At 37.2% G+C, this 144179-nt stretch overlaps 1 protein-coding gene across 2 annotated transcripts; it reads right to left on the reverse strand.

The window, feature by feature from the left end:
* Positions 1 to 838: 838 nt before the first annotated feature.
* MED13 (mediator complex subunit 13) lies at positions 839 to 107910 on the reverse strand. Of its 2 annotated transcripts, XM_032322888.1 has the most exons (30): positions 107668 to 107909; positions 105392 to 105626; positions 96896 to 97064; positions 74519 to 74664; positions 73538 to 73735; positions 71491 to 71685; positions 70552 to 70714; positions 70257 to 70367; positions 56891 to 57574; positions 45162 to 45375; positions 43659 to 43740; positions 41874 to 41995; positions 40143 to 40233; positions 39800 to 40014; positions 37766 to 37962; positions 36110 to 37023; positions 24357 to 24518; positions 21614 to 21837; positions 19694 to 19883; positions 18276 to 18738; positions 16849 to 17068; positions 15493 to 15684; positions 15074 to 15297; positions 12902 to 13044; positions 12225 to 12383; positions 11925 to 12110; positions 9842 to 9990; positions 7903 to 8076; positions 5190 to 5290; positions 839 to 4847 (listed from the first exon to the last, which is right to left on the reverse strand). In XM_032322888.1, exons 1-30 carry the CDS (start codon positions 107731 to 107733, stop codon positions 4715 to 4717), a joined length of 6522 nt encoding a protein of 2173 aa, XP_032178779.1. In that variant the 5' UTR covers positions 107734 to 107909; the 3' UTR covers positions 839 to 4714. The 2 variants fall into 2 exon arrangements, with proteins under 2 accessions (XP_032178779.1, XP_032178780.1); XM_032322889.1 differs by lacking the exons at positions 839 to 4847; positions 5190 to 5290; positions 7903 to 8076; positions 9842 to 9990 and adding an exon at positions 10250 to 10344 and having other exon boundaries at positions 107668 to 107910.
* Between the last annotated feature and the right edge of the window lie 36269 nt (positions 107911 to 144179).

The following is a 144179-nucleotide window of genomic DNA, read 5'->3' on the forward strand; positions in this document are numbered from 1 at the left end:
ATATGAAAGAAGCCCATTTTGAGGTTTGTGAAAAGAAAGCAGGGTATAGGTAAGACTTTTGGTATTGTTTTATTTTATTTATTTATTTATTTGACACAGAGAGAGAGAGAGAGAGCACAAGTACGCAGAGTTGCAGGGAGAGGGAGTAGCAGCCTCCACACTGAGCAAGGAGCCCGATGTGGGGCTCGATCCTAGGACCCTGGGATCATGACCTGAGCCAAAGGCAGTTGCTTAACCAACTGACCCACCCAGGAATCCCCAAGACTTTTTTAGTATTTAGATCAAGAAGCAGCCATAAAGGATTTTAATTTACCATGAAAAAAAATTACAGGTAATATGAACTGTGAGATGTAGAATAACTTAGTAAGGTACAAGTTCCAACAACATACACCTCCTTTTAAAGCCTTATTTTAAAACTTTTGCTGGCAGAAACTATTTCAAAATGAACACAATAATTTGGGGGTTTGTCCTTACTCAGCTTAAGTTTGTACAAAAATATTTAAAATGGGTGCCTATACAAAGTATTTTTAATGGATTGTTCATATCTGAACCCCTATATTATGTTTCAAAACATTTATATGATCAAATAGGACTGAACTAAGCTTTAAATATTTGAAAGTAACTTGTTTAGACTAGAAAACTGATACCAAACTGATCAGTCTAAAAGAAAAATGTATGTACATATAAAATCTCCTTTTAAATAAAATACTTCAGATAGAGAAATTAAAAGTCCATTAATTTCTAGGTTACCCCTTTCCACTTACAATGAAAAAAAGTACTATTAATTTTTACATAAGTTTAAGATGGAAATATTTTTTAACAGAATGAGACACCACAATGAAGGCTTCATGAATAATTTATTCCATTTGAATTTTTTTTTTTTTTTTTTTTTTAAAAAGTATAAACCTTTTCATTTCCTCAATCACAATTTGTACAACTCAGTGTTATGGCATTCGGCAGCAATAGTGTTTGTTCCTTATTCTTTTGTTTTGTCACATTAAAAAAAAAAAATTGGACCATATTAAATGTCACTGCTAAACAACAACTTTAAAACGCCCCTTCATAAAGTGACCAAGCTATTTTGAGAGAGTTGATGCTGACATGTCCAGTAATGACGTTACAATTTGTAGTTTAAACTCAGTAACTTTAAGGTCCACAAATCCAGTTTACTTTGAAAAACTAAAGCTATTTTAAAACTTCATGAATACATCAACCTGAGGAGTATTTTAGGTCCCAAATCCAGTTTTTAATTCATACTCCACAAAAGAGAACACATATGAAAATTTAAACCACAGTTCTCGGGCCCATTAAAACACCAAGAAAAACCGGAAGGTTAAGATTTCTAGCTGATTGGGGGGGGGGGGCAGGGAGAAGTATGTCAAAAATATTTTTCCTTAATTTAGACAAACTAAAATCTTAAGAGGAAACCCAGACCAAAACATTACTCATGCAACATTAAAATGTATTAATAGACTGATATGTGATGCCATAGTGGATGAATAGCAAATTATATGATGCAACAGCATTTAAAAACTTCCTTTTAATGTATTCAATTTGAACATTTTAAATAACGCAACATAGTATTTTGATATTACAGTATTAACATAGTGCTTGATTAAAGATCTGCAAATCTTTGTAGTAACACATTAAGTTAAAAAATTACCTCAGAAGGTAAATATGAAGACGAAAAGAATATTTTAATACAGTAATCTGTGCCATACTGACAATTGAGTACGAATACAGCTGAGGATAGTTGACTAAGTAGTAAGAGCTTAATTTTAGTGGTTTAAGAAAAGTTTAGAAAGATTTAAAAATTACAGCTACTTTAAAATTTAAGGATTACATATAAGTACACTTGGTGGCCTTCTGGCCAAACAATAAGGTGTACAGAAATTTATTCATACAGTGTTAATTCACAGTCCTGATAACTGAATGGCTTGCATAAGAAAGTATGGCTAGATGTTTCTCACTGGCTGGAAGCAGACATTATATAACTAATCTTTTTAAATGCCAAAATACTGAACTTCCACCCTGCTTGGTAATGGATAACTGCACAAAAAACACATTAGCACTGTAACAAAGAAGTCAAGGTGTTGGTGATCAACTGGTATAAAGTATGTATTATTTTGCTTTACCATTTAAACAAACAAAAAAACTACCCATACTTGTCTGTGACAGTACATTAGTAAGTCAGATCCATCATCCTGCATAAAAGGCTTAATTTTTTTCTGAAACAAGTCTCCTGACCTTTTCTAATGGCTATTTAATAATGTTCTATTTAAATGTGAACTTGTATGTGAAGGGAAGAAAAAAAATTCTTATCAGTAAATCCTGTATATTTGGGAACTACTCCCTGATTCCCAGATAAGAAGTAATTGTATACTGGGTTTCTTCCTTATGGCTCCATATAAAAGAAACTGTCAGGGAATAATTTTTAAAAATCTATTTTCAAACTGAGGTGTGGTTACTATAAGCTAGTGATATTAAACAACTGAGAATATAGCTCTTATTTTTAAAAGTCACTACTGAGCTAAGTATATAAAAAAGGATACTTTTTATAGAAATTCCAAATAAACATCTTTTCCCTCAAATCTCAGACAAGTTTAAGTACAGAACAAAACATGCCAACATAATCTGTAGTGTGCTAGCATAATTTAAAAATGAATGCAGAGATGTGATCTTCAAATTTTAATTTCAAAAATGCTGACCACTGGAATTGCATTGTAATTTTGAAGAAGTGATTGAAAAGCTTTGTCACCAGTTGTGTTCTTTATAGAAAAAACAAGACTTGCTAATGTTTTAATATACACAATTTGAAGAAGTTATACTGTTCATAAGAAAGTGATATTTAAGCTAAGCATATAGTATTTACAAAACAAGTTTCAGTAAAAACAAAATAAAACATACCGAATTACAGTTTTGTAAATACAACTGATTTTGTCTTTGTGAAGAATTAGTGAATGTATAAATTCGGAATTTTGCTAGACTGCTTCCAAGAAAGATAGGTAGACTTGGTGACTGTGAATTCAAGTCAGCAACACAGGTAGGAGGCTAACTTGGACTCTCTTGTGAGCAGCACTGTAGAAATAACATTTTAACGGGGTAAAGCCTGCATAAAAGCATTTCTCTTGGCATGTGCAAACAAGAAGGGGGAAAGCTGTATTGAAGGAAGGGGTGAATTAAAGTCCCTAAAATTCAAGTCCCTTCTTTAGGGAGGTGAGAACCTCCTTGGCATATGCCCTGCCTTAATCTGAGCTGTGTTACAGAAAAGTACAGACTCTGGTGTTTGGGACTGCCATCTCCAAACCAAGAAAATTAAATAAATAAAAAAGGCAAAAGAAACAGGTTAAGTTTAGAAAATGGTTCTTTAACTAGTGGAATAGAGTCTGAATACCAGAATTCACTGAGAATCTATTTACACCACAGTTTGATTGCACACACACACACACACACACACACACACACACACACACCCATACATATGCAACTCTCACACACATTCCCAATCTTTAATTTAAAAAAAAACAAAAAAAGTCAAACAATCAGAGTGACTGTTCTTAAAATAATTTGTAAAATGCCTAGAGCTGGGCTAAATTTCAACCTTATAGCAGATCCTGAAGATAATTTTCATAATTAATAATATTCCCATGCCTAGATGTGCCACTGTCAAAACTGAAAAAAAAAAAAAACATTTAAGCATGTAACATTAAACACCAAAATTAGTTTAAGCATTCAGTAGCAAATGTTTTTCTTGTAAAACTAAGTTTCTTTCACTGGAAATGGCCTGAAATATTAGTCATAGCCCTAAACCATAGTACAAAATATAACTGAAGAATTCTCATTTTATTCTAAGTTAAACCACCCAACAATATCACTTGTATATTGCCATCATGTTATTCTGTAAAGGTGTGATATATAAAATGCTGTAAGACCTGGTACCTTTTTAATTTATAAACACAGTGAACTTCATTACTGTACATGTACTCTGCAACTACAGCTTAGCTGTAAATCCTCCACACACAATGGTATGGACATTATTCCCCCTCTATCCCCATTAAACTGTACATCGAGACAATACAAATTTACTGTCCGTCCCACCCACCCCCTTACAAAAAAATAATACTCTAAAAGCAACCCTACTGCAACTTTTTAATTAAGACGATTACATATATTTTAGACCAATTGCTTTAAAGCAAGAAGGCAGTATAAACCTTCTAGGAAAATTTTTATAAAAGAGGTTAAGAAATATAAGACAATTTATACATTTAAAAACTTACAATAAATAAGAGATGCAGGCATTTTTGAATACTAGATACTATAATCCAATACAAGAACATCTTGATGTTCTGAAGCCATATGTTGAAATTCATTGTTCCTCATGTTTCCTCTCCATGCTTTTAATATTCATTTAACATGACTGGGTACTATGGCTCATTACTTTTCACAAATACTGTGACTGGAAAAAAAAGGTTAATTTTGCTACGAAAATGTTATAATACGTTTTGTATGATCAGTCATCATCCTAAAGAGTTCAGTATAGTCAGTGAAAAATAGCAGGGTTATAGCCCCTCCCCCCAAGTCAAAACAATATTTGTTGAAGTAATAAGAATTAGACCCCATCACAGATGACTTTCACTGAGAAGATAACTGTAACTTAATCTTGCAGCGAAATATTTTCCTTGTTTTTTTCTTGTACAGTTCCACTGAATGAAGATCACAGCATATTCATGATAAAGTTATATAACTGATTCAGCACCACAAAATGAATTGGGAGACATGAGCGTCTGTCCTGGATTGCAGGGTCACAGGTTAGCCAGGAGAGTGCATTGTACTGTTCCAAAACAAACCTGAAAAGTATAAGTCATGTATTTATTTTCACTGTAGATTTTGGAAGCAGTTCCCAGTTATGGCATCTAAGATTCAAAGCCACTTTAAAAAATGGTGGAAGGTATAGAATAAAGAGTTCTAGGGGAGATTAAAGATTAACTAATTTTCATAAAAAGTACTCTCAAAAGTAGATTACACATGCTAGGAAGAAAAGCACTCATTCTGAATGATGTACTTCATCTAGAGATCCAAGGGTACAAGACTGTAAATTATTGCCAAATATGAGAAAACTACATAAGAATCAACATTATATTCTTTCAAAGATGCAATGGAGAACCTTTAATGGTAAAAAAGAGTTATACCTGAGAACATCTGAAGTCTGATTTGAGTCAAGTGGGTGGGAGTGTTTACTGTGAAGCAGCTCATCAGATTGCACTGAAGGCACGTGGAGGTGCAAAGAGGCCTAAAAAAACAGGAAATCAGTCAGCCAAATGGAAAAGTTGTTGGTTTTACCTTATTTTTCCAAGGTCTCGTCCTTGATGAAATACATTTTAGACCTATGTAATGAATGGGCACCACTATAAAGCTGCTTGTTCTTCTTGCTTAACCAACTTACTATAGAATTAATTTTTAAGTGCATAACTTATATTCAATCTTACTTTATTTTCATAAGCTCTACTGCTTTTGAGACCACATAATAATCCTTAAAAAACTTAAACGGTATTTTAAAAGTCATCTATTTTCTGAGTGTAACATGCCTAGATGTGTAAATGTTTAAAGAAGCCCTAAGCTGATAAACCTGAACAGTCTGTTTACACGTTACTTAGAACTTTAGACTATACACAGACATGAAGATCTAGCACTGAAAAATATACGAGGAGTAAGCATATGCAAATATACTGCTTACGAATCTATAATTTTAAACAAACCTACCTATGGTGGAATTGTGAGCACTCTAGTACAGTGCATAGAATGCCTTCTTTTGCCCATGCAATTTCATACTGGAGGCTTGGTGACAACTGTCACACCCATTTCGGTATGACAATGAAGAGTAGAAAAAAGGAATTTCAATTAAAGTGAATCATTTTTTGTTTATTGAGTCAATATATATAAAGTGTTTAAAAAAAACTATGAGAGATGGAGAAACTCTTTTAGAGATCTGTATACTGTAAAAGGTACTATTTCATATTTAGGTGATTTCTCCTCTACAATAGCAATTATATATATTTATATTCTTGTGTTATATATTCAAGAATATAACCAAAGATAGATATTTTTTAAATGCCCATAAACTCTTGATTTATAAGTCATAAGAAGAAGTCTCATATGGCAGATCACTACAAATTAGATGAATAGTCAGTACTAGAAATTACTATTTAATTTCTATGAAAAAAAGATTTTTTTAATCATCTAGGTTACAAACCATTATTTTTCCAAGTAAAGAAAAACACATCAGGTGATTTTATTGCCTATGGTATAGGAAATAAAATGGAATGTATGAAAACAAAAGGTGAACAAAATTACGGTAAATTATGCCTTACCTGGTAATTCAGACCAGAAGTCCTAATCTTGTTACACTGTATCTGAGGGTGAATGCCCACTTTACACTATCCTCTCTGCAAATAAATATTGAGTAGAAAAGAATCTGGATAGTCCCTTGGACTTTTTGTAAAGTGGTGTTTCCTAAAAAAATGTTCTGTGAAACACTAAGGTCATGAATTATGAACTGGTGTTACACAATTGCTTTTTTGTGTATTAAAGTAAGTTTGGGAAATAGTAGGTATATAATGTTATTTACTGCTGTTTTTTTCAAAGACTTTAATGTGCATACATGTATTATAACAACAAAAGGGGGGAAGAAAGCATGTGCAACATTTCCCAAAGGACCAAAGAACCCTTTGTTTTTTAGAAACACCAAAGACTATTTTGCAGAAACACTCTTGGGAATATGTTCTTGTAATGAGATCTGTATAGACTACTGTATATATATTGGAAGGGAAAGAAAAGTCATATATGTCCAAACTTTTATTACCCTGGCTGACACTCCCTAAATATATTACTGCATCAATAGTCAATTCAGATCAAGAGCTGTTGTATTCTTTATGAATGTGCTACAGAAGTTCAGTGCTTAGACTCAAATGTCACTGACTCAATGGTATGTGGGCCAGGGGTATCAAGAGAGCAATAGGCTTAAGAGAGGGCAAGCCTATTCGTTCAGGTACCCACTAGAATATAATCCCCCAAATAAAGCATAGTATCCAGCTTTTACCCTAAGAGTAAAAAATCAATTGACAAGAAGTGAGAATAGCATGACTTCTGGAATAAAAGTCAACTTCTGGTGCATGTATGTAAGAAAAAGTGAATCAGATCTTAATTTCCTATTTTGGAATAGTAGTAAGCTACAGAAGTAACATCCTGGATAGGGCTTTCACATCTCATTTTACCCCTTTACAATGTATCTCAACCTCATTACGTCACTTGCCAATGACCTTGTTTTGATAAATAAGTCAGTATGGGTCTCAGAATCTTAGCACTTGGAAACCACTTAATAGTTTTAACATAGCAATTTACCCAAAGCTAGAAAGAAATTTTAAGGAGATAGTAAATGGACCTAAATATCAAATATATTCTTAGAAAATTATGAATCCTTTAATCCCCAAAATACTGTGGCATAATAGCAGTATGATGTAATTCAAAGAATAATAGTATAATCATGAAAGGACACAGACTGTAATTCTGGGTCTACTACCAATTTATGACTTTGGACAAATAAGTTTTTCTGAACTTTAATATGCTCACCTAGAAAATGAAAAGGTTAGATTAAAAGTAATATAAGGTTCACCCAGCTCTATACTTCATATGTACAGCTGCAAATATTAACAGCAAGGGTCCCAGAAATACGAAAAGATAAATTAAAAGTTCGAACTTAGTAGAGCTGTTTCATAATTAGATAACTTCTTTGAGATCTTGTCATATTTCACAATTCATTTAATAAGACCTTAGACACTTCTATATTTCTTTGGAACTAAGGCATCAATCAGCATTATTTAGGAAGTGACATAGAAATGGAAATACCTTAAGAAAAAGGGGACACTGATATTGTGCTTGAGGACATGCTGACCAGAACCAGTCAGGTAATGGACCTGCTTTGGCAGTTGATACAAAGTAACCAAGGGCCAAGGGTTGCTGAAGAATATTAGTTACTTCATCATGAGATTCTGTTGAAAGTAGCCGATCAGTACCCTGACCCTTAAAGAGAGAAAATTAAAAGTATATTAATTCATTTGATACACGTTGGCACTAGATCTACAGAATGATTTATGGCAGTCTATCTTATGACATCAACTTAAAAAAAATACTAAAGGATATTGAAAAAAATCAATTGCTATGTACTGAGAAGATCATAATTAGTAACAATATTAAAAGAATGAGTTTTAAGAGTTATATGAGGAAATAAATATACGAACTGTTTAGTAAATTTGTATTATGATGCTGAGCCCATGTTCAGTATATGTGTGTTTAAAACTTTCCAGCAAACTGAAAATACAAAATGTTCAATGAAATTCCTAACTTACTTCCTAATTATTCCCTCATCTAATTCCTGATCACCACACCTCAATCCAATAGGTAAATTAAATTTAGCTTTGTTCATCTAACACTATAAAATGCAGTTACTAATGTTTTGGAAAGCACTATGGCAACAGGAAGGGATGACTATCAAGTGATGCTCATATCCTTTAGATTAGTCCCTGTATTTCTTGGCATTTGCGTTAAGGAAATAAATAAAAAGAAGAAAATGATATGCAAGGAAATGTTCACTGCAACATTATCTGTAACAAAAAAATAAGATACTTAAATATTCAACATTTTGGGAATGATAAAACAATTACGGGAGAACAACGTTAAAAAGCTCATTATACTTCAATTTATATGTACTGAAAAGTTAGAATATAAATACATGTGAAAAGAAAGTAATCTGCTAAAAGTAAAAAACAATTTTATTAAAGTAGTGAGATTACTGGTGCTATTCTATATACATATTTTTTTTCAATAATCTCACTTTTTTCCCCAAGTTTTTGTGGGTTTTTAAATTTTTATGTAATCTCTACACCCAACGTGGGGCTCAAATTTAAAACCCCCAAATCAAGAGTTGCATACTTTACCAGCTGACACAACAGGCACTATAATAATCTCACTTCTGTCCAGGTTTAAAAAAAGAGGGGAAGGAAAGGATCTAAGGTAAAACTGGAGAAAGATCCTTATTTTAAAAGGGCAGATTCTAAACATGTGCATTCTATAACAATCAAATAACCACTATATATAATTTCACTCAAATAAAAATGTTATTCAAATGAAGCCCCATTAGTTTTGAGTTCAAATCGAAGGACAAGACAACCTGCTTCCCAAATGTTGAAAATTAACATAGAGAAAAGAAGGAAGATGGTCAGTGTTTCCTCTGTTCTTAGGAGAAAATCAGTATTTTTTTCTTTAGAGATCACAAGTAAGCAGAGAGGCAGGCAGAGAGAGAGGGAGAAGCAGGTTCCCTCCTGAGCAGAGAGCCTGATGTGGGGCTCGATCCCAGGACTCCGAGATCATGACCTGAGCCGAAGGCAGAGGCTTAACCCACAGAGCCACCCAGGTGCCCCGATAATCAGTATCTCTATTACGTTCCTCCAAAAAAGCCCTGATATGAAGGGCAGCTCTTATAGCATATACTAATTTGCAGATAACCTGATGCTCTACCTGATTAGAAGGTACGATAAAGTGGCAGGAAAATTACAAAAGTAGTACTAAAGCCAAGTAGTCTAGAAAACAAAGTCAGGGACAGAAGAACCTTGAGAGACTCTCTTTATAATGCATAATTCAAAATAATACATCTGTAAGACAGAAGTGTAAGAATGTACTATTAATCTCACTTCTTGCTAATTTCCAAGGGAAAAATAGTGTTTTAGCTCATGTATCAACCCATTAATAAGTTAATGAATGACAGACTAAACTTTTGTAACAGGGTTACCTTGCCAGCATCACCTCCATGGGGGTAATGAGATCCTGGAGAATGTACAGGAGACCCCGTTGGAGATGCAGGAAGAATATTAATGATATCAGGATCAAGATCATCTCCTGTGTCTAACAAATCAAAGATACCCATTCCATCTGCTCCATCTACATAGAGAAAGAAAAATAAATAAATCCTCCATTCTTCACATCCCGCGGTCACATAGGAGGGTTAAAATAAATTAATGAATTTTAACCAAAATGGGTTAATTTAATTAACATCTACTGAATGTCTACCATGTGCCAGGTACTGTTTTAGGAGCCATATAAACAATTATACATTGTAAACAAGCATGTGGTAGTGTGAATAATGCCCTCCCCCCCAAGATGTCCACATCCTAATCCCAGGAATGTGTGAATATGTTACCATAAAGAACTCTGCAGATGTGATCAAGCTAAGGATCTTGAGATGGGGAGATTATTCTGGATTATCCAGGTGGGTCCAGTGTAATCACAGGGGTCCTAATAAGAGGGAGGCAGTAGGGTTAGAGTCAGTGATGGAGATGTGATGATGCTACACTGCTGCTGCTGAGGATGGAAGAATGGTCCATGAGCAAGAGGTGCAGGTGGTCTCTAGAAGTTAGCAAAGGCAAAGAAACAGATTCTCCCTTAGAGCTTCCAGAAAGAACCAACCTTGCAGACACACTGACTTTAGCCCAGTTAAGACTGATTTTAAACTTTTGATCTCCAGAACTGTAACATAATGAACATGTGATGTTTAAAGCTACTAAGCATGCATCAATTTGCTACAGCAGCAACAGCAAATGAATACAAAACAAACGTAATATGCTAGAAATGAAAATGTACTTAAAGTGGAACTATGCACAATAGTCTAATTATTATGTAAAATATATTCAAGTTATTGTGTAACACACTGAAAGAAGAAAATAAATATTCCTTATGGGTTTGTTTGTTTTTTTTTTGAGATTTATTTATTTGACAGAGAGAGTTGGGGGAGTGCAGAGGGACAGAAACTCAAGCAGACTCCGTGCTGAGCAGAGAGCCTGACATGGGGCTGGATCCCAGGACCCTGAGATCATGATGTGAGCTGAAATTGAGAGGGATGCTCAAATGACTGAGCCACCCAGGTGCCCCCTACTTGTGACTTTAGAGATGTGCCATTTTCTAAGGTACCTCAGAGCAACAATGGAATACCATTTATTTTCTCTTCTAATAAAATGTAATCTGTAAATTTATCTGTAACAGTTATTTCCTACTATGGCAGTTTATATAAATCTGGCAAATCAATTTAGAAAGGAATATAAAATGTGCTGCCAAGTCTATGGTCTATGCACAGGTAGCAAGCAGCACAGACAAAAATCTGTGCATTTTATGATCAATTGTTGCCTTTTAAAATAAGTAAATATTTATGAGATAATTCACAGCACTAGTTCCAGTATCAGTAAGGTAAAAGAATGGTTGTATTAGTTTCCTATTGTCTTTTTAACCAGTTATCACAAACTTACTGACTCAAAACAACACACCTTCATTCTCTTACAGTTCTGGGGTCCAAAAGTCCAAAATCAGTTTTACTGGGCTGAAATCAAAGTACTGGTCATTAGGTCAAAATCAGGAACCAGGAGGCCTATGTTCTTTCTGGAGGCTCCAGAGGAAATCTGTTTTCTTCTCTTTTCCAGCATTTAGCACTACATTCCTTGCATTCCTTGGCTCATGGTCCCTTCCTCCATCTTCAAAGTCAGCAGCACAGCATCATTTCTCTGACTTTTCTTCCCTCCATTTCCATCATGTGACTTTCTCCTCTTTTGTGCATCTTCAAATTTCCCTTTACTTCCCTTTATAAGGATACATGTGATTGCATTTAGTGCCCACCTGCATAACCCAGGATAACCTCTCCATCTCAAAATCTTTAACTTAATCACATATGCAAAGTCTTTTTTGGTCATCTAAGGTTAACATTCATAGGTTTCAGAAACATTTACCGGACAAGGATAGGATTGGGGAGGCACTCTTCAGCCTAAAATCAGCCACAAGCATCAAGACTTATTTTATATTTGCAAACCTTTAAAGAACAATTCACCTACCATTGTTGGGATTAAAAGCTAAGTCCAAATTTTCAGTGGTATAAGTAGCTGAAGCTACTTGCACAGAAGCAGAAGTAGGGAACACAAGTATATGAGTACATGATGTATCCTGTGGGGTACTTAGCTGAGATGTCTGCATGTTTAGAGTGGTGCTTCTTCCAAATACGGAACCAGTTGACACAGAATCTGAAAATAAAGACAATTTATTTTTTCTTCCAATAAAAAAAGAATCAACTTTACATAATACTAGAAACACAAGCACATGAAGAAATAAATCTGACAAAAACTAAGGATAGCTACCTGGCATAATAACAAAAGAGCCTTGGGGTTCCATTGCTACCAAACAAGCACTGAGAATGCTGGGAGAGTCTGCAGCAGATATACCACACATTCTACACATGTCTTTGAGCCTTTTACTTAGAGATTGCAAGTTTCGACGACTCAGCAAGCTGCTCCAATCTGTGGGTATCAACAGTAAAAAAAAAAACAAAAAACAAAACAAAAAAAAAAAAACAAAAGTAACAGCACTGTTAAGCCCTCTAAAACCAGTTAAAGTTAATGAATTCGTTTTAAAGTTAATGAATTCCTCATAATAGGAGTAATCATCAAGCCAAAAATCTCTTCTTGCTGCTGTTACTCAATATCCTTTATCCCCCTAACTTTAATGTGTATCAACATCAATTAGTATCTGTTAAACAGGGGATGAGCTGAATAATAAGCAGAAAGAGGAAAAATGGAAGACAAATAAGAACAGTAGTAATAACACTGGTATTAAAGTCAAAATATAGTAAAATGTCCTTTTAAAATTGGAATTAGGCCATTTGTGACCTAGACATATGTGATTCCTCTTTTAAGACAAAAAACTAGTTTTTATAACCTCTGCATTTTATTCAGTACATATATATCTAGATGTAGTATGATAGTGTATTAATTAACATAAAACAGAAGTTGAAGTACTTGACAAAGCACAACTTTACCTTTCAGTTCTCCATGACCAATCCTTCCTAAGCGGCCAATTACAACTCGCCACGGTAATGAACTCATTTGTACAAGTCCTAAGCACCATTCCCAAAGCTTCTGTAGACCAAACCTCCTAGCAGATCCTTTTTTCCGACGAGCCCTGATGTAAGTAAATAGATAATTGTGTATTTTAAAATTCATATGAGAACATTTTTTTTTTTTTTTAAAGATTTTATTTATTTGACAGAGAGAAATCACAAGTAGGCAGAGAGGCAGGCAGAGAGAGAGAGAGGAGGAAGCCGACTCCCTGCTGAGCAGAGAGCCCGATGCGGGACTCGATCCCAGGACCCCGAGATCATGACCTGAGCCGAAGGCAGCGGCTTAACCCACTGAGCCACCCAGGCGCCCCTGTATGAGAACATTTTAAAAGAGCTCAAATTTGGTGCAAAACTAGCCCCTTAATTTTAATGCTTGACACTTTTTATTTAAGTCCTAAGCAAGAATATACATAAAACCATAGGTTTTGCATGCTACTTGTGTTTTTCATAAAACACACTAAAACAGATTCTAAACTTAAAAAGAAACTGTCCATGAACCACCAAAATTCATCATAAACACTGTTCTACACCAGAGACTGGCAAACTTTTTCCCTAAAGGGCCAATATAGTAAACTTTCCAGGCCATCAAGATTCTGTTGTAACAAAAATTCTACTCTATAGCATGAAGGCAGCTACACATAATACTTAAATTTGTGTAGCCAGATTTGGCCCACAGGCTATGGTGTGCCAACCCTTGCCCTATACTTTAAATTGAAGAATATTAAACAAAATACTATATTTCTCAGACCAAACAACACTGCTGTGTTTTCTGCATGCATGTGCTTTATTAGGCAAGTACATGACCTAAGCACTCTGTGGCTGAGCAATGGTGACTATGATTTACTGAGTACTTAATATATAGCAATCATTATGCCCAGTCAATTTACATGTAATACCTCATTTCAGCCTAACAAACCCTATGAGGCAGATAAAATTATTCAACCAGTTTTACAGAGAAGCAAGCTGAAGCTCAGCTAGCTAACCTGATTTTCTCAAGATCACATACCCAGTAAGTAGAAGAATTGGGATTTGAACCCAGGTCACCACAACTCTGTGGAGTTGGACCTTTTAACTATTACCTCACTTCTACTTTGAGTAAAATGTCAGTACTGTCTTTGTATTGGAAAGGTGATTTATTCGTTCTCTACTCTTTCTCATCCTTCATAGATAAGCATAATATTTCCAAAATTCACTTAATGAGCATTTTAAAAAATCAAAATTGTTTCAAGGAAATAAGGTATGAAGTATTTCTTAAAGGTTTATTAAAAATGGTCAATAAATCTTTATAACCAATAAAATAAAATTAATGTTTACATATTCTTCAGCACCACTACAACCTAATATTCATTAAACATTTCTGCATATAATTAACTTCTGAACTTAAAGAAACTGATCTTTATATAATAAAAAAAATAAGGGCTGGAACCAAACCTCAAAATTGAACATTACTTCATGAACTTGCCTTTCAGTTTCACTACCCTTGAAACACGTTATTAGAAATGTCTATTAGATTTTAAGTTATAAGTTAATGTAAGTTATAGGTTGTAAGTTAATATGAGGCTTACCTGTTGTGATCTATAACAGCCCTCATAAATAAGTACGACAGCTAATTACCACCAAGAAGAATTCTAAAAACAAGGCCACCATTTTCAGAAAATATTCCAACATTTAAAAGGAACATTTTCAGTCAACAATTTTAGTAAAGGAGGTTAACTCAATTAATTCGGGACTGTACTTCAGATGGCACTTGAGAGAAGTAAATGCTATAGGACGCTCTTTTTTAAATGAAGAGGGCGCTCTCATTCCATTCTTTAAAATTTCTTAGGCTGAAATTATTGCCTCAGACTTTATTACATAGAATTGAGACTTTAATCTCTTTTGTCTGTGTAACAAAGATCACTCCCAATTATTTCTAATTCTAATCATGCAATATATTCACCACCCCAAAAAGTGAAAAACACCCACAATCTCAAAACTTAATGTACATGACCCTCCAAACAGTTTTCTATTCATTAAAAATGAAACATTGTGTGTGTTAGAGAATTTCTTTAAATGGATGATACAGTGATACACTTAAGGAAAGAGAGGTACCTATTTGGGACATCGATGTTAATGATACAAGTTTCTAAAAGTTCTCCATATAGATCTGTACAAGATGCAAGAATCCATCTTTGATCATGTGATAAACAGTAGCCCACGAAAAGAACATTGTATTTCTGTCCAGCTTCTCCAAATGTTTCTCCTAGCTCTGTCTGTTTATCCTTCACTGGAGCCAGAATAAAAGGAGGTGTATAAAGTCGAATACACTCTGGTCTCTGTAAAATAAAAAATTAAGGTACTATGGTACTACACAATCATAAAAAAATATTTTATTGAAAATGTGATATATTATCTCTACCCAATTGTAAGATAATTGGAAAATGAGAACTAAACAGAGAACTGCACTTAGTTCTGTATAAAATCATAAAATGTATAGTCAGTCAATAACTAGTCATGGAAAACACACTTACATCAGGACTCTTAAGAGCAGTTTCCATGGCTAACCCTGGACCAAAGCCAGTCAATGTTTTCACGTTGGTTGATGTTGGAAGTGGTCTCCGACACTGGGTGAAGGCCGAAAAAGCCAAGGATTTTAAATGCTGGGTATAGATTTGTCTATCTTCGTGTTTCACAGGTTGCAACAGGTACTGACAAGGAACAATCTAAGAATTATAGGCAAATATTACAAAGGTTAAACTTCCACAACTAAAAATAAAAAGAATCATGGGTCTAAAACTCTAAAAACGTTTACTATAAAATTTAAATGTAATTAAAACTATATTCTAAAGAATTTTCTTATTATATAGGTTTTTAATAATTTTACTAACAGTTTATATAAAAACCTTTTAAATTTCTACATGGCACTTAATTAATATTGCCATTGATTAGTCCTACTAGCGTCTGTAAAGAAATAATTCAGAATCTCTGCAAGCAAGTTAATATCGTTAATTTTTTTTCTTTTTTTTCTTTTTAAAAAAGAGTTGTTGATTTTGAGAGTGCACAAGAGCACGTGCGAGTGGCAGGAAGGGCGGAGGGAGAGAGAATCCTCAGGAAGATGCCCTACTGAGCACAGAGCCCAACAAGGAGCTCAATCCCAGGATCCTGAGATCATAATCTGAACTCTTGCAATCAAGAATACGGCACTTAACCAACTGAGCTTCCCAGCCCGGACCAATGCAGGGCTTAAACTCATGACCCTGAGATCAAGACATGAGCTAAGATCAAGAGTCACAAGCTTAACCAACTGACCCACCCTAGCACCCGAAAATCATTAATTTCTACTTTAACTTGCAATCTATCTTATTTAGAACTCTAGTTTATATAGATCCATGCTCTGGTCTTCTATTTAAGCTTATGAATTTTAAAACTGGTTTATAAAAATTACACAAGAGAAATATTTAATGTACTTAAATGCAATCTTTTTATCTTCATTATTATTGTGGTATGATTGTTAAGTTTTTTTTTTTTTTTAAGATTTTATTTATTTATTTGACACAGAGACAGACTGAGAGAGGAGAGAGGAACATAAGCAGAGGGCGGTGGGAGAGGGAGAAGCAGGGAGCCCAATGTGGGGCTTGATTCCAGGACCCTGGGATCATGGCCTGAGCCAAAGACAGACACTTAATGACTGAGCCACCTAGGCACCCCTATGTTTATCTTTTATAAAATCCCTTAAGATTCTATTATCATATCTCTTAAAGTGAAATATAACAGAACCTGGCTTTAAAAAAAAAAAACCAACTTTGATACTAAATAGTATTTCTGAAACTTCTGTCTACATCAAACTGTTTTATATAAATTTAATTTGCAAAAGTGATCATTCTTACCTGTACAGAAACAGTATTTTTAATATGAGGAGGAAGAGTCTGGACCATTTCCAGAAAGCATCGAAGTAGCCCCAAAGTCCATACATTAGAAGAATTAGTGCTCTCATCTTTATTTTCATAGGTAAAAGGATCAATTATATAAACAACAATTGCAGGTGGATAAGTGATTGCATGTGAATCACCATCTGTGGGGATACCCACTTTATCCCGATCCATTGTGCTAAAATTTAAGGTAGAAATACAGAGTTAGGAAAAAAGTTGTACCATTAGTTTCTGAGGTAGTATCAAAAAGCAGGTTCTTAATAACCTCCCCTCTTTTTCTGGTGGGGGGTGTCAGAGACCTTCTCTAAAAATTGGGGACATCTCTTTCTCTCCAAATAGAATAGTAAGTAATTTGTAAGTAATACAAATACCCTTACGTTAAGAGGGCTTGTATTAAAAAGGGGGATAGAATTTCTAAAACCACAGAATATCCAGAAACACTAGAAAGCTTAGTGCTTAAGTAATAAAACTGAGACAAAGATAGGTTATCAGCTGCTAAATCACAAGGCAGAGCTAGACCAGAAAGAAACCAGGTTTTCAGACTTAGTCAATATCTATTACATTAATAGCCTATACATATTCATTTCACACTTCATAACTTTAATAATGCACAAGCTTCATTCCTGGATGGTGATATGATTTTCTTAAACTCCAAATCTACTTAGATGTTAAAGATGAATGCATCAATCTGGGTAAATTAATAGTTTGTTTTTACTCACATAAATAAGTTTAACTTTGAGCAAAATGCATCTGGGTAGCTGAAAGATATTACCAAGCTCATGCTAACCTAACCTATAAATCAAAAAGGAAGCTTACTCAATACCTTCATCATAAAAGGAATAAAGAGCTGCAATCATCACACGTGTTTGAAAACATTGTATAGAGCATTTAGTGTACATTATTGTCCTACTGCTTCCATTTTACAGATAACATGCTCAGAAAGTCAGACAACATTCCTAAAGTCACATAGCCAGTAAACAGCAGAGCTAAGATTCAAATCTCTGTATGGTTCTTAATAAGCTCTGAACAGACTGGTTCAGTAGTGACTTCTAAATCAAGGTAGTGATTTGCAAAGGAAAATTTACTTAACAGTCATGTCACAGAACATATTCAAACATCACAACATAGTTGAACTAAATGGTTTTCAAGGTCTTAATAACCACGATGAGATTTTAGGATTCTATGCTAAGACTTTATGAAGAGTCTACATTATAAAGATAAAATAATCAATTTTACAAAAACTAAAATAATTAATTATAAAACAAAAACTGAAATTTTTCAAGGATAAGATCAAAACTCTCCATGTTCATTCACAAGGATTACCTCAGACAGAAAGAACCATAATATATTTACATTTTTGCAAAGAATAGTATATTCAAAGGTACCTTTCAGACACATCTGGATGAGGCTGAGTGGGAAGTGAAGATGATTCTCCAGAAATCCCAGCTGTTTGTAGAGCTGATGACTGTTGCCCTCCTAGCTGGCCACTCTGAACTGTACTTGCTTGTGTAGACATAGATCCTGTAGCACTACTGTTTATACTGCCAAAGGGTGGAAATGAAGGTAGTTTATTTGATGATACTCCACTATTCAAGTTGGAGGATGATGAAGATGAAGTTGAAGTTGTGGTCAAAGTTGAATTAGCTGTGGCAACCGAAGAAGACATGGTAACCCCTGATGTCATTGTCATAGTACTACTTGCTGCAGATGCTAGGGTGGCAGATGGAGTATTAGCATTTCCAGTACTTGTCATCTGAGGTGGAGTAATCAAAGACTGACTTGTAGGGGCAACTAAATTTGGTTGGGAAAGGAGAGAGCTGTCCAAAGGCTGGGAAGCAAGATAAGGACCTAAAGATAACAAAAACAGGCAGGATATTTAATTCTTTATTCAGATTGGCTCTTTTTTTATTCTACTATATGAATAATAATCTAGGTAATGCTTTTACCCTCCCTTAGTTGCATGCTAACAATGTAGCAGACACAAGCTTCTTATTTTGCCCAGAAACTGAAGAAACAAATTTTAAATGGAACTGAAAAAGTAAACAGCATTTTCATACAAAATAAACAGGTCCCATTAAAGTATAACAAAATTATATTTACTAGACATCATTAAATGATTGAAAATAATATCTAGCAAATTTTTATTAAATAATTCAAAGGTTCCTAAATCACAACCTGAATAAATATTGCCTAAACTGAGAGCTAACCAGACAAAAAATGAAAAATGTTATCATGGGGCTCATATTATAGAGATGCCTAAGGAGGGTCAATATTTTGGTTCTGTGTTTCTTTGGATTAAGTCTACTAAAGTCCATCAATATTTAATTCAATGTTAATTCAAGGGTGTTAAAAGCAAGTCTTAAATAGTTGTCATTTTCTTAGTTCCAACAAAGAACTGTTTCTTAATGTTGCAGAAGTAACTACAAGTTATTTCATCTCTAAACCATTAAGAAATCAAAAATTTTAAAGTGAATAAGCTTAATTAAAAACACAGATTCATCAGATCCTACAGAAGTATAATTGTTTATACCCACAATTTCTTCTTACCTGATGGGATCCCTATTTTAGGATCAGCAAACTTCTCCTGTCAACCGTCAGACAGTAAATATTTTAGGTTTTGTGGGTCACACAGTCTGTCTCAACTATTCAGCTCTAATCATATAGCTCAAAAGCAGCCACAGAGAATATGTAAATAAGTGAGCAGGGCTGGGTTCCAATAAAATTTTATTTACAAAAACAGCAGATAAACTAGGCCATATTTTGCGACCACTGGTTTTATAAAAAAAAAATACAAATTCAATACCTAGGTCATATCTGCAGACTTGTGCATAAAGCTTGAGTTTAGAAAATGCTTCATTGTTACCATCAGCTGCCTGAGAAAACCATTCTGCTACCAACTTTTCTGATAGTTTCTTTGATGCAGTAGATCCAACTTTCATGATTCCATCTGTCAACAGTCGAGAAATAGGTCTGTGTTGACCTAATCGACAGGACTACAGATATACATACAGAAAGGAGAATTAGTGAATTTATTATAGTATCTGAGTATGCATTATAAAATAAGCACTTAAGTTATTTATTTTTTAAAAGCTGTATTTCTAAGTAATCTCTATACCCAATATAGGACTTGAACTCACAACCCCGAGATCAAGAGTCGCATGCTATACCAACTGAGTCAGACACATGTTCCAGGCATTTAAGCTATTTAAACTAAGCCTTACAATTTATAATTAACATTTGAGATAAAAATATCACGTGAAATGGTACATCTTTTTCTTTTATACATTAGAAATCCATTAAAAATTTTTTTTCAAAATTAAACTATCTCCAATGAAATACAACACCTAAGTATTAATGGCACAAGGACCATGTGGTATGAACAATGAAAACTTACAGAATTCAGATCTAAGTGAGCAAAAATATGCACATATATCCAAGTCAAAACAAAATAAAAATTGTTCTATGAATACAGTATGTATTTGTTAGCTCACTAATTCTGTGGGCCACTGATGTTTATTACAAGAAGCCCGATATCAAATAAGTTTGTAATACTAAATCAAGAAAATTTAGACAGAGGATTTCTTTTTTCTTTTTTTTTTTTTTAAAGTAGGCTCCACACCCAAGGTGGGGCTTGACTTCACAACCCTGAGATCAAGAGTCAAAAGTTCCACCAACTGAGCCAGCTAGGCACCCTTAGACAGAGGATTTCTTCATTGTTAAGACTTTCAAAGGCTTGAAAAAAAAGGAACCAAAAAAAAAAAACTTTCAAAGGCTTTAATAATCCAGCATGAATAGCGAATCTCTTAGTAATGTAAGACATGTTTCCCCAAGCCTGTTTAACTATGGAATTTTTTCTGGAGAGATTTTTGCAGAACTAGTAGTTCTAAGTAACACTCTTTAGGAAATATTTATTTCCCAAATCTACAGGGCAAATACCCTGTAATTAAGTAGAATATTTATAAGGAGCTAAACCAGCACAAATTAACAACTCAGACTGTAGAAGAAATTAAATTTTAAAGACTGGATTTTTAAGCATTTACGGGGAAAGGAAAATATAATGAAGTTAAGACTTTATGTCCTAAAGCACTTAAAATCTGTAATCACTGCACTCAGTGATAGATACAACATCAGAATTATAACATCAGCTAAAAATTTAAAAGATCAGTCAATAATTTTAGAATGATATAGCTCATAGAGAACTCAAGCACAGCTTTACTTTATGAAAGTGAGGCCTAGTGTCAGCACCTGAGTTCCTAGAGAATCACGTGCAGAATTTTTATAAATGTAATTTCTTTCCTGGCTACTTAATAATGCAACCCTTTATTTAAATTTTTTAAAAAAAAGATAAATCTGAAATGACATATATATGTCCTCAATGGTTTTTCCCCAATACAGCAATTTCTATTGTAACCAAAGTACACCCATCTAACGAACAGTCCAGGTGTCAAATGCTGTAAAGAATATAACTGGCTAGCATGAGAACTACACGACTAGTTTCACATGATTATGTCTCTGTCCAATCAACTGAACTGCCCAGTATTTGTATGTAAGTATACAAATTATGGTTTTAAAATGCTACTTCTTTTTATTTTTTTTTTTAAGTTTTTAATTTATTTAAGAGAGAGCAAGAGCATACTCACGTGCTCAAGAGACAGCGGGAGGGGCAGAGGAAGAGGGAGAAGCAGACTCCCCCCCAGAATGCTACCTCTTTTTAAACACCTACCTCATATATTGCAGTGAGGTCTCTAAAAAAGCTTTTGGCTCCATTTAACAAGGCTTCATTTTCTGGACATAATACAACATAGGCTATATCTCTTTGAGATCCATAGGGTTCCAGCATAAGTCTCTCCCAATAAGGGAGGGCAAATGGAGAAAGCACCAGAAAATCATAATCATAACCCAACAAAAACGTAGGGATTGGCAGTGGTTCTGGGGATTCATCAGTTCCTAAATAAGAAAAGCATATTTTAAGAAAATATTTTAAAGCAGTCATATGTCTTCCTTTTATTTAAAAGTCAAAGTTACTGAAATCATTAGCAAAAATATTTGATCAAAGACAAAAATATCTAAAGCCAATCAATGTCTGAGACTTTTCCACAGTTAGGAATTTGCTAAATGGTCTTTAGGAAACATATGACCTATACCATCATTTAATTTTAAGAAAAATAAATTCAGATGAAAAGTTAGAAGTACAATAGAAAACATGGGAGGGGAATTATATTTTTTATAAATTTGGACTGGGGAAAGCCTTTCTATGCATAACATAAAACCTGTCCATCTAAAAGCTGATCAATCTGACTATATAAATTTTAAAATTTGGCAAAAAAGAACATTATAAAAGAGCCAGATAATTAACAAATTGGAAAAAAGATTTGTAATGCATATGACAAAAAGTTAAATTCCTTACCATATAAATCCCTAAGAAAATGATCAGCAACCTAACAGAAAAATGGGTAACGGATATGAACTAAGTTTATAGAAATAGAAATACCTTACATATAAAAAACTGCTCAATCTCATTAAGAGAAAGCAATTTAAAATAATTAATGGTGAAAATTATAACATTTACTATGTGCTAGACACTATTGAAAGATCTTTACACATGCTAACTTTACACATATTAACTCATTTAACCCTCACAAAACCACAGAAGGCAGATACTAGTATTAACCTCATTTTAGAAAACTGGAATGAAAAAGTTAAGCAACTTGTCCAGAATCACTTAAGAAATGATAGACATGGGATTAGAGACCAGGAAACCTACTTTTAGGGTCTGTACTATGTTATTTCTCATGCTATAATAAAACCACCATTTTCACCCATCTACTCAGCAAGGGTTTGCAGAACAGGCATTTTGCTGGAGGAGTTTAAATTGGTATACAGAGAGTAATTTGGCAACATTAAACAACAACAACAAAACACACAGTCTTTATAACACAATCTTTAAGCCAGAAACTTGTGCATTACAGAAAAACAGTTGTGATGGCAATGACAGAAACAATATGTATGTCCATAAACAGCAGACTGGTAAAATAATACCACAAGAACCCGTTAAAAATAAAGAAAGATAGCTCTGTATGTACTGGTCAGTAAGGTGCAGAACTGTGCATGTGCATGCGTGTGTGTGTGTACACTATTTGGTTTTTAAAAGAATGTAAAAATATAATTAACCTGCCTTTTTCACTAAATGTCAAGCTTTTAATGATCATTATTTAGCCGTTAATGAAAGAAGGACAATGAAAATATGAGCAAATCTACTACCTCTGTACTTAATGCATTCTAAAACCATACATGAAAGTCAAACATTTCAATGTTAAAAACTATTATTTAAAAAAAAACTATTATTACATATATATATATTTTTTTTTTTTTGCGGGGGGGGGGGAGGGAGAACGAGAGAGGGAGCACAAGCAGAGGGGAGAGAGAGAGAAACAGTTCCCTGCTGAGCAAGCAGCCCAATCGCAGGGCTCAATCTGAGAACCCTGGAATCACGACATGACCTGAAGGCAGATGCTTAACTGACTGAGCCACCCAAGCACCTCCCAAATATATATATATATATATATATATATTTTTTTTTTTTTTTTAAGATTTTATTTATTTATTTAACAGAGATCACAAGCAGGCAGAGATGCAGGCAGAGAGAGAGAGGAGGAAGCAGGCTCCCTGCTGAACAGAGAGCCGGATGTGGGGCTCGATCCCAGGACCCTGGGATCATGACCTGAACGGAAGACAGAGGCTTTAACTCACTGAGCCATCCAGGCGCCCCTCCACAAATACATTTTTAAAAGCTCCCACCTTTCAGAGACAATCTTCAACAGATAGTTCAAGTATTTTGAATGTTCTTTGCCTGGACTGATGACCATAAATCTGTGTACCATATACATATATTTTAAAGATTTCTTATTTAAGTAATCTCTATACCCAATATGGAGCTTAAACTCACAACCCTGAGATCAAGAGCCACATGCTCCAGTGGCTGAGCCAGTCAGGCACCCCTCTACTGTGTACCATATTTAGAGTATTCCTTTGCTACTCTTAAAACCAGCAAACTTTTCTTTTTTTTAATGAAGAACTTGGGGTCTTTCATCACTAGTATTATCCCCTTCTTTTTGCCCCATTCTTCATTCAACTTTGTAAAATGGTAATTTACAATGAAAGTAGTGTTCATTCATTTAAAAAATTTTAGTGGTATGATTCGTTCTTCAAATAAAATCTTACTGGTCAATCTAATCTGTAAAAATAGATCTAAGTGAAGCTGTTCTATCTAAAGAGAGGCTGGAGAACCTAGTAAGTTGAATGTTAGAAATGTTCAAGTAATGAAGGCTAAGACTGACCATACTGGCCTTAAGTCAAGCATATGCCACAAAAATATTTAAGGAAGACAAATGTGCTTATTCCAAGTTGGGCACAAAATGAAGGGCTGATATAAAATCAGTCAATACACATTACAATAAATTACTTACCGTAAGAGCCTCGGCCAGCCATTTTATGAAACTGTTGCCAAGTGAGAGGACCTTGAACTCCCCAAGGCCTTACTGTTCTTTTTTTCTGAATAGCATCCTGAAGAACTGGCTGAAGAGATAGGAGCATTCGAAGTATATCCTGCGAGCACTGCATACTCACATCTACAACCATTTAAAAAAAAAAAAAAAAAAAAAAAGGTAAGAATTGCTATTGCCAACACAAAGAAATAAAATTTATAACAAAATACATGAAAGTTCAACTTCAATCATCAAGATTAAGCATCTGCCTGTGCAGAGAACTCTATTAGGTTCAATTTCAAATGATCTGTAGAAATGGTTCCTTTAGATACTTACCTAGGACATTATGTCACTCATTACCTCAATAACCAATTAAATTAATCAAATAAATTTGTTCCTTTTTTTGCATTTGTTATCGTTGTTTTTGGTGCTTGTCGGTATATTCCCAGAAAGAACTCTACCTCACACTGAAGTGAGTTATAAACTGCACCTTACTGACCACCACTATGATAAAATGATCGGATAGATAAGACTGGTTTTTAATTACTGATTAAGGTTTAATTTGGGTAAAAGAGACTATAACAATTCTGAAATATAGTACTTGTACATAACATAAACTTGCTCACACTAGTAAAGGTATTATAATATCCATAGATACTTCATAAACCTAGATTTATAGATTTTATTACTATGACCTGCATTTCTGACCAACTATCAGAATGGGTATGAAAGATGCTACTCCTAAATGTCAAATGGCTTTAAAAAAGAAAAAAATCACTATATGTTACTGATATAATTATTCCGTGCTCCCAGTACATTCAGTTGTACCATTAAACATGTTTGAGCACTTGTACCTTAAATCATTCAATTTTTTAAAAAATGATTTTACTTATTAATTTGAGAGACTGAGCAAGAGAGAGAGAGAGAACACACCACCAGGAGACGGAGAGGGAGAAGCAGACTCCCCTGCTGAGCAGGGAATCTGACCAAGGCACTCAATCCCAGGACCTTGGGATCATGACCTGAGCGAAAGGCGGACAGTTAACTGACTGTGCCACCCAGATGGCCCTAAATCACTCAACTTTAATTCATTAATACTGCCTAATTTATTATTTCTGCCTTTCATTCCCTAGATCTAAATAGTGTACAGAATTTTAAGTAATTTAATTTTAGCTATACTACTTAATCACTATTACATTTAAATAACCTACTATAGGGTTGGGCACCTGCAGGGCTCAGTTGTTTGAGATCCTACTCTTGATTTCAATGTAGGTCATGATCTCAGGGCTCTGAGATCAAGCCCCACAATTGGGTTCTGCACTGGGGGGTGGAGCCCGCTTAAGATTCCATCTTTCCCAGGCACCTGGGTGGCTCAGGGGGTTAAGTGTCTGCCTTCAGCTTAGGTCATGATCTTGTAGTCCTGGGATGGAGCCCCACAGTGGGCTCCCTGCTCAGTGGAGAGTCTGCTTTTCCTTCTCCCTCTGCCCCTTCTCTCTCTCTCTCTCAAGAAGTAAATAAAATCTTTAAAAAAAAAATTCTACCCCTCTCCTTTGCCCCTCCCCCACTCTCCCTCTTAAAAAAAATGTAACCTACCTCATACGTAATAGAGTATGTAGTCACTAAGTAAACAACAGAGCTATCTGAAATGGACTGGTAAATCAAAGCAAGTTATAAAACTATCTATAGAAGATATTTTACACAAATAGTATAAAATACAATTATGTGAAACTATAAAGTACTCATAAAAGAAACTGAGGAAGACACAAAGAAATGGAAAAATGTTCCATGCTCCTAGATTGGAAGAATATATATTGTGAAAATGTCTATGCTACCTAAAGCAATCTACACACTTAATGCAATTCCTATCAAAGTACCATCCATCTTTTTCAAAGAAATGGAACAAATAATCCTAAAATTTATATGGAACCAGAAAAGACCTCGAATAGCCAAAGGAATATTGAAAAAGAAAGCCAAAGTTGGTGGCATCTCAATTCCGGGCTTCAAACTCTATTACAAAGCTGTCATCATCAAGACAGCATGGTACTGGCACAAAAACAGACACATAGATCAATGGAACAGAATAGAGAGCCCAGAAATAGACCCTCAACTCTATGGTCAACTCATCTTCGACAAAGCAGGAAAGAATGTCCAATGGAAAAAAGACAGCCTCTTCAATAAATGGTGTTGGGAAAATTGGACAGCCACATGCAGAAAAATGAAATTGGACCATTTCCTTACACCACACACGAAAATAGACTCAAAATGGATGAAGGACCTCAATGTGAGAAAGGAATCCATCAAAATCCTTGAGGAGAACACAGGCAGCAACCTCTTCGACCTCAGCCGCAGCAACATCTTCCTAGGAACATCGCCAAAGGCAAGGGAAGCAAGGGCAAAAATGAACTATTGGGATTTCATCAAGATCAAAAGCTTTTGCACAGCAAAGGAAACAGTTAACAAAATCAAAAGACAACTGACAGAATGGGGGACAATATTTGCAAACGACATATCAGATAAAGGACTAGTGTCCAAAATCTATAAAGAACTTAGCAAACTCAACACCCAAAGAACAAATAATCCAATCAAAAAATGGGCAGAGGACATGAACAGACATTTCTGCAAAGAAGACATCCAGATGGCCAACAGACACATGAAAAAGTGCTCCGTATCACTCGGCATCAGGGCAATACAAATCAAAACCACAATGAGATAATCACCTCACACCAGTCAGAATGGCTAAAATTAACAAGTCAGGTAATGACAGATGCTGGCGAGGATGCAGAGAAAGGGGAACCCTCCTACACTGTTGGTGGGAATGCAAGCTGGTGCAACCACTCTGGAAAACAGCATGGAGGTTCCTCAAAATGTTGAAAATAGAACTGCCCTATGACCCAGCAATTGCACTACTGGGTATTTACCCTAAAGATACAAACGTAGTGATCCAAAGGAGCACGTGCACCCAAATGTTTATAGCAGCAATGTCTACAATAGCCAAACTATGTAAAGAACCTAGATGTCCACCACAGATGAATGGATAGAGAAGATGTCGTATATATACACAATGGAATACCATGCAGCCATCAAAAGAAATGAAATCTTGCCTTTTGCGACAATGTGGATGGAACTAGAGGGTATCATGCTTAACGAAATAAGTCAAGCGGAGAAAGACAACTATCATATGATCTCCCTGATATGAGGAAGTGTGATGCAATATGGAGGGTTAAGGGGGTAGGAGAAGAATAAATGAAACAAGATGGGATTGGGAGGGAGACAAACCATAAGTGACTCTTAATCTCACAAAACAAACTGAGGGTTGCTGGGGGAAGGGGGGTTGCGAGAAGTGGGGTGTGGTTATGGACATTGGGGAGAGTATATGCTTTGGTGAGTGCTGTGAAGTGTGTGAACCTGGCGATTCAAAGACCTGTACCCCTGGGGATAAAATATATGTTTATAAAAAATAAAAAATTTAAAAAAAAAATACAATTATGTGGGGGGCGCCTGGGTGGCTCAGTGGGTTAAAGCCTCTGCCTTCGGCTCACGTTATAATCCGAGTCCTGGGATCAAGCCCCATATCAGGTTCTCTGCTCAGTGGGTAGCCTGCTTCCTCCTCTCTCTCTGCCTGCCTCTCTATCTACTTGTGATGTCTGTCAAATAAATAAAGAAAATTTTTTAAAAAATACAATTATGTGTATTCATATCTGAATATTCACATAAAACGAAGTCCAGAAAAAGTTGCTGTTGGGTAAGGTTATTTATCATAATCACATGGGAACTTTTTAAGGACATTTATGCAGAGCTACCATGAGAAATTCTGGCATGGGTTTAGCTCAGGAATTTGTATTTTGATTTTAACTCAGAAAGAGTCTTAAATACTTTTTCATTTCTTTAGAAATATATTTATTGAAGACCTCCCACAGGCCAGGAATTGTTCTAGCTGTGGGGAATATTGCGTAAATAAATTCTTATTCATATCTTGAAGGATCTTATTATCTTGTGGGGGAGACTGACATGGAAAAGAATTATAACTGTATACAGCAACATGAAAACTGGGTGGAAAGCAATGATTAAAAGGTTGTAAATATTTTTAAAATCATCATCATGAAGCACAGACATACAGATCAGTAGAACAGAACTGAACATCGAGAAATCTCACATTTATAGTCAATTATTATTTTACAGGGTGTAAAGACAATTTAATGAGGAAAAATAATTTTTTTTAACAAATGGTTCTTAGACAGCTGGATATCCACATGCAGAAGAATAAAGCTGGACCCCTTTCTCACACCTAATACAAAAGTTAATTCAGACTGGATTATACACCTGAAGAGTGCTATAACTATAAAACTCCCAGAAAAAGCACAGGAGTAAATATTCATGACTTCCTTAAGGTTAGGAAAACCCTTTTTATTAGGCAGAGAGGAGGAGAGAGAGGAGGAAGCAGGCCCCCCGCCAAACAGTGAGTGGGGCTCGATCCCAGGACCCCAAGACCATGACCCAAGTCAAAGGCAGAGACTTTAACCCACTGAGCCACCCAGGCGCCCCAGGAAAAGCCTTTTAAGATATGACACCAAAAGCACAAGCAACAAGAGTGCTGAACTTGATTAAAATTAAAAACTTTTCTGCTTCAAAGGATACCATCAAGAAAGTGAAAAGACAACCCACAGAATAGGAGAAAATATTTGCAAATCATACCTACAACTCAATGATGAAAACAAAAAAGTCTAATTAAAAAATGGGACAAAGGTTCTGAAAAGACAAATGGACAATAAGCACATGAAAAGCCATTAGGGAAATGCAAATCAACCACAATAAGAGGACACTTCATACTATGATGACTATAATCAAAAAGACAATAGGACAAGTGTTAATGAAGATGTGGAGAAAGCAGAACCCTCACACATGGCTGGTGGGAATATAAAATGGTACAGCAGCTTTCGAAAACAGTATGCCAATTCCTCAAAAGGTAAATCAGAGTTCTATAGCCCACCAAGTCTACCCATGAGTAATGAAAATATATGTTCACGTGAAAACTTATAAACAAATGCACACCAGCATTTTTCATAACAGCCAAAATGCAGAAACAACTGAAATGTCCATCAAAAGATAAATGAATAAAGTGTGGTATACCCAATACAATAGATTATTATTTGCCAATAAAAAGCAATTAAGTACTAATGCATGCTACATGGATGAACTTTGAGAATGCTAACTAAAAGAAGCCAATCATAAAAGACCATATGGTGTATGATTCTATTAATATGAAATGTTAAAAAAAATCTATCTGGAGAGAATGTAGTTGACCGGAATGGGGGGGGGGGGGGGCGGGCGGGAATAGGGAGTGACCTCTAAGAGGCATGGTGTTCCTTTTCATGGTGATGAAAATGCTCTAAAATTGACTGTGGTGATGGCTACACAACTCTGTGAATACTGGCATACTTTGCTCTATTCTGTTTCAAAAATACTGCTTTTTATTTTTTACAGGCTGATAGTTTGTGGCAACCCTGCAATAAGCAGGTCCATTAGTAACATTTTTCTAATATCACTGTGTCACATTTTGGTAATTCAGTATTTCAAAGTTCCTCATTATTATTATATTTGTTATGATGCTCTGCGACCACTAGTGATCTTTGATGTCACTATTGTAAATTTTGGGGGACACCACGAACCATGTTCATGGAAGATGGCATACTTAATAAATGCTGTTCTGTGTGTGTTCTGACTGCTCCATAACTGGCTATTCCCCATGTCTCTCTCCCTCTCCTTGGGCCTCTTTATTCCCCGAGATACAACAATATTGAAATTAGACCAAATAAAAACCTTGCTGGGGTCTCTAAGTGTTTAAGTAAATGAAGAGTTGTACTTTAAATCAAAAGCTAAAAATAATTAAGCTTAGTGAGGAGGGTATGTTAAAAGCCCACACAGGCTGAAAGCTAGACCCCTTATACCAAATAGTCAAGTTGTGAATGCAAAGGATAGGTTTTCAAAGAAAATTAGAAGTGCAACTCTAGTGAACACATGAATGATAAGAAAAGTGAAACAGCCTGTCTGCTCATATGGAGAAAGTTTTAATGGTCTGGACAGAACGGAACATTTTCTTAAGGCAAAACCTAATCCAAAGCAAGACCTTTTTTCAATTCTGTGAGGGCTGAGACAAGTAAGGAAACTGCAGAAGAAAAATCTTAAGCTAGCAGAGGCTGGCTCATGATGTTTAGGCAAAGAAAACATCTCTGTAACATCAAAGTGCAAAGTGAAGCAATAAGTGCTGATGCAGAAGCTGCAAGCTACCCAGAAGATTAAGCTAAAATCATTAATGAAGATAGCTACACTAAATAAGAGACTTTTCAATGGAAATGAAACAACATTCTATTGGAAGAAGATATCATCCAGGGGTTTTCACAGCTAAAGAGAAGCTGATGCGTAGCACCAAAGCTTCAAAGGACGTGTTATCTCTCTTGTTAGGGACTAATGCACCTGGTGACATTATGTTGAAGCCAATTCTCATTTACCATTTTCAAAATCCTAAGGCCCTTAAGAATTATGCTAAATTTACTCTGCCCCTGCTCTATAAATGAAACAGCCAAGCCTAGATGACAGCACATCTGTTTACAACATGATTTACTGAATATGTTAAGTCCACTGCTGAGATTTACTGCTCAGAAAAAAAAAATTCCTTTCAAAATATGACTGCTCAGTCAATGGCCATATCATCCTAAACGTGACCAATCTCCTTAAAATATGACTGCTCATTGGTCATCCCTGAGCTTTGATGGTGATGTACAATGACATTAATGTTATTTTCACGCCTGCTAACCCATTCTGCATCCCATGGATCAAGGAGCAATTTCAAATTTCAAGTCTTACTATTTAAGAAATGCATTTCATAAAGCTGTAGCTGCCATAGATAGTGATTCCTTTGATGGATTTGAGCAAAGTAAATTGAAAAGCTTCTGGAAGTGATTCACTAGTCTAGATGCCATTTAGGAACATTTGTGATTCATGGGAAGAGGTCAAAATATCAATAGTAACAGAAATTTGGAAGGAGCTGACTGTAACCCTTAAGGGTAATTTTGAGGGATTCAAGATTTCAGTGGAAATGTGGTAGAAATAGTGAAAGAACTAGAACTGGAAATAGATGTGACTGAATTGCTTCAATCTCATGATAAAACTTTAATGGATGATAAGTTGCTTCTTATTCCTGAGATGAAATCTACTTCCAGTGAAGACACTGTAAATTGCTGAAATGACCACAAAGGATTCAAAATATCTATAAACTTAGTTGATAAAGCAGAAGGAGAATTTGAAAGAATTGACTCCAATTTTGAAAGAAGTTCCACTGTGGGTAAAATGCTACCAAACAGCACCTCATACTACAGAGAAATTGTTCATGAAAGAATCAATGTGGCAAACTTCACTGCTGTCTCCTTTTAAGAAACTGCCATACTGGGCACCTGGGTGGCTCAGTTGGTTAAGCAACTGCCTTAGGCTCAGGTCATGATCCTGGAGTCCTAGGATTGAGTCCTACACTGGGCTGCCTGCTCAGCGGGGAGTCTGCTTCTCCCTGCTGACCCTTTCCCCGCTCATGCTCTCTCTCTTTCTCATTCTCTCTCAAATAAATAAATTTTTTTTTAAGATTTTATTTATTTATTTGACAGAGAGATCAGGAGTAGGCAGAGAGAGAGAGAAGAGGAAGCAGGCTCCCCACTGAGCAGAGAGCCAGATGCGGGGCTCAATGCCAGGACCCTGAGATCATGACCTCAGCCAAAGGCAGATGCTTTAACCCACTGAGCCACCCAGGCACCCCTTGAATTTTTTTTTTTTTTTAAGATTTTATTTATTTATTGGAGAGAGCAAGACAGAGATAGTGAGAGAGGACAGGAGCATGGTGAAGCAGGCTACTGCTGAGCAGGGAGCCAGATGTGGAACTTGATCCCAGGACTCCGGGACCGTGACCTGAGCCAAAAGCAGTTGCTTAACCAACTGAGCCCACCCAGGCACCCTGTTTTGAATTATTTTAATACAAGTTGTTACGATGAAATTTATCCTTATGGCTGTAAAGTTTCCTGTTTACATCAGTGTTTACTGTTACACAGAAAATGCTGAGGCTCAATGTCTTCTATTTGGCAGAGAAGTTGGTCCTGTTTTTGAGGTACAACTAGCATAAGTTGGTTCATTTTTTATCGAGATAAAACCAGCATAACATTAGTTTCAGGTGCACAATGACTCAGTATTTGTATATATTGCAAAATGATGACCACACTAAGTCCAGTCAACATCCATCATGGCACACAGTTACGCACTGTTTTTCTTGTGATGAAAACTTTCAAGATGAGTTGGTTTTTAAAAACAAGTAACAGAAAAAGAGTACCACTAATGCAATTGCTTCTGCTCTTACTATTACCAACTTGCTAATATTTGAGTTCTTACTTTGTGCCAGGCACCACTCTCTCTGTTGCACTGAACACTGATTGTTTCAACACTCTCTGGGGTAAATATTATTACTGACACATTTAAGAAAATTGAGGCACAGAGAGATTAAGTAACTTGGCCAATGTCATAGTATATAGTGATAAAGCTGTATTTCAAACTCAAGCCGTCTGCCTCCACAGCACATGTTCTTAGCTACCACCTATCGCTGAAAACAATCTTGCCTTTTTTTTTTAACATCTACGGCATTTATTTATACTGTTTTCTTTTTTAACTGGGTCTTTAAGTATAAGGAGTTCCATGAATCATCAAACTATGTCATGAACAAAATATTAACCATTGGTCCATGTACTGCCCTCCCACATCACAAATTTTCTTTCATAATAGTATTATGAACAACTATGATCTCACAGCCCAAGAACTAGAAAACCACCACAACAATCTTACTAGCGCTTCTCCCTATCCTAACCATCCTTCTTCAGCTTTTAAAAATTAACCACTGCCCTGAATTTCATGTGCATCTAAAAAATATTTAGTTTTGCTTGTTTTAAAACTTTACAAAAAGGTAACTTGCCATATATAATCTTCTAGGACTTGTTTCCACTCTCCTTCCTCTCAATATTAAGATTCACCTGTTTGTTCTATATAGTTTTATTTATGTCTAGAACTATGCAACATTCTATCTGTACTATCAAGATCATTTATCCATTCTCCCATCAATGGGTATTTAGGGTGTTTTTACTTCTTTCAACCCTGCATTATCGTTTCAGTTCCCTGAGTACTGCATAAGCAATTTAAGGGTTAGGTATCTTCATATCGCCTAGACTACCAAGCACATTGTTCTGCATATGTGTCAAAAAAATTACCGAATTAGTGAATGACACATGGACCAACAAAAAGTTATTATATGGAACATAGCACCTTAGAAAAGATCCCTACCCAAAACCACATTTTGAAGGAGGGTATTTTTCTGTATAATAACCAGAAGTTAGAAAAGTTAGTGGTATATTGAGACATCTTTTAGAAAGTGTTAGGTTGGTTGTGCCTGAAAGAAAAATATCTAATTGATTATTTTAGTATTAACAGCAGCTTATATTAGTTCAGTACTATGTTCCAAGCACTGCACTAAGCACTTAATATGGATTAACACATTAGATCTTCAGAACTCTATACAAGTATCTGACATTGTATCTGTGTAACATTATTTGGCATTGAGACCATTCTCTCCTTCAAACAATTCCTATACTTGGCTTCCAGGACACCATACTCTCTTGGTTTTCCTCCCACCTCCTTGTTTTCCTACCCTGGATCCTCCCTTTCTTCTCCACCTCTAAACATCAGTTCCATCCTTAGACTTCTCTCTAGTCACTCTCTTGGTTGTTTGATCTAGCTCCATAGGTTTTAACACTGATAACTTACACAAGAAAATTTTTTTCTACAACCCCAACCACTCCTCTGAATTTAAAACTGTTATCTCTAATTGCATACTTGACCTCCTTCCCCAAAGTTTCCCTCTTTTAAAAATGGAACCATCAATTCAAGCTCAAGCTGCTTGTGATGCCTCATCTTTTCTTGTATGAATCCTGTAGGTTCTATTTCCCCAAAATACCTAGAACCCACTACTCATATCTCTATTGCTTCCAATCTTCTCTAAATTACCATCATCTTTCACCTGGACTACTGCAATTGCCTCCTAACTATTCTATCTGCTTCTATTCTTACCTTCACCATCCACAACACAACAGCCAGTGATCTTTTAAAAAAATTAACATAAAAAGACCATATTATTTCTTTGTTCAGAACAGGTGCTTCAAAACTTTGTTCAAAACTGATAGCTTCTGGGGCGCCTGGGTGGCTCAGCGGGTTAAGCCTCTGCCTTTGGCTCAGGTCATGATCCCAGAGTCCTGGGATCGAGCCCCACATCGGGCTCTCTGCTCAGCGGGGAGCCTGCTTCTTCCTCTGTCTCTGCCTGCCTCTCTGCCTACTTGTGATCTCTCGGTCAGATAAATAAATAAAATCTTAAAAAAAAAAAAAAAAACTGATAGCTTCCTGGGCGCCTGGGTGGCTCAGTGGATTAAGCCGCTGCCTTCAGCTCAGGTCATGATCTCAGGGTCCTGGGATGGAGTCCCGCATCGGGCTCTCTGCTCAGCAGGGAGCCTGCTTCCTCCTCTCTCTGCCTGCCTCTCTGCCTACTTGTGATCTCTATCTGTCAAATAAATGAATGAAATCTTAAAAAAAAAAAAACAAAACTGATAGCTTCCCATCAGTCTTAGAATAAAGAATAAAAGTCCTGCATGGTCTTTAACATCCCTACATTTGGTATTTGGCCAGCTCTCCGATATCATGTCTGACCAATCTCCCATCACTCAGTTCATTCCAGCAACAGAGTCTTCTTAACACATTAACACATTAACCACAATACCCCCTCAGGGTTTTTGCACTGTCTGAAACACTCTTCCCTTGGTTAGCCACCTAGCTCCATTTTCCTACTTTCTGCAGTTTTTGCTCAAGTGCCTCCGTAATATCTTCTCTAACCATACATCTAAAATAGTACACTCTTTTTTTCTACTTCTTTCACCTTTTTCTTCAAAGCAATTGTTACTATCTAACATTATATAATTACTTTTTTTTAATGTCTTCTCTCATAAATTACAGGCTCAAAAAGGGCAGGAAGTATGTTTGCTTCATTTAATGCTGTACTTTATAAAGGAACACTGTGTGGCACACATATCAGGTGCTCAGTAAATATTTAATGAGTGAAAGAATGTTGAATAAAGCAGACAACTAGCAATTTTCTGCTAATTAACATCTGCAAAGTGCCTTTTATACTCCTACGTAAGTACGCTAATTACAGATTTACAATAACCATACTTTTATTGGTGAAATCAAACTAAACTGCTAGGGAACTCTCCCTCTAAAAAATGTCATTCTTGGGCGCCTGGGTGGCTCAGTGGGTTAAGCTGCTGCCTTCGGCTCAGGTCATGATCTCAGGATCCTGGGATCGAGTCCCGCATCGGGATCTCTGCTCAGCAGGGAGCCTGCTTCCCTCTCTCTCTCTCTGCCTGCCTGTCTACTGTGAACTCTCTCTGTCAAATAAATAAATAAAATCTTAAAAAAAAAATAATAAAAAAATAAAAATAAATAAATAAATAAATAAATAAATAATGTCATTCTTAGAGGAATTTTAAGTCCAAATTTCAATGTCTCTATTAGCTACATGGAAAACTGCCTTTAACACTTTTTCCTAAGAAAGAAAAGCAGTCTTGCAACTAAAAGAAGATAAACAGAAAAATTATTCCTAGGATGCTTACCATTTCTTTTGGACCAGGGGTGTAAGCATGAACTTTTCACAAGTGCTTCATCAACTTTTCCTCCTGACATGTTATCCATGAACTGACGCCCATGTTCCAATGCAAGGTAGCAGTCATTGCAACAGTCCCGTTCTTCAACACGTACCCAATTACTAATTACACCAATCCTGGGAAAAGGGTCTTGGTCTGCTGCTCCAAAGGGTGAAAATAAATTAGTGCACTGATCTTGTAGCAATAATATCAACTCATCAGGGAATTTTTCAGATTCCTTTAGTCCTCCATTAACATGTTCAGCAGAAGTAGCCCTGAGAGCTTCAAAACGTTTTTCTGCTTCTTTGCCACATTCTGTGTTGCGTCCTATGATATCTAGTTCATCTTCAAGAAATAATCCTGAATTGTTTCCAAATTTTCTGTTCATGACAGCACTGAAGCCGCAGGTACACCTATACTGTGCTTCCTGCATTGGATCTGGAATGTAAACTCCAACATCGGCACCCTTGATATTCATGTTGCAGACACAGATACAGCAACTATCAAAGTTACAGTCTTTGAACAAATTCATAACTGATTCTGAAAGAATGAGGTTTACATAGAGACTGTGTGCTTCAGGGATGGAGGGAACAGTTGCAGGTTCAACAGAATTAAGGGGTCTGCATGTGGAGGGGGTAGAAGCTGGTGAATACAAGTCTGAATTTTCATATTTGACAGAACCTTGAGCACTAGCAGGTCCACCAGCTCGAGGAGTCCTTGGAGTCCTTGGAGTCCTTGGAGTCGGAAACCTAGGCGTAGACGGAGAAGGAAGAATTCCTGCTCCACTGTTACTAGGAGGTGCACTGCTAGGAGGCATCCCAAAAGAAGTATGAGTCTGAGGTGTATAAGCAGGACCATATTCTTGATCAATAGTACTTCCATCACTAGTGTCACCGGGGTAAAAGAAAATTAAACACATATATAAAGGAACATATTAACAATATGAAACAGAACTAAAAATGTCCCAGCATTTTTCAGTAACACTGAAAAGTATGAAAACACAATTAGTGCAAAAACTACAAGTATAACTAAAACATATTTCTGGTTATAATATCCACTCTAGTGACTGTTATAGACCGTGGACTAACCAACTAGTTCCAAAATTGCAAATAAAATATATTTACATTTATCCACACCTAGACATCCACATTTACTATCTATATTTCTTATACTACAAATAATCAAATTTCATTGATCCTAAGATGTTACTATTTTAAAAAAAATCCTGATTTTAGAGATGTTTACATACAATAAGGAACAAAGGCAATTTTAAGAGGTTACCGAGTATAATACATCGCAATTCCAGAATACTGAAATATTAAAAGTGTGTGATATGGCAAATAAACAAATGGAATTTAGTATTTTAGAACAAAATAAAAGGTACTTCTGAAGACAACCCCTCCAAATGACGACAAATGATCAAAGCATAATGGCCTTGAGTTTTCCAACAGTTAACCCACATGCAACTAACACCATTATAATTTATTGATCAAAAAACAATTTTTAGAATTTTCAAAAACCAGTATCTTTTTTCTAAGTACTAGCAAAGCAGGTACTTCTATGAAAAAAATTAAAGCTAGGTAAGCACACCTAACACTATACCAGTAACATAAATCAAAATCATACCCTTCTTTGATGAATGGCACCGCAGGCCCTGAAGGAAGCAATTCTAATTTTCCCACAGTCCAACTCTGACGGTAAATACATTCTTCAGGCAATTTGATAGGAGGCAAACATTGGCTTGGTAGACTTTTTAGAGGTGCAAACATGGAACATCCCACCAGAACTTGACAATTTTCAGGCTTATAGACATAAGAAAAATCCTATAATACAAAGACCATGACTTTCAGCAACTTATCTTCCAGGGGAAAAATGAAAACTAACTCCAGCCCTTTTACCCCGCCTCTTTAAGCAAAATAATAAAATACAAATAAAATTCTTTTTTTTAAAAGTAGGCTCCATGACCAAAGTAGGTCTTCAACTCAGAACCCTGAGACCAAGAGTCATACGTTCCACTAACAGAGCCAGCCAGGTACCCAATATAATTCTGTTCTTAAATGCGTTCATTCTAATTCCAGTTAATTAACAGTGCTGTATTAGTTTCAAGTGTACACTAGTGACTGAACAATACCGTACATCACCCAGTGCTCATCGCAAGGGCACTCCTTAATCCCCATCAGCTATTTCATCCATCCCCCTACCAACTTCCCCTCTGGTAACCATCAGAATATTCTTTATCGTCAAGTGTTTCTTAGTTTGTCTTTTTTCTTTTCTCATTTCCCTTTTGTTTCTTAAATTCCACATATAAGTAAAAACATATGGCATTTGTCTTTTTCTGTCTGACACTCTCTAGCTCCATCCATGTCATTAAAACTGGCAAAATTTCATTCTTTTTTATGGCTGAATAATATTCGTGTGTGTGTGTGTGTGTGTGTGTGTACACATACACCTTTATCCATTCATCTGCTCAACATCACTCATCATCAGGGTTATGCAAATCAAAACTACAATGAGAGGGGTGCCTGCCTGGCTCAGGTGGTAGAGCATGCAACTCTTGATCTCAGGATTTTAAGTTTGAGCCCTGTGTTTGGCACAGAGTTTACCTTAAAAAGAAACTAAACAAACAAACTACAGTAAGATCACCTCACACTTTTAAGAATGGTTAAAATAAAAAACACAAGTGGAGAGCCTGGGTGGCTCAGTCAGTTGGGCATCTGTCTTCAGCTCAGGTCATATTCCCAGAATCCTGGGATCAAGCCCCCCATGTTGGACTCCCTGCTCAGTGGGGAGCCTACTTCTCCCTCGCCCTCTGCCTGCTCCTCCCCTCTACTTATGCTGTCAAATAAATCAAATATTTTTTAAAAAATACACACAAAAAACAATAGTGTTGATGGAGATAAAGGAACCCTCTTGCACTGCTGGTAGCAATGCAAACTGGTGAAGTCATTGTGGAAAACAGTGAAGATTCCTAAATAAGTTAAAAATAGAACTATCCTACAATTCAATAATCACACTACCGGGTATCTACTCAAAAGGTACGTGGAGCGCCTGAGTGGCTCAGTTTGTTAGGTAGCTGCCTTTAGTTCAGCCCACAGTCCTAGGATGGAGCCCCAAGTTGGGCCCCCTGCTCAGCAGGGAGTCTGATTTTTCACCTTGCTCTGCCTGCTACTCCCCCTGCTTGTGCTCTGTCAAATAAATAAATAAAATCTTTTTTAAAAATTACAAAACACTAATTCAAAGGGATTCATGCACCCCTATATTTATAGCACCATTATTTACAATAGCCAAATTATGGAAGCAGCCTAAGTGTTCTTAAATGCATTCTTAATAGTGTAATCACTATTTAGTCTTTAAATCTATCAACCACAAAATAGGATTCACCATGAACAGATTTTTTAATATAGCAATATACTGAATCTATAAGAAAATACTGGAAGGGCACCTGGGTGACTCAGTTACTTGGGTGTCTCTGACTTTTGACTTCAGCCCAAGTCACTCTCTCAGGGTTGCAAGACAGAGCCCCACTTCAGCTGAGTGTGGAGCCTGTTTAAGAACCTCTCTCCCTCTCCTTCTGCTCCTCCCCAGCCTCCCCCTCTCCCTTCCCCTATATACAAAATATATAGAAATTCAATTATTTTTCTAGAAAAATAAAATACTTACTTTAATTTCAGAAGGTTTTGGGCTACAGAATCCTTCATCAACCTCAATTTTGAACTGTGTTCCTATACTAGAACTATTTCCTTCTAGAACAGTTCCTCCAGGTGTTATATCCATACTACCATATTCTTTATTACTCATATTCATTGGGGAAAATCCCATAATATGTTGTTCCAACGATGGTGGTGTAGGATACATTTTATGAAGATCTGCAGTGCCTATATTTAATAAAACACACACTTTAACATGAGACTAAAAAGAAGTAAATCTGTGTTTAAAAGAAAGGGGTGGGAATTTTATTCAGATTAAAAATTTGCAAACTTATCTAGAGATTTGGGAAGCTTACTTATGCAAGATAATGGATCCAGATTTCCTGTCTTTGATTCCTTACTGCTTGATTTATCATCTGTTCCATTTGCTGACTTTTTAGATCCGGGCTATTAACAAAAACAAAAACACATTATTTACCTAAAATTTTAAGGCCAATGTGATTCAAGATGGTAATCATTAAGATATAACTTGAAAGTCAACCTTATTCATCAAATATATTATTCTGGTTGTGCCAGAGCCAAATATTAATTATTAGAAACAATGCATAAAGATGTAGAACACTTTTTAGGCAATCAATGAATTGAGATTAATTTCTGTTTATTTGATAATCCTACAAATTAACAGAGGGAAAAGTTCCTCCAAAACACAGAACCAATACTTTCAGAACACACAGAAGCAAAAATAAGCTACCACTTAAAGCCTATCAAAATAAAAAAATAAAATAAATAAAAGAAATAAAAGGAAATCTGCAATAAGGATCTGTAATATCCAAACTGCTTCTTAGTAAAAGATACCCATAAAGCATTTGTCCCCTTAAATAAAACACAATGAAGTTTCCTATATAAATCACCCCTCTGCAATCTAATTTATACTTTTATCTTGTTTAATAATCTCCTTGCCCTTACAAAAATGTTACAACATGTAAAACAAAGCACAAACTTCAGAAAGATCTCATATGATAAGTAACAGGATACCTAACTAAAAATTAGTTTTAATACATTGAACAAGTCGTTTTACCATTTCCAATCTGTCACCAATGTTTTCAGACCTGACAACTTGGTTCCAAGCCTTTTGTTAGCCACTTTGTCATAAATATATAGACTGAGTTCTAATTACAACCTTTTTACCTCACAAGAGCCACAGCTGATACATGAATGGTAACACAGAGAAAGCATCAAATTACACAAGTATTCAGGGATATAGAACTTAAGTTTATGTATAGCTATATCTACCTTAGGTCACTTAAATGAAGATACCAAATGTGCATATATGTGTATATACATATATACATAAATATACATATGTAGTGTGTATGTGTGTGTCATAGAGAGGATTAAAAGTACATAATATATAACAAGAATGACCAAATGTAATATAGAAGTTTCTAAGCTACCTTTTGCAGATGAAAATGGAATTCTTTTTATAATAATGCAGCACTCAGTTCATTAATTTGCTAGAGACTTGACATTCTAGCAAATCTCATTTTAAGCTTTCTTTTATAATCATCTTCCTCTGCAAATGGATGTTCAAAGTTAAATATTTCTTTTTCTACCTCTTTCATTATTATAGTATATAGCTGTCTTATAATAATGGCTAGAATGTCAAACATATTCAAAGGAGTAGTATTCCTTAATAAATTGACAAGGCACATAATTATAATGTTATTATTTTATGCATGAGTAAATTCCAGGGTCATTTCTCAAATGAGAGATCAAAGAACAGGAAAATAATTCTGCTTCCTAAAGACTGCAGAAAAAGAATATATGGTAGAAATTAAACTTAATCACACGTCCCTCAAATATAAGAAAATTAAGAAAAAACCTTTACAGTTTATATGTGACGCTATGCAAGTTTGCTCAAATATAAGTTTAAAAAAAGAAACCAATTAATAAAATTTAATTTCAAAATATTTCCTATTTTTCAGGGCTAAAACGTACTATTCAAGTCAGACATCACTTCTGAAAAGTATGTCTATATAAGATCAAGGAAAAGAAATTATAACCTTAACCATTAACAGAATACTCACTGTTAGTTCATCTTCATCAGAATTGAAGAGATTATCAAGGTCAGTGTAAGAGACAGCCAGGTCTGAGTCATAAATCAAACTGGTTGATGGAGGACGGGCATGACTAGTAGGGCGTGGAGCATCTATATATGTCAATCAGAAAAACAAAATAAAAAATTCTACAACTGACCAAATAAATATATTCTATTAATTTAAACTAGACATCTAACTTTAAACTTGTAAGAGTATTATGCAGTAAAAAAATGTGATTTGCTTAAATCTAAAAAAATGTTTTATAGAAATAAAGTTGCAAACATAACAGTACTGACTTCTCCAGGAAGCTCACCAAACGCTATGTAATCCATAACACGGCTAAGTACTCTAATTTTATATATCAAATAAAAAGATATACAGTCTTAGAACTATAGCAGACACACACACACATTCTTATTTTTCTATCTTCCTGAAATGTAAAACAAGCATAGTATGATGACTAAATGCTCTGGCTCTTGAGTCAGATGGACTATTATTAATTTGAATCCCCAACTCACACTAATAGAATGACCCTGAGCAAGTTACCTAACCTCTCTGTACCTTAGTAATGGCAAGAACTAAACATGAAAGGATGTAGCTAAAATACTTGAGTATTTTTAAATACTTGAGTATTTTTAAATACTCAATAAATTAAATATTATCTTTTGGTTAAGCTTCCTTTTAGTTCTAGAATTTTATTTCTCTTTTCCCTTTTTCCCCCACCATCTGCAGGGGGAAAAATATATGATTACTTTAAAAAAAAAAGTACAAATACCAATGGAAGTTAAACTCCTCTTACATTCCCACATACAAAAAACAAATTTGTAGTTTGATATATAACCTTCTGAAGCATCCTTGGAGTATCAAATGACTTGAAATAGCCCTCATTTTCAGAAACATAAAAGCCATTTTCCAAGTGCCTCTGCATGTCAGTTCTAAAAATTCACTAGAACAGTAATTCTGAAATTTGGTGTAAAAAAAATCATCTAGGATACTCATTAAAAACCAAGATTTGCAATCTCCACCTCAAAAGATGATCCAGAATGCAGTATATGGTCCATATTGTGAGAAAGTACAAGATAGCAATTACATATTCTCTACATCCAAGGGTAGTAGGTAAATAGCTCAAAGAACCCAAACTGTTAACCTATCAAGCTACTCAAAATTATCAACTGAATTTACTTCATTAAAGACCATTTTTTCCTTATTCTGAGAGCCTGACGCTACTTCAAATATTAAAACAAAACTTTGTCCCTAAAAAAACCTACCCAAGGACAACTTCTTTTGCCTTCATCAAAAGTTAAACAGAACTTATAAAAGAACGTGCTGTTGTATGCCTATTCCAAGCAAAACAAAACTAGTCAGATACTTTCAAAGAGTCAAGAACTGTGCCTACATGTAACACCTGCTTGAAAATTATTTGTTAAATTAATAATTTCAGCAACAGTTCTCCTAATTTGAGAGAAAAGGACAATAAAATTATAGTCAAGCCTAATTTCCAAGTTTTCAGATCTGAAATCTCACTTTACAGATGAGAACTATTTTTATTTGTGAGAAAGCAAAGTTCCAACAATGGAAAACAAAGGATTTTTACCACCTCAACTTGCTTCTCCCAGTACAAAATAAACAATAAAGCCATCATTTTAAGATAGGTAGCTCTCTATGAAACCTATGAATTACACAAAAAGAAACAACAGAAGTCTAATAATATCAAATTAGTTTGTAGTAATAATCCTGCAATGCAATATTTTTATTAGGAAATAGAAGTTTTACCTTGCTTGATAGAGGGACTAAATAATGACATAGCATCTTCCTCATGTGATAAAACTGTTACACTAGATGGCCCATCTTCTCCCTGCAAACAGTAGTACATATTAGATTAAAATATGTAATTTAAAATAACAAAATCTTCCAAGTATTGAGTAAACTACGTGTCATGTCAAGCAACCTGCCAGGTGTTCTACAGACATACTAATTCCCACAACTAACCTATATGATAAGTAAGTACCATGCTCAACTTACAGGCAAAAAGTAGTGTTAAAGATAACCCAGGAAATATATCTGATAAATAAATATATCCGTTAAGTAAATATATAGTGGAGCTGAGATTCCAACATAAATCTCTCAATTTCCAAAGTCCACATTCTTTCTACAGCACCTATAGCCTTCCCAGCTACTACTGTTCTCATATTCACAAAAGGACAAATTTTCAAGTACTGGCCACACAGTAAGGCTAAAAACTTTGGGAAATGAATTCTTTGTATTACACTTATTATTGGATCCTTTTCACAATTTTATAGCTTTTAATGTCTACATTTTGTTTTTAAGGCAAAATTCTTAACAGCATGATCTTGTGCTTAATAGATCCTCTAATATTTGGTTTTTTAAAATTTTAATAAATACTTCTATATCCTACACAAAATACATTACTTTAAGGGACACTATAAGTTCTTAACTCACATTAAAAAATATCATGTATTTTATAAACTAGGCATTGTGTATTTTATTGTATTTTTGAAAACTGGCAATTTACCTATAGCATATTTTAATTCAGTATCAAAATAGTTTATCTACTTAAATGCCCTGATTTCAGTATCGCAGAAGTTAATGTACTTTCTCTAATCCAAAAACTCTTAAACAGTAAGAATCTTTTCATTATGAGAGACCAGCTATAAAGTCCACACAAGCTCTTAAATTTTGTATAATATGCCTGATGCACCTATTAAAAAAAAAGTATCTTCCTGGGGCACATGGGTGCTCAGTCAGTTAAGCATCTGACTCTGACATCTCATCTGACTCGGCTCAGGTCATGATCCCAGGGTCATGAGCTTGAGCCCCATGTTGGGCTCTTCACTGGGCATGGAGCCTGCTTAAGATTCTCTTTCAGGGCGCCTGGGTGGCTCAGTTGGTTAAACGTCTGACTTCAGCTCAGGTCATGATCTCAGGATCCTGGGACTGAGCCCTGTGTCAGGCTTCCGTGCTCAGCAGGGAGTTTGCATCTTCCTCTCCCTCTGCACCCCCTCCCTGTTCCTACTCTCTCTCTAATAAATAAATAAAATCTTAAAAAAAAAAAAAAAGATTTTCTCTCTCCCTCTCTGCCCTCCCCTCACCCTGGTCTTTCTTGCTCTATCTCTTTAAAAAAAGGTAAAAAAGTTTTCCTAAGTTACAATGATAAATCTGTTCTATTTTAAAAGACAATAATGAGAAGTGTGGTACTATATGCAGTGTTACAAATCATCAGTGACCCTTTGGTGTACTCTGATTTCTTTTACTCACCTTGTGTTTTTTTACAGCTTCTCTCTCACTATTTTGTCTTTCTTTCTTATCAGGAAAAAGGAATTCCTCATCTCCTTCAACAAATGCGTATGGATCGATTTTAGATTCGTGCTCTGCATCAGATGCTATTGCTGAAAGATACTGATTTTTAATTTGATATTGCTGTACTAATTCATCAGAAACTTTTAAAGGTTTCTTACATTGCACCATTAACCTGCATAAAAAAACAAAAGTAGAAAATTAGTATTTATTTTCCAGAAAATCATTAAAAAATTTCAATATGACTTAAGAATCATAAGGTTTTTAGGATTATTTAGAGACCATCTAACCTGCAATCCTTCATTATATAAATGAAGAAACCAGAGCACAGAAAGGTTGTATGATTTATTAAACCTTCAAATTTAGCAATAAAGAAATGAAGCTAAAATCTAAGCCTCTTCTTGCTATGTTCTTTCACCAAAATATTCTCTTTTGGTAATCCACTTTTTTCCCAAATCCTCAAATGCATTAACGTGTCCAAATCCATTCACTGAAAGGGACTCTTAAATTGCAACTGCTCCAAGACAGGAACTCTCAAAATGTGGACTATATGGTGAGACAAGTTTATACAATTTATACATTTATACAATGAAAGTGATTATCATCTTCCCACTGCATGAGTGGATAGTTACAAAATATTTTAAAGACCTAGTCTGTGTTTTCCAAAAATAACGTTATAACTATTATTAATTCAGACAAGAGGTTTTATAATAGCAAGTTTCAGCACAAGTTCTTTAAAGGTTTTTTCTGACCACGTTGAAAAATTTATTTTTATATTGCCAGCGTTATGGTTTCACACGGTGAGTAATAAACATATGTTTCTTTATATTCTCCAATAAATATCCAATAAAATGACAAAGAACAACAGAACAAGAGAGGAAACAACAGTGAAGCTGGAAAGACAAACTAGTAGAAACTGACAGATCAGAGAAAGCTGAAATCTAAGGGTAAGAGTCAAGAAGCCACAACAAGCTGATTTGCACACCAGAATCCTGGAAAGCATCAGAACTTTTCCATCTCTGAAGACGGGGGTGCTTGGTGAGTGTGAATACTAAATGATTTGATTTGGTTTGTGTAAGACACTTTTTGACTCCCAAATTCATGTTCTCTGTTGTCTGTAAAGCTGAGTTTCCCATGCTGCCAGAAAGCAGCAGCTAAGCTTCTAGTCAGACCATGGTCAAAATCCTGCAGGACTATTTTATTCTGAATAAAAACTAAAGTCCTTATAATATCCTACCACAGCTTCCCATGATCTTTCTCTTTTCCTCTCCCAACTTCACCTTGTTATCCTTCCTCTCACTCTGCTTCCAAGAACTTTCTTGATATACCTCAAAGAGGCCTGATACACTGCTGACTGTTCCCTTTGTTTGGAGCATCCTTTCTCGAAATATAAGCATGGCCATCTCCCTTACTTCCTAAAAGTTTTTGTTTAAATGTCACCCTATGTATGAGTCCTTATTTAAAATTGCAAAATGCCCAACTACCTCAACACTGAACCCCCTTGTCCTGCTCTATTTTTCCTTAGCAGTTATCTCTTAACATACTTCTGAACTTGCTTATGTTCATAGCTGACCGTCACTCTCAGTAGAATATAAGTCCCTAAATGATGAGGATCTTGTCTTTGTTCACTGAAATATCCCAAATGCCTAGAACAGCACCTGGCATGTTAAAGTAACTCAGTAAGTATTTCCTAAATGAATATGTCAAATCTAAAAGCCATATAGGATAGAGATTTGGGGGTTGCACTAATAATCCTAAATCCTATACTTTGAAACAAGCCATCTTTATTCATCAGAAAGTGGTACGGCTACCACTTTACCTGTCCAACAATTTAACACGAAAAAATCCTAAGAGATCTAAGATCTGGGAATGATGAAAGCATATGCTAGTTCAGAAAATCCTGGAATGAGAGGGATATATTTTTAAATCTATTCACCAATGCCCAGCACTAGAAGCACTCAATACTCTGTAAACTAAGGTTGAAAGAAAAGCCATAAAAAAGGTAACTGGGTATTTTCTAAACCTTCTATCAAATATCATACATGTCATTTTTATTCCTAATATGCCCTAGATTTATCCCCAAAACTAAAATCCCAAGTCTACAAAGACTTTCTTCCATGAGAACATGGTGCTATCTAGTCAACAGGGATATGTTTTACAATTAATTGTTAGGACAGGGTGCCTGGGTGGCTCGGTCTGATAAGTGTCTGCGTTCAGCTCAGGTCATGATCCTGTGTGTTGGTCTTCCTGCTTGTTGGGGAGCCTGCTTCGCCCTCTCCCTTTGCCTCTACCTCTGCTCCTACGCTGTCTCCATCTCAAATAAAAAAATAAAATCTTAAAAAAAAAAAAACAACCCACAATTTTTAGAATAGTACTGTTCCATAAATGAACATTTCTTAAGAGTAGCTTTATACCTTACCATGTTAGACCCTAAATAACTATTTTTTGAACTATTAGATTTTAACATAAATACTGTGAAAATAGTTTTTTCATCCACTTTGACATAGATTTTCTTACTTAAAACTTACATTTAACGTTATAAGATAGGAAATGAAAGGTATGTTCTCTTTGATGTGCAAACTATGCAGAAAAAAATGGTTTGCTAAGATAATATATAGCAAAGTTGGGCTAGACAGATTTTAAGTACGTATATTCAAATTAACTATTCATAGGGTATAAGTGTAAAATCCCAATACCCCTACCCCTCTCCACCACCAACCTGAAAGACACCACTACTCTGTGAAGGGCTGAATAACACAACTCTGTTTGTCATATTAAGTTGTCCTCTAGCGGAAGCAGAAAAACTGCCACACTGTTTACATAGGTAGTCAAATGAGTGTGCAGTAACATTAAAAGGACCAATCCTACTGCATAGGGCTCTATGAAGAATAAAAATGAGTAAAGCAAATGCAATGCCTAAAGACAACTTGTTATTTTATTGAACGGTTATCACAGACATTGGGATATGCAAAGAATTTAAATGTAGTTAGTAGTATCAAGAGTACCAAGTCACAACAAATATTAAAATATAAATTATTTACATTACACATCCTTCTATATTTAAAAATAATTAAGAATAGAAAAAATTATGATTTTTAAAAGATGCCAAATTAAAGTCAGTCACTTCATCACTATCCAATTATATAGTATATACATACTTTTGTGAAACAGGAATAACACCTCTCCTTTTCTAAAAGAAAGTGACATATAGCCAAATGGTTAACTACAGAGATAGTTTCAATCAAATATAAAGCTAAATACAGACCAGCTGGAAGAGGATTAGGTACAGCCATGAACAGGAAGCTTTGCAAAGCCCAAAGCAAACTGAAATTACTTTTATATTATTCATTAATTTTATGTCTTTTCTTTTACTATGACAACAGTAACATTCCATCCTAAAAATAATTAAGTAAGATTTATCTGAGAGAGAGAGAGAGACAGAGAGAATGCCTGTGCACATGAGCAGAGGGAAGGGCAGAGGGAGATGAACAGAATCTCCAGCCGACTCCCCACTGACCATGGAGCCTGACAAGGGGCTTGATCTCACCACCTGAGAGATCATGACCTGAGCCAAAATCAAGAGTCAGGACACTCAACTGAACCACCCACATGCCCCTCCTGAAATACAACTGTAAAGAATTTAACATACCTTAGAGTAGCACATGCTTTTAAGCCTTTATTCAATAAAATTCTTTCCAGACAAGATATGACAATATTTAAGATTGACATTTATAAAAGAAGATAAACTACAGAATGAGATGTTAAGGAATAAATGAATTCAATAAATATTTTAAAATCCCCTATTTTCTTTAATTGTACCTTTTCTAATATCATCTCCAATCTTCAGAATCAATCCTTAAACTGAGTCAAGCTTGCTGTCAAAAGTAAAGCTTCATTGTATTATCAAATAAGATTTACTTAAAAGATTTAGAATACAGTAAATCAAAAGTTTATTTCATCATAGACTTCCATGAAACAAAATAACTAAAACTCACTTTTAAAAGTCAAATAACAGGGGCACCTGGATGGCTCAGTGGGTTAAGGCCTCTGCCTTCGGTTCAGGTCATGGTCCCAGGGTCCTGGGATCGAGCCCCACATCGGGCTCTCTGCTCGGCGGGGAGCCTGCTTCCTCCTCTCTCTCCCTCTCTCTCTCTCTGCCTGCCTCTCTGCCTACTTGTGATCTCTGTTCAATAAATAAATAAAATCTTTAAAAAAAAAAAAAAAGGTCAAATAACACACTCTATAAACCATTTAATATATACAATAAAAACTGGCTATATCACTAATACAACATAGGAGCTAGTTCTATTGATGAATGCTATGGTTAAAATACCCTGATGTATGTGTCCTTACTACTAAACAAAACATGATACAAACACGCTCAAGCATAGTTCTTCCTTGCTCAGGGTTTAGAAATGTTTCCCTCTGAGATTCAGAATGGAAGACCATTTTAAGCAATTACAAATAATACTAGAATTAAGTGCTAAGTCCTTGAAAAATGATATTAAAAACTGTCATGTTTCTTTGCAGAAACTCTATCTTTAAAACTTACAAGGTCTTAAAAGCCACTATTCTAAAATAGATGCTATCATTAACTAATAGAGAAACTAAAAATAACTAGAAGCAAAAAGAGGATAGTCAGAGATGTGTATATCATGTATGTAGGATATGCTATGTGCAACCCCAACCTTTCTCCCTGAACAATTACTAAGACATTTAAAAAGGAATTTTGGGGGCACCTGGGTGGCTCAACAGGTTAAAGCCTCTGCCTTCGGCTCAGGTCATGTTCCCAAGGTCCAAGGATTGGAGCCCCGCATGGAGCTCTCTGCTCAGCAGGGAGCCTGCTTCCCTTTCTCTCTGCCTGCCTCTCTGCCTGCTTGTGATCTCTCTCTGTCAAATAAATAAGTAAAATATTTTTTAAAAAATAAAATAAAATAAATAAAAAGGAATTTTGCTTTAAAGTAGTTGCTGAAAAATCTGGCATCAACTGCTGCACACCGGGAAGGTATTTAAAAATGATGGATTCTATTACTCTGTCCTAGCTAGGCAGCCGACACCACCTAAAATTAATTAGAAAAACCAACAGTATTGCTTTCTTTTGTTTATTCACCTATTATGGAAGCACAATGCCACCTTTTAACAGCAATCACTGGAAAACTTAACTTACACCAAACAGAAATGGAGTTTTCACTTAACATAAATAAAACAAACATCCAAGTTCCTCCTTAATCACTTTCTAAAAAGACACACACCTGTCAAAGTCAATTTTCATTTAAAAAGTTTCTTTTTAAATTTCTACTGATACATTCTTGCCCCTCTATGCCTCTATATTACTCCAACTGGGTTAATACAAGTTTTTCTTCTAAGCTTGAAACACTTGACAACTGCCTGACTGAATCTTTAAGCAGGCTCCTAAAACTGAATTCACAAATTTACAACGTATATGTATTACAAGCACACAGTTAAACGTCATATTCTACACAAAGGCATAACGGAGACATAAAAATTTCCCAATCCCTCTCCTTCAAGATAACAAGAGATTAACAGCTTCTTTCGCTTTAAAAAAATTATAACAATTAAGCTTAAGATTTAGTCCAAAGTAAAAAAGTAGGAAAGCAGCATTCAGATCTGCTTTTCCTTTTTCCCTCATAAAATAAATAGGCTGGTCTTTAACACTTCTATTACTCTCCTACTTTACTATTCAATGGGCTGTAAAGTTCTTCAGCCTACTCTACATCCACAAAATCCATACATCTCTAATGATCTCCTTCTAATTTTCCTTTGGCCCTCAATTACCTTGTATCTGAGCTATTCAAGATGTCCAAACTGATGTCCTTTCATACATCTTTCTTCATCTAAACAGTCTTTCAATAATGCTACTTGGATAGTATTTCTAAAATCCTATCTTCCAAAACCTGTTATTTTATCTACCTCAAAAAAGCTTCCACCAGTGCCCCTATCATCTCAAGGATAATACATTAATATATAAGCTTATAAACAATATTTTGCTATTCCATTATATAGCCCTACCCCACAGGTGACTTTCATGACTCCTTACTCATCATGACATACCAAACTAGTAAGCAACACCAGATAATCTAGCCATACCAAACTACATAAAGCTTCTGGATCTTCATAAATGGAATGAAATTATTTACTCTGGTTCTCCATCCCTAATATATTTTATGTATACTTCTATCAGAGAATTTAACCTTATTTTCCATTAGATTATAATTTCATTTAGGGCCAGAACCAAATTTATTTTATACTCCAACAGTGCCTCATAGCATTTTGCATATTAGAGAAACTTCAGTTTTATTCAAACTGATAAAATATATCTTTGAGAAGTATGATCTTTTAAAAAGGGTGAAAGAACATAAGAGTTACAACAGCCCCCTAACTAACTGCCATATATTTAAACACGCTTTCAAAACTCAAGAGTATGGAAAAAGATTAGAAATTTACAATGTCTAGGAAGAATTCAAAAATTTATTTATATAAAAATCTAGACTTCTGAATGGATTACTCTGACTAGAAAAATCTTTTTTTTTTTTTTTTAAGATTTTTTAAATTTATTTGACAGATAGAGATCACAAGTAGGCAGACAGGCAGGCAGAGAGAGAGAGGAGGAAGCAGGCTCCCTGCTAAGCAGAGAGCCTGATGCAGGGCTCTATCCCAGAACCCTGGGATCATGACCTGAGCCGAAGGCAGAGGCTTTAACCACCCACTGAGGCACCCAGGCGCCCTGAAAAGATCCTATATTTAAAGCTATACAATGCTTCTTTTAAAAACTTGAGGTTGTTTAAATGCCACTGAAAGAATATTAATTCACAGAACTTATTTTAATGACAGGGAATATCATCTGACAGATGATCCTCATGGCTTCCTATCTCAAGTTGCATTAATAGCTGGACCAGAATCACTAAATTACCCAAACAAGATCCTTTTAACATATGGAAACAAACAAGCAAACATATCAAAAAACCGAAACTTCTGCTTTAGCATAATGCTAACACTAAAGCCCATGCCAGATATTTTACTGGATAATAAAATAGTATGGGGGAATCTCCCTAGTAAAACTAATCAGTAAACAGGTTTGGCCTAATTTAATAATCTATCCTAGAGTTCAAATTCCTATTAAAAATGATTCATGATATTAAAGCACTTCAACACTATTAACATTCTGGGCTTTCTTGTTGGGGACTGTACTATATATACGGTAGGATATTTAGCAAGCCCCATGTTGTGACAATACTACCCCATGTCACCTGAAGGTATGAGTGGGGAAATAAGAAATTGCCCCAGCTGAGAACTACAGCCATAGAACAATAAACTACAAAAGGAAGGAATAAAGTCAAAAAACTTCTAACCTATCAAATACAGAACAATTATATTCCATAAATGTTTTAGTTCATGTTTCAAGCAGCTAAGCTGAGGGCTTACTTTTTTGCGGTATTTTTCTTATTTTTTTTTTTAAGATTTTATTTATTTGACAGACAGAGATCACAAGTAGGCAGAGAGGCAGGCAGAGATAGAGAGAGAGGGTAGCAGGCTCCCTGCTGAGCAGAGAGTCCGATGCGGGACTCAATCCCAGGACCCTGAGATCATGACCTGAGCTGAAGGCAGCAGCTTAACCCACTGAGCCACCCAGGCGCCCCAGTATTTTTCATATTCTAATCTACCATAACAATAAAAAGGATTCATCTAAAAGTAAATTGTGACACAACATACATTTAGTAACTAGTAAAACCAAAACAATACTTAAATGAGACACAGAATTAAAAAGAAAAAAAAAAACCCACACACCTTTTATTCATTCTTTTCCTTTCTTTTTATGAAGTAGAAAAAATGGTGACCAGGAACAGACAGAAGCAGGTCATTTCCTTAATTTACATAATCATGACCCAGCACCATTCTACTCTGCATGCTACCTTTCTACATTATGCTTCTTCCTTCTCATTCTTATTCAGTGAGAAAAATGTCAAATATTATCAGAACAGATTCTAAGATTAAACAGATTCTAAGATTAAATGAAGAGACCTTCATTTCATTTCACTTGATGTTCACTCACACACACAAGCAGCTAATACACTTACTTAAAGTTATGGCTAGGACTCTTAGATCTTATGAATATGATGTGCCCATAAAAACTCACCCTGTAAGTCTGTAAAGGTAAAAATATTCACAATGCTACATTCTATATACATTAAATAAGAAAATAAAATCTAGAAAGAAAACAAGTTCTAAAATCAGTAACCCTAGGGCCATACCATTGTTTCATTTATCCCAACATTTGCTGAATGTCTACTATGGACCTAGAATTGTTCTAGGCATGTATATGTGTGTGTGTATGCTAGAGAAATACAGCGGTAAACAAGACAGAGAGTCCTTGCCCTCATATAGGTTACATTTTAATGAAAAGATCATTAACAAATACATAATGTAATTTCAGATGACCTATATAAAGAAAAAATAAAAAATAAAATAAATAAAAGAAAATATAAAAAATTTTTAAAAAGCAGTGTACAAGAGGGACGCCTGGGTGGCTCAGTTGGTTAAGCTGCTGCCTTCGGCTCCGGTCATGATCCCAGCGTCCTGGGATCGAGTTCCACATCGGGCTCCTTGCTCGGCAGGGAGCCTGCTTCTCCCTCTGCCTCTGCCTGCCATTCTGTCTGCCTGTGCTCACTCTCTCCCCCTCTCTCTCTCTGATAAATAAATAAAATTTAAAAAAAAAAAAAAAAAAAAAAGCAGTGTACAAGATAGGCAGTGATTTGGGGAGTTTAGATAATAGTCAAGAAAATACCTCCTGAGAAGGTAACTTTTCAACAGGGCTAAATAAGAAGAGGTGAACTGTCTTCCCATCTGTAATACAATTTTAAAGGTCATTAGGAATGAGGTTGACTTTCTGAGGAATAGCAAGAAAGCTGATGTCATGAAATCAAGAAGCAAATAGGAGAGTTAGTAAATAAGAGTGAAGAACTAGCAGGAACTGGACAGAATCTTTCAGATAAGTAAGGAATTTGGATTTTATTCTAAATGTAAAGGAAAACTACTCAAAGGTTTTAAGCAAATGAGTAACATAACATATAACTTATAATGATCACTCTACTATGTATGTAGAGAAGTACAGAACAGAAAGATCATCAGTAGTTCCAGACAAGAATTGAGGACTTTTAGAATACCTCCAGTACTCAGATCTTTTGAGATTTGTGTCCAAGACATCATTTGCTTTCATGAGACCTCCTAACTAAAAACTAATAAGCTAGGTTTCTTCCATGATCATAAGGGTATCCTGAAGTCCCTAAGTTTCAAATCCAGATTAATTTTAATTAAAAAAAAAATACCAGAGTATCTTTAAGATTCAAAGAGCTAAATAAGGCGCACAGGTTTGTTCACTAAAATAAAGAATATAAAAAGAGAATAAACCTTTAACAGTAAGGAAAATGAGATAGGCTGAGGCTACAAATGCGCTACACATTTTACTTAGTCTCAGGGAAGCTCAAAATCAATGAAACACAGCAAGAGAAAGGTCATGGCCTAGAATATGCAAGAGGGGGCTATAGGCAACCTATATAAACAACAGGAGAGCCAAACTCTTTAAAAAATAAGTAAATAAATAAATAAATAGAGAGAGAGAGAGAGAGAGAGAGAGAGAAAATTTGGACCTGTATCTCCAGACAGAATTGAAAAATAAGAGCTAAAAATGGAAGAGTAAGAGTTCCTTGTCTAAGAAAAATGAATAAGCTACCTGATGAAGACCCAAGATCTGACATCTTCTTATTCTGGAATTTAGGTACCAGGCCTCCCCTCCAAATCATCCCCAACAGAGTTATCATAAAGCAGTATACAGAATTAATATAAAGAATATACTAAATTATTTACTAAGTGAGTAAGGACTGCCAATCAGCTCCCCTATTCCTTCATTCTAAAATGTATGAAGAGAGGCACAGATGGCTGAGTCAGTTAAGCATCCGACTCTTGATTTCAACTCAGGTCATAATGTCAGGATTGAGGGAATGAGCTCCCCGCCCCCCGCCCCGAGCAAACATTGGGCTTGGGTTCCATGCTGGGCAAGGAACCTGCTTCAGATTCTCTCTTTTCCTCTCCCCTCCACCCTCTCAGTACATCTCTCTCAAGAAAGAAAAAAATAAGTGTATTATTAAAAAAAGGAAAATAAAGTAATTCTAAAGAAAAAATTATAGAACATTAAATAAGAAGGGGATGCTATTTTTTAAAAAGTTTAGAAATAAGAAAACATAGGCAACAAATATTAAGGCTTCAAGAAAGCATTAGAAGAAATTTGAGGAATCCTCTTAGAATACAAAGGGAAAAAAAAATACATGGGTAATGAGAGAAAATACAGAAATCCAACATATGAATTACAGAGGTTCCATAGAGAATGGGGGGAGGGGAGGATAAGAACTTCCCAGAAGGACAAAAAAAGAATTCAAACTGATCGAGCTCACTGCAAATGCCCAATAAAGACAACAAAGTTTCACTATACCTGCACATATTCTTCTGAAATTTTAAAATTCTAAGCTAAAATCAAGACCTTAAATACTTTTGCTGACAATAACCTTTGCATACTATTTGGTCTTGCTCTGGTAAGAAGACAGACATTTTTAATGAAAATAATGTTTTGTTGGTTGATTTGCACCTTTTAGAAAAATTTATAGTTAAAAGTGCAAAAGATTTATGGGACAGAATATAAATGTAATCAGGGTAACATAGTAAAGGGAAACCCAAAAAAGCTTCCAACCCCAAGTATGTCACAGAGAAAGTGGACAAAGACAATCCACAGAATGGAGGAAGATATCTGTAACAAATATTAACTACTGTAAGATTAATAGCCAGAACATGCAAAGAATTGGGGGGGAAAGTGAAAGAAAAATAGACTATACAGTTCACAAGGGACGAAATCTAAATGTCCAGTGAACATTTTAAATGATGCTTAATCTTATTAGGAATCTGGAAAACACATATTAAGACAATAAGATGCCATTCTGTATATAGAAGATTAGCCAAATTAAAAGTCTTATAATACCAAACACTGAGGAAAATTCCACTGTCATACTCTGCTGGTTGATGAAGATGTAAACTGGTATAGGTGGAGAGCCAACCTGGCAACGACCCCAAGGCCCAGTAATTCCATATTTAAATGTATTCCCTGGAGAAATCTTATACAAATACTTAAGGAAATATGTACAAAAAAGCTTACTGCTACATCCTATGTAACTGGAAAAACACTGAAAATAACATGTCCATCTTTAAGAAAGCAGATAAATTATGTATTATTCATAACAAAGAAATATTATAAAGCAATTAAAATAAACTAACTAGAATTACATGTATAAAAACATCTATAGAAATGATATAAATACCAAATTTAGGACACAGGAAGGAAAAATGGAGGAAGAAAAATTGTACAAAGGAGTTCTAATTATATGCAAAACTGCAAAGTTGGTAGGTAGATAAGGGCTACTATTTTCTCCACTTTTTTTGTGACTAATATTTCACAATAAAGAGGTTCCCTGAGGAAAAAAACACACTGAAGAAGTTATGCAAAACTAATACTTAAAGGATTATTATTATAAATCCAATCCTGAAACCAATTCTGGAGTCCTAGTATCAAGAACTTACATCATTTCTACCCTTAAATTATAAATAGCGACTATTAAAAAAATACATACTCTGTAACTGAAGTTACACTTTCCTGTCCAAAAGGTCCAACTGGATCATCCTTGAATTTATCACTTGGAAGCTGAGGTGGTAAAAACTCTACATCTTTTTTCTTTGGGACCTTGTAATATTTCCAGGCTATATTAGCTTCATCTTCTTCCAAGTTTACTGCTGTACCAACATACACTGTAGGTTCTACAGCTTCCTGGAACTGAGCTGGGAAAGACTGGGATAAACTGTCTATCCTATCTTCCATTGGTTTAGAAGGAACCAAGGGATCTGGTGTTGGCATTTGATAAAAATGCTGACTTTGAGGAGTTGAAGGTGTTTTAGTTACTCCTTCATCGACCACGTCACATGGGTGAGGACTAAGTGGAGGTGGCTGAGGTGAATTTGCCATTTCGGTGCCATGCATCTGAGGAGTCTTTGCTACATCATTAGTTCGGATATTTGAAAATCTCACTTGACTGTCTGGAGCGGAGATCACAAGTCTTTGGCTAGCTGAATCTGTATCCATGCCAACATCATCACTAACAGATACACGATGGTGAAAAGGAGTCAAGGGGCGTTTCTGTGGTTTTTCACTCTTTTCTTGTTTTTCATTGGTCTTGTGCTTAGGAAGTACTTGTTGTTGCTGACTTAAAGACGGTGCCTGTCCTTGTTGTCCAGGATTTCTTGGTTTGAGATTTTTGTGCCTAAAAAGTTAGAAGAATGGTTACAGTATAGCTATTACATCAAAGTAGACAAGTTAACACTATAAGATTAAATTCATGTAGTTGTTTTCTTACATATAAATCTAAAAGTAAATGATTTGAATTTACACAGAAAAAATACTTTGTTCAGCAACCTGAAACTACGAACTTCAGAAATATTCGTCATAGTCAATTATCTTCTCATTTAATAACTATGTGATAACAAAGATGATTTACCTTACATAACCTAAAGATTTTATTTTATTTAAAGCAAGAGAGCACAAGCAGGGGGAGATGCAGGCAGAGGGAGAGGGAGAAGCAGGCTCCCTGCTAAGCAGGGAGCCCGATGCAGAGCTTGATCCCAGGACCCTGGGATCATGACTTGAGCTGAAGGCAGATGCTTAACCAACTGAACCACCCAGGAGCCTCGCACAACCTAAATATTTTAGTATGTGAATACATAGAGATAAAATTCTAGTTATTTTAAGATAAAAAAGTATAGAAAGATCTGAAATTCATTCATTCATGAATGTACCTGATATTTCAGAATAACTGTTATAAATCAATGGCTTGGCTGAGCTCAAACATCATCTACAATCCTATAGCAAACAGCCAAAAAACTTATTCTACAGAAATGAAGTTAAATCATTCTGGATAGCACTGCAACAGTTTGATGGACCGCACATGGCACCTACCTTCTTTCTCCCAAGTCTTACCACTACAAAGTAAAGAATAACCTAACTAGAAAAGAAACTGACTGAAAGATTTATTTTCCTCATAATGTGAAGGAATTCTGAAACTGAAAAACTTAAAACTATATACCTAAAAACCTAGCAATTTTGTTCAGAGTTTAAGATTTAAGTGTAGTAAAAATACTGTGCACCTTGAGATTTCTAAACTCAACTGACAATCATGTATATAATGTATTTTTTAAACTAAGAAATTAGGCAAAATATGTGGAGAAATATAAAGTAAAAGCATTCAGTATTCATTAGATTTTGTTTTGTTGTGTCAGAGATAACCAAAAAGTATGAAAAAGCAATTGTAGGTGCTTTTTTGAAGAACCCTCTCTATTCAGGGAACATGCTGAACACTCCTCCGTACAGAGTCTAGGACATAATTATATGCATAAGGGGAAAAAAGCATGAAAGTTATCAAAGAAAATAAGAATTATGTCAAAAAGACACAATTAAAAATCCAAATTAACCTGTTAACAAAAAATCAAAGACATTATAAGAAAAGGAAATCATATAGATGTAAACAATATAGATGTAAATCATTAACAAAATATTAGTAATCCAGTAATTTATAAAAGTTAATACATCATGACCAAATGATAGCTGTCCCAGGAATAGAAGGTAGAACATTCAACAGAAATCAGTATTATTCATCATATTAACAGAATAAAAGAGAAAACCATATAGTTATCTCTGTAAGTACAGAAAAACAAATGGCAAAATTCAACACATAATTCACTATAAGAAGGTTCAAAATGCAGACTAAAACTTAATCTGATAAAGGACATCTATGAAAAACAACTAATATCATACTTAATGATAAAAGAGTGAAAAATTTATCCCTACAAGTGGGAACAAAGCAAAAATATTAATTCAATATTTCTATTCAGTAACTATTGAAAGTTTTAGCCAAAGTAGTAAGAAAAAAGAGATTATTCATAGTAAAAATGGTAAACTTTACAATGAGGGGTCAAAGCTGATCATCACCTCCTCAATCTCAACTAATTATTAAAAGTGAACAAACAGGGGCGCCTGGGTTGCTCAGTGGGTTAAAGCCTCTGTCTTCGGCTTGGGTCATGATCCTGGAGTCCTAGGATCGAGCCCCACGTCGGGTTCTCTGCTCAGCGGGGAGCCTGCTTCCTCCTCTCTCTCTGCCTGACTCTCTGCCTACTTGTGATCTCTCTCTGTCAAATAAATAAATAAAATCTTTTAAAAAAAAAAGTGAACAAACAGACATTTTTCTTCTGATGTGACACAATACTACTTACGAAGTATTCTCCTCAAATATTTTGAGCCTGAGGTGTGCCTGGGTGCCTCAGTGGGTTGAGCATCTGACTCTTGATTTCAGCTGAGGTCAAGATCTCAGGGTCCTGAGACTGAGCCCAGTGTCAGGGTGTGTGTGCTGGGCGTGGAGCCCGCTTAAGATTCTTTCTCTCTCCCCCAACCCACAGCTCACACATTTGCTCTCTCAAAAATAAAATTTAAGGGCGCCTGGGTGGCTCAGTGGGTTAAGCCACTGCCTTCAGCTCAGGTCTTGATCTCAGGGTCCTGGGATTGAGTCCCGCATCGGGCTTTCTGCTCAGCAGGGAGCCTGCTTCCCTCTCTCTCTCTGCCTGCCTCTCTGTCTACTTTGATCTGTCTGTCAAATAAACAAATAAAAAATCTTAAAAAAATAAAAATAAAAATAAAATTTAAAAATTTCTAAAAATTGAACATGAATTCATTAAGCCTCTAGAACAGCACTGTCCAACAAAACTTCCTGTTTTAATAATGAAAATGTTCTATTTGGCTAGTGAGGATCTGATATGTGACTAGTTCAACTGAGAAACTGAATTTTTAAGTGTATTTAAATCCAAATACTTTAAATAGCCACTAGTGGTTATTAACATAACTAAAACTGGACAGCACAGCTCTATAACTAACTTCCATTTAGAGAAATGCAAGGGATAAAGGAAGAAATTAAATGACACACTTAAAGAACAAGTTATAATATATATGACAAACTGAGAAATCCAGAATGTGGAACATTCCACAGGATAACTGACATAGCTTTTGCAACCAAGTCAATGGCATAAAAATGGTGTAGGGGATTACAAAAGAGACCTCGAAGACTTAACCAAAGGTATACTTCCTGTTCAGATCCTTGTCAAAACAAACCTACTACAAAAAGATATTTCGGAGACAAATCTGTAGACGGTATGAGATGATACTAAGAAAATACTATTCTTTTTATTAGGTGTGATAATGAAATTACAGTTATGTAAGAAAATAATAAAATATTAATAGATAATTAATAATAAATTATTAGAGTTGTGTACTGAAGGGAATGAAATGATACCTAATATTTGCTTTAAAAACTTTCAGCAAGGTATGCCTGGGTGGCTCAGCTCATTAAGCACCAGCCTTCAGCTCAGGTCATGATCTCAGGGTCCTAGGATGGAGCCCCACATGGAGCTCACTGCTCAGCAGGGATTCTGCTTCTCCTTCTTCTTCTGCCCCTCCCTCCTGCTAGTGCTCTTTCGTTCTCTCAAAGAATAAATAAAATCTCTAAAAAAAAAAAAAACTTCAGCAAGAGTACAGCATGGAGGGGGGGCACCTGGGTGGCTCAGTGGGTTAGGGCCTCTGCCTTTGGCTCAGGTCATGATCTCAGGGTCCTGGCATCGAGCCCTGCATCGGGCTCTGTGCTCATCAGGGAGCCTGCTTCCTCCTCTCTCTCTGCCTGCCTCTCTGCGTACTTGTGATCTCTGTCAAATAAATAAATAAATAAATAAATAAAAAGAGTACAGCATAGGGGAATGCCCAAATAAAGTATTATATCTTCACAGTATTATGGAGTAGTATAAACTTAACTCAGAGTGGTCCATATGTGCTAACATAGAAAAATACCCATGATAAATGTTTATCAAAATAAGAAAGCTGCAGAACAGTATATATAGCATGATGTCATTTGTATGAAAGAAAGAAGAAAGATCTGCAGACATATATATGAGAGGAAATTCACTTTTTAATTTTATTTCATATGCATTATTTGAATTATTCAAATTTAGCATTTAAAAAATTTGTAATAAAAAACTGGTCATTAAAAAACAAGCAGTAGTTTATTCCAATGTAGAATAATCCCTTCTCTGAACATCCTGTCTTTGAATACTTTCAAGGACAAAGCCCACATTACCTTATAAGGAAATGCATCCCATTGTTATATAGCTCCAGTTGCTAAAGAATTTTAAAAATTTTTCTTTAAATAACTTATCCCCAGAGTGGGGCTCAAACTTATAACCCCAGATCAAGAGTCCCAGACAGCAAGCCAGGCACCCTGTTAAAAAACAATTTATGCTAAATGGAAACTTCCCTTTTGTCTATCTTCCAGTCATTAGTCCTAGTTCTATTTCTAAAGTTCTGCTGTCTAACAATGATATCTACAATCACATGTGACTACTAGAAACTCAAAATGTGTCTAGTTCAAATTGAGATGTGCTTCAAGTGTAAAATGTAAACCAGTTTTTGAAGACATGAAAAAAAGATGCCAAGTATCTCAAAATTTTATACTGGTATGTCAAAATAATGACTTTAGATGAATCAACTTCAATAAAATGTTAAAAATTTTTACAGATCTTCAAGAGAAGAGGTCTAAATGAAGCAAATGTAGTAAGTAAATATGGATGGCTGCTACATAAAAGTGCACAGTCCGATTTTCTTACTTTTCTGCATGTCTGAAAATTTTCACAACAGAACAAGGTAGAACTACAATGCAAAAAAAACCAACACAGAAAATAACTGGCGCAAGATTAACATGTCCAAAGGTCCTTGTCTGTTCCATAAAGAAAATGGTCATAAAGATTAACTTTCGATTTGACAGAACACAATGCAATAAGGAAAACAGACATAATGGTTAACTTTCAATTTGACAGAAAACAAATGCAATAAATGTTTGATTCAACTTACAGAAGAATTAAAATAGAGTATCTAACTTCTAAGCCAGGTAAAGAAAAAAAGGACAACAGTCAACAATAACAGCAAGAAAGGGAAAGGAAAGCAAAGGAAAAAAAAACACGGGAAAAAAACAAAACAGAAGAAGGCAAGAATAAGTAGATATCATGACAGTTTTTATTCATTTAATAATTATTCAAGTATTTTAGTGTCTACTACAAAAGTCCTCAAAATATGGTTCACGACTTTTTCAGGGGCTGTTTGGAGTTCAAACTATTATCATAATAGCATCAAGACATTATTTGCCTTTTTCATTATGGTGATGTTTACAATGAAGTTACAAAAGCAAGGGACAGTAAAATTGCCAGCAACCAAACATGAATCAAGACAGTGATACTATTAGTAGTAGTACTATGTTCTTTACCAAAATATTCAATTTTTTTAAAAGTCAGTTTCACTTAAGAATGTCCTTCCGAAGATTAAAAAAGTAATTTTTATTAAATTCAATCTTTGCATATACAGCTTTTCATGTTCTACATAAAGAAATAGGAGGAGCACCCAGGTTGGTGAGTTGGCAGAGCATGTGACTCTTGATCTCAGTCAGGGTCATGAGTTCAAGGCCTGCCTGGGGTATAGAGTTTACTTAAAAAAACAAAAACTCATTAAAAAAAAAAAAAAAAGAAATAACACATAAAGCATTGCTGCCACATATTAAAAACAATGGCTGATTTAAGGAAAAGTCCTTATATATTTGAGTTGCAAGCTAAACTAGGCATTTTTTTCATAGAACACTGTTTTCATTTAAAAAAACAGTAATTAGGGCACCTGCGTGCCTCAGTGGGTTAAGCCTCTGCCTTCAGCTCAGGTCATGATCTCAGGGTCCTGGGATCGAGCCCTGCATTGGGCTCCCTGCATAGCAGGGAGCCTGCTCTCCCCCCCCCACCCCCGCCGCCTGCCTCTCTGCCTACTTGTGATCTGTCAAATGGATAAATAAAATCTTTTAAAAAGTTTTTTTAAATAAATAAATAAATACACCAATAATTACTTGATAAACCTTAGTTACCTAGATTTGGTTATCTGGCAGACATGGTTATTTGGGTCTCAAAAATGAACAAAAGGAGTTTATCACTTTAAGGAAAAACAAATAATTAAATTTGAGCTTTTAAGCAAGACTTAGAATTTGGAAATTTTATCTGCAACAATAAGCTTCACAACTTTTCAACATTAAAAAGATTTTTCTAATGACATCACTGGCGATATGAACAAATGCAAATTTTTTATACCATACAACAAAATGTGTTAACATCAAGAATCCACATAATTCAGTGACTTCATATTTACCAAATGATGAATTTTCCAATTCTCTTACTCATGCAAAAGTAAAAGATTCATCTAGTTATTATGGAATACAGGGATGTGATTAATATGGCTTCAGACTATACATTTAAACTAATCTTTTAGAAACCACCACTTGTCAAACTTTGGTGTAGTATCAAAGCATATCCACAATTACCTGATAAAGCTATTAAAATAAACTCTTCCCCTCTTCCAATTGCATAGCTATGTGAGGCTGGATTTTCTTCACATACTTCAACTAAGACAACATACAAAAAAGACTGATTGCAGAAGGAGATCAGAATCTGGGTATCTTCTATTAAGCTCAATACTGAAGAGATATGCAGAACTGTACAACAATGTCACTCTTTAGTTTTGTTTGCTTCGGAAAACACAACTGATTTCTTTTTTTTTTTTCTTTTTAAGATTTTATTTATTTATTTAACAGACAGAGATCACAAGTAGGCAGAGAGAGAGGAGGAAGCAGGCTCCCTCCCGAGCAGAGAGCCCAATGCGGAGCTCGATCCCAGGACCCTGAGATCATGACCTGAGCCGAAGGCAGAGGCTCTAATACACTGAGCAACCCAGGCGTCCCCACAATTGATTTCTATTCAAGTCTCTTATTCATGTTAATATGTACTGGGTTTATTGGGGTATTTTTAATAAATTAAATAGAACTTTAAAATTTAACTAAAATATGGGGCGCCTGGGTGGCTCAGTTGGGTTAAGCGTCTGCCTCTGGCTCAGATCATGATCCCAGGTCCTGGGATGAAGTCCCACACCCGGCTCCCTGCTCAGTAGGGAACCTGCTTCTCCTTTTCCCTCTGCCGGCTGCTCCCCCTACCTGTTCTCTCTTTCTCTCTGTCAAATAAAATAAAATCTTTAGAAAAAAATTAAAGAAATAAGTAAAATTTCATTAAAATAGATGTAAACAGATGTAACCAACAAAAATAAAAGCACTTTGGGATCCTCAATAATTTTTAAGAGTATAAAGGAGTGATGTGACCAAAAGTTAAGATTAGTCAAGTTATGCAAGGCACTAAGGAAATACAGTATCTCTAACAGTCTCAGGGGAACTGTTAGGTTATTTTCCAAGTATATAAGGGAATGTGAAAAGTACACAGCCATAGATCCATTTACCCTTTTATAAGGACAAGAAACTATTAATTTGGTATATATACTAAGAGCAGTGGCTCTCTAAAATTTTGGTAACATTAAATCACAGCCCCTTTCTTCTATATGAACACTTTCCTTTTTTTATTATTATTAACATTATTATTTGTTTCAAGGGTCCAGGTCTGTAGATTTATCAATCTTACACAATACACAGTATGAACACTTTCCTTAAGGCTAGTCTCCTCTAGAGGAACCTGGGTGGCTCAGTTGGTTGAGTTTCCAACTTTTGGTTTCAGCTCAGGTCATGATCTCAAGCTCCCAAGATCAAGCCTCATGTCAGGCCCCCCGCTCTTCTCTCTCTCCCTGTCCAAAAATAAATAAATCTTAAGGGGAAGGGATGCCTGGGTGGCTCAGTTGGTTGGACCACTGCCTTCGGCTCAGGTCATGATCCCGGAGTCCCAGGATCGAGTCCCACATCGGGCTTCCAGCTCCACGGGGAGTCTGCTTCTCCCTCTGACCTTCTCCTCGTTCATGCTCTCTCACTGTCTCTCTCTCTCAAATAAATAAATAAAAATCTTTTTAAATAAATAAATAGATAGATCGGGGGGGGGACTAGTCTCCTTTATAAAAAACAAGTGAATTTCATAAAAGAACTCAACTAATTTGGGGAACTGCCCCCAAAGAGAAGTTGTGTTTTTAAAGCAAAATCCAACAGAAAGATTCCTTTAGATTTGTTTTCCTACTCATAAAGTTCCTAATATTTTAATATTTTATCTGAAATTTATTGTACCACTTTCTATTTATACAGCTTGCGTAGTGCTAATTTTCTTAAGAACACTCTATCACACTAAAGCTTAATTTCAATAAATATGCAATATTTAATCTCATTAATAACTGAAAAAAGCCAATTAAAACAATTTTATGCTTTTCATTTACTCTACTAGCAAAAAATTAATTTTAAGTACTGTTCTCAGACCAGTGAAAGCATAACAAAAACCAGCACTTCTTATATAAAAAGTGGGAATAAAGTTGGTAGGATCTTTTTGAATTTGCAAGTATTTAATAGCCCTCCTCACACAACTCTGTATCACATCACCCACCTAATTTTTTTCCTCTTAGCACTCATCACTCTTAAAAATCTAAAGGTTAAAAATTCTTATTTTAAATAATTATCTACCCCATTACTGTATAGGATGCATAATAGCAGGAGCCATATTCATGACTGTAACTGAGCTTAGGACATCTATCATAGAATAAGTGTTCAAAAAAAGTCTGATAAATAATTGACAGTCCTAGAAATATTATTTTTTTTAAAAGTAAACACAAACAGGGGCGCCTGGGTGGCTCAGTGGGTTAAAGCCTCTGCCTTTGGCTCAGGTCATGATCCCAGGGTCCTGGGATGGAGCCCCGCATCGGGCTCTCTGCTCAACGGGGAGCCTGCTTCCCCCTCTCTCTCTGCCTGCCTCTCTGCCTACCTGTGATCTCTATCAAATAAATTTTAAAAAATCTTTAAAAATAAAATAAAAGTAAACACAAACAAAAACTTTTGGAAACAACCTATTTGTCCATCAAACCCAGAATGATTATATACACTATGGTACTTCATTCAGTGGAATACCAAGAAGTTTTTAACAATAATATGGCAGATCTACAAGTAACTAGAATGGAAAGATCTGAGGCACATTAAATTAAAAAAAAATAAGCTCTCAAATACACCCGTATCATATTTTTGTGTTGAGAGGAAAAAGACATACACAGAATTACAGAAAAACTATGCAAATATAATATCTAATTGGCCAGTAGTCAATTCTACGGAAAAGTAGTAGCATTTGGAAAAAGATGGAGAATGGTCAAGAGTAACTTTAGCTCTATTTGTATAATTTAAATCTTCAAATCATACATTACATACTCATTCAAAATGCTTATATAACTATGCATTTTTTTTCTTCAAATTGATTTCTAAGAGAAATCAACATGTTGTTCAGGGTCCAGTCCTGTGTCTTACCAAGAGGAAATCTACTATAGAGAATCCGTTACCAAAAAAAGAGGAAAATGAGGCAACTCACAGACTACCAGCAGCAGAGAGCTTCTGTGACTTCTTGAACTAAAAGGGTAGTAAAACGAAACAGTATCACCAGATCAAAGAAGCTTGGGATGGTGTTAGAACCACAGTGGGATATCTTTAGTGGTAAACTGGACCACAAAAGAAGGGGCCACTAATAGGACAGAGAACTGCTGCTGGAATTGGCTCAAAAAAAGGGGTAGAGAAATACGCTGGCTTCTTTAACTCATCTCATCAACCAATCTTCCATTAGCACCTACCATTGCCAAATCCAGAAAGCAGGCTGGTCTAGTCAAATAATCATGTTGTACATTTTAAACTCACACAATGTTATTTATCAATGATATCTCAATAAAGTTGGGGAGTGGCAGCAACAACAAACACATGTAGAAAGCAAAGGAGCCTAGGAAATGTGATCCCTTGCAACACAGAACAAAGCAGGGAAAAGGCAGGATAGATTTGACAGCAAACTGGCTGACTAGCACAGTCAAGTTATCAAGCCCTACTTCCTATGTTCTATGGCAGATGATACACTGCTGGCTCAACATCTATTTTAAGCCTTATTTAAGAATTAAGAGAACCTGATTTGAGGGAAGTGGAGGAGGAATTAGAGGTACAAAATGCAGTAACGGGGGGGGGGGGGGGGGCGGGGAAGTAAAGATTAGAAACACTGTTATTTCCTAGAGAAGCAAATATACCAGAGTCAGTCACATGTATAGATTATACAAAATTTCATTATATCAAATCTCTCTATACCTGGGAGGAATTTCTGGAAATATGAGACACAGTAAGTTTTGAAAAATAAAAGTTCAGCTTAGAAACCAAGAATTTAAACTTAAACTTATGTTTACCAAGATGCACTTTGAGGGTCTTCCTCTAAAACCATTTTAGGGGTTCCTGAGGGCTCAGTCAGTTAAATGTCTGCCTTTGGCTCGGGTCATGATCACAAGGTCCTGGGATCGAGCCCCACATCAGGCTCCCTGCTCAGTGGGGAATCTTCTCTCTCCCTCTGCCATTCCCCCTTGCTCATCCTCTAATAAAAATCTTAAAAATAACACTTTCAAAACTAAAAAAAAAAATCTTAAAAATAAACAAAACTATTTTAAACCAATATACTTAAAACTTGACTCTTTCAAAAAGAACAAAACAAAATCTAGGTTAGGAACTAAAGAAGAAGAACTGCTTGATAAAAATGCCAATATGGAAAGAAAAGCCTAATTTCATTTAAGCATTCTAGTGATCTTAGACTAGGAACTGGTAAACTTTTTCTGCAAAGGACCAGATGGTAAATATTTTAGGCTCCTGAGACCATGCAGTCTGTGCCACTACTACTCAACTCTGTGAAAGCAGCCACAGTTCACATGTAAATGAACAGATGTGACTCTGTTTCAATAAATCTTTATGGACATTAAAATTTGAATTTCATGCAAGCTTCACATGTCACAAAATATTCTTTTTTCATTTTTTCCAACTATTTAAAAATGTAAAAGTCATTCTCAGCTCACAGGACATATAAAAACAAGCAGTGAGCCAAATTTGGCCAATTAATCATAGCTGCTGATCTCTGGTCTCAAATAACGTCATGGAGCTCTACATTTGAAGATTAGGTTTGGGTCACCTCTGTCCAAATGGCTATGGTGTTAAACTATTTTAAACTATTAAACAAGGGCTAATCTATTCAAATTTTTATTCCAATCTATCAGCAACAGACGAGTTTTTAACACAGTTGTCAGACTTCAAAAAATTATAGTCTCTAATGCAAAGAATCTATGTAAGTACATTTGACCTACACAAAAACAAACCAGAACACTTGACAGTCTGTCACAATATTCTTTTTTTTTTAGAATTTTATTTATTTGAGAGAGAGAGAGAGAGAGAGTGAGTGCGCACAGGCAGGGGTAGAGGCAGAGGAAGGGGAAGAAACAGACCTCCCTTACTCCACCCAAGCTGAACAGGGAGCCCAATGAGGGGCTCAATCCCAGACCCTGGGATCATGACCTGAGCCAAAGATAGCCGACTAACTGACTGAGCCACGCTGGTGCCTCTCTATCACTGTATTCAATCAAACAAAGCTAATATAAGAAAAACCTTGGCCCTAACCTACATGTACTCCATTCCTTTGCCTCACATCTGTGACAAAAGAGTAACCAACTACTAGCTCACAAGTTCTGTAAGGGATGTCTGTGCTATTATTTGTTTACAAGACTGCAAAAGCATATGATCTACCTTTCATTTTAGAATAAAATAATAAAATCTAGGCAATATAATCCAAATGCCTCTGATAACCAAATCTCAAAGTCTCCAATACAGAAATACAATTGCCCAAAAAATTCCAAGTTCATCCATTTTTCTACTGATCTTTAACTAATATAGGCTATGAGAAAGTTTGCATTTTTACAGTGCAGCTTCAATCCCTTGTAGAATCGTTCCTTCTGAATCTTATTTCAACATTTCCCTAGACTTTGCCCAAAAGGATGTTACAAGAAATTGCTGGGCAAAACCTAATACCAAATTTACTATAAAAAGGATTGCAAGGGGCACCTGGGTGGCTCAGTCGTTAAGCGTCTGCCTTCAGCTCAGGTCATGATCATAGGGTCCTGGGATCAAGCCTCAAATCAGGCTCCCCGCTTGGCAGAAAGCCTGCTTCTCCCTCTTCCACTTCCTCTGTTTGTGTTCCCTCTCTCACTCTCTAATACATACATAAAATCTTTTTTTTTTCTTTTTGAGGGTAGATAGCTATTTTTTATTTAAAAAATTATTGACTATTCTCACTCTTTCTCTCTCAAATAAATAAATAAAATCTTTTTTTAAAAAGTCAAAAAAAAAAATTATTGACTATTGACTACTTGATGGGCTTTGTTTTTTTTCATATCTTCTGACACTTTTTTCTTTATTACTTTATGTACCACATCCAGTGCTCCATGCAATACATGCCCTCCTTTATACCTACCATGAGGCTCACCCAACCCCCTATCCTCCCTCCCTCCAAAACCCTCAGTTCGTTTCTCAGAGTCCAGTCTCTCATGGTTTGTCTTAAATAAAATCTTTGGGGGGGGGGGAACTGCAGAAATTTTCTTCTAGTATATCATCTATCACCTTTTTTATGAGAACCTATGGAAGAAATTTCTCAGGCACAATGCCATGTATGAACTCTTTTCTCAAGAGACTTATGTGTATTTTACCTTACAGATACTACATATACTATACTCTGGTATAAAATTCTCTTTTATTTAGCTGTAAAACCAAGCCTTCACAGTTCAGCTCTGGTAACTGTGTAAAGACTATGGCACACATTTGTATGTACTTCTATAATCAGCTCCAAGTCACTGAATTTTTTTTCCCTCAAATTTTCTTTTGAAAAAAAATCCTCACAAATTGTGCTTAGGTAAGCTAGCTCGAAGTGAGACCTAACTTTTCAACAGCATAAGCTACTATCATACCCACGTATATAGATATTCATCAACAGGGGGAAAAAAATTTAAAAAAAAAAAAAAAAAGGCAAAACTACCTCAAACAGCTGCAGTTTGTTCTTTGTGTGGCTTCAACAAAATCCCAGGATGCTACTTTATCAGGTATCTCTTCTTCAGACAGACCACCTGATGAAGCTGAGTATTTCCTCCTAAGATTTGAAATTATAAATTCTTTAGAAATCATAAGGTTTTCTATAACCACGAATTAAGCATTAAAACTGAAGTTCAAAAGTCAGACTTTTAAAGTCATACAAATGACTCTATACTTTAAATATCTATGTGCAAATAACTACCAACATGCAATATTTTAAACTTGAAAATGAAAACACGTACTTCTTCTGTGCTCTGTTCATATTGCATTCTTGCCAAACTCTATCCACCACATGATTTGCTAATTTTCTGGGTATTTTCCCACCATGGTGGTTAGTACTATCAGAGTTGAAGCCATCAGACACTGAAGAAAATCTGACCCACTTCTGGGCAGACTGAGGATCAACTGAAAATAAACAAAAAAGAACAGGCTATAGGAGAATAAAAGTACATTTAAAGTAACATTATTTGGGTTTGGGCTTGGGTTTTTTTTCTTGTTAATTTGTTATGCAGTGTATTCCACAGCTATCTGATTTGTCTCCATATATTTTGAAGCAAGAAGCATATCACTTTACTTAAAATACAGAAAGCATGGGTGCCTCGGTGGCTCAGTGGGTTAAAGGCTCTGCCTTCAGCTCAGGTCATGATCCCAGGGTCCTGGGATCAAGCCCTGCATGGGGCTCTCTGCTCAGCGGGGAACCTACTTCCCCCATCCTCTCTGCCTGCCTCTATGCCTACTTGTGATCTCTGTCAAATAAATGAATAAAATCTTAAAAAAAAAAAAACATACAGAAAGCAAAAAATCCAAACAGGGGATGTAAACTTGGTGGTAGTGTTCTATCAATGCTGACTTCCTGACTTTGAGGATTAAATGGTAGTTATACAGGAGAGTGTTCTTAAATTTGGGAAAAACACTGAGTCAGTTGACGTAATGGGGCATTGCATCTGCAGCTTGTTCTCAAATGGTTCAGAAAAAGACCAATGATAATAAATGTATACATCTAGAGAGGGTGATGGAACCAATGCTAACAGTTTGGAAATCTGGATGAGGGAGTTCTTTGTATTTTACATGGAAACTCTTCAGGAGTCTGAAATTATTTCAAAATAATTATTTTTTAAGTGCTGACATATTCAAAACAACAGATTTATAACTAGTGTTAATGACACAGATTAATACAATACCTGTTTGGACTTCCTCAGGAGATGTAGGTGGTGTAAGAGTAACTGAAGATATAGCAGGATCTCTTGTGGAAGCAGGCACTTGGTGGACACCCAAGCAAGAAGCTGAACAGTGAGAGGATCCCACAGAGCTAGGAGTAGGAATGTCTGACTGAGGGACTAGAACAAAGCATGCTGGGTAGATCATTCGGACACCAGCTAAAAGGAAAAAATAATGGACAGGAAAATAAATTACCATTGTGACTATAGTAGGATTAGTTTCACTCAAAAGTACTGTAATGGAAAAGTTTATATGATTTTATTTGTTTAATTAAATAAACTTTATGTATTTTTTTTAAAGATTCTTATTTATTTATTTGACAGACAGAGATCACAAGTAGGCAGAGAGGCAGGCAGAGAGAGAGAGAGAGAGGGAAGCAGGCTCCCTGCTGAGCAAAGAGCCTGATGCAGGTGATCCCAGGACCCTGGCATCATGACCTAAGCCTAAGGCAGAGGTTTTAACCCACTGAGCCACCCAGGCGCCCTCTTAATGTAATTTTTATAAATACATGCTCCTTTTGGCATAAGGTTTTTTGGAAGAAACTACGAGAAGCTGTTAATACCTTTAATGGTTACCTTCAATGAGAGACTGAGAAGCAAGCAGCTTTCTCTTTTCATTTTTGGATTTTCTAACCATGAGTGTATATTACTTTTAAATCTTTATTTGTAAAGCTGACAAACTATAATGTATATTTTTAAATTTTTTTTAAGTTTAAAAAAGGTAATCGGGACACCAGAATTAAGGAACATTTTCTGCTTTCTTCTTTATATGTCTTTTTATGAAAGCTTAATATATGTTTGGGTTTTTTTCTGGTTTTGTCACAACTACCCTGGTAGTAATGCATTTATTAAAATTCAATACTGGTATTCTTTTTATTTAAAAAAAAAAAATGTGAAAAAGGCAATCTTCATATATCTGACCTTGCCATGATTCCATTAAACACTGCTGCAGATTCTAATGCTAATTATCTGCTCAATTATACATTCCCCACACCTCCCCCATCTCTCTAATATGGAAAACACCTATTCACTCCATTGTTAGGCTTGCCTGTGTGACCTGCATGTGACATACACCAGATCCCAACAGGAGCTTTAAATGTGCTTGCAAGATTAGTCCAGCCTCTCTTATTCCTGTCCTTTCCCTCAAGATGCACATGTCCCAAATATAGTTTACCTTGTTAATCTGGGTCCCTGAATAAAAAAACCATATAGAAGAGCCAATATGAAAAGAGCTGACCTGGGCAGAGCAGATCAAATCCATGAGTTCTTAAGTGTATCTTCTACCTTCTAAAAGTTATCAGAGGCAAGTTTTACCAAATGTTAAAATACTACACGACGGGGCGCCTGGGTGGCTCAGTGGGTTAAGCCGCTGCCTTCGGCTCAGGTCATGATCTCAGGGTCCTGGGATCGAGTCCCGCATCGGGCTCCCTGCTCAGCAGAGAGCCTGCTTCCCTCTCTCTCTCTGCCTGCCTCTCTGCCTACTTGTGATCTCTCTCTGTCAAATAAATAAATAAAATCTTTAAAAAAAAAAATACTACACGACACTGGTGGTCAAGTTCCCGGCTTCCAAATGTTACTCATTCACAGTTATCTTCTTCCCATCTTTAGCACGCTTACCTCTAGGTGAAATCTACTTCCTTGCCCCAATGACTTTCGCATGACAAAGTGACTAGTTCTGTCTAATGCAATGTAAGCAGATGTAACATACATTATATCCTAGCAGAAGCTTTAAATACACTTACATAGTTATACTCAGTACTTATTATTCCTCTGGTCTTTAAGAACAGCAAGTCCCTGAGAGTGGGTAATCACTGAACCTAGGTTATAGAATGACAAGATATGAGGAGCCAAACCACAATCATACTGCAGCCCTTATGTAATGTGAGGAGAAAACAAAGAAATAAATGTTTAATGCTGAAAGGCACTAAGGTATTGGAATTATCATTCAACAAAATCTAACCAACATACGGTCACATACTTTCCCCTTAAATTTAATACTCAGAATCCATACCAACAAGAACTTCTACTGCAGCTAAAGAATCATCTTCCCAATCCATATCTTCCTGTTTTTCTTCAGACATCTCCTTTAAGCAAGATGAGATAGGATAGAACTGTTTCCATTCACCAATCAATTTTTTGGTAGCTGAATCAGACATCTTGAATGCTTGTCCTGTGAGAGTGCCATTTAGTCCAAATGGGCTTAAGATTACTAGAAACCCAAAAGAGACATCAAGTAGGTAACTAAAGACTGGTACAACAGGTAAAAGCACAATGAATAGTTTGACAAGTAATTACGCATTCTAAAAAATAAAAGGAAACTGACATTAACAGTCATTTCAGAGAAAAATTTATTATACTTCACTACTGTGAAGATAAAGCACAATATTTATTATAAAATCTTAACATTTTGTTCACTCAAAATATCTCACATGGTTAGAATTTCAACATGAGTTGGGGTGTTACGTATATCCTTCAACTTCTCTTGATTTCCAGTAAGGAAAAGCTGTATGTGTGCATGTGTCTATAAATATAAGTACTTTCATTATGCACTGCCATGTAAATTTTTAAAAAGCAAATACTAGGGTTAGAATTAAAACAAGAGCATACTGTCAGTCTTTAAAAACCAATCAGCAATTTCATGTAAATATCAAAATCCCCATGTACCAACGTTAAAAATGGTTTACATGACTCAACACAAAAGATGACCTTGAAAGCATAAAAATATATATCTGCTAAGTGCTATATAAAAGAGCATTTTAAAATATGTTATCATTCTTGTACATGAATTTTTAAAAATAGTATTTGTATTAAAAAGCTTATTTCATTGACTTAAAACTCTAACAAGGAAAAAGAAAATAAACTACATCAGAATAATTGCTAGGCTAAAGAACAGGGAAATCTCATTAATACCAAAATTTAAAATTACCAATTGCAGTAACAGTTTTTTTGAAACAATAAGAGATCAAATATCTAAGATAGTAAAATAATCTACCTTGAAATGGGCTATTAGACTGTTGAGCAAGGGTGATATGCTCTTCACTAAGAAGGTATACTGGTTGATGTTGGTTAATTTCCACACTGGTACAAACATTGCTATCTCCATGCAAGAAAAAGGTGAAAGAGCAGGACAAGTGTTCACTAATAAAGAAGAAAAAGTTTTATTTTAGTGATGATTAATAGCCAAATGTAAGTTAACTTGCTTTCCTTTATTAAAAAGTTATACTACAAAAATACACATCTCTTTAACCGAGAAATTCTACTTCATCATCTGAAAGAAAAAAAAAAGTCACAGATATAAGCAAAGATTTAGTTTTAAGAAATGTTCTTCACAGCACTGTTTATAGTAGAAAAAGCTGCAAACAGAGGAACCAGTAAACAAGTTAGGTATACCCACATATACCCTTATAATATATCCACCAAAATATATAAAAAAAATCTAGGTATGCAACTGAATTAAGGATGACCTAATGTTTATGTTTATTTTCCCTTATAATTAAAAAATTAAATGCAACTATATTTTCTCATTTTATTATTTCTGAAATTGGGCTACATTCAATCAGTCAAGCATTTAACGGACTGCCCTCCTCTCACCCCTAATAGTAAGTTATTTTAAAGCAATGAAGGATCTTACAATTGAAGGCATCCTAGAATCCAAGCTATATGCAAAGCAGAACATCTTATGAAACTTAGATATGGCTGAGAAAATAAAAGTTCCCAGTAGGAAAGCACAAAGATCCTCAGAATAAAATATAGACAGGTCAAATGGCCCAGAAGAGAAGACTGTACACTAAGAAGAATCCACTTCTCTTATTTCTTCTCCACACATTTATTTTAAGAATTTGTCCTGGGGCACTTGGGTGGTACAGTTGGTTAAGCATCTGCCTTTGGCTTGGGTCAAGATCCCAAGGTCCGGGGCGCCTGGGTGGCTCAGTGGGTTAAGCTGCTGCCTTCGGCTCAGGTCATGATCTCAGGGTCCTGGGATCAAGTCCCGCATCGGGCTCTCTGCTCGGCAGGGAGCCTGCTTTCTCTTCTCTCTCTCTGCCTGCCTCTCTGCCTACTTGTGATCTCTCTCTGTCAAATAAATAAATAAAATCTTTAAAAAAAAAAAAAAAAAAAAAAAAAAGATCCCAAGGTCCTGGGATCAAGCCCCTTATCAGGCTCCTTGCTCAGTGGGGAGTCTGCTTTTCCTTTTCCCTCTGCCTGCCTCTCCCCCTGCTTGTGCACACAGTCTCTCTCTGTGCCAAATAAATAAATAAAATCTTGGGACACCTGGGTGGCTCAGTTGGTTAAGCAGCTGCCTTCGGCTCAGGTCATGATCCCAGGGTCCTGGGATCGAGTCCCACATCGGGCTCCTTGCTCGGCAGGGAGCCTGCTTCTCCCTCTGCCTCTGCCTGCCATTCTGTCTGCCTGTGCTCGCTCACTCTCTCTCCGTCTCTGACAAATAAATAAAAATCTTTAATAAATAAATAAATAAATAAATAAATAAAATCTTAAGGGAAAAAAAAAAAATTTGTCTTAAAGAACCAGTTCTTTATTTTATTTTTTTTTTAAAGATTTTATTTATTTATTTGACAGACAGAGATCACAAGTAGGCAGAGAGGCAGGCAGAGAGAGAGAGAGAGAGAGAAGCAGGCTTCCTGCGGGGCAGGGTGCCCGATGCGGGGCTCGATCCCAGGACCCCGAGATCATGACCCAAGCCGAAGGCAGCAGCCCAAACCACTGAGCCACCCAGGCGCCCCAAGAACCAGTTCTTTAAAGCATAACCATTAATAAGCCAAAATACTGCTGTTATCTATCTATAAGCCCTCTTGAATTATTTCTGGACAAGTCAAGGGCACAAAAAAATAAGTTACAGTAAAAGTAATACTATAGCTAACAAAAGTGGGAAAATAAAATGTCAGAAAGAGGTGAAGAGTACTGCAGAGCTGAGAATTTCTTCACTCTATATGTATCAGGGAGCCAACAGATTGTCTGAAGTTAATAGAAATATTAAGAAACTGAAATTTAAGCTATCTCCCAAGTTAAAAAGATAACCAACAGAAAAACTGACAATACTATCACTAATAAACCAATCTTATCTTTCATGGTAAAGAATCAGTAGATATTGTCTAAAGTTGATAGATCAAGGTCTAGAGGTATAAGCACCTCTGTAATTATGGCAATAACCACTAGAAGTAGTAAGCAAAAAAGTTAAAACACAAAGATGGAAAACTAAACCTGGTTACTTCTAGGGAATGGGACTAAAGTAATTAAGCAGGGATCTTTTGGTTTTCAAAATTTGTACTATTCTATACTGCTTTAAGTGTATTATTTTTAAATTTTTAAAAATTATGAATCTTGGGGTGCCTGGGTGGCTCATTGTTGGTTAAACATCTGCCTTCGGTTCAGGTCATGATCTCAGAATCCTGGGATCAAGCCCTGCTTGGGGCTCTCCACTCAGCATGGAGTCTCTGTTTCTCCATCTCAAATAAATGCATATATAATTTTTAATAAAAATTACGAATTACTTTTTTTTTTAAAGATTTTATTTATTTATTTGACAGAGAGAAATTACAAGTACACTGAGAGGCAGGCAGAGAGAGAGAGAGAAGGAAGCAGGCTCCCTGCTGAGCAGAGAGCCCGATGCGGGACTCGATCCCAGGACCCTGAGATCATGACCTGAGCCGAAGGCAGCGGCTTAACCCACTGAGCCACCCAGGCGCCCAAAAAATTATGAATTACTTAATCAATGCTTACTATATCTTTCCCCACCCCAGCATATTTTGTTGCCCCCCCTTTTTTTTTTAAATAAACTTATTGGGGCGCCTGGGTGGCTCAGTGGGTTAAGCCTCTGCCTTCGGCTCAGGTCATGATCTTAGGGTTCCGGGATCAAGCCCCACATCAGACTCTCTGCTCAGCGGGGAGCCTGCTCCCACCTGCCTCTGACTATTTGTGATCTCTTTCTCTCTCTCCCTCAAATAAATACATAAAATCCTTAAAAATAAATAAATAAAAATAAAAATAAAAAAACTTGTTTTTGGAATAACTTTACAGAAAAGTTGCAAAGGTATCATAGACAGTTCCCATATATCCTCTACCCAACCCAGTTTCCTCTGAAGTTAAACATCATACATAACAATGCTACATTCATCAAACACGTAATTAACACTGGTACATTAATTCCGTATTTGGATTTCACTAGATTTTCCACTTGACCATTTTTCGGTTTCAGGATCCAATCTAAGATACCACCCTGCATTTAGCCAATAGATTCTTTCCTTTCAGGTTTACTGAACCATAAATGATAAAGCCAAATAGTTTTTAAATATGAAATAAAATTACTTTAATTATTTATTAAATTTATTCAATTATATATTAAACTTGATATTTATCAAAGACCAATCCTAATGGAACAGCTATTGGTTGAATAATTACAAAGCCTACAGACATTTGCTTAGGTATAAAGTAAAATCTAAAATAATCATAGAGACTTAACTAGTAACTTTGAGACCTGTCCATCAAAAAGCAGACCATTTCTAATACCCATTTAAAATAAAGACAATTTTAGGGACGCCTGAGTGGCTCAGTTGGTTAAGCGGCTGCCTTCGGCTCAGGTCGTGATCCCAGCATCCTGGGATCGAGTCCCACATCGGGCTCCTTGCTCCACAGGGAGCCTGCTTCTCCCTCTGACTCTGCCTGCCACTCTGTCTGCCTGTGCTCGCTCTCGCTTGCTCTCTCTCTGACAAATAAATAAATAAAATCTTTAAAAAAAAATAAAATAAAATAAAGACAATTTTTTTTTTTAAAGATTTTATTTATTTATTTGACAGAGAGAAATCACAAGTAGATGGAGAGGCAGGCAGAGAGAGAGAGAGGGAAGCAGGCTCTCCGCTGAGCAGAGAGCCCGATGCGGGACTCGATCCCAGGACTCTGAGATCATGACCTGAGCCGAAGGCAGCGGCTTAACCCACTGAGCCACCCAGGCGCCCCATAAAGACAATTTTATCTTTGCTTTCCAGCAATGGTAAGGCACCCATACTGTAAAACAAGGGGAAAAAAGTACCAAACACATAGGTTAACCTAACTCCAAATGCTTAAAGCAGAACATGTACACAATTCAAACGAACTCTGCATTAAACTTAGTATTATATTCAAATCTAAATGAACTATATACTAAGCCACCAGATGAAAGCAAGTATTATTCCTTTATTCAACAAGTATTTTATGACTAAGCACATGGCACTATACTAAATACACAATTACTGTTATGTTTAGTGCTATTTATTTATTTATTTTAAAGATTTTATTTATTTTATTTGACAGAGATCACAAGTAGGCAGAGAGGCAGGCAGAGAGAGAGAGAGAGAGAGGAGGAAGCAGGCTCCCCGCTGAGCGGAGAGCCCGATGCGGAACTCGATCCCAGGACCCTGAGATCATGACCTGAGCCGAAGGCAGCGGCTTAACCCACTGAGCCACCCAGGCGCCCCTGTTTAGTGCTATTTAAAAACCAGGTACAGGATCTATGAGACTGTCTCAACAAGACCTAGATAATGATAACAAACTTTGATTCTTAAGTGGAAAACAATACAAAAGTTATCCTTATGTCTCATGGTACATTACATCAGTCTACCCCAGATACCTATTTCTTCTCCAACCTCATCTCTTACTAGTAAGTCTTCTTTTATTATTTTTCCTTTTCAACTGGCCTCTCTGCAATTCCTTAAACACATCAGACCTTTATACCTACTGTTATTCAATCTGAAACACTCAACATATCTACGTTCACTTTCATTAGGTTTTTTATTCAGATACCTTGTAGATGCTGTTTTTACCAATCACCCTACTTTAAACTGTCCTTTAACTCCTATTCTGGGATAGGTTTCCTTGGGCTAAATAATCATAATCTAAAATTTTAATTCACTTTTTTCTTACAGCTGTCCCAGAATGTAAGCTCTATTGGAGGAGGAATGTGTCTTCTTTATTCAAGTTTGTATCCACAGATTTTAGAATAGATCCTTGACACATAGTAGGTACACACTAAATACTGTAGGATACAATCTGTATCTGAGCAACTTATTTCTAATCAAACATTGCTTTTCTTATCAAGTCTTTATCTATATAGTTGTCCAAAGCTAGAAAAGTGAATTATCCTCAACTCTTTTTTCCCTAAACTCCTGATTCTAGTTCTTAAATATCCATGATTCGTCAGTTGTCTTTTTAAGCTCTGAATAACTACTAAAATCTCTAATTTATCTTCTCGCTTTTCACTGCTGACAGGCATCCTTTTTTTTTTTTTTTTTAAAGATTCTATTTATTTATTTGACAGAGAGAGATCTACCTGTCAGTAGGCAGAGAGGCAGGCAGAGAGAGGAGGAAGCAGGCTCCCCGCTGAGCAGAGAGCCCGATGCGGGGCTCGATCCCAGGACCCCAAGATCATGACCCGAGCCGAAGGCAGAGGCTTTAACCCACTGAGCCACCCAGGTGCCCCGACAGGCATCTTTTTAAAAATTAATTCTGATCATGTAACTGGTGGCTCAAAATCAACAGTTGCCCAACGCCCACAAAAAACAACGAAAATCCCATAGTACAGCACTTTAGACCCTTTGTTATCTGATCCTTGCTAATCTTTCCAGGCAGAGGTACTTAGTCCAAGAACTCCTCCTTTTGTTTACTACAAATTCCTCCCCACTTCTTAAGCATTCTTCAACACTCCTTTTTTTTTTTTTTAAAGATTTATTTATTTTAGAGAGAGGGAGAGCCCAAGGGAATGTGAGGAGAGCGCAGAGGGAGAAAGAATCTTTCAAGCTGACTCCCCAATGAGTGAGAAGTCCTTCCCAGGCTTGATCTCAGAACTCATGAGAACCAAAATCAAGAGTTAGAAGCTTAAACCAGCCAGGCACCCCACTTTAACACTTTATCTCCGTGCTCCCATAATACTCTATGTTTACCCTAATATTTATCATCACACTTATTTATTTAACTAATTGAACTTCCCTGCCAAGTTGTAAATTCCTTAATAAAAAGAATTATAACTTTAATATTGGTAGAAAATTGAGTTATTGGTTCCAATTCTTCACCCCCTTCTTTCTCATTTCTTTAACCATGGTAAAAAACACAACATAAAATTTACCATCTTAATTATTTTTAAGTGTATTGTTCAGTAATGTTAAGTATATTCACATTGTTTTGAAATTGATTTTTTTTAAGGTTTTATTTATTTATTTGACAGAGAGATCACAAGTAGGCAGAGAGGCAGGCAGAGAGAGAGGGGGAAGCAAGCTTCCTGCCGAACAGAGAGCCCAACAAGGGGCTCGATCCCAGGACCCTGAGATCATGACCTGGGCTGAAGGCAGAACCCACTGAGCCACCCAGGTGCCCCTTCACATTGTTTAACTAATCAAACTGAACACCCAAAAAACAAACAATCCAGTTAAGAAACGGGCAGAAAACAAACAAGAACAAACTTTTCCAAAGAAGACATCTAGATGGCTAACAGACACAGGAAAAGATGCTCAACATCACTAAACATCAGGGAAATAGAAACAAAACTACAGTGGGATGCCACCTCACACCAGTCAGAATGGCTAAAATTAACAACACAAGAAACAACGGGTGCTGGTGAGGATGCCGAGAAAGGGGAAGTTTCTTACACTATTGGTAGGAATGGAAACTGGTACAGCCACTCTTGAAAACAGCTTGGAGGTTCCTCAAAAAGTTAGAAATTCAGCTATCCTATGACCCAGCAAACATACTCCTAGGTATTTAGCCAAAGGACAAAAAAAATACAAAAACTGATTCAAAGGGATACACGCAACCCTGATGTTTACAGCAGCATTATCAATAATAGCCAATTATGAAAAGAGCCCAAAATCCATCAACTGTGAATGGATAAAGTTGTAGTATACATACACAATGGAATCTATTACTCAGCCATAAAACTGAATGAAATCTTGCCCTTTGCAACAAGGTGGATGGAGCTAGAGTATATTATGCTAATAAGTCAGGGAAAGACAAATACCCACAATTTTGGTCACATGGGGAATTTAAAAAGCAGAACATATTAAGGGGGTGTGTGGTAGAGAGGCAAACCATAAAACAGACTCTTAACTACAGAGAACAAACTGAAGATTGCTGGAGGGGTGGTGAGCAGGGGGATGGGCTAAGTGGGTGATGGGTATTAAGGAAGGCACTTGTGATAAGTGCTGAGTGTTAATGTGATGAAACACTAAAGTACACTTCTGAAAATAGTATTACACTATATGTTAACTAACTAGAATTTAAATAAAAACTCAAAAACGAAATCAAAAAGGATCCTTTCAATTCTCTTAGAAGCAGGACTGCTGGATTATATGGTAGTTCTATTTTTAACTTTTTGAGGAACCTCCATAAATGTATTCCACAGTGGTTGTATCATTTAACAATCCCATCAACAATGAATAAGGGTTCCAATTTCTCTATCCTAATACTTGTTAGCTTTCTTTTTTTTTTTTTGATAGTAGCCATCCTAACAGATATGACTTGCATTTCTCTGATTAGTGATATTGACCATCTTTTTGTTAGCTTTCTTTTTTTTTTTGATAGTAGCCATCCTAACAGATATGACTTGCATTTCTCTGATTAGTGATATTGACCATCTTTTTATATGCTATTGACCATCCCTATAATCGCTGAAATCTTTTCAAGTCTTTCACCCAATTTTAAATTGGGCTACTTGACTTTGTTGTTGAGTTGTAGTTATTTGCACATGCTAGATATTAACCCCTTATCAGATATATAATTTGCAAACATTTTCTTCCACACTAATTTCTGGACTTTCTACTCCATTGGCCTACCTGATCTGTATGTTTGTACCATACTGTTTGATTACTGTAGCTTTGTAATTACGTTTTGCTCACCCTCTCTTCATTAAGGCTCTTAGGTGTAACTCTGCAGTTTCTCCCATTAGAGGTGAAATATATTTCCCCAACCTTGACTCAGGCTTGCTTTGTGACTTGCTTTGGCCAAGCAGAAGCTTAAAACTTATACAATCTGGATTGCCTTCCAATGCTTCTTTCATTGCCACAAGAATCATATGAAATATACCTTTACTCACCTACAGTTTACAATGTGGACTAAATTAGCTAACCCCCAGCTGACCAGCAGATACATTAATGAGAATATATAACTGCTGTGTTAAGCCTCCATGTTTTGGCAGGACTTTGTTACACAATAGTGGCCAATATGGAAAATGGCAAAAAAAGATCTACCATGACAAAAATCTAAGTATGTGGCACTGGTTTGGGGACCTGATGATTGATAGCAAGGAACATAAGACACTAAAAAGTGATGAGGAAATTATTATATTGTGACCCCTGTTATATAATGGAGAAATACATCGTAGAAGAGTTCCCTGAAGGGGCTCCTAGATGGCTCAGTAGGTTAAGTGTCTTCCTCCGGCTCAGGTCATGATCCCAGAGTCCTGGATCAAACCCTGCACTGGGTTCCCTGCTTGGCTAGGAGTCTGCTTCTCCCTCTCCTTCTGCCCCTTCCCCCAGCTCATACTCTCTCTAATAAATAACATCTTTATAAGAAAAAAAAAAAAAAAAAGAACTGTTGCCTGAAATAATCTAGAAAGCAGAAAATGTGCCTAATGAATTTACAGAGTTGGAGAACAAAGATCAAGTCAAAATATAATTTGATTATTACCAGTTATATTTGATAGGTACTAAAAAGAAAAAGAGATGAACTAAGAAAAAAACCTGGTTTATAAGCATAATTTAGAGAGAATACAGTCAGCCTGTAGGCTAGAAAATAATACTATTTCTCAACAAAGTGATGGTATGGCCTATATATAACAGCTTCAAGGGAAAAAAAAAAAAAAAATCAAGAGTGTGATTCTAATACCCTTTGTTAAAAATACATGTACCAGCTGAAACATCAGGATTTTCAAATATTACTCCTAAGCCTCCATACATTTTTCTCAAAGAAGGCATCTAGAGTAAACAAGCATATATGCAAAAGTTTTGTTACTATATGTAGAAATGCACAGTCATATTTGTACTTATCTTTTTTTAAATGTCCTCTTTTCTGACACAGTTCTTCTGTAATTGTTAAGGTTGAGTAATAGAGCATATAAATATATAATTCCTAAATAGTACTTTTGCCTTAGCAAACCACTAATGTTTAATTTCTGGGAGGGATAAGCCCATTTTATGTATTGACATAAAACAAGCAGAAATCAATTTTCAAAGCATTTCTTTCTCTGAACAACAAAAAGAAGGTAGTAAATTCTGGAAAAAAGTTAAGAAAAATTCATATTCAGCTGGTCAGAATGACTATGTATTTCTTACCATTACAATGGTAAAAAACTTTTCAGGAAACTTCAGAAGACAAATATTTCTCAATAAAGGGGAAAATTCAGAGTTTAAAGGGGAATTACTAACTAAAAATACTTATGTCAAAAGAAAACATTTATTAAAAAGTCACTCCGTAAGAATAATCTATTACACAGAGAAATTTTAACTTGGTTTTAGGGATCAAGTATTCTATAAAAATGATTATGAGTGCTGTGTGCTTATTCGGTAACTGAATAGATTTTAAAATCTGAATTGCAAATATTTCCAAGAACATTTGCAAGTATAAGCAACCACCTAAAACAGTCTCACGTTCTTTATCTTTAAGACAAAGAGGCTAGGAAACCTGAATCTTGTATCTTCATATTTACTGCTTTTAATCAGTGAAGTATAGTTCTTAAAAATATAGTTTCCAACTGTTTCATTTCATATGTGAAATATTAAACGGGAATTAAAAAGGATATTCAAAATGGATTTTTGCCATGACATAAAAAGCAAATAATGTGACTAAAAATTTTCGTAAAAAGATTATAATTTGGAAAATATATTTTAAAGTACATTAGTTAGTAAATATTATTTAGGAAATATTATTTAGGAAAATAAATATAATCTGGTATATATAACACTGTGGCCCATTAAGATGAAGGTCCAAAATAGCCTTTCCATATGTCTGATGAGTATTTGACGATAGTAACATCTGTTTTATTATTTTTTTTTACTGTATACTGAAATGTTTTTTAATATTTTTTATTATGTTAGTCACCATACAGTACATCATTAGTTTTTTACATAGTGTTCCATGACTCAATCTTTGCATATGACACCCAGTGTTCCACGCAATACGTGCCCTCCCTTAACACCTTTCAACCAGCCTACCCATCCCCCCATTCCTCCATACCCCCCTCCCTCTAAAACCCTTAGTTTTGATTCCCCAAGTCCATAGTCTCTCATGGTACATCTCCAACTCTGATTTCCCCTCTTCATTTTTCCCTTCTGTCTCCTAATGTCCTCCATGCTATTCCTTATGTTCCACAAATAAGTGCCATCATAACTTTTAAATCAGAAAAATTCGGCTGACGTAAAGCGAAAAGTATATCTCTAAGGGGTTTTGTAAGAACCCAATTATGCATACAGAGGTTTAATATGTATACTGCTTGAGCAGGGGCCATATCTAATTTATTCTTAGTACTTCTGTTAGGTAGATACAGAAAGATGATATCCCATTTTGCTGTTAGGGAACTCAAGGCACAAAGAAGTTAAAGGCCTTGTCTTAAATCATAAAACTAAAGACAATGCTGACTTAAAACCCTAGTCTTCCTGGAGCCCCTGCCTGGCTTGGTTGGTTCAGTGTGTGATTCTATGTTTCAGCACAGGTCAAGATCTCAGTGTCATGAGATCCCTGTCTCAGGCTCTATGTTAGGCGTTGAACCTGCTTAAGATTCTCTCTCCCTCTCCCTCAATCACCAAACGCTGCTAGAGCATTTTCTCTCTCAAAAACAAAACAAAAACCGTAGTCATCCGAACCAAAATGGACAAAGGACTTAAACACATATTTCTCCAAAGAAGATATACAAATGACCACCAAGCACATGAAAAGATGCTCAACACTGATCAGTAAGGAAATGCAAATCGTAACTATGATATACCATTTCAACCCATAGGATGACTAATATTAAATAAAACATTTTAGAAAACAAGTGTTGGTGAAGATGTGGAAAAGCTGGAACCCTCCTAGTGGGAATGTAAAATAGTGCAGCTACTATGAAGAAGTATGGCAATTCCTTAAAAAAGAAAATAAAAAATCAAACACAGAGTTACTATATGATCCAACAATTCCACTTCTAGATATATTCCCGAAAGAACAAAAAGCAGGGATCTGAAAGAAATTCGCACATCAATATATAAAACAGCATTATTCATAACAAAGAATGGAAAAACCCAATCATCTACTGACCAATGAATATATAAACAAGATGTGATATAAAAATACAATGGAATATTATTCACCCTTAAAAAGAAATGAAATTATGGGTCCCCTAGACAGGTCAGTTGCTTAGGTGTCCAACTCTTGATTTCAGCTCAGGTCATGATCTTGGAGTTGTGAGATAGAGAGCCCTGTGTCAGGCTCCATGCCAGGGCTCTGTGCTGGGTGTGGAACCTGCTTGGCATTCTCTTTCCCTCTCCCTCTGCTCCTCCCCACCCCCAAAAATGAAAAAAAGAATTGAAATTGTGGTGTGTACTATAACAAGAATGAGAACCTTAGAACATTATGTTAAATGAAACAAGCCAGACACAAAAGGACAAATACTATGTTAACTCCAGTTATATAAAGTAAACAAAACAAATTCAGACACAAGGTAGAATAGTGGTTACCAGCAGCTGAAAGAAAGGAAAAATAAGGAGTTCTTAAATGGACAGATTTTCAATGTGGGATGATAAAAAAAGGTTCTGTATATAGTGGTGATAGCTGGACAACAAGGTGAATATACTTAATGCCACTGAACATAATGAAAAATGGTATATGATCCCATTAATTTCAATAGTTTCTGAACCTCTTTTTTATCACAATCACCTGGAGATCTCTTTAAAATTCCAAGGCTTAGGCTTCTACTCCAAAATTTTAAAAAAGGTAACAGTATTTTTGAATCTCAACAGTATTCCACATCCCAACAAGTTTTACTACTGCATTCATCTATATTTCTGTACCTCTCATAACATTTTTATTTTTTAAATTTATAGTTATTAACTTCACCATTAGGTATTCTGAACATACCTCCATGAATAAGAGACCTTTATTAAAATCCAGAAGAACACCTCATCTGTGAATTTTGGATATACTTCTGCTCACTGAGTGAACATATTAAACTACACAGTAAAGAATCCTTAGAAAGCAATGATATTCTGGCTTACAGGCTTCAAGTATTCTGCAAGTACTCTTTATATTTCTGTATTTCCCCAATATAAGAAACTTTTTAAGAATTCTGTTTTACGGGGCGCCTGGGTGGCTCAGCGGGTTAAGCCGCTGCCTTCGGCTCAGGTCATGATCTCAGGGTCCTGGGATCGAGTCCCATATCGGGCTCTCTGCTCAGCAGGGAGCCTGCTTCCCTCTCTCTCTCTCTCTCTGCCTGCCTCTCTCTCTGTCAAATAAATAAATAAAATCTTTAAAAAAAAAAAAAAAAAAAAAAGAATTCTGTTTTACTACTTTCTATCACTTTAAAAAGATGTAGGCAGAGGACACCTAGTGGTTCAGTTGGGTAAGCATCGGCCTTTGGCTCAGGTCATCATCCCAGGCCCTGGTCAGAGACTGGGCTTTCTGCTCTGGGGGAAGCCTACTTTTTGCCCCTCCCGTGCCCCTTCCCCCATTCATGTGTGGGCATGCATACTCTCTTTCTCTCTCTCAAAAAATTACAATCTTTAAAATAAAAAAGATGTAGGAAGAGAAGGTACAGTTGGTCTACAGGGTCCAAAATCTGTTTCATTTTTCATGCCCTATAATCCTACTCCAACATTATTAGCAAGCTATATAACCTTGGATAAATGACTTAGCCTCTCTGTGCTTTAGATTTACCAACTGTAAAACTGGAGGTACAAAGTTGTAAGAAATGAGTTAATGTTAAGCCCTAATTCTAAACAGAGCCTGCCCAGTTCTGCTTAAGCGAAGGTTTCTCACTACCTTCTCCCCTTCAGAAACAAAACTTGCCTATTATTATTCATATCTAAAACCAATAGTTCAAAAGGACAAATTTATAGGAGTCTATGGCAAAAATCATGTAAGAAATGACAGTAAGAAAAGCTTAACAGAGAGGAAAAAAAGAAAGAAGCTTTAGCACTTAATTTTTCTCATAAATGTTTCTGGAAAGCATGAGAATGTAGACAATTGATCATGCAAATCCTCATGACTCAAGCATCAGAGAAATGTCATGGTTCATAAGTATTATTATATCATCACTTAAGGTTTCAGAAAATAGGATGCATACTAATCTTGTTAAGACATTAACAACAAACCAACATAGGCTGCAGAGAGGCAAAAAAAGACAGCAACTATGCCCAACTGGGCAAATAGTGGGAACCCTGAGACAAGGTGAAGGTTTCCCATATCTTTTAGAGCCTAGATCACACTCAAAATTTAGCATACAGGGTGGGTGTGTGACTCAAGTCAGTTGAGCATCTGACTCTTAGTTTCAGCTCCAGTGGTGGTCTCAGGGTCAAAGGATAAAGCCCGACACTGGGCTCCTCATGGTTATGGAGTCTGCTTAAGATTCTCTCTCTCTCCCCTCCCCCTCTGACCTTCCCACTGACTGCACACTCACGCTCTCACTCGCTAAAATAAATGGATGAATAAAATCTTTTAGAATATTAGCATACAATTCCAAGAGGACTTGAAGACCAGTTAGAAAATCATTGTTGTTGTTTTCAAGATTTTATTTATTTATTTGACAGAGAAAGAGAGTGCACGCATGAGAGCACAAGCAGGGTAGTGGTGGTGGAGAGGGAGAGCAGGGCTCAATCCCAGGACCCTGAGATCATGACATGAGCCAAAGGCAGACACTTAATCAACTAAGCTACCCAGATGCCCCGGTTAGAAAACGTATTTTACCAATAAACATTATATCACGCTCAGTTGGGCTTGAAGCCCTAGAATATGCTGTTAATGCAACAGCCAATATATATATGACTACTGACACATAAAATGCGGGCAATCCAAATGGAGATGTACTCTAAGTATACAATATACACTAAACTTAAACTTATTTAAAAAAAGTAAAATATCTCACTAATATCTTTGCATAATTAATTACATGCTAAAATATTTTAGATACTGAGCTAAATATATTTATCTCAGCTGGGTTTTGTTTTACCCTTTTTAATGTGCCTACTAGAAGATTTAAATTACGTATGTGATTCACATTGTATTTCTACAGTACATTGCTACCTTAGAAGGCAAGAAGAAAGAAAATGAGTCCTTAGAAAACATGATTGCTCTTAGCTTCCCTAGAAGTTCAAGTTTTGAGGTATTAAGTGACCCAACCAAAGGAAATCCTAAAGCTATATAAAAATGGTTCATAATGTAACTAGAGGAAACTTAAATCTTGTATTGCTCACATTTAATTAAAGTATCAGAGATAAAAGAACTATGTAAAAGCCAAAGGTGTAGTGAAAGATAAACACAGTTCTATGGGTGAAATTTAAGTATAGTCTTTCATCTAGTGCCTTAAAAACAAAAACAACCTTGGGACGCCTGGGTGGCTCAGTTGGTTAGGCAGCTGCCTTCGGCTCGGGTCATGATCCCAGCGTCCTGAGATCGAGTCCCACGTTGGGCTCCTTGCTCAGCAGGGAGCCTACTTCTCCCTCTGCCTCTGCCTGCCATTCTGTCTGCCTGTGCTCGCTCTCTCCCCCTCTCTCTCTCTGATAAATAAATAAAATCTTTAAAAAAAAAAAACCAAAAAAAAAAAAACCAACCTTGACCAACTTCTTTAGTAAAACTCCTAAAGTATTATTTTAAAAATAAGGGTAAAGGTTCTGCTGTAACACTATCCAAAAGAACTTTCGGCTATGAAGGAATACTCTACATCTACATTACCCCATACAACAGCCACTAGTCCAGGAGAACTTGAAATGTAAACAGTGAAACTAAGAAACTGAAATGTAATTTTATTTCTTTAAGTAATCGAAATTTAAATAGTGGCTACTATCCTGAACAGCACAGTTCTAAAGCATCTTTAAAATTAAAATAAAATTTTTTTAGAAAAGGGTGCTTGGGTGACTCAGTTGTTAAACTGTCCACCTTCGGCTCAGGCCATGATCCCAGCACCTGGACTCGAGCCCCCCATAGGGCTCCTTGCTTGGAGGAAAGCCTGCTTCTCCCTCTCCCTCTCCCCCTGCCTGTGTTCCCTCTCTTGTTGTTTCTCTGTCAAACAAACAAGAGCTTAAAAACAAAATAAATAGGGGTGCTTGGGTGGCTCAGTGGGTTAAGCCTCTGCCTTCGGCTCAGGTCATCAGGCTCTCTGCTCAGCAGGGAGTCTGCTTCCCCTCTCTCTCTCTGCCTAGTTCTCTGCCTACTTGTGATCTGTCAAATAAATAAATAAAATCTTTTAAATAAATAAATAAATAAATAAATAAAAATTAATAAATAGGCAAGGATTAAATGTCCTTATTTTGCACTAATATTCTAGTTACAATTAACTCTATAAATACTTAGGAATTACTCCTCTCCTTCCTGTGAACTTTACCACCCACATCCCTCAAGACCAAAATCTCTTCCTGTGGGCCAAACTCTTTGCTAACACTTAACCCTTAACTCCAGAACCCAAAATAAGGGCACAGAACATACAGAACCTGGGGCACCTGGATGGCTTAGTCAGTTAAGCATCCAATGCCCAATTCTGGCTCAGGTCATAATCTCAGGGTCATGGGATCAAGCCACATATGGGGCTCCACGTTCAGGGCAAGTCCGCTTGAGATTCTCTTTCCTCTCCTCTCACACATTATCTCTCTCTCTCTCTCACATACACACACTCTCTAATAAATAAAATCTTTTTTTTTTTAAAGATTATTTATTTATTTGACAGACAGAGAGCAGAAGTAGGCAGAGAGGCAGGCAGAGAGAGAGGAGGAAGCAGGCTCCCCGCTGCGCAGAGAGTCCGATGCGGGGCTCGATCCCAGGACTCTGAGATCATGACCTAGAGCCTGCTTAAGATTCTCTCTCACCCTTCCCTTACTCCCGTATGCTGTCTTTAAAATTAAAAAAAAAAAAAAAAAAAAGCTTATGCAAGTTCAACAGAAAATGACTGGATCAGTAAACAAAAATAGTATATATGGCCCTTAATGGTTTCACCTCATAATGGGACAGAAATGTAATTTATAATCCAGTCATTATCTACATGCCTATTGTCATTCCACTGAATTCAATGGAAAAGTATGTAGTCCCAAACCATAATTAAAAGCAGTTGAGGGACACCTGGGTGGCTCAGTGGGTTAAAGCCTCTGCCTTTGGCTCAGGTCATGATCCCAGGGTCCTGGGATCGAGCCCTGCATCGGGCTCTCTGCTCAGCGGGGAGCCTGCTTCCTCCTCTCTCTCTGCCTGCCTCTCTGCCTACTTGTGATCTCTGTCAAATAAATAAATAAAATCTTAAAAAAAAAAAAAAAGCAGTTGAGAGAGGGGCGCCTGGGTGGCTCAGTGGTTTGAAGCCTCCACCTTTGGCTCAGGTCATGATTCCAGGGTCCTGCGATTTGAGTCCTGAATCAGGCTCTCTGCTCGGCAGGGAGCCTGCTTCCTCATCTCTCTCTCTCTCTCTCTCTCTGCTTGACTCTCTGCCTACTTGTGATCTCTCTCTGTCAAATAAATAAATAAAATATTTTAAAAAAAAAAAGGCAGTTGAGAGGCTTATCTGCTTTATTTTTCTACTTGCTTTTCTAAAGGGAGGGGAGGTAGGAGGGCAGTTCCTATGAAAAAAGATTTGAGAACAGCATTTATCTGTCCTGGATAAGATCAGTTTTGTAGCACAACGATCCTCCAAGAGTAACTCAGAAGAGCATACACTATTTCTGGTACCACGCCTCTAATAAAACACAGCTTGAATTTAGTTCCCCTTCTAAATGGGTCAGCCCACAGGAACACACTAGTGTTTAATTACGCTAAGTAAATAACAAGTAGAATCTACTGGATTCGTGGAAATCCCCAATATGAAAAGTTGCATGTTCTATTAGTAAAAAGCCCATTAAGAAAGCTTCTTTCAGGGCGCCTGGGTGGCTCAGTGGGTTAAAGCCTCTGCTTTCGGCTCAGGTCTTGATCTCAGGGTCCTGAGATGGAACCCTGCATCTTGCTCTCTGCTCAGCAGGGAGCCAGCTTCCTCTTCTCTCTCTCTATGCCTACCTCTCTGCCTACTTGTGATCTCTGTCAAATAAATAAATAAAATCTTAAAAAAAAAAAAAGAAAAAAGAAAAAAGAAAGCTTCCTTCATGGAGAGAAATAAAGATACTTCCAGTATCTTACATGGCACATTGAACACATTCATTTACCTCTATTTCTCTGTGAAATACCTTCCAGATAGACAGCAAAAGAGCAAAAAGAGAATGGTACAAGTGAAGGTAGCAGACAAATACCGGCCACAAAATTTGGGGAGCTAATAAGAAAGGCAAAAATAGTAACTATCTTAGTAGATAAAGCCTAAGTAAGGGAGAAAAAACCAAAATGCAAACTGAATCAAACCCACAAAATCCCAGAAAGGCACAAAAGTGAAGATACTGGTAGATCTCTGAAAATGGATGCATGGTGCAACCAAAGCAAAAGGAATGAAAGTTCCTGAGTAAGTTCTTAAGTCAGACTCCTAGATCCACTTCTCTATCCTGCAGACAGGTTCTTTACATTATTCCCTATCAGTAGAAAAGTTAGACGTTCACTTTAAATTGGATGAAACAGGAACTCGACACTTAAGAGATATCAAATACAGCTGAAATGATGTATTTACAAGAATTAAGGGAAAATCTAAATACCATGAAAGTATAGTGTTTCCCTAATATAAATATAAAAGTCTGCTTTACCTAGTAGGCTCCCTAAATGTTGACAGCCAAGCTTATATTCCCTAGTTAGGATCCTGAAGGACTCCTCTGGGAAAAATGATTAACTTTAAGAGAGGAAGAACATATATAGACAGACAGTTGGGCAACAGGCACCCAATAAAATGGCTTGGTCCTTGACCAATCAATCTACTAAAGCCTGCTACTTCATAGCTACTCACAACAAATAGAATTTCCAGCCATTTTAGTGCCCAGAAGCCTCAAGAGTAGAAAAGGGGGTAATTCGTATATTCAGGATCCCAAAATATTACTTGTCATGTATTCCCTTCTCAGGAAACTACTGGTGGATGAGCACTACCAAAATAGTAAGACACCCCCCTCCCAAAAGAGCAAACATGAGATCTATAAGATCTAGGAAATAAGGAATCTAACAAAGAGAGGCAAAGGGAATTCCCAAGATGACTGCTGTGAGACAAGCCTATATATAAAACAACCAGTCCAAATTGGAACAGAAGAATGAAGGGCTCAGAGATATTAATTAAGGAGACAGAAAAGAAAAGAGAAACCAACAGATTACACAACTCCTTAAAGGTAGAGAGGCGAGATTTTCTTTCTGGTAGATCCTCTAGGAAGGAATCACCAATAGGTACTTAGATCAGAGGTCAACAAACTTCATCTGCAGACCCAGAGAGTAAATATTATAGGCTAACGATTTTAGGCTTTATGGGTCCATCTGTCCTATCACATCTATTCAACTCTGCTGTAGTATGAAAGCAGGCATAAAATAATCTATAAATTAATGAAAATGGCTGTGTTACAGTAAGATTTTATTTACAAAAACACATGGCAGGCTATATTTACCCTGTGGAGTGGTAGTTCACCAACATCTGAGACAGATAATTCAGTGAAAAGAAAAAAGATAATCGTAACACTGAAGAAAACAAAAAGATATAGAGGAAATGGAACATAATTCTAATACACTATATGGCTCGGCTACAAATAGTATTTACATAATCATAGTATAAACAACAGGTATTGTTTTTACCAACTCTTATAAACTTATTGGCAAGATAAGAAACAAAGGAAGTGGAGTATATACAAGTGGTTGGCATGGAGGGGGAAATGTAAACTAGTTAAACCATCAAAGTCAATACATTTAGGGGCACCTTGGTAGCTCAGCTGGTTAAGTGTCTGACTCTTGATTTCAGCTCAAGTCATGATGTCAAGGTCATGGGACAGAGCCCACGTTGGGCTCCACGCGCTTGGGCTCCACACTCAGCACAGCGTCTGCTTGAGATTCTCTCTCTCCCTATCCCTCTCCCCCTGCTTGCACTCTCTCTCTCTCTCTCTAATAAATAAAATCTTTTTTAAGAAAGTCAATAGTTTAGGGCGCCTGGGTGGCTCAGTGGGTTAAGCCGCTGCCTTCGGCTCAGGTCATGATCTCAGGGTCCTGGGATCGAGTCCCGCATCGGGCTCCCTGAGCAGGGAGCCTGCTTCCTCCTCTCTCTCTCTCTGCCTGCCTCTCTGCCTACTTGTGATCTCTCTCTGTCAAATAAATAAATAAAATCTTTAAAAAAAAAAAAAAAAAAGAAAAGAAAGTCAATAGTTTAATACTAAATAACTGAAATAATTAAAAACTCAAGAATCAGCATGTTATTTACTTTTAAATTTTATTTTAAGACTATTTATTTGAGAGAGAGAGAGAGAGCATGAGAGGGGAGAAGATCAGAGGGAGACATGGACTCCCCATGGAGCTGGGAGCCTGATGCAGGACTCAATCCTGGGACTCCAGGATCATGACCTGAGCTGAAGACAGTCACTTAACAAGCTGAGCCACCCAGAAGCCCTACTTTTAAATTTTTAAATAGGTAAATTAAGTTAAAAGAATTAAAAGGGAATGCCTCTGAAGGGCACATCTAGTATTTGGTGCTCAGATGGCAGCTTTTCATCATTTTAAATCTCAGTTATCTGCTTGACTTCTTAAAACTTTATTAATGTATATGGTGAATACCGCTAATTACCAACCTGACATTTATTTCCCCTTCTTCTTATTGCCTACTTAATGTCTCTTCTCTATTTCTTCTTACAAACCAGAAGCCTTATTTTGTTCAGAGAGGCAATGCTCCCTCCCACATAAAAAATATTTGTTTCTCTTGGTTGGTATAGCCAAAGATAGGTCAGCTAAAGTCTCCAGGAAGGAACCTATTTTCTGATCCAAGGGTCACCCTTTCTTGCTTTCTCCCTTCCTCTTCCTATCTCATTGCATTGTGAGTGAAATCCAGAAAGGCAACACTCCTGGGGACCAAGTGGATGAAAGCTAAAGGCTAAAGATACATCACAGAAAACTCCAAGATACCAGTCCTTGATGACATTATTGAACAGACCCACCAGTATTGGGCTACCTATCTCCAGACTCCTTGCTACCAAGAAAAATCAATTCTTACATAAGCCAAGTAGTTAGGTGTTCTCTCTTTTGCAACTGAATTCGTCCTAACTTGTACAATATTTTTGTTGACAATAAAGATTTATGTTCATTTTCAAAAAGAAAGAAAATGAAAGAGCCTTGATTTGTCCAGGCTTATCTACTCATCCATCCTACTAAAACTAAAAAGAGGGGCACCTGGGTGGCTCAGTCTTTTAAGCATCTGCCTTCAGCTCAGGTTATATCCCAGGGTCATCAGGCTCCCTGCTCAGTGGGAAGCCTGCTTCTCTCTCTCCTACTCCCCCTGCTTGTGTTCCCTCTCTCACTGTCTCTATCAAATAAATAAAATCTGAAAAAAAAAAATGTTTAAAACTAAAAAGAGAAGTTTGAAAAGACTCATACACACTGAAAACAGTGTGTACATAAGACATAAAAGACGGGGACACCTGGGTGGCTCAGCAGGTTAAGCACCTGCCTTTAGCTCAGGTCATGATCCCAGGATCCTGGAATCGAATCTAACACTGGGCTCCCCGCTCAGACAGGAGTCTGGTTCTCCCTGTCCATCTGCCCCTCCCTCCCCAGCCTCTACCCAACCGCCATGTGCTCCCTATCTCAAACAAAATCTTTTCAAAAAATTACTTTAAAAAGTGACATAAAAGATGGCATCTCAACAATGATACAACATAGGGATGCCTGGATGGCTCAGTGGGTTAAGCCTCTGCTTTCAGCTCGGGTCATGATCCAGGGTCCTGGGATGGAGCCCCTCTCTGCTCAGCAAGGAGCCTGCTTCCCCCTCTCTCTCTGCCTGCCTCTCTGACTACTTGTGATATCTCTGACAAATAAAATCTTAAAAAACAAACAAAAAAAAATGATACAACATAACCAAATGTTTCCTTCATATCCTCACATCTTGCAGGGAAAACTAAAAAACTGCCTTTTCTCTCACATCCCATCTTATGGTTTCATCTTTCTTGAAGCCTCACTAATTTAACTAGTGCTTAAAAACAAATCTTCTAAGAGACTATATATCTTGTATCATATTTAAATCAAAGAGAACTGGGGAGCCTGGGTGTCTCAGTTGGCTGAGCATCCAATCCTTGATTCTGGCTTGGATCATGATCGCAGGGTCGTGGGACAGAGCCCTGAGTCAGGCTGTGCTTTTGGTGGGGAGTTGGCCTGGGATTCTCTGTCTCCTTCTCCCTCTGTCCCTCCCCCTCTCACACATTCTCTCCCCCGCCCCAAATTAGTAAATAAATAAAACCTAAAATAAATAAATAAATAAATAAAACAGAATGGTACCAATCTAAAGTTTTGGTTTATTTTTTAAGATTTCATTTATTTGTCAGAGAGAAAGAGAGCGAGGGCGCACACGCAAGCAGGTAGAGCGGCAGGCAGAGGCAGAGAGAGAAGCAGGCTCCCTGCCCAGCAAGGAGCCCATGAGGAACTTGATCCCAGGACCCTGGGATCATGACCTAAGCCAAAGGCAGTGGCTTAACCAACTGAGCCACCCAGGCATTCCAGCAACCTAAAGCTTTTAACTACACAGGAAAAGAAATTATCTTAAAGTCTTCTGTGTCTCTATCTGCAACTCTTCTACAAATTAGTGTCATAAATTTGCTTAACTCAATGTGCAAGAAAATTACACTCCAAGAGTAAATATGTCTTATATAGAAAAACACAAATTTTTAAAATTACTTTAATTAAAGCAAAATTAGAGGTTTGGGAATGAGAGGGTTAACTCAATCCAAAACATAACTACAGATCACTATCTTTAATAAGTATTAGTGTTAATTTTAACAGTACTATAAATATATTTGCACTACTACTAAAAAAGTACACTTCATTGCTTAAGCCTCTGCTTTCATTCCACATTTTTTCTATCATCCAAAACCAAAATTTAGGTCATTAGACACACAGCCTATTCCCACTTCAAGAGAATTCTTAAAATGCCTAAAAGAAAGGATGAAGTTGTCAAGGAAAACTGAATACTTACAGTACTCTGCTGAAGTTAACCTCCTGCATATGTCTATACGACAGCTTGTTTTAGTCTACATTTTCTATAAAGCTATAAAAATTAACAAACCCAAAAAATGTTAAGAGTTTACATAAGATAGCTTACCTTTTATTTATAGGTTTTTCATCTTTTTCATAAGGCTTTACAAACCATTTGCCAATGCGTACAAAGTTCCGGTTCATTAAACACCGTTCCAACAGATTGTGAACTGCTTTAAACAGCAGAGTACGACATTCATAGGAAAGTCCATTCTCCCACACTCCATCTTCCTCTTCTACAAGAGACATGAAAGAAACAAAAAGTAAAGTAGTGGCACTGTATCTACTCAGAGCCAAATAAAAAGTGTTATGGTTTAAATCCATAAATCCTACTACATAAGCCCTACTAAACCTCAGAATACTGAGCTACCACTAGTTCAATGTATCCCTAGAATTTAAAATATCAGGTTTCAAAGTTACTCCATAAGGAGCAAAACACAGTGGAGTAAGTGTCCATAAGGAGTAAGTGTCATGTATTCCATTAAAGTACCTGAAAACTATTTTCCTACCACGTAAAAAGTCAATGATATACTGCAAACATACTGGTTTGGTTTCTGTATCAATGCAAAGAACATCTGTATTAAGCTGGGAAACATTAGGTACTCTACCTAAGATGTCAATTTCTAAGTTGGCTCACTTGATAGTTACTTTGTCCTAATTCCTCCAGTCATTCAGCCTGCCAAAAAAACCTAGGCAGTTAGTAATTAACTCAAAACATTTTAGGTCCATCAGCATTCTAATCCATGACTCAACTATAAAAATAAGTGATGAATAAAAAGAAGCTTGTGGCACAGAGCCCAACAAGGGATGCATTATTGGCCACCTTAGGTCTCATTTCAACCAATGATGAGTCCCATGATTACTATTCAATACAGGATCCCCACTTGAAGAAATTTTAAAATATAAAGACTTACATTTTTTAAAAGAATTTTATTTACTTATTTGACATAAAGAGAGAGCACAAACAGGGGGTGCAGCAGAGGGAAAGGGGGAAGCAGTCTCCCCGCTGAGCAGGAAGCCAGACCTAGGACTCCATCCCAGGACACCAGGATCATGACCTGAGCCAAAGGCAGGCACTTAACCGAATGAGCCAACCAGGCGCCCCAGACGTTGTATTCAAAATTTAAGTCTCCCTCTGCCCTTCCCCCTGGTCATTCTCTCTCTCTCAAATAAATAAAATCTTTAAAAAAAAAAAAATAGAACTTTCAATACAAAGTTATAACTACCCTACTAACTACACAGCCTCAATTTTGCCAGCCCATCTATTAACCACTAAACAAAAAAATGTTAACATAGTTATTGCTCAATTAAATCTAGATGTAATTCAAAAAAATTTATTCTCTATCCATTTCATATCTTTAACAAACCATCCAATGAATCTTGCTACAAGTGATATTTGAGTTTTTATTATTTCAAATATAATTTATATCATTCCTATACACCTTCATAAACATTTTACAAAATTTTTATAAATTTTATAAATAAAAATATATAAAATTTTATAAATACAGGTCATCTTTCAATATAAGTAAAAAATAAATGATAAAATCTTTCTTAATTCAACACTAAAAATGTCTCCACTATGCCCAAAGAATAAGAATAAACAAGATGCTTCTGAATAAAGGCAGAAGCATGTATTAAGAGGGACACATGGTTTATAGTCATAATCTACACAACAAATGGGTAGACTAACTAAAAAGCATAGTGACAGTGGACTTTAACTGCACTAGAAATTTGTGCAACCTCAAAGGTTAATGTTGATTTTATGTTGTTCTTGAAATTGTTTCCTAAATTAGGCAAGTCTTTCAAGTCAACTAATTGTTTTTCCAAAAAGGTAAGCTTTTAAAAAAATGATGTAAACTTCAAAAAGTGACAATATTTGAGGGCTGGAATAATTTTAAATCATTAATATTAAAGAGAAAAGGGTTTTATATTCTATTATATTGTAGACAACCTTATATATGTCCATATAAAGCCAAAACTTAACAAGTTTCACTTTATTAAAGAGAACAGTAGGCTAGAAGAAAAAGGACATGGCACATAGTGACTTCACTTTAATTATTTCAGGGTCTAGATCACAAGTATATTTGTGAGTTACTAAGAAAAAAAATCTTAATCTGCTTTCAGCCTAATCATTCTGTCATTTCAAAATTAGTCACATTAAGAGTTTCACCTCAAATTGTGATTTATGATCAAAAATACACATGCTTTTAATTTCCAGTTACGCTGGGAATATCTCCCAGTTCTTCACTTCTTTGTAATCTATTAAGTATACTTTATTTTTATTGCTCTTTACCTTGAAACTCCTTACCTTCTGAGAAGCATAATGGTTATAACATTTGTCCTACACAAGAAACCTTTGCCAAAATATTTTTAACTAGTTTTAAATTTTAAAGCCACAAATATCCAAGACACAGAGGTGTTACCATTACATATCAAAGTTGTTCAGTTGCTATAAACTTTGAGTAAAAATTATTCATTCAGAACTTGAGAGTGAATCTTCTTCCCAGAAAGAGTAAATAAAAAAGTCTTTGGAATAACAGAAGTCTGTAATACTGTAACTTACATACATTTTTTACATTAAATTCTGAAGATCTTTATTTTAAAAGTCTATCTCAGCTAAACCTTAAGTTGAAAGTTTAAGAATACTAAATATAATTTAAAAATTCAGTCAGTACTAATATTCAAGCATTTCTCCCTCACCGCTCTAAAGCTTATCTAAGGAATCAGGTGAATTTAATGCTTTTATCTAGAGAAATTTAGGTTAACTTAATCCTCATTTTACATTATACCCTCAAACACAATTTTCATTAACACTAAATGGGAGTTATGCATAAAACGAAGAAGGGACCACCTGTTAGGGTTTTCTAAGCCAACAAATATCTGTTATCTTTATCTATAGCAAGTAACTAAGCAACTATTACACTAAGCAACAATTCCATTTTTCACTGCTGAGGAAATAAGTCCTAATAATGTTCAACGAAAAGCCTGAAGATTTTTTTGTTTTGTTCTTGGTGTGTGGGGGGCCTGGGGAGGTCACCTAGAAGTAAGAGCCTACCTCAGCCAAGCTTCTAATATCCTGATGTTATAATAAGCATAGCAAAAGTACTTCTCTACATGTGTATTCAGATATGAAAAGTGAAATGGTACAATCAACACACCCCAAAGTGATATGCACCTCTTACACTAATTAAAACCAGTCCCTAAATTTCAACACCAGTATTATAACAGAGAACAGAATAGATGGAACACATGGCAAATCTTTACCTAGCTCTTTTGAAATTAATCAACCACAGCCTAATGGAAAAAGTCTACTTAACTACTTAATGCATTTAAATAAATGTTTTTCTCCTCTTGTCTCTGTATCCCCAAAGATAATAGATTCAATTTTGTTCATAGTACTTTTCCATTAGAACTCTTAGCATCAGAACTCTTCATCGTCATTACTTGAAAATTTTTTACAAAATATTTGAAGCAAACAATACAAAAGTTCAAATGCTAAATTTGATTACCGTAAAAATCTTCCTAAGGATACAGATTATAGTGATGACACAAACTATGTGATAGGTCAACAAAATAATTCTGAGTGGAAAAAAAAATGAAAAAACAAAAAAGCTGATACACCCAGTACTCATATTCAACATTTTTCTCAGAACTGACATCTTTAAATATCTCCACAGTAATAAACCAGTAAAAAATGTATCTTTTCCTAAATAATTCTGCCAAGCTTTTAAAACACAACATATACTAATGAATTATGAATGGTTCAAAAATTATAGAAAATACCATGAATTTCCTCAGAGAATAAAGAGAAATGTTTAAATATCTAAATCAGTGTTTGTCTTAAATAATAATTGCTCTTTCAAAGCCATTCATTCAACAAATATTACTCAGAGCGTTAAGGTGGCAGCACCACTGATCTCTGGCAAAACCTGAAAACCTCTGGTTTAAAAATCCCCTGAATATATGTTGATAAAATAATTATCTTTGATTTGAAAATTTAAAAGATGTATGTTTTTGCTCAAAATGGGCAAATGAAGAAATGGGCATAGAAGAAGTATGACAAGCAAAACTGTCCCTAGAAGACTAGATAATAAAAAAAGTTGGGTCACAAGTAAACTACGGGAACAGAAGATAGAAATGAATTAACTCCCTTTAGGCCAGCTGGGGCACATAACAATTTTTTTTTAATTTGGCTGACACTAGATTCCTATACTTGGCTGCTATTTATCTGTTTCTCAATCCTCTTAAAGCTGCCACTTAAGGTTAAAATTCCACTATAATTAACATCCTCAATAAAAGAATCTAAAATTAAATTCTAAGAGCAACCAATGGCCCATTTAGTTTAAAAGTATTATGATGAAATTCTGGTATAATGAAAGTATTTGGACAAGTTACTAAAATCCCATATATACACCACAGGAGCCAGAAAAAATAACAAATATTTTTAGCCCTGCCTGAGTCTGTTTTTTTTTTTTAGTTCTCAAGGTATCAGTTTTCTCAAAGAGTCTCATCACAGTCTAGCTTGCTATAATTTGTTTTTTTTTTTTTTTAAGATGCAACCTCATGAGAGGGAGTAGTTTTTGTTTTTATTTTTGTCTTATGGGGAGGACTAAAAGCCAATTATGACAGCAATAAAATTCCAAAAAGGTTAAGACACAAAAGAAAAATACCCGAAAACTCTTCTCGTTCAAGGACACATTAATGGTAATAAAACAATCTTGCTTTGATGAAAACTAGTACTACACTTAAAAGAACCAATCAGTCCTATCTATTATACAGAGAGTTATGACCAGAGGAATTAAGTTAAAATTTTCCCAACACTGATTTTATACCTCTATCATATAACCACTAAATGAGGTCTGCTACAAATTTTAAATTAAAAAATATGCATAAATAAATAAAATTTTAAAAGCTATAATCAGAGAGTTCTGTTCCCTAATCCTTCTTCTACAAAACATAATATTGATTCAACTAACCATTCTCTTAGAGGAAGCAAAGCAAAAAGTTTAAAAAAAAAAAAAAAAAAAAATTTCTGGCTTTGGGATTCAAGGGATGTTCTGAACAAATCTCTCCCTAAAGAGATTTTTAAGTTAAGCTATTACTAGTTAACAAAACTTCTAACCCAAAAATCGTTAGGTCTTTGCAAATTACTAAACAGTACTGACTACTATTGCTACAAAACAAGTTACAGCGGGTTTAAAGTATGTATCGAATTAGATTTGGTTTGCTCTTAACAGATTTTCACCAATTAGCAATAAGGTTAAGTTTACATTATTTCTATACCTCACCTACACTTGAAATGAAAATGACCGAAACGCGTGCCACATAATATTCAGAAAGGCAAAATTTAAAATGCACTATGGAACCTGTTTAGACTCTTCAGAACTATCAAGGATCATCAAAACAAGGCAAGTGTGAGAAAATATCACTATCTGGAATAGCCTAAGGAGACACCACAACTAAATGTAGTATGCTGGATGAGAACATAGGATAGAAAAAGAACTCTGGGTAAAAATAAAGGAAACCCAAATAAAGTACAGGCTTTAGTTAATAACAGCATATCAATATTGGTTCATTAGTTGTGCAAAATGTACACAATACATGGTAGTAACAATAAAAGAAGCTGGGTGAGGGTTATACAGGAACTCACTATACTATCTTCACAAATTCTATATAAATCTAAAACTATTTTAAAATTAAAAGTTTATTTTTTAAAATACACTATGGGGGACATGAAAGAAAAAAGGGGCTGAGCAAAAGCAATTCTGTACTTTTATTACTGGATATTTCAGTTAATAAGAAAAACAGAACTCTAATCTTTGCAAAATAGAATGCCTTCCCTCTTTCCCTCATCAAGAAGGGAAATAATACCATAATCACAAACATTTCAGTAACAAGATGCGGTAGATGCTGAACCAAACAGAAGAGCACTGCCTGTGCCTGCAAAAAGCAAGCTTAAACTAAATTAACCAGCTTTTTAGTTACCACCTGGGTCCTTCCGGTTCCCCTTTCCTCAGTGCTACACCTCCACTTGGAACTCAGGACTGCCTCCTGCAGCTGATGCCACCCCTACTGTCCAGCTGCTCTCTTCTCAGGGGAGCTTAAAAGAAGGGAATAGAGTGCCACAGATGGGAAGAAATGAAAAAGGGGTTAGCTAGAGAGACAGAGGCAGACTAATTATCCCAAAAGGGAGGCAGACGGTATCCCTGGAGCAAAGAAAAGGGCGAGACAAATATACTCCATCTGAAAAGACCTTATTATTCTTTAAAATAGGTCTGATATAAGTAACAACATTCTGAAGTAAATGACAAGTTAGGGAGGAAAAAAGCTAAAACATTACTATGTTTTACTACACACATTGTTTAAAACAGTATAGAACAGGCTTTGGAATGGTAATTATGATTATATATACTACTCCTAATATATTTTGTTTTGCTATTTCAATTCTTTCACTCTGATAAGTTTTTAAAGTTATCATTCAGTGGCATTCAGCAAAATCTAACAATTAAAACCTAATCTTCCAAAATTATATTCATTCACATTCAGGATCAGTATTTTAAACTACAGGTATTACCATTTTTAAAAATTATGCAAAAAAAAGCAAAGTTAAACCACAGAAGCAATTTTTTAAACTGTAGCCCGGTTTTAGGAGAATACATATTCAATTCATTATTTAGGGGGGAAAATCCAGATAGTGTTTTAATATATATCAAGAGAGTTCACATTTTAATTTTAATAGGCTTTGAAAAGAACAGTCCTACTACAGTAAAACTAAATACTACACATCTGCTAAAATTATCTTTGATTCTACAAAATTTATTACATGAAATCTGGGGGGAAAATGGTCTGTTCAAATGCTCTGCCAATTTTATCAATATTGAAATCCCCAAGTCAGCATTACAGTTCAGAGTATACAGTTTATCAACTAGTTTATATAGCGCATAATTTATCAATAACATTAAAACAGTCTCCAAACATTTTAGTTAAGGTCTTTATGACCACTTAAAATAAAGAATAAAGTAATTCCACCATACCAAAGTCAATGGAAGGAAAAAGGAAGCCTGCAAGCTTAATAGAGAAATTTCATATCCTGACACGTGTGTGTGTGCATACACATATACATACACATACATATGCGAAGACATCATGGTACATATTTAGAACTACACTGCATACTCAGACCATATTCAGAAGGAAGGACTAATATCTCCAGCAGAGATCATCTTCGGAAAGCCAGAAAAGCTTAAAAGCATTTATCAGAAAAGAATTATAATCACTCTCAAAAATAAAGATTAGCACCAAAGGCTTTGTTCGTTAGAAGGTAAAAGGAACTATCAAAACAAATGTAACACATACATTTCTACAGAAACATTAGTGTTCTTAATGTCTTAACAGTCATCTGGATTACATTATATCCAAAAATAAAATAGGTCTTATAAGTCAAATGGACAATAACAAAAACTTCAGAGTACTCAATTTCAAATAAGAATGCTTTTTTTTTTAGTTATCTAAAAATCCAAAATTTACCTGTCAAGCAAGAATCATTACCAAACACCTTGCTGAAGTCCATGGTACCTTGTAGCAAATAACTAATCATTTACATTCCTATCCTGAGATTCAGTTAACATTGACTCTTAAGAGTCTAAAGCAAGCACAAACTTCACTGACTATATGAAGAGATAGTCTCCTTTCTAAAGTAGTGTTTGGTCCTAAGTAGTCTTACTGATAGGTTCATAATAAAATTATTTCTGTGTAACTTTACAGAGTATGATTTCATGTCCTATAAAAGCTGAACAAGTTGGCACTAGTCTCATTTTAGTCAGTCTTTGAAGGAACAATATCTAAAAGAATCACTCTCGAAAAATAACAAAATTAACATATGCTTTCATATGTTAATACAACCACAATTAACAACAAAATATATAACTTGAAAAAACACATGAAAAAGTTACATTTCTAGATACTCCTACAACTGCATATTCATAGGAGAGCGAGCAGTGGCAGAATGGACTCAAATGGTGAATTACAGGTGTCTGCAAATGACTTTGTTAGGAACTTTATGCTCCCCCATTCCATTTTTCTTAGATAACATGCCTTCCCTGTCTGCAAGAAATTCACAAGAAAGCTGGGTGGTGAAAAAAACAATTATTCAAGGCTAAACCCTGCCATAAAATGGATAAATTTACATAAAATAAAACAACCACAGTGAAATGTAACAGTAAGCTAAAATTTTATATGGCTTAACACCGAACAGTGTTTCACAGAAACAAAATCGTAATTTGTAATATAAATGATTTTTAGGAAGAGTATATAATGTTGCTATAGATCATTAGTTAGAAATGGTAAGTTGTGGGACGCCTGGGTGACTCAGTCCATTAAGCTTCTGCCTGCCTGCAGCTCAGGTCATGATCCCAAAGTCTTGGGATCAAGCTCTGCATTGGGCTCCTTGCTTGGCAGGGAACCTACTTCTCCCCCTGCCTGCTGCTCCCCCTACTTGTGCTCTCTCTGTCAAATAAATAAATAAAATCTTAAAAAAAAAAAAAGGATAAGTTGCTTTCACCTGACAAGTCATGGTGAATAAGGTCAGCAAAATTGGGGTCTTCACCCCACCAAAATATCCACAATTCTCTTCTTCCAGGTCTTTGATCTCGCCGCCAAACACCAAGTACATCTGCCTTAAGGCAGCGACTAAAACTGCTCAAAATGGGGTCTTCCTCTGTCACCGGAAACAGAATAGGGGCAGAAGTTGGGCCTTGCCATACATATCTTTTCCATTTAATTCCCGTCAAGTCAGCCTAAAGAAAAGAGAGCATGATTATTACCGCATATTCAAAGTCAATAATACTTTCTCTTTAAGCTCCTTATTTCATTGAGACATTACAATTTTTCAACATATATTTAAGATATTAAAGCAGCTGACAAAGATTCTTTGATCATTCAACAGCCAAAATATTAACACTGACATGTCACTGAATAGCAATAAATGTGTCCCAAAGAAAAAATAAAATTAAATAAATAAAAAAAAGAAACTTTACAATATTAAATATAAACATGTACTTTAATACAGCACACTTCGTAAACATTTCCTCTAAGTTCTGTTCCAACTGGTCATATTTATTCCCTGGTGTCAAACGTGTAACAGAAAACTAATTTTTAAAGACTCATCATTCCGGGGCACCTGGGTGACTCACTGGGTTAAGCCTCTGCCTTAGGCTAGGGTCATGATCTCAGGGTCCTGGGATGGAGCCCCATATAGGGCTCTCTGCTCTGCAGGGAGCCTGCTTTCCCCTCTCTCTCTGCGCCTGCCTCTCTGACTACTTGTGATCTGTCAAATAAATAAAATCTTAAAAAAAAGAAAAAAGAAAAAACTCATCATTTCATGTGTATAGAGGTGATGGCTCTAATGAAAAGAAATGTGAACTATAACTGAAAAAATTGTTAGTTCTTCACATATCCCTTTTAAGAAAAGTGAAATAGGTGCTCACAAAGAACTGTCAGATTTGTACTAATCTACTTTCAAAGAACTTGATCTTAAAAGTTCTAAAAATAGACAGAGTCTAAGAAGACAAATGTAAAACCTACTGTTATGTTTTACTGCATCCGAAGAGATGTTGATTAATGGACACTATACAAGAAAACATTTTCTAAGAGATGGCATTAAAAAATCCCAATTTGGCACGGTGAAAGAAATTCAAGAGAAGAAATTCAATTATTCTTTAACTTTGAGGTGCAAAGCATAAGGTGCCAAAAATGAAACTGCTGATACATGACTGGCAGTTTACACTTGCCAACTAGTTGTGCTCCGCCCACTCAGTTCACTTACCTATCACATACTCTCTTAGTATTTCTCCTACCACACAAAAAATGAAAAAAGAAAGTCACTGAAACTTTAAATCATGAACGGAGCTAAGCTACTGTCCAACAGAGGACTAAATACTTGCAACAGTTGGTAGTTTTCAAAGTCTTAACTGTGGCGGTTCCCAGAACTGGGCCAACCTATACAATTGTCATTCCTGCATCCAGCTTCCCTAGAGTTTTCAATAAAACGAGGAGCAGTCTGCTCAAAGCACTCTAAAAATGCAAGCAAAACAAATACGAAAAAGTAATGATAATAATAAAAGTTAGTGCAAAACCTGAGAACCTCCATTAGCCCGTTTCACTCACACAAACATAATGTTCTAATAAAATCAAGATGGCTAGAAACTGTCAAAATGGCAAACTGTCCTCAAAGTTTAAAGAGAAAACCTATGAAATTGTATCTACTGATTTTCAGAGAGAGATCTTAACTCATCTAAGGGAGAAACTAATCTTCCGTTAATTCGACTCATTAGAAAACGTAAAACGAAGAGATTTTTAGGTACGTAAGTCCCGGTGTCCTGTTTATTGGGGGAAACCAAATTACCAGAGTGAGGCATAAAGGTACTGGGAGAACGGGCAATAATGGAAAGTGTTAAGAAGAGATACACGGTCAATAAGGAGAAAAGCAATAGTTAAGCAAGAAACACAGAGGAAAATGTGACTGTCCTGCCAGATTGGAGCACAAGTTGAAGACACCACTACGGTGAGGAAGAGTCGGAAACAAGAAAAAAAAAAAAAAAAAAAAAAAAAAAAGCCTGCACTCCTTAACCAGAGTCTAGGATGGTGGGTGAACGAACGTGTTTCACCGGGTTGGTGCGGAGCTCGGCCGACGCGCCGGCTCCGGCTGGGCCTAGCCTAGGGACTCCGGCATCTGGATCAGACCCGGACCCCCTCCCCCACGGCCCAAGGGCGCACCTCGCGGCCCCCTCCCCCACCGCCCCGCTCGCCGCGGCCCCCGCCCGCGGCCCCTGCACTCACCAGGCAGAAGAGGTTACAGTGACAATCTTCCAGGCTGGCCCCGTTCGGCACGAAGGAGGAACTCATCGTCCCTCACAGCAGCCGCCGCCGGCGCCACAACCCACCATCCGCCATTACCGCCGCCTCCGACCAGAGAGAGAAACACAGACACCGGGGAGGGCGGGGGGGTGGTGGTTGGGGGAGCGGTGGAAGAGGAGGCCGCCGGGCCGCCCGCCCTCCCCACCCACCCCCCCGCCGCCGCGAGCAGCCCCCGCCGCCCGGCCGGCACCTAGCCGCCCGGGGCCCAGGGCCGGCGGGAGGGCCGCGCCGCGCTTGCCCCGCGGGCCGGACTGCGGCCGCCGCGGAGCCCGCGGACGCTCGTCCCTCTCTGGACGACAGAGGAGATATGTGCCCCTTCCACAAGAAAAAATAATAAATTACACAATAAATAATTAAAATCGAGTCCGAGAGGGCAGAGCCCAAGCCCTGGAGGGTTCTCCCGGGCGGGAAGCGCCCGCAGAGGGGCAGGAAGGGCAAGAACCGGGAGAGAAGCCCAGGCCCCCGGCCCGGCAGCGGCGATGTCCTTAAGCCCAGAATCTCCTCAGTGGCGGAGGTGGTGGCGGCGTCTGCGGGCTCAGACCATTCTCTGGCTATGTCTTCGTGTCGTCCCTGGGCCAAGCTGGCCTAACGTCTGCTCTACTGCGGCCTCACCGCCCAGACGCCGTAGTTTCCCCCATTTTGTGGGCCCAGCGGGCGGTGTTTTTCCCCCTTTAATCCGAATTCACGGGTTTTCCCTTCGCTTTAATGGCGGCCACAGGGACCAGCTCGCCCTCTCTGCTCGCCCATTGGCCGCCTTGAGGTCACGTGGGCCCGGGCTCCGTGGGGAGGAGGAGAGAGAGGGGAGTGAGAGAGGGCCGGGAAGCTTTCGGCGGAGGCGGTGAGCCCTGGGGACCGGACAGCCAGCTGGCGGCTACTAAGATAGCGCCATCTGCTGGGTGCCCCAGCCAGTGTAAGATGACCCCGTCCCAGGCCCGTTCTCCGTGCCAGTGAATTTACAGTGCAAGAGGGTTCACATCAGAAATCGGAGAAGAATTACGTGGAAATCAGTTTGATTTCGTCGGAAGAGAAAGTGTTGCAAAAATTCCGAGGCATTTTCACTCGCAAACCCCTGAGCTTGGGAGTCAGACGATCTTGAACTTGAACATTTAAAAGTTGTGAGATTAAGAAAGAAATGGATGAGAAACAATATAGCCTTATGGTTACAAGCCTAGGAGTTAGAGCCACACTTGCTCGGGTTCAAACCTTGACTGCGTCAGTTCTGTGTCTCAATTTCCTCATTTGTAAAATGGGGGAAACATAATCCCATCTCATAGGAGTGTTGTGATAACTGAGTTAATACAAATAAAGCACGTAGCCCAGTGCCTGACACAGATATGCATTGCTAAGAGTTATCTATCATTGCTGTCTTCCTTACCTCATAACATTATTGTGAGGAATTGAACCAGTGTATGTAAAGTGCCACTAGTGTAATCTCCCTGAGAATCAGAACCTTGTTTTGCTTACAGCTATATCTCTAGTGCCTAAAAAAAAAGCTTACTAGCACACAGTAGGTGTTTGGTATTTGTAAATTTGCAAATGAACGAATGGTAAGAAGTGGGAACCAAATGTTACTTCCCTTTCCTATAAAACACTAGATTGCACTTCAGTATATGAGTTCAAACATTTTCCCTGAGAGTTTTGGAGAGGAGAGAGAGACCGCAGGAAAGGAAGGAGGTAAGGGAAGAAAGGAGAGAGGTAAAAGTAAAGGTGTTTTAAAAGTTAGAAACATTAGTGAGTTAGGATTTATGATAACTTGGCATCATAATTGCCTTTGTAATGTAAATGATGGACTCTTCCAGGTCACCTCTTCAGCCATGGAATGAAAAGCATTCCTCATCCACCCATTCATTCATCCATGATGATTAAGAGCCCAAATCTTGAAGCCCAAAGCCTGTAGAAAAAGTTCTGCCACTGTTTCATTGGTTTCAAAGTAAAATTTAGTCCAAAATGAAATTAATTCTCTCTCAGTTTTCTTATTGTAAAATGAGGATAATAAAAGTACTTTTCTCCTAAAGTGTCTGATGAATGAAACATTCATTTCATTCATTCATTTCAAACATTCATAGGGCTTGCCATAGTGCTTATTAATGTTAGCTATTAAAATACTTTCAAAAATCATTATTGAGCACCTGTGTGCTCAACTGAGTGTGTTCCTGGTCTTTGGTAGGCCTGGGATACAAATATGAATAAGATACCTGCCTGTCCCTCATGATTCCTGAAGAGAGGCAATAAAGGAAACACTTCCAACAGAATTAGATAAAATACAATGGAGGTAATTGCTTGAATAAGGTATGTATCAACTAGGGCACAATAAGAGCTCTGCGGGAGGAGCACCAAAATCAGAAAAGGTGTCTTAAAGTAGGTAGCATTTGAAATCAGATTTGAAGGATAAAATGAATTCTTACAAAGCCCTTTGAAGCAGTTAAATCTTATTAAGCCCAATTCAGATCCAAAGGCCACATATCAAAGTCAGTTATACAACCAAGACTAATTTAATCCAGGAGCTCAAATCAGTTGAAGTCCATATCCTTTCTGAGAGCCAGCACCAGGAGACAGCAATCCTCAGACCCCATAAGGTAAGAACCCCTCTCCTCATCTTTCTTTCCCTGATAGAATCCTCAGACCTTTGTTCCCACTGCTTCTGTCACTCTGAAATATCCTCCCCCACCTTATATCTAAAACATATCCCTCCTCTTTAGAAGTCTTGCCCTCCACTACTCAGTCCCCAACTTGAGCACCTTCCTCAGGACTTCCAGAGGCAGCTAGAATCTCCTGAAACCTACCAGGTGCAAAGTAACATTTGACCTTTCTTTAGACTATCAGTCTTCTCAAAAAGAATAGAGAGATAGGAGACAAGAGAAGAAGACCCAGGGGGAAAACATCTCAGAGAAGATCATGAAAGGAGCAAGACAGAAAGAGAGAGGTGAAAAAGCAAAAGAGAGAAACTGAGAGAGAATGGAGAAGGAAGTGTAGGAAAAGGACACCAAACGTGAGAGGAATGGAAACATCACAGGGAGAAGAGAAAAGATCAATGTTAGCATGCAGAGAACATGTCAGTAACCACTTACCTTCCCTTAAAACGTTATTCTGTGCAATTAAAGTAATGGAAATTAAAACAGTATCCACACATTGTCAAAAAAAAGATACAAAAAAAGTATCTTCTATTTGGAAGATGCAATAAAGTGTAAAGAGGAAAAACATTTAAATGCACATTATTTTAAAAATGCCCATGTCAGGGCGCCTGGGTGGCAAGTGGGCTAAAGCCTCTGACTTCCCCTCAGGTCATGATCCCAGGGTCCTGGGAATGAGCCCTGCATCGGGCTCTCTGCTCAGCGGGGATCCTGCTTTCCCTTCTCTCTCTGCCTGCCTCTCTGCCTACTTGTGATTTTTCTCTCTCTCTGTCAAATAAATAAATAAAATCTTTTTTAAAAAAATGCCCATGTCATCATTCATAATCAACCATCTCTTAACATTCTGATTTTTTTCTTCCCAGACTTTTCCATATATATTACATGAATATATTCATATAATATATATTCATATAATTTATAAATTATATATAATATATACTGTAACTATATATAATATATGTAATATATTTATATGTATAAATAATATATATTTCCATAAATATATCCCCACACAGCTGAAGTTATAGTATATACACATTTTACTTACTTATAAGTATATACTTATATATATAAGTATATACTTACTTGTAGTATATACACATTTTACTTACTATCTAGTATACGTGTCCAGTCATGCATAGACAAGGCATAGGATATACAAAGAGCACATAATCTTGCTAGATATGGCAATTGGATAGTTGGACCAACTAAGATCAAAACTCCACACCACTGCCTGCTAACTCCCTAACTTCCAATTACTCATTAGTAAAACGCGTGTGCAAAATTAGCACCTAAATGTTAGAGTTGTAGCAATTAAACGAGATCATCTAAGTAAAATAGGAGAGCCAAGCAGGAACATTAAGGTGAATGTTAGACATTGCCTTAGACAATAATCACCTGTTGTCTTTGACTCTCTGAAACTACATTTGTTCAATGATCTACATTTAAAATTGTTTTTTAACTCCTCTACCCTTTTAAGGACTCCGTTCTGAATGGATAGTGGATGTGCCTGGCCTCCAGGAAGGGTGACAGTTACATTATCTAAGCAGAGATAGTCCAGGCAAGACCAAAGTTTGACCTTAGGACTAATGTTCCCCACCTGTTCTGAAAAATCACAGGGTCTAGAACAGAGCTATCCAGTGGAAATATAACATTAGCTAAAGAAGTAATTAAAAATTTTTCGGTAGCCACATTAAAAAAGATAAAAAAGAAGTAGGTGAAATTAATTTTAATTATTTATTTATCCCAATATAACAGAAATATTATTATTTCACATGTAATCAATATAAAAAATTATTGAAATGGGGTCCCTGGGTGGCTGTCGGTTGAGCACCCGACCCTTGGTTTTGGCTCAGGTCATTATCTCGGGGTTGTGGGATCAAGCGCTCCATCGGGCTCTATGCTCAGCCCAAGGTCTGCTTGGGATTCTCTCTCTCCCTCTCCCTGGGTGCCTCCCTCTACTCGCATACACTCTTGTGTTCTGTCTCTCTCTCAAATAAATAAATCTTTTTTAAAAATTGAGATAGTTTTACTTTTTATTCTTTTTTTTTTTAAGATTTTATTTATTTGACAGAGAGAAAGAGTAGGCAGAGAGGCAGGAAGAGAGAGAGGAGGAAGCAGGCTCCCCAGTGAGCAGAGAGCCCAATGAGGGGCTTGATACCAGGACCCTGGGATCATGACCTGAGCTGACGGCAGAGGCTTTAACCCACTGAGCCACCCAGGCACCCCTTGTCTTTTTTCTTTTAACCAAACTTTTCAAAATCCCTGTTTGTATTTTTACTTACAGTATATTTCATTTCACACAAGCCACATTTCAAGTGCCCACAAGGTTAGTCACTACACTGTTGGATAACACACATCTACAAAAGCTGCGAGTTAAGGACCAATTAAGCTGTGAGTGAATGGTCTTGAGCCTGGGGACAATACTGATTTTCTTAAGGTCATGTTAATGGTTTCATGTTGTACTTAATTCAATTTTTTTTTAAAAAGCTGAGTGAATGCACAGGCAGGCAGAGAGAGAAGAAGGGAAGCAGGCTCCCCGCTGAGCCGAGAACCCAATGCGAGCCTTGATCCCAGGGTCCTGGGATCATGACCTGAGCTGAAGGCAGAGGCTTTAACCCACCGAGCCACACAGGCGCCCCACCATTGAAGAAATTTAAACATGATAGTACCGAGCTAAAATTTGTTTTTAGAAGTAAGATGCCAGGATACTTGTTGTGGGCATTATGGAAATCCAGGCAGGAAGTGAAGAGGCCGGAGCTAATTAAGAGGGGCTTATCTAAAGAGAGATTGAGGGGCATCTGGGTGGCTCAGTCGGTTAAGAGTCTGCCTTTGGCTCAGGTCATGACCCCAGGATCCTGGGATCAAGCCCCACATCAGGCTCCCTGCTTGGCAGGGAGCCTGCTTCTCCCTCTTCCCTGCTCATGCTCTCTCTCTCTTGCTCTCTCACTATCTCTCTTGCTCTCAAATAAATAAATAGAATCTTAAAAACAAAAAAAAAGTGAGACTGAGCCCCTAGAGGTCAAGCCCCACGTGAGGCTCCAGGGTGGGTGTGAGGCAGCTTAAGATTCTCTCCTTCTGCCCCTCCCTCACCCCTGAAAGAAAGAGAGAGAGAGAGAGATAAAAAGAAAGAGAGAGAAAGAGAGAAAGAGAAAGAATGAAAGAAAAGAAATATCCTTCCTGCTTCACATTTATTCCCTCTATTAAAGCATCAGCTAGGAAGATAGGGAAGTAGAGAAAATTGCTTTTGCAAAATGCTGAGCATTCCTTTCTTACTAAGCAGATGATTTTTCTCAGAATAGCAGCCAATGTTGAGAGAGGAGACAAGCGCAGTTCTCTGAACCTTCTCCTCCTGCTAAAAAGTTCCAGACAGGACTTTGATCTCACAGGATAATTATTCCTACCCAGATATAAACCGGTTTGCAATTTTATTGTTCCCTTCCCCCAAGAAAAGGTTCACAGGAATTCAAAAGAGGTAATGAGCCAATAAAATAGGAATATTATTCTAGAATCTCTTATTTCTACCATACAGGACTTACATGTATGTAAGGGATTTAATAGTAACATTGAGGAAGGTAATAGCTTCCTACCATTTCTACCACTAGCTTTGACATCCATTCATCTGCTTGTTCATTCAATTAACACCTATTGATATTTACTATAAGCAGCGTTCTGAGATAGGTGCTATGATAAGGCAATATGCAACAGTGCATCAGAAATAGATCTGGGGGTGCCTGGGTGGCTCAGTGGGTTAAGTCTCTGCCTTCAGCTCAGGTCATGATCTCAGGGTCCTGGAATCAAGCCCTGCATCGGGCTCTCTGCTCGGCGGGGAGCCTGCTTCCCCCTCTCTCTCTTCCTGCCTCTCTGCCTACTTGTGATCTCTCTCTGTGTGTCAAATAAATAAATAAAATCTTAAAAAAAAATAGATCTGAATCTGAAGAAGCTTATTAATTCTCAGACAGTAAGATATGTTAAATAATATGTTAAATAACTGTAAGTTGGGTTTAAAAATGCCTAAAATGGGTGTAGATAAAATATTATGGAATATAAAGAAGATGGGGTTACCCCAATTAATGGGAAACAAGAGTTTAGTGGAATAAAACTTTGCATTTAAAGTGGACAATAATTTATGTATAAGATTTGGACTTGCAGAGATTTGGGAAAGAGCAATTTAGGCCACTATTTTCCAAAGGAGACTTCGAAAACAAGGTACTGACGAATATTGGAAATTCCAGGTAAACAGCATTTTGGGTTGTGCTGGTAAGTGGCCTATTTGTTCTCAAATTGATTTCCTTCTCTCCTGCTGCCATGTTTTGTATTTCAAGAAGTTGCTCCTTACAAATGACATTTCTCAGGCTCTCTTATCAATTTCTTTGTGGTTTGGTTTGGCCACTGAAAGCAAGGGCAGCAGATGAGGAACCATGGGCAGGGTAGATCTTTCCTTCTTCCTGTACTTCAGATAGTATCTTCAGTAGTGGCTGCATCCCCTTTGTGGTTCCAACTGCAGATGGACAGTTCTTCTCTTGGTGGTCCCAGCTTCTGCTGGGTAAGCCTGGCTCCTGGTCTGTGTGTTTCTTATCTACTGATGCATGTTAAGTTACCTTGAAACGTCACAGCTTAAAACAACAAAAATTTTATTATGTTGCACAATTCCTGAGGTTTAGTAATCTGAGAGTGACTTAGCCAGGTGATTCTGGCTCAAGGTCTCACATGAGGTTGCAGTCAAGATTTGGCTGGGGCTCCAGTTGTCTCAAGGCCAGAATAGGGCTGCAGAGTTCACTTCCAAGTTCATTCACACAGTTGTTGGCAGGACACAGCTCCTAACTGACCATTGGCCAGAGACTTCGGTATTCTGCCAGGTGGCCTCCTCACAGCTGCACACAACATGGCAACGTGTTTCTCCAACAGGAAGCTACCCAGGAGATAGAGATACCAGAATAGAAGCTGCAGTCTTTTTAATACCCTAATCTCAGAACTAACAAACCATCACTTCTGTCACATGCTGCTGGTAACACAGACTAACTGTGATGGAGTGTGGAAGGACCACACACAAGGCTATGAATACCAACAGGCAAGGATATGAGGGCTCTCTTCGAGGCTAGTTACCACAGTAAATCCTGTGGTCCCCAATGATTCATGTCCCTCTCACATGTAAAGTGTATTTACTTTCTCCCAAAGTCACCAAAAGTCTCTTATAGCAATAGCTTGACATCAGCACGTCATCATCTAAACCAATCCCAGGGCAGCTGAGGCTCCCTGAGTATGGTTCCTTGAATATAGCTCCTTGAATTCAGTCCCTCTCCCCCTTAGATACTAAAGCAATACTATCTGCTCTACATTGACCCAACAGACAATGGAGAGACAGGCATAATAGTGTAACTGCTATAGATATTCCTGCTTAAAAAGGGGGAAAATGGCAGACACAGAGGAGTCACTTGTCCATCGTAATTCCTAAATCCAGCTGAGCAAATGTTGAAGCTTCCTTGATTAAGTCTCAAGGTCTCAGAATAATTCTCCCTGACTCTGAACTTCATATTCTGGGGTCTTGGTTCTGACTTCTGAGTCATTATCCCTTTTTCATGAAAGATAGCCCATGTTTACAGCTGAGGAGTAGAACTTTGAGAGACTTAAGGCCTTTTTTCATTTTGTACTATCTGTTTTGGTCCACGATGAGAATGCTTCTGCATATATACTTCCTTTAAACATTTTATGAATTTTCTGTGAATCTTACTGGATTCACACCAGTTAGACAAAAGATACACCAACAAATATCTTTCTGATGAGATGGCTGAAGGCTAATGAATTTAAGCTTCCTAGATGCTTTATCATTTTATTGAGAGACTATGTGAGACATACCTTTAATATCCTTAAGAGGACAATTTATCTGAACAGAATAGTACTCTGACACACAACCTTAAATCTTTTTGAAAACCTGACAAAAGATTTTACTGTCGCACCATTGCTTCATCTTTAGAATGTGTTCTACTGGCAATGCCCTGGACTTGATCTTTGCTCAAAAGCTGTATCTTAATGTTAGAACTGTTTACTATTTGGAGAGGTGAGAATTTTCAAAATCAGCAAATTCAGTCTCCTTTTTGTGGAAATTTCTTCCTTTATTTTACTTCTGTCCTCCACGTGTATCTATAGGCAGCAAGAAGAGAGCTTTGCCGGGCACCTAGTTCATTAGACACATTTTCTACCTTTCAGTTAGAGCAGGCAACAGTTTTGCTCAACTTTTTGCCACTGTATAATAAGGATCCCCTTTCTCTAGTAGCAAATAACATTACCTCATTTTCTTGCAAGCCTTCACCTGAATTGTGATACCTCTATTAATGGTTTCCTCAAGTACTTTGGACTTTCACTATCTCCAGAGTCCAGCCCCCAGTTCCAAAGTCACTTCTGCATTTTAGGATTCTGTTTTAGGAGAATCGTACTTCTAGGTACCAATACCTGCATTAATTATCTACTTCCATGAAATATATTATTCTGAAACTTACCAGTTAAAAACAGCAAATATTTATTTATTATCTCACACACTTTCTGAGGATCAGGAATTCTGAGACCTGGCTTGGCTACGAGGTTCTGGCTCAGGCTTTCTCATGAAGATGCAATCAGACAAAATGTCAGCTAGAACTTCTGTTACCACAAGGCTTAACTGGGGCTGGAGAATCTACCAAAAAATATATTACCACATCTGGGCAGCACTACCTCTTCCCTTAGTCCCTAGAGTCTAGGGGGTAGCATCTTCCTCATATTGCTCATCTGTGGGCTGTCCCACTGTTACTCTTTGAATTCCTCTAAAATGTTAAAAACTAGTTTCTCATGTCAGATTCCTTTTATTGATTCCCTGGCATATGTGCTGTTTTCTGTTCTGGATCCTGATTTATATGTTAGTCAACTAAGTCTTGTTGAGTTGAACAAAGTTTTGTTTGAGGTGAACAGATTTCTTTACTGTGGGACTTTCCAGAGCCCTTAATATGCTAAATACATTGTAAACCTCCCTGAGAAATCTACAACAGACAGCATTTCCCAAATTCCTTTTATCACAAGCCCTGCTTTTTTGTTTGTTTGTTTTGGTTTTACATGCACCTAATAGCTAGGATGCAAAAACCATGAATTAGAAACATCATAGTTCAGTTTGACTGCAACAATGAGCTTTGAAGGAAAGCAGTAGAAAACATGGTGAGAAGAGGGTGGAGGCTGAATCACATAGGGCAAGGTGTTTGAACTTGATCCTATAGGCACTGGGCAGTCACTGAAAGTTGCCTCCTGTTAGGTGCAAAGTTAGAATTGTTGAGCTAAACTGTTTAATTATAGCAATACCCTTTATTTTCCTTTTATATGTAGAATTATCCAGTATAATTAGTGAAATAGAGAAAAGAGAATGATATTTCCTCAGGAGGAAAGAAAATGCTTCGATGTATGCCCCTAAAAACCAGTTTTGTCAGAGAAGTTAAAAAATAGAGGAATTCTTTTTTGAAAAGAATTGGTGATAAGAAAAGAAGATGGATGGGGCTCCTGGGTGGCTCATTGGGTTAAAGCCTCTGCCTTCGGCTCAGGTCGTGATCCCAGGGTCCTTGGATCGAGCCCCTGGAATGGAGCCCTGAGTCAGGCTCTCTGCTCAGCAGGGAGCCTGCTTCCCTTCCTCTCTCTTTGCCTGCCTCTCTGCCTACCTGTGATCTCTGTCTGTCAAATAAATAAATAAAAAATCTTCAAAAAAAAAAAAAAAAGAAAGAAAGAAAAGAAGGTGGAAGTATATCTCAGGGAAACAATGAGCTAGTAATTAGAGTATAGACATCTTTTGAGAAAAGAAATATTTAAATGTGTACATTATTTACCTATTTCTGCAAAACAAATTATCCCCAAACTTTTTGGCTCAAACAATAACATTTATTATCTCTCATAGCTTCTGTGGCTGTTTGGTTCTAGCTTAGAGATTCTCATGAGGTTAAGTCAGATGGTGATTGTGCCTACAATCATCTGAAGGCTTGACTGAGGCTCCTAGACCTGTTTCCAAGGTGGCTCACTTACATGAATGGCAAGTTAGTGCTGGCTGTTAACAGGAGGCCTCAGTTTCTCTTCATATAAGTTAATTTTCAGGGGTCCTTGCATTCATGGTGACTGCCTTTCCCCAGGGCAAGGGACCGAAGGAGCCATGGCAAAAATTATATTGTCTTTTACTGTTTAGCCTCAGAAGGCCTACATTGTCACTTCTATAATAATCTGTCACAAAAGTCAGCCCTGATTCAATGTAGGAGGGGAAATACCAAGATACGAGGATCAGTCTCTGTTATCTTGGAGGATAGCTACCAAAGCATATTTTCTATCTTTCTAGATGCCTCTGTTAATATTCTTTCCCTCAAACAAAGCTACTTTCAAGACATCTTGGATAGCCAAATCATGTAGCCATATTGAAAGCACCATATTCTCTGGTCAAATTGTAAAGAATTTCAGTGCAAGGTTTGCCAGTCTTCTAGATTTCAGTTTTCAAAAAACGTATGGGATTTCTTACTGCAAAAGTTAAGCAGGCCAGGAATCTCTCAAGAACAAAGATTTATCTGAAGGCTGAAATTTCATCATTGATGAAGAAAAGTAGTTTGTGATACCAGTTATTTTATTCCTCTACTCACTGTAAACAAATTCATCTTTTGGGAGGGGCCAGGTATATATAATATCTGACAGGCTTGATTTTAGAAGGCCCCTTTTTAAGTACATGAAAATTATATAAATAATCAGTAACTTTTTTTCTTTTAAAAGTCCAAACTGCATTCATTCAAAATCTGTACCTTTCAATGTGGGATAAGATACTAAAAGTATATGACCAGAATAAATGTTGACATTTGAATTAATAAAAAGACATATATTTTTCTTACAAGAACAACCTTGACCTTTATATATCTCTTCCAGATATATATTCCAAAGGTAAATTATTGCACTTTCCCTCAGTGATGTGCCAAATAAAGGCAGTATGGTATATGAAAAGCATAAAATTTGGAATTCAAGATTTCTATCCTGACTCTGCTAGTCATGTGACCTTGTACAAGTTACCATACTTCTCCAAACCTCTGTTTACTAATCTGTAGAATGGGAGGGACTATAACCAAACTGAGGATTAAATTATATAATATGATACTTAGCAAAATGCCTGTCAGAGTGAGGGCTCAACAAATGACAGTTACTCTTTATAGCCTTTATTTATTTTTTAAAATTTCTTTTCAGTGTTCCTGAATTCATTGTTTATGCACCACACCCAGTGCTCCTTGCCAATACATGCCCTCCATAATATCCACGACCAGGCTCATTCAGCCTCCCATACCCCTCCCCTCCAAAACCCTCAAATTATCTCTCAGAGTCCACAGTCTCTCATGGTTCATCTCCCCCTCCAATTTCCCCCAACTCCCTTCTCCTCTCCAGCTCCCCATGTCCTCTGCAGTATTGTCTCAAATGATAGTTACTCTTAACAATTTGGGCAAGCAATACTACTATCCATGAGTTCACCTTTCAGTCTTCAGTCTTCTCCTGGTGCTACATAGCATGTGTGATTAGTGACTTTTTTTAAGTTTATTTTTTTAAAAAAATTTTATTTTCATTCCAGTAATTAGCACACAGTGTTATATTAGTTTCAGGTGTACAATATAGTGATCAACAATTACACACATCACCCAGTGCTCTTCTCAAAAAGAGTACTCCTTAATCCCCATCACCTATTTAACCCATCCCCCATCTGATAACTATCAGTTTGTTCTCAATAATTAAGAGTATGTTTCTTTTTTTTTTTTTAAGATTTTATTTATTTATTGTACAGAGAGAGATCACAGGTAGGCAGAGAGGCAGGCAGAGAGAGAGGAGGAAGCAGGCTCCCTGCTGAGCAGAGAGCCTGATACGGGACTCGATCCCAGGACCCTGAGATCATGACCTGAGCCGAACGCAGTGGCTTAACCCACTGAGCCACCCAGAAACCCAAGAGTATGTTTCTTGACTTCTCTATTATTTTTCTCCCTTTGCTTGTTTGTTTCATTTCTGAAATTCCACATATGAGTGAAATCATATGGTATTTTCTTTCTCTGACTGACTTATTTCACTTAGCATTATACTCTCTAGCTCCTTCCACATGGTTACAAATGGCAAAATTCCATTCTTATTTATGGCTGGATAATATTCCTCTGCATGGGGGCGCCTAGGTAGCTTAGTAGGTTAAGTCTCTGCCTTCGGCTCAGGTCATGATCTCAGGGTCCTGGGATTGAGCCCCACATTGGGCTCTCTGCTCGGCAGGGAGCCTGCTTCCTCCTCTCTTTCCTCCTGCCTCTCTGCCTACTTGTGATCTCTGTCTGTCAAATAAATAAATAAAATCTTTTAAAAAAATATTCCTCTGCATGCATGCATGTGTGTGTGTATGTGTGTGTGTATAACATGTATCCAGAGATGGATATAACGATGTGTATAACATCTTTATCCAATCAGTTGAGGGACATTTGGGCTGTTTTATCTTGGCTATTGTAAATAATTCTGCTATAAACACAGGAGTGCAGTGCCCAGTAGTATGATTGCTGGATAAGGTAGTTCAATTTTTAACTTTTTGAAGAACCTCCATGCTGTTTTCCCAGTGTCTATACCAGTTTGCATTCTCTCTAACAGGACACTAAGGTTCCTTTTTCTCCTCATCCTTGCCAACACTTAAAGTTTCTGTGTTTTTTATTTTAGCCGTTGTGGCAGGTGTGAGGTGATACCTCATTATAGTTTTGATTTGCATTTCCCTGATGATAAGTGATGATGAGCATCTTTTCATGTGTCTGTTGGCCATCTGTATGTCTTCTTTTTTTTTTTTTTTAAGATTTACTTATTTATTTGAGAGAGAAAGAGAACAAGCACATGAGCAGGGTGGGGTGGGGCCAAAGGAGAGAGAAGGAGAAGCAGACTCCCCGCTGACCAGGAAGCCTGAGGCAGGGCTCAATCCCAGGACCCTGAGATCACGACCTGAGCTGAACGCAGCAGACACTTAACCAACTGAACCACCAGGTGCCCTCATCTCTATGTCTTCTTTGGAAAAATGTCTGTTCATGCCTTCTGCCCATTTTTAATTGGATTATTTGTTTTTGAGGTGTTGAGTTTTTAAAGGTATATATATATATATATGTGTGTGTATATATATGTACATGCACATACACACACACACACATATATATCAGATATGTCATTTGCAAATATCTTCTCCCATTCTGTAGATTGACTTTTAGTTTCATTGATTGTTTCCTTCACTGTGCAGAAGCTTTTATTTTGATGTAGTCCCAATAGTTTATTTTTGCTTTTGTTTCCCTTGTCTTAGGAGACATATTGTGATTAGTGATTTCAAAATGTTGAAATGAAGGAACTACAAGAATAACAATGATTAAAAAGCTTAATTTATGGTTGTGTTACTCCTTGTCTTTCAGTTTTCTCTGGATGCAAAGCAGTTTATTCAATCCACAATTCAAATATGAACTACACATTTTAAAAAATCTGCTTTTTTTCATAATAATGATCTTTAAGAAAAATAAGACACTGCAAAACCACAAAATGATCATTACATTATAAATCTGGGCTTAATTTTCCCAAAATTGGACTTTGGAAAATAAATGTTATAAATTTTGAGACATTTTGACAAGTATTGAAAAAACTTTGGAGGTATTCACCTTTTTTTTTTTAAAGATTTTTATTTATTTGACACACAGAGAGAGAAATCACAGGTAGGCAGAGAGCAGGCAGAGAGCGAGGAAGAAGCAAGCTCCCCACTGAGCAGAGAGCCCGATGCGGGACTCGATCCCAGGACCTTGAGATCATGACCTGAGCCGAAGGCAGAGGATTAACCCACTGAGCCACCCAGGCGCCCAGAGGTATTCACCTTTGTAAGACTCTTTTCCTCTATTTTCCAGATGGAAATAAGGGAGATGGAAAAAATTGGAGAAGAATCATATTTTTTAAGATCTTTTTATATATTCAAATGCAGAATAGCCATGACCAGAAAGACGAATTACAAAAAATAATCAGGAATCTAAATATGTACACATTTCGAATCAGTACTAAATGGGCTTGACAATTTTCGATGGAAAACTATTTACTTTGCATATATTTTGTACCTTAACAATTTTATATACTTCTTAATTTTTTAAAAGATTTTATTTATTTATTTGACACAGAGAGAGAGAGAGATCACAAGTAGGCAGAGAGGCAGGCAGGCGGGGGTGGGAAGCAGGCTCCCCGCTGACCAGAGAGCCCGATGGATCCCAGGACCCTGGGATCATGACCCAAGCTGAAGGCAGAGGCTTTAATCCACTGAGCCACCCAGGTGCCCCTAATTTTATTTTTTATTTTTTTTTCTCACCATAGCACATACCCTCCCCAATGCCCATCACCCAGCCACCCCATCCTTTGTACCCCACCCCACCCTGGGCCCCCAGCAACCCTCAGTTTGTTTCCTGAGATTAAGAGTCTCTTATGGTTTGTCTCCCTCTTTGGTTTCATCTTGTTTCATTTTTCCCTCCCTTCTCCTATGATCCTTTGTCATGTTTCTGATTCCTCATATCAGTGAGATCATATGATAATTGTCTTCATTTTATATTCTTTAAAAAACTTAAATAAGAACAACACTTAGAAAACACACAGAATGAGCTGGTCTCCTTTTAAAAAAGAAAATATGAGTAAACCAGATTAAGAAAATGTGATTTTTTAAACATAATTTACAAAGCAGCTACAGATATTATTTTTTATTAAAAAACATTAACACAAAGTATTAGTGTTGGCTTACATAACTTTGCACAACTCAGTGATGTTTCGAAAGGACCACGGCCTATATGGATATAATGGAATGCCATGTAGCTACCAAAAATGATAAGAGCCTCACTTTGGTCTGTACATGGAAATGTGTACAGAGTAATATAAACAGGAGAGAAGAGACACAAAATAGCATACTCTGATTAAACTATGAAAAACATATGCCTGTATAATGTAGTACAGTGAATGTACTTCAGTGAACCGAAGGCAGAGAATACCATGTATATAATTACTCAATAAATACTTGCTGAAAAAGGGACGCCTGGGTGGCTCAGTTGGTTGCACGACTGCCTTTGGCTCAGGTCATGATCCTGGAGACCCAGGATCGAGTCCCACATTGGGCTCCCAGCTCCATGGGGAGTCTGCTTCTCTCTCTGACCTTCTCCTCGTTCATGTTCTCTCTTACTGTCTCTCTCTCAAGTAAATAAATAAAATCTTTAAAAAAAAAATACTTGCTGAATAAGAGTAAGTGAAAATTATTTTAAATCTTATAGACAGAGTCAAACATCTTTTCTGGTATATTTCTATGGCTTTGTAGTTGAGGCTAATTTAGCAGAAGAGGCCCTTACAGACCTCCTGCAGTGTTTATGATAAGATTAATTTAAGAAATTATTCTTATTACTGTGCTTGCCCTTCTTTCAGCCTACAAGTATTTCCCCATAAATTTTGCTTCCCTTCTATTCAGAAATTCTTCTTTCTTTGATACAATTGAAGCTAGAAGAGATGATTATCTGTGCTTTACTCTCATATCTTTCTGAGGTACTTGTATCCAGATATCTGATTATTAATTTTTTTATTATTAATTTGGTACAGTGGTTAAACACCCATTAGCTCTCTCACGCTCGCTCGCTTTTTTTTTTTTTTTTTTGCAACCTCAGTTTACAAACTTGTCTGAAGTTAAATGATACCAAACACCACTTTCAAAACTGTTGGGCGTTGGGACAGAAGTGAGGGTCAGAGCAAGGGAGGAGAGTTCACAAGGCCAGCAATTAGCAATGTGGTCTCTACCCAACGTCTGTGGTTTTTACCAGCTTTAGAACTACTCATCTCAGCCGTGGGGCTCCAACACTTCTCTCTCCAAACACTAATACTTGAACCTGCTCCCCTTAAAAATAATAGCATTTTGCATTTGTAGAGCACTTAAGTGTTTAAAAGACACTTTTTACCCCCATGATCTTATTTATATCTTATTTAATCTCTTTATTCTCATGCATGTTATTTATTACAAGTTTTTCTAGGAGAACTAATGGGAAAACTCGAGTAAGATGTGGGAAAAGGAAGTTCATAGATAGTGCCTTATGAACTGCCAAAATAGTAACACTGTAATCATGATGAAACCAAAGCTGTTTTGACTGGCTGAAGTTCTTCACTCTGGATAGAGTTGATTTGTTACCTTCTGAAGGCTGATGTTCTCCTTATCTGGCATCCATAATTAGTTGTGTTGGAAAGCTGACACTACTACTAAGGGCATGCAGGACTTACTTGTCTCTCAGTCTAGTTAGTACCTGGCTCTGTCTTCCTTGCAAGCTGGAAACTGGCGGTTCTTCATTTCAGCCTTAAGAATGTCTGGCAGCGGGCGCCTGGGTGGCTCAGTGGGTTAAGCCTCTGCTTTCGGCTCAGGTCATGACCTCAGGGTCCTGGGATTGAGGCCTGCATCGGGCTCTCTGCTCAGCAGGGAGCCTGCTTTCTCCTCTCTTTCTCTATGCCTGCCTCTCTGCATACTTGTGATCTCTCTCTCTGTTTCAAATAAATTAAAAAAAAAAAATAAGAATGTCTAGCAGCTTCCACTTTTATGCATTTAGGAGCCCTGAGTCACCACTGGGTAAGTTCACATGGAGAGGGAAAAGCCCTGGGACTACATGGTAGGAAAGAGAGGTCTTACCTCGCCAGCGTCCCAGCTGAGTCTGGCCTTCCAGACATGCCCAATGAGGGGTCAGATACATGAGTGAAGCTACCCTGGAGATTTCCAGCCTCAGCTGCCAGCTGACTGTGGCCATGTGAGAGACCCAAAGGAGACCAACAGAACTGACAAGCAGAGCACCAACTACAGCACTCATGAGAAATTAAAAAAAAAAAAAAAAAAAAAGATTACTGTTTTAAGCCACTACATTTTAGGGTGGTTTACTAAGCAGTAATAACCAAAACACTACTAAGATTAATAATATTAAAGATTATGGTTAGTTTGGAGTCCCATTAGATAACATTCAGTCAAGAAGCTTAAGAATACCAGAATCCTACCTTAGACCACAGCCACCCCTAGACCCCCACCCCCACCAGTGACTGGAGGGAGAAATATATACAGGAGACAGTGGCGAAAGAAAACAACACTTGGATTTTAGCTAGGTTTTTTTCTCTGATAAGGTGGTCTGAGGACACAAGCCTAGAGCTTGAGGTTTACAGGGCCTTTTTTGGGTAAAATTAAAAATATTTAGCTACCAGGAAAGCCAAGAACATGCCCAATCAAAATGGACACTAGCTGAACCAGGCTGCACGTTCACAGAGTAATAACTTCAACCTGGTTGTTCCCTCTCTCTAAGCCTGAGAGCAGGCCTGGGTTGGAGTGTCACTCAGTACTGTGGAGACAAAGACAGAAGAGCCCAGAGAGATCCACACCCATGTGTGACCCAGGCACATTGTACGTGATCTTGACTGCAGGGAAAAATGACCTGGTCTATGTCTTGGAATCTGACCAACCAAGTTAGCCATTTCTGTTATGGAGGGTAAGGGAAACATGAAGGGTCATAAGGAAGAGACTGTGGAAGTATCCCCCTCCCTAGACCCTTTACATAATATCTCCTTTAATCCTCACAGTAACTGTGAAAGGTAGAAATTTTTCTTGCCATATTACCCATGAGAAAATTAACTACTATAGAGGCTGAATGACTTGTATTAGGAATGACAGTGGTGGGTTGGAGGAGGTTGAAAAGGAGAGATGATTTTCGAGTATGGCATGTAATAAAGTCACTTACATTGTCATCTCAGTTGTTTTCTGTTCAAGTGAAGAACAAAGTCAAAGGAAAGTTCTGTACTGTTAGAAGCACCCAAGCAAATAGGGCCCAAAATCACCCTTTTTTGTGGCTTGATAATAGCACGGGTGGGAAGAAGTCATCTCCTTCTACTACAGCAGAGAAGTAGCTGCACGCCAGCAGTGGTTGGTGATATGACTCAGTGTACAGCCACTCAGAAATACATGTGAAACCTCCCCTCCCCCATAAATCTTTGAGAGATACAGAAGGGAACTGAGGTTCTAATGACCTCCTTGTAGGAGCCAGTACCCAAATGGACTGTCAAACTTGAGCAGCCTGGAGAAATGTCTGCTACACAAACATTACATCTCTGACGGAAAACTCTATATTTGTTCCACCCCCACATTCTCCATTCAAGTTCCCAGAAGTTTGCAATTATCCTCAAAAGATGTTTCCAGACAAGGCTTACTCAGCTTCAGTTTTCAGTAGGATAAGATTGTTTTGTTTTGTTTTCATTTCTTTGAACTTGGCTGACCATTCTCAGTCCATCCTAGGCTGGTGGGTAAAAGCCAGTCATGAACCACATACCTGTTCTCATTCACTTTTTGCCTGCCTGTTCTTTCTCTCCTAATCCTTGATTCTTGGCCCTATGTATCAATTTGGTATCTCCATTTCTCTCTTTCTTTGTGTCAACCCCTCTTCATTCTTGCTGGGTTTTACTTTCTTCTTCAGGCCACCTGGACTTTGACCTCTTGCCCAGCTTTCAGTTATGCTAATCCCTCTGGCTTGGTAATCTATATTGATTTAGCTGAAAATCTTCCTATCAAGGCCCAGGACTGCAGAATTCCACCAGTCAACTGCACCTGGGTGACACCTGGTGGCATATATCATCCAAGCCCTGTGCCTGGGGAAAAGAAAAGTGACAAAATCAATGGCAGAAGAGGGGGAAGAGTTGTTTTTAACCCACACTTGCTGTCAGGCCAGCCAAATTTCTACCTGCCCACCTCTGCACCATTTTTCCTCCGGCTCTAAGAGATTTAGGAAGGATTTTTTAAAAATATATATATATATCTTTGGTTACAACAACTTTGGAAACTGTTTGGCAGTATCTACTAAAACTGAACATATGCATATACTTGTACTAAACAATTCTACTCCTAGATATATTCACAACAGAAATGCATGCATATGTTCACCAAAAGACATGTACAAGAATGTTCATAGCAGGACTATTCATGATAGCTAGAAAGTGGAAACAATCCAAATGTCCAATAGCGGTAGAATAGATAAAGAGGAGTAGATTCACACAATGTGCTAACGCAAGAGCAAAAAAGAACAGACCCCTGCTATGCATGACAACATGGATAAATGTTACATATATAACGTGACCCCCAAAAAACCACACACAAAAGAATACATAATATATATTCAATTTATATAAAGTTCTAAAACAGACAAAATGAATCAATGTTGTTAGAAGTCAGAAGAGTGATTACCATATGGCGAGTGGTAACCAGGTGGGGACACTGGATTGGATGCTGATAATGTTTGTTTCTTAATCTGCATCCTGATTAAACTAGTATGTTCACTTTGTGAAAATTCATCCAGCTGTACACTTGTGATTCATGTATTTTCCTGTATATGGTCCATGTGAATAAAGCGAATGACAGAAAGAAAAAATTTCCTTAATTTCTCCTGAAAATGTAAAGGACACTCAAGTTTAGTGGCTGAGTAAATGGGGTTCCTTGTGTTCCCACGCATCATTTGGAAAACCTAGCAATTCCTATTAATCTATCAAGCTTGTAGATTCCTCTGCTATGATGAAAACACCCCTCCTCAAACCCCTCCCCTCCACCTCCAAGTGGACATCTTGGTATTTGGCAAGATATGATCAGTGGTATGGCACACAACCAACACTATACAGGTCTCCACCTCTTGGTTCCCAGGTGGAATGGATGAAACATAATTGTGGGACCTCTAAGAAGGAGTCAGGGGGTATTCTGGGACAAGTTAACCAGTTGGCTGGATAAGACAGCTTGCAGGCTGCAGAGCATGGGGCCACAGCAAATTGGGATGCTGTCAAGGGTGAAAACTGTAACAGATGACCACAGAGATTATCTTAGTAAATTACATGGCTATTGACAATAGGTAGAGAATCAGAGGTGAGGTTTGGGATAACAGGACGGAAATGGAGACCATCAGGATAGATCATGTACTTTGATTTAAAAAACAAAAAAACAAACAAACAAACATGGGAATGAGCAGTCACAGGCTTTTTAAAAAAACTATTTATTGGGGCGCCTGGATGGCTCAGTGGGTTAAGCCGCTGCTTTCGGCTCAGGTCATGATCTCAGGGTCCTGGGATCGAGTCCCACGTCGGGCTCTCTGCTTGGCAGGGAGCCTGCTTCCTCCTCCTCTCTCTCTCTGCCTGCCTCTCTGCCTACTTGTGATCTCTCTCTGTCAAATAAATAAATGAAATCTTTAAAAAAAATTATTTATTTATTTGAGGTGGGAGGGGCAGAGGGAGAGAGAGTCTTAAGCAGGCTCTGCACTATGGGGCTCAGTCTCACAACCTTGAGATCAGGACTTAAGCTGAAACCAAGAGTCAGGCACTTAACCAACTATACCACCCAGGCACCCCTACAGCCACAGGCTTTTAGTAGGACCTTTACAGCCTCTGTGAATTGGGCAAGAACTGTTGTAGACAAAAATCCTATACTCTTTCTACTACTATCCAGCTTCCCTCTCTGGGTACTTTGTTTTGGTGACATCCCTCACTCACATCCTACCACCCAGCTTCTAGGATTTTGGTTCCTTGAACATTTCTCAGCCCTGCTGGCTTCTATAATTTCCCATCATCTGGGGTGAGAAATCCCACACTTCAGCCAATGACCTCCTGCCCCCAAATCCTGACCCCTTCAGTCCCTCATAGGTCAAGAGTGGTCCTCTCCTTCACTCACCATCGCCCTATTAGGGTGGGGATTCTGGATAGAAAGAAAAAGGGCAGTTAGAGCCAAGCAAGGATATCTCCTCAGAACTCAAGGTCATGTCTTTGCTGCTAGAGTCACTACACATCTTCTCTAATACTCTGCCCCTGGTGCAGTCTGTTTCCTTTTGGACTGTGTTGCTGTACTAGGCAAACCCATGTAAATTGGCATGGAAATTTATAATGAGGTCCACCAGTATCTCTCTGCCATGTTAGGAATTTGTCCAGACTATAGAATTCCTTCCCATCCCCTTTGCTTCAACTTATTCATTAGCCCCCTTGTTTTCCCACTTATATTGATTCCATACCTTGGCACCAACCACTCTAGCAAAGTGAGGATAATAGGCACTCTGTTCTGGTCCCTGTAGGATGCTACTCTACTTGGCCACCTTTGTCCTATTTCATCCTAGATAGAATAATCAAATATGTCCTATAATCAGTATGTCCTATTTCATCCTAGATAGAATAATCAAAATTCTCTTTGCTTCTATAGTATTTCCTGCTGTTTATTGTGTCTGTTTGACATTCTCTTTCTTAAAATGTTACAAACTAAAATCTGAAACAACAGCAGCAATACAGGGTAGTAGAAGTCTGTATTTTGGAAACTGACAAAACGGGATTGAATTCCTAGATCTATCTATTGCCTGCTAGCTAGGAGACCATGGACAATTTTCCTGTCCTTTTTAAGCCTCAGTTTTCTCAACTATAAAAGAGTGATTCAGTCTTGAATAGTTGTTGGGAATGTTAAGTAATACTGTGTGGGGATAATATCTGCTCATACAAACTACTAAATAAATGCTGGTTGTTATTGTTAGAAGATTTGTTTTAAGAACAGACATTAACTACCTTCCAATCACTGAATTGTGTTAAGGAGTCCAGCTGATCTGAAAAAGAAAATGCATTTGCTAAGAAATACACAAATGAATCTGTCTACTAAGAAAAGCATACACAGCAAGCGCTGCAAAGAAGCACATTCTGAGGTGCAGAAAAAGGCAATTCAAGGATACAAATTAAGCACCAAAATTACATTATGCATTTAAAAACACAAATATTGGGGCACTTGGGTGGCTCAGTGGATTAAGCCTCTGCCTTCGGCTCAGGTCATGAAGGTCATGATCTCAGGGTCCTGGGATCGAGTCCCACCCACATCAGGATCTCTGCTTGGTGGGGAGCCTGCTTCCTCCTCTCTCCTTCTGCCTACCTCTCTGCCTACTTGTGATCTCTCTCTGTCAAATAAATAAATAAGATCTTTAAAACACACACACACACACACACACACACACACACACACACACACAGGGGTGCCTGGGTGGCTCAGTGGGTTAAAGCCTCTGCCTTCGGCTCAGGTCATGATTCCGGGGTCCTGGGATCGAGTCCCACATTGGGCTCTCTGTTTGGCGGGGGCCCTGCTTCTCTCTCTCTCTGCCGGCCTCTCTGCCTACTTGAGATCTCTGTCTGTCAAATAAATAAATAAATAAAATCTTTCAAAAAATAAAAATAAAAAACCACACAAATATTAAAAAATTGATAGAATTAAGAAAAAGTCACAGTCCTAAGATAGTACTGATCTCAATAAATGGTTTTTGAATGTGGAAGGACCTAAAAGAAGCTGGCTCCAAAGTAGTATATGTTTGGTCTACCTATAGAGAATTCTAGAGAGAAGTAGTATTTATGTTGAATGTTGCAGCAGACAAAGGGTATGAGAGAACTAGGCCACAACAAGAAATGCAAGGGTTGGGGCAGCAATAAGACAAAGGCCAATTAATCAACAAAAATCAAGAGTAAGTAAATAAATTTCCGAGGGCAGAACAAGATAAGATGACCAAAGTACATATAGTCTGCAGGGAGGAGAGCTACTGATCCAACAGCTGGCCTCAGAAAGGGTCACAGGAAATGTGGCAGAGGCAGAGTTAGAAGAACAGAGCATCCCCAGACTCAACACAGAAGGAATCTCAGTATAGAATCAACATACTCTTTGAGCCTCAATAAAGCCATTATAGGTCGCCTGGGTGGCTCAGTTGGTTGGGTAGCTGCCTTTGGCTTGGGTCATGATCCTGGAGTCCTGGGATCGAGTCCCACATAGGTCTCTCGGCTCTGTGGGGGTCTGCTTCTCCCTCTGACCTTCTACCTTCTCATGCTCTCTCTTACTGTCACTCTCTCAAATAAATAAATAAAGTATTTAAAAACAAAAAAGCCATTACAGTTCTCTCACTTGGGTGAGAATGCATCTTTAGTAAACCTGGTCTGTAACCTTGCTGAATATTGTAACTAGATGGTTAGGAGTTGGAAAGAGACTTGACAAAGTTCTCTGGAAATGTATTTCAGGGCTGTTTTGGCTAGCTTCTTGGATGCAAGCTTATCTGAGTGTCACTGATGGAGAGGATTTGATTGGATCATGGATCTGATCAGTAAATCCCCATGGTCAGTACGCAGGTCTACAAGCCTTCCCAGTTAATAAAACAGTAAGATTATCTTTCTAAGAAAAAATATTTAGTGTGTCTAGCAGTGTCTAGCAGTCTTCCTGGTTATACACCACAGTGGGGAAATAGAAGCAGCATTCTGTCCTTGGAACATCTTTTCTCTTTAGATGTGCAATGCCAAATACATCTTTAAAGAGTTCCAGAAAGTCAGTCTTAAAGCCCCTGAAGGAATCTTTTGTCTCTTTTTATATAGATGAGCTAAGTTAAGTTCCAAAGAAAATTTAGGAGGCCATGTAACATACTGGAAAGGGTATGAGTTTTAGTGCCTGACAAATCTACTTTGAATTCCAGCTTTACCACTTATCAGCTGTGTGATTTTGCACAAATTTATATAATTTGACTCACTCAGAGTCTCAGTTTCCCCAGCTATGAAATGGAGATAATATCTATTGGAGAGTTGTTTAATATGTATCTCACTATTCCTGACACATTGAGGCTAATGACACTTAGTAAATGGTAATTCTCTTTTCTTTCTGCTGATTTTTATTTTTTTTTTAAGATTTTATTTATTTATTTGACAGAGAGAGATCACAAGTAGGCAGAGAGGCAGGCAGAGAGAGAGGGGAGGAAGCAGGCTCCCTGCTGAGCAGAGAGCCCGATGCGGGACTCGATCCCAGGACCCTGAGATCATGACCCGAGCCGAAGGCAGTGGCTTAACCCACTGAGCCACCCAGGCGCCCTTTCTGCTGATTTTTAAAGGATAAAGCCATATCTCATTTCTTAGAATAAGGTTCCCTCCATCTAGCAACCTACTTGCACTTTCTATAAACATACTTGACTGCTATCTTGATCCTAGATGTTCTTCTTTTTTCTTTTTTAAGATTTTATGTATTTATTTAAGATAGAGTGTGTGCACACATGACAGAGAGAGAGAGAGAACACAAGCTGGGGTGGGGGAGAGGCAGAGAAAGAGGGAAAAGCAGGTACGTGGGGAGCCCGATGCAGGGCTCGATCCCAGGACACTGAAAACATGACCTGAGCTGTAGGCAGACACCTAACCTACCGAGCCACCCTGGTGCTCCATGATCTTAGATATTCTTAATAGGAACATAAAAGGATGTCTAACTTGACTGTATAACTACAGAATAATTGCTCCCCCAAAACATCCATCTCCTAATCCCTATAACCTGTGAGTATGTTACCTGACTCAGCAAAAAGGATTCTGCAGATGTGATTAAGGTTAAGCACCTTGAAATCGGGAGATTATTCTGGATTATGCAGGTGGGCCCAACTTAATCACAGGAGTCCTTAAAAGCAGTGAACATTTCCCAGCGGAAGTCAGTGAAAGGGAAATGTGATGGAGAAGAAGGGTCAGAAAAATTTGATGTATAAAGGGGTCCACACACCATTGCTGGTTTTGAAAATGGAAAAGTGTGGGGCGCCTAGCTGCCTCAGTCAGAGAAGCATGGGACTCTTGATCTCAGGGTTGTGAGTTAAAGTCCCACACTGGGTGTGGAGATTACTTAAAAATAAAAATCTTTTAAAAAATAAAAAAAAATGGACACAGAATACAGGCATCCCATAGAAGCCAGAAAGGGCTAAGGAAACCAACTCTTCCCTAAAAGCCTCTGGAAAAGAATGAAAAAGAATGAAACCCTTCTAACATCTTGATTAGTGAGGCCTTGTCGAACTTCTAGTATAAAACTATAAGATAATAAATTTGTGTTATTGAAGCCCTAGTGGCGTGATAATTTGTTACGGTAGCAATAGAAAACCCATATATATAGACACTGGAAAGAGCTCAGGACCATGGGGGTAATTGACAGTATGGCTCTCCAATTAACCAACCAATGAATCATAATAACCAAGCAAAATTATTGAGAACGATATGATGAAAATTATCTACACAACTCCTCATATTAATATTCTAAAATTTTTTCTAATCTTCAATTTATTTTATTTTTTAAAAAGATTTATTTGAGAGAGAGAGAGCAAGCATGTGGTAGGGGGAGGGGCAGAGAGAGAGAGAGAGAGAATCTCAAGCAGACTCCCTGCTGAGCATGGAGCCCCACACAGGGCTCAGTCTCACAACCCCAAGATCATGACCTGAGCCAAAATCATGAGTCGGGTGCTTAACTGACTGAACCACCCAGGTACCCCAAGCCATTTGTCTAATCTTCAATTTTAAAATGCAGATGTGCCCAAGCAAATCTGGTTATCATTGCTCAAGAGTAATGCAAGGATTTTCTTAAAATGTGGGGTAAAGGGGCGCCTGGGTGGCTCAGAGGGTTAAGCCACTGCCTTTGGCTCAGGTCATGATCCTGGGGTCCTGGGATCGAGCCCTGCATCAGGCTCTCTGCTCAGCAGGGAGCCTGCTTCCCCCTCTCTCTCTGTCTGCCTCTCTGCCTACTTGTGGTCTCTGTCTGTCAAATAAATAAATAAAATCTTTAAAAAAAAATGTGGGGTTAAAAAAAAAAACAAGACATTTATTCCAGGAGTTCTAGGTAGAGCATAAGCTTTGTCTCCATTCTGAATTCAATCATGTCAGGACATCTCCGTCACTGGCCATCACTCTGTTCACAGAAAGAGATGTGCTTCATGGGAAAAATAACTAGATTCCTTAGAGCTCCTGTGCTTTCTTCAAGTTCCCAAAGCTGAGACTCCCAAGAGTGGCAATTCACTGAAGTTACCTTTAGAAATAAGTGGTTTATTGTAAAGATGCATATTCATAAAAGCCCAGGGAAGGATGAGCAGTCAGGGTCAGGAAGAACAGGAAAAGGCGGGTAGCTGTGGATTCAAGGAAGTTCCAAGACCTCAGCCAGAGGTTTTTGTGACTCGTTACTCTTAGGTGACTCAGCTACTCCCTGCGTGTCTGCTACACTCTCCACTCACTACTGTCTGGCTTCCTTACCATCTACTCTATGTGTCTTCTCTGCATCATAGATTCTGTTTACTCATAACTTGGCTTACTCATAACCTGACTTAGTCAAACTTTTGACTCATTCAAGTCCCCTCCTGACTTCTTTGACTTCTCTTAACCTCATAGCCTTTCTGCTTTATTCACGCATTTATTAATTTGGAAAATACCTATTGAGCAACTACTATGTGCTCCCATACAGTTTATTGTCTAGTCAGAGAGAAAGACATTAATCAGATAATCACAAAAGTGCTTCTAATTGCCTCAGCTTTTTTTTGTTCAAACCAGGCCTTAGGGTCAGTTGCTAAACTCTCCGTAAGCTGGCCATCTTCAGGAGCAGCAGCCATCGTCTGTCATGTTTACTTGTCCACAACATCCAGACAGAGCTGACTGGACTAAGGGTTGGCATTTGACTAAGGACAATTAATACCTTGGCTGCTCAGCAACCTGCAGTTTAACTCAAATTAATAAGCTTCCCTTGGAAGAAAGAAATTACAGTGCACCAGACATTATATGGAATTGACAGGTTTACCATGTGCTCCAGAGCAGTGATATAAATGCGGGAGGACTTTAACCCACAAGGAACATTCTCATTCATGAGCTAGAAAGTTAGAGGGCACTTGTTTGGTTCAGGCATTCTGAGTAGGGTGCAGGGCAGAGAGCAGGGGTGTTTCTGAACATAGCATAGGGCTATGTTAATCACTCAAATGATGACCAGAGTGAGGCTTCAGGAAATTCTGCCAAGTTCCTTTCAGGAAAGCAGCCTTAGATAGGGGTAGATAGGTTATAGTTTCCAAGAAATTTGCTTCCTGGGCTGATGAAGACAAAGTCGCAAGAGCAAGAGGCCTTTGGGTTCTCTGGGAGAGTCCCTAGTCAGGCCTAATTGCCATAGGTTTCAGCATAACACTAGCTCTTATGCCAGACTCAGAACAATTTTCATACCTTAGGCAGTTCTCAATGAACAATTTTAGACAAGCCATGATATGCACAGGCATCATGGCACAACTATAGCAAATGACCTTGACTTCCCCTGCTGGAACCCAAAGACAGGAATTTATGTGGAGAAAATCAGATTAAGAGGCAGCCCCCCATACTGTTGATTATGAGTTAGCAACAACTTTGGCATGACTCAGTTACCTACAGGTGCTGTGTTATGTGACTGATGTGGTTGAAAAGGAGGTCAGGACCCAGGGATGTTGAATAGTAACAGCATTTTCTAGACAGAGATTGATTAAAGGGCTGGTGGTTCCTGAGAGTTTGTGTATTTTGGTTTTTGGAACAGGATGTTAGCACATTTGTTCTGTTGTCTGAAGATAGGCTTGATTTTGAAATAAAAACACACAGAGAACTGAGTTTTCTCTGGGACCATCTGGTAGTGTGTCCCAAACCTGTCTTGAACATAAGTATTTGGTGTTGGTCTAGAGTTATGCAGGGTTATGGTGGTTCATGCAGACCTTAATCATGGTCCTGGAACAAAAAAGCAGAAATCCAAGAACCTAGATCTGTTAGGAGCAGAAGAACTCACTGACCAAAAAATTGGATGTATTAGCATTCATTGTGAAAGCCCAGGAGTTGGGAAGTGAGAAGCATGAGACTACTTCACTATCTGGAAGTTCTCTGGCAGCTAGAAACCACTGGCATCTCCTGCGCTCACTTTATACTATACATTAGAGGTCACCTGGTTCAGCTTTCTCATGTTACTGGCAAAAATGCTAAGGCCCAGAAAAGCCAAGTAACCTTGTCTACTTCAATTAATGGTTGAAGCAGGAATAGAACTCATGGGATGAACTCCCTTCAAACAAGGTCTGGCAGGAAATGATCACAGTCAAAGCTGAAAAATAGGCAGTGACATGTCTTTAGTGTGAATATCATATTTACATGCATGTTGAGAATCTATGTGTTCAGAAGTTTCTTAGCATGTGGTGATGGTGTTGATAAAATTGCTCAAGATCTTCTGTACCAACTGTTGAGTGACATCATTTAATCATCAGGTTGGGCAAGGCAGAAATCTCAGTGGCCCTTCATCCCCTACACATATCCAGTCCTTCACCACGACTTGTCATACCACCTTGTATTCACTTTTCCCCTTTTTCCTTATAGCCACGCTGATCTGAACTACCATATTTTCTTGCCTGGACTTCTGAGATAGCTTTTTTTTTTTTTTTTTTAAGATTTTTATTTATTTATTTGACACAGAGAGAGAGAGATCACAAGTAGGCAGAGGCGGGGGCGGGGGTGTGGAGGGGGGAAGCAGGCTCCCTGCTGAGCAGAAAGCCTGATGCCGAGCTTGATCCCAGGACCCTGAGATCAAGACCTAAGCTGAAGGCAGAGCAAGCTTAACCCAATGAGCCACCCAGGCACCCCCGAGTCAGTTTTTAGTGGTTTGCCCACATTTCTTCTGCCTCCAGTATACTTTCCTTGCAGCAGCCAGTGGTCTTCCCCATCCTTCTTACGTAATAAAATTAGTTAGTAGACTTTATTTTTTTAGAGAAATTTTAGGTCCACATAAAAATTGAGCACATAGGGGCGCCTGGGTGGCTCAGTGAGTTAAAGCCTCTGCCTTCAACTGGGGTCATGATCCCAGGGTCCTGGATCAGGCTCTCTGCTCAGCAGGGAGCCTGCTTCCCTCTCTGCCTGCCTCTCTACCTATCTCTGTCTGTGAAATAAATAAATAAAATCTTTTTAAAAAATTGAGCACATAGTACAGAGAGTTCCCTTATTACCCCTCTCTGTTCCATTCCCAGTTTCCCCCATCATCATCATTATTATTAACCAATACCCATCATTCATATTGGGGTTCACTCTTAGTGTTTTATAGTTCTACGGGTTTTGCAATATCATGCAGAACAGTTTTACTAACCTAAAAAAAAGCCCCTGGGCTCCACCTATTCATCCCTTGCCAGTGGTCCTTTCAAAATGCGGATCTCACACTGTCATTCACCCTGTCACCTCATTCAGTCTCATTTTGCTCCACTCTTTTTCTAGTTTTCGGTCTCCAACCATTCAGGTCTTTTTGTTTCATTTCCATTCAGCCCAGAGCTTTGCTCATGCTGTTTCTTCTTCCTGAAATGCCCCTTTCTACCTCCAGCTACCTACCCCCAGGTCTTATCATGATTTATAATTATATATATGAGTGTGATTATTGGATTAAAATCCCTTTTGACTGTGAGCTTCTCACTGGCAAAGCTGTGCCATTGTATCTACAGTGCCTGGCACAAAGTAGGTCTGTAATGAATATTTGTTGAATATTATTAATTAATTAATTAATTAATTAATGACCAGGGAGTTTCACTTCATTATGTGGAGCTTAGGAAGGGTAGTAAAGATTTGCAGTGACTGTAAGGGATGAAAGGAAAAGCTGATAGGAAACAAGTAAAAAGGTTTATCCAATAGGCTGAGCACACAGCTGAAAATTTGTAAAAGCCTCAGTCCATCAGATTGTGCCAGCAAAATGGGCTCATGGGTAGCTACAGTGATAGAGAGTTTAAGTTTTCCAGGGAAGAACTGTTCTGGTGGTGAGAAAGTAGAGAGAATGGCCATAGGAGGAGACTACTGTGACCTGGAAGTGAAGATGCTGAGTTTGAAAGGTCAAGGAACTAACTGGGCCATTAAATGGATGTGCACAGAGTCAACAAAATCCCCCTCCCCTCAGAATGACCTAATAAACCAGGCATTTAATAAATGTGAAGATGTAACCAGGTTGTTAGATAATAAGAGAGAAAGTGACTAGTTGAATAGCATGAACTTTGGTGGGGCAGAGGTTTTTCATACTAGAATAGAGGAGAAATTATTTAGAAGGGTCTTGGGGAGCTAGAAGACTGTTGCTGATGTCTCTCTGTGTGGGGGGTATGGGGGAATAAATAGCTTCTGCTTGAAAGGACTGCAGGGGAAGTGGTAACCTCAGGGGAAAGCCAGGTTTCAGTTCAGGCTAGAAGGTGAAGACAGATTAGCTAGGTCTCTGGTTGCACGTAACAGAAATCATCATATCTGTGGTTAGTAGGGAGTGAATGATTGGGGTGGTGGTGGTGGTGGTAAACAAGGGTATCCTGGATACCAAAAGTCCACCATTATGGGTTGGGAGAGGTGCTATGAAGGTCTTTGTGAGCTGGGAAGATACTCCAAAAGGTGTTTGCTATAGTCAGTTCTGTGAATAAGTAGAGGAAGTAGGGGAATTTGTTCACTAACAGACAGAGGTTCCATAGAACACAAATAGAAATGTCTGCTGGGGTAAAGAGAAGCAGAAGTACAGAGAAGTATGAGGATTAGAGTGGCTTGTGGGTTCCACATAGTGGTGTCAGGAAGGTGGTATCTAAAATGATAGCTATAGGGACGTTTAGGTGGTGCAGTCAGTTAAGCATCTGATTCTTGGTTTCAGCTCAGGTCATGATCTCAGGGTCCTGAGATCCAGCCCTGTGTTGGGCTTGGTGGTCAGTGCACAGTCTGCTTAAGACTTTCTCCCTTTCCCTTTGCCCTTCCCCCACTCTCTAAAATAAACAAACAAAATCTTTTTTTATTTTAAAAAAATTAAATAAAAAATAAAATGATAGCTATTGGAGGACCTATAAGCACATGACGACAGTTGTCCCATTTGTCCACTGTCTGAACTCCTGTTCCACTCCAGATACGTTCTCTCCTTGATTCATCTTTACCCACTGAATTTGAGTTTCTGATCTTCCCCATTTCGTTCCTTTCCTTTGTGCCTGAACATCTCTTAGATCCTTCACCAAACCCTCTGCTACTCCCCTAAGAAGTTACATCCTGGCTTATTTATTAAACTAATGCCCAGTGTGTGGGTCTATTGTTGATCCAGCCTGCCCCCTGAGCCCTCTCAATCCCCCTCTATCTTCCAAATTACCACATTATATTGTAATTGTTTTTATATGTCCTCCCCTCTTCTAGTGAGTGTCTTCACGACACTGCCCGTGATTTAAACAGTGGTTAATTTGTTAGATGAATGACAGCATGAATAACTGAGTGAGTGGATGGACCTTGACCTCTTATTTCCCTGTTCTCATAACCTATAAATATTGGGCTCCACGAGGTGACTTCTGTGACAAGACTTTTCCATTCTTGCCCACCCTTTTCTACAATTATCAATTTCCTAGCCTTGATTCCATGCTCGCCAGATAGAAGCCATATGCTGGCCTAGAAAAATCCAGCTCATGAGACACCCTGGCCCAATTCTTTCCAGTCTACTTCCCAACATCCCTCCAGAATATGGGCCTGACACATACTGAGTATTTTCTCCATTTCCTACAATTCCCCTCTACAGCACAGCTTAGGTCCCCAACCCCAAACACTTGGATCAGGGCCAAGTCACCTGGTCCATATTCCCCAGACTGATTCTTTTCCCACTTTTACAACTCTACCATTGTAGCAGAGGGAAAGCCTAGGGTAAGTATACAAAATGACTGAGAATTTACACGGCCATGATAATCACAGTATAGTGATTCAGTAAAGTGATTACTTCTGGAATTAGAGGGAGCTGGGATGAGACCAAGGATAGGCTATGGGCTTCGACTGTGACAAAATATTTCTGAAGACGTGTACATAAACATTCATTATTCTTTATACCGTTTGTAATTCTGAAATGTTTCCATTAGAAATTTCAAGATTAGAAGTACTTAACTTTTACCTTAATGGAAGGTATACAGGTGAATCTGGGGATAGAGACAGCAGTGGCTGATGGGCTCTTGAAGCTAGGGGGAATTCAATCAAAATGTTCAACAGAAATAGGGCAGCAGTAGGCAAAGGAACTTAGAGAAGTAAAGATGCTTAAGGGACCAATGAGACAACATCAAGTAGAATAACATACACATTATAGGGGTCCCAGAAGAAAAAAGGAAAAAGAATGGGGCAGAAAAGTTATTTGAAGAAATAATGGCTGAAAACTTCCCTAACCTGAAGAAGAAAACAGATAGCCAGGTCCAGAAGGACAGAGAGTTTCATATTAAGTGAATCCAAAGAGATCCATAAGACACATTATAGTTGAAATGTTAAAAGTTAAAGAATCTTAAAAACAGCCAGAAAAACAACTTATGATGTACAAGGGAAACCCCATATCAGCTGATTTTTCAGCAAAAACTTTGCAGGCCAGAAGCAAGTGGCACGATATATTTAAAGTTCTAAAAGGGGGAGAAAAAAAAAAAAAAAGCAAGCCTTCCAACCAAGAATACTCTGCTTGGTTAAGGTTATCATTCAGAATTGAAGGAGAGATAAAGAATTTTCCAGATAAGCAAAAACTAAAGGAATTTATCACCATTAAGTCAAACTTACAAAAAAATGTTAAAGGTACTTCTTTAAGCTGAAAAGAAAATGCACTAATTAATAAGAAAGAAATATATGAAAATAAAAATCTTACTGGTAAAGATGAATATATAGTTAACATAGTAGATTAACCAGTTATAAAGCTGGTATGAAGGTTAAAGGACGAGAGTATTAAAATGAAATATAATTATAATAATTAGTTAAGGAATACATAAAATAAAAGAAATACATAAAAAAAACACATACACATTTAATACATAAAATACGTAAAATAAAATACATACATAAGTAAATAAAATACATAGAAATACCTAAAATAAATACATAAATAAAATAAATAAATATATACATATGTATGTACATATAATAAATATATAGGAATACATAAAATAAAATACATAACACACATAGGATAAAAAGGGATACATAAAATAAGAAGATGCAAAATATGACATAAAAACAAAATGTTGGGGGGGCAAAAATGTGGCTGTTAGAATGCATTCAAATTTAAATTGTTATTAACTTAAAACAGACTGTTATATGAATAGGTTGTTGTATGTGAACCTCATGGTAACCACAAAGCAAAAACCTATAGCAAATACGTGAAAGGAATCTAAACATAACACTAAAAAAAGGCACCAAACCACAAGGGAAGAGAGAAAGAGAAGACAGTAACAGAAAGGAACTACAAAACCAGCCAGAAAATAATTAGCAAAATGGCAATAAATACATACCAATCAATAATTATTTTAAGTATAAATGGACTAACATCTCCCATCAAAAGACAAAGAGTGGCTGAACGGATTTTTAAAAAGTTGGTGAGGGGTTGCACCTGGGTGACTCAGTCTTTTAGCATCTGCCTTTGGCTCAGGTCATGATCCCAGGGTCCTGGGATCCAGCCCCACACTGGGCTCCCTGCTCGGTGGGAAGCCTGTTTTCCCTCTCCCACTCCCCTGCTCATGTTCCTGCTCTTGCTGTTTCTTTCTCTGTCAAATAAATATATAAAATCTTAAAAAAAAAAAAAAAAACACACACACAAGACTCATTTCTATGTTACCTAAAAGAAACTCACTTCAGATCTAAGGACACACAGACTTTAAGTAAAGGGATGGAAAAACACTTTCCAAGTAAATGGAAACCAAAGAAAGCTGCTGTAGCTGTACTTTTCCCAGACAAGATAGGCTTTAAAACAAAGACTGTAATGAAAGACAAAAGACATATTAATAATAAAGGGATCAATCCAATAAGAGGATAGAACATTTGTAACTATTTATGCATCCAACATAGGATACCTAAATATATAAAGCAAATAGTAATAGATCTAAAGAGAGAAACACAATAAAACAGTAAGGGACTTTACTATTATTTTATAATAATAGTAGGAGACTTTAATACCCCATTATATCAATGGATAGGCCATCCAGACCCCCCCCAAAAAAAATCAATAAAAAACATTGGTCTTAAATGACATATTAGATTAGATAGACTTTATTGTTATATACAGAAAATTCCATCTAAAAACAGGAGAATACATGCTTCTCAAGTGTACATGGAACATTTTCCAGGACAAATCACATGTTAGGCCATAAAACAAGCCTCAAAATTTAACAGTGAAATCATATCAAGCATATTCTCTAACCACAATGGTATGAGACTAAAAGTCAATTACAAAAAGAAAAGAAAAAATCACAATTATCTGGAGATTAAAAACATGCTATTGAACAACCAATGGTTTGATGAAGAAATCAAAGGGGAAATCAAAAAATAACTTGAGACAAATGAAAATGGAAATATAACAACCCAAAATCTATGGGATGCAGCAAAAACAGTTCTAAAAGGGAAGTTCATAGCAATATAGGCCTACTGCCAAAAACAAGCAAATCTCAATTAAACAATCTAACTTTATACTTAAAGGGACTAGAAGAACAATGAAGCCCAAAGTTAGAAAGAAAGAAAGAATAAAGATCAGGGGTGCCTAGCCAGCTCAGTCTGAAGAGCATATCACTCTTGATCTTGGAGTTGTGGGTTCAAGCCCCACCTGGTGTAGAGATTAATTAAAAATAAAATCTTGGGGCATGTGGGTGGCTCAGTTGGTTAAGCATCTGCCTTTGGCTCAGGTCATAATCTTAGGGTCCTGGGATTGAGCCCCACATCCGGCTCCCTGCTCAGCTCCGTCTCCTCCCTGTGTGCTCACTGTTGCTATCTCTGTCTCTCTCTCTCTCTCAAATAAACAACAACAAAAAAATCTTTTAAGAAAAGAAATAACAAAGATCAAAGTGGAAATAAATTAAATAGATACACAAACACAAAAGAAGCAAGCAAGCAGGCAGGAAAGAAAGAAAGAAAGAAAAGAAAAGAAAGAAGGGAAGGAAGAAAGATTAATGAAATTAAGAGTTGGTTCTTTGGATAAATGACCCAAACTGACACACCTTTGGTTAAACTCACCAAGAAAAAAAGAGACACGTGAGTTTGAGCCCCACACTGGGTGTAGAGATTACTTTTTTAACAATTAAATAAATACATAAATTAATTAATAAAAAAGAATCATGAAGAAAAAGCTCTGAATAGAAATAGACCAATTACTTGTAAGGAAATTTTTTTTTAATTTTCTTAAAAAAATTTATTTTTTTATTTTTATTTTTCAAAAGATTATTTATTTATTTGAGAGAAAGCACAGAGGGAGAATGACAAGGAGAAGCAGATTCCCCACTGAGCGGAGAGTCCAATGTGGGGTTCAATCCCTGGACTCTAAGATCATGACCTAAGCCGAAGCCAAACACAACCAAATGAGCCACCCAGGCGACACAGATTTAATTTTTTTTTTATTTGAGAGAGTGAGACAGAACAAGAGACAGGACAAAGAGCAGGGAGGGGTAATGGGAGAGGGAGAAACAGACTCCCCACTGAGTGGGGAGCCTGACACGGGGCTTGATCCCAGTATCCTGAGATCATGACCTGAGCCAAATGTGGACACCTAATCATCTGAGCTACCCACATATCTCAACTAGAAAGGAATTTTAATCAGTAATCAAAACCTCCCAATAAGCAAAAGTTTAGGACTAGATGGCTTCACTGGTGAATTCTACCAAACATGCAAAGGTTTATTACCTATCCTTCTCAAGTTCTTCTAAAAAATTGAAGAGGAAAAAATGCTTCCAAACTCATTTTATGAGGCTAACATTACCTTGATACCAAAACCAGACAAAGACACCACAAAAAAGAAATGTACAGGCCAATATCCCTAACGAATATAGATGCAAAAAATCCTCATCAAAATATTAACAAACTAAATTCAATAATACATTAAAAGAATCATACACCATGACCAAGTAGGATTTATTATAGGCATGCAAGAGTGGTTCAACATCTGCAAATCGGTGTGATACACCACATTAACAAAATGAAGAACAGAATCACATGATCATCTCAACAGATGCAGAA

Source organism: Mustela erminea, chromosome 18 (genome assembly GCF_009829155.1).
Source record: "Mustela erminea isolate mMusErm1 chromosome 18, mMusErm1.Pri, whole genome shotgun sequence".
NCBI classification, from domain to species: Eukaryota; Metazoa; Chordata; class Mammalia; order Carnivora; family Mustelidae; genus Mustela; species Mustela erminea.

What these genes read in the sequence shown, in the direction of transcription:
- MED13 (XM_032322888.1), bottom strand. Translation starts at nt 107,733, where the DNA reads ATGAGTTCCTCCTTCGTGCCGAACGGGGCCAGCCTGGAAGATTGTCAC. An exon ending in CCCCTGGTCCAAAAGAAATG is followed by an intron (nt 24,519 to 36,109) that starts GTAAGCATCCTA and finishes AAATGGTTGTAG; the next exon opens with ATGTGAGTATGCAGTGCTCG. An exon ending in GGCTGGCCGAGGCTCTTACG is followed by an intron (nt 21,838 to 24,356) that starts GTAAGTAATTTA and finishes TTTCTTATTTAG; the next exon opens with GAACTGATGAATCCCCAGAA.